Genomic DNA, 121,896 nt, shown 5'->3' on the forward strand with positions numbered 1-121,896 from the left:
GTTCTTTACATAGTAAATCCATCTGGTATCACTTTTCACAAGTTACTGGTAGTCTTTCCTAAGTTCTGTTAAGGTTTATGTCCATACCACTAGAGAATGAGTGATTTTACATTTATTATTCTGTATTTATTAATATTTGCTTTGCTGTAGCACATCTTTGTTCAAACATTACTACCTGCATGAATTCAAGGAGATAGAAACCAACTCATTTGATACGTTGATCCAACTAAGCATAAAATTAACTCTACATGGATTTCAAAGAATTACTATAGTCATATAGCTTTAGCATCTCACTTCACTTAAATGTGACTACATCTATATGATCCATATAGCAATAAATAGTGATTTTTCTTTTTTCCTTACACAAGTTGCATTATGGGTAAGTTCATGAGAACAATTGCAATTACAAGCTGTGGGGTCACATGTGTCTGGGGGCCGGTTACCCTTACCATGGGCAAGTCCCCAGATAATGATCCTCATGATAGTTTCAGCTTGAGCACAACTCTAAAAGTTTACCTCTATGGATACAAGTAGTCACTCTAACCTGGTCAAAATATGGAAGAAAAACATGCTCATATGAACTTCATGCAACCATAAGGTACTTTGCTCAAGATCTGAAGTTGCATAGCATGCATCAGTTGGCCACTTGTTAACTTTTCCCTGAGCTCTGCTAGGTCACCACAGCTGCCAGGGAATACTCATTCACTTTGTGTGTTGTTCTCACTAAGTACCATAGTTAACAGTAAGTTGCTCAATTTCTGTCAACCAAGAGTGGCTTAAAGTTCAAATAGAATATTCCAAAAGCAGGCTGTGCCCTATCTTTAGAGCAGTAGTTTTTAAACCCACTTTTGCTGAGAGCATACCCGTGGTCAGAGCAAAATTAAAGACCAGATACAATTTATCTTAACCATCAAAAACATAAATGATTCCATATTCTCCACCTATTTCAATGATTTCTTACTTACATTTTATTTCATCTCTGGATGTTCTGGCCAACCTTATTTACCACATCTCTGCACAAGGTAACTAATTCATACAGGTTTCTGTGTGTTATTCTGGGACTAGTTAATGTAGTAGAAATGAGTAGCCACAAAACCTGCTCCTGCATGGACTCCCTTCCATGGGCAGAATCTCCTGCCAGAAGCCTGCTCCTGTGGGGGCTTTCCACAGACCACAGCTTCCCTCAAGGTAGGTCCACCTGCACCCCACATGGAGTCCTTCACTGCCTGCAGAGCTGATACCTGCTCCTCTGCAGTCCTCCATGGGCTAGAGGAATGACCCAAGTTACCAGGGTCTTCTCCACAGGTTGCAGAGGAATCTCTGTTCCCACATCAGGGACCTCCTCCCCCTGACCCTTTGTGAACAGCAGGGCTGTTTCTCTCACATTTTTGTCACTCTTCTCTCACAGCTGCTACTTGGTGTTTTTCACACTCTATTAAATGTTTTCACAGAGGCATCACCAGCTTCACTGATGGCATTGGCTAGCAGTGGGGCCACTGCAGAACCATCTAGACCCAATTGTAACCAGCATGTTCGGTCTTTTCTCACAGAGCTTCCTCCTTCCCAGCACCCTGCTACCAAATCCTTGCCAATCCTAAACCCAGCAGAGTCCTGCTCATGCTTTATACCCTCAAGAGGAAGACCTTTGTTAATTTAGTTTGTGATGCCTAACCTGGCACACGTTCCAAATTACTTACACATAAGAGTTTTAAGTGTTCCAGGTTTTTTCGTGTTAACTTCCCTGCTAAGTATAAAAGCTATTTCTCCTATGAAACCTGGACAACACTTGAAATAAAACATGAAGTGCAAAACATAAAACAGTGACATGAGGTGAACGTCCTGTAGATTCAATACAAAAATACATTTTTGTACAATTCAATACAAAATACAGAAAACAAGAGCTTCAAGATGGTATTGAGGATCATACAAGAACCATGCTTCCCCTTGATCTTCAATATAGGGTTGAAAAGATGATCTCATTGCATCTGATGTACACAATAACCACCATCTTGGCAAAGACCCCCTACAATCATGACAAAGATCAGGGGTACAATATTGTACTTTAAACTGTCTCAGCCCAATAAACACCTATAAAAGCCTAGAGATTTCTTTTTTCCCCAGCTATTTACATACTTCAACTAGTCAAAGAGAATACAAAAATCTGGATGGTAAAATTAGCAAAGCTGGTATCATTTAAGTTTTACTTGAAGATTAGAAGGGCAGTAGAAAAGTTATATTGCCAATCATACAGCTTTTGTAAATGTGTTTTGTTTTGGCTTTGTTTTTCATTAAAAAGATGCACTTCCTTGTCTACATTCAGGAGATTTCATTTGAACAAAATATAGAAACTGAGTGTTCTATTTACTTCCCAGGCTCTCCTAACAAACATTAATCAATGCTGTTTATACACTGAAAATACATTGCTGAGAATTTTTCCAGTTGTTGGGGCGGGTTTTTTTTCTTGGTTGGTTTGGTTCTAACCTTTAATATAAAGGCTTCTGTGTGTATCCAAAATGGCATCAGCTGAAAAATATGATTACCAGTTGTAATTCCATTTAACTGATGCCAAAGATGCAGGTCACTTGGACAGAACCCAAAACAGATTTTATCACAAAGTATGGAAGCAATTTTTGTTGCATGCAATCCCATCTACTCAGTAGTCTTACTACATTGTTAATTCAAGTACATCCTACCTATCTGCATATTAAAAAACACATGCCCAGTGCCATATCATATAAAAATCTTCTTGTTTGTAAGTATAGCCACCTTGCTTAGGCAACAAGGCATCCAGTCATCCCTTCCTCTTCAAATACACAATGACGTGAAACTTGGGACAGCTGATGCTCATCAACAGCTGTCACAGTTCATAGCACTGATATTTTACCTTAACCAAGGTTCAAATCTCTTTAAGCAGCACATTATTTCCTGTTTGCTGCAAAGGCCTCCGGAATCACATGTGGAACACAACTATATAATTACAATACTAAAGAGAATACAATATTCAGAAGATTACACAACACATAACAATCAAACATTAACACTTCTGAACAAAGTCCAACGTAGGGTCACACCAGGTCGTTGATTGTTCATTTGCTAACCAGTCACATAATCAGATTAGTTTTGTCCTGCAGCCTACCCCTGTGCTATGAATACTAATGCAACCCAACTTTCATTTTACTAGCAGAATTGCCTCCATTTAAATCACAATAAACTTGAAGGTAGCTCTACTGTTACATACTTGAAAACATCTGGTAGGGGGAAAAAACGGAAAATGTCAAATGAAAAGCATGTATCAATCTATTTCTTCCGTTCCGTTTGTTAATGTCTCTTAAAATTCTCAGTTCAATACTACATTATGATACTATGAAACTGAAACAATCTTGTAAGGTCATTTCATCTTTTCCTACTACTGTTTTCCTGCAGCTCATTCATTTTATGATTTAGTTAAATATAAAAATGTCAGCTGAGTCTAAGACAAAACTAAGCACCAGAACACTGAAACATCCTTAAGGCAGAAATTACATTTTCCTGATTCATTGTACAAATCTAGCCCTATGTGAATTCATACCCAATGAAATTCTAGCTTTCTTATATTTTGCAGTTAAAATCATATATATTTATTCTGTATACATTTTTTTTTTTACTACCTGATGCTGTAAAGTATACCTACTACTACATGTGTCACAGAATTTAGCTTGTCAAAATGGCAGAGGTGTGGACTTCTCTCATCATACTGCATCTAATGATGATTAATAATGTTTTCTTGACTACTAAGTTATTAGTGAGCTACACTGAATGCTATCAGTCTTGCTCCTTGCATTCCCTAACACATTTTTCGTCTCTTTTTCTGGCAAATACTGATAAAAACCAGGCAGATGAATCCTCTTGAAGAACCTTATTTTTCTATTATTCTTACCAAATACTGCCTCTGATACCACCATCATGTAGAATCTACATCAAATACATACCTTGCATTCAGTAGAGAGGACTGCATGCAACTAATATTTGATTCAAGAATGCAAGCAGTGCTTGGAGACAGTTTACAACTAAAGCCCATTAAAGCACAAGTAGCAGCAGGAGTTGTTCTCCTATTATGGAAAAACTGATAAATCGCCACTGAAACACAGCTGCAGCATGCACAAGTCAAACTCCCAGTATTCTCACACAGTGTCTAAGAAAAGTCTCTATATGCTGGGACTTGATGCCTGAGTTATTCTATCTCTTCATTCAGTTTCTCTCTCCAGTTTAGATTACTGCTTCAATATTCACCACATGCCAAAAGGTCACAGTATGAGACTCCCATTCTTCAAACTCTGCTTTACATGCCATAACTTTTTATAAATCCTATCTGAGTACTACTTTTTTCCTCAGTGCTGTAAACAACTGCTACCTTCTGCTCATCTGAAGATGATCAAAGCTGCCTGAACAGATATTCTGACTAAAGGAATTTAAATCTGATATTACAGCAGGTATTGAACTCTCCACTGAACGTACATCTCATTTTAGAAAATTACATGCAGAAGAGTCAGGAAGACAGTTTCAGCACTAGTAATCTCAAAAAAACAACCTAAAACGTACAGGCAAATCCTCTAGAATACTTTAAGCATCAAGGAAGGTAAAGTGAAAGAAAAATATTTCCTTACACAGCAGAATATCTAATCCAGTTATGGAGGGAGAAAACCAAAATGTGGTCTGTCTAAAAAGTGAAATAATCACAAGTTTTTAAGGCTGAACTTAGTGTAGTATGGGTACCATTTTTATTTGTAAAGACTATTAGCATGCCAGTATTAGCAAATGCCAGGGCAAAATGTCAATTTCTGAGCAGTCTTCTATTTTAATGATGTTTTATGTTTTGCCATTCCATAAGCAAGCTGAAACACAACCATTATCTAAACACCCTACATTTTTGTTTCTGTACTATTCTAACCAACAACTTTCTACAGAAAGCTTTACTCACGAAACAACATTGAAAATGTTCTTTGCAAACCAGCAGCATATCATATTGATCAGATAATCTTTCCAATTTATTATTCAGAAAAATCAGTGAGAACAAACCTACAAGCTACAATATATGTCTTCAATGTTATGTACTCAAATCTTTAATTGTGGAAGGGAGTCTATGCTGCATAATAGACCAAAGCAATAGAAATGGGTAGATAATCTAAAAATGACTGACCAATCTTCATACTGAAATGAATGTGTATAAATATTAATCACTTCCAAATTATCCAATGTTTGAATGTTTGTAGATAGTTTCCTGTATGTAACTTTATTTTTTGAGTACTTACTGGAATCCTATAAGCAGACACTGAGCACCATGCTTGAACACCAGAAGGCAGGGGACATTTTCTTTAAAGAAAATACAGTCATACTAAAAGAGAAACTCCAAAAGTTTTATTAGAATTTCAACAGACATTGAAAAAAATATTGCATAATGATTGAAAACATAATATTTTAAACAAAGCAATGTGGTACCAAGTAAAAGAAAGACTGCAACAGCTGTCTATATATGCTGTATGGAACATGTACCAGGAAAGGGATAGGACATTTTTAAAATTCAAGGGCAAATCTGAACAAGTCACATTTTGATAGACTGACTATACACCACAGATGTTTTACAAACTGCATAGCAGTGTAAAAAAAAAAGTTTTATCCTAAGTATATTGTATTCCTGCATTTGGAGCAGTTTACAAGGCAGAGATGTTGTTTACAACATTGATATTTTAATAGCTCTGGATTCTCATAAAAAATAAACTAATTTAACAAAAAAGCCTGTATCTACATTTGAAAATAAAAGTGCATGTATTGAGAAATAGTGTTATTTTTTAAGAAGAGTCTTAAAAAGTTCATTTTAATAGATCGACAGTTGATGATACTTTAGATGCAGTTCTGCACTGTGCTACAAGCAAAGTTCTAACACCAGTTCCTCTAACTGAACATCCTCTTTTCCGTAAGCACCAAGACACGTGCCTGCCTACTGTACTCATCAGGGTTCTGGGGAGTTACAAAGAATGCAGAGTACCAAAACCACCACACTGCTCACTAAAAAATACCAGTAACCCAAGACAGGATGTTTTAAAGTAGATTTAGCCATAAATGCAAGCATTATCTCCTCAACATTCAGGATCCTTCCAGTCACACAAGTACTTTTAAACATTGGAGAGCAGCAGCAAGGAGCCATTAGAGCTAAAAGACAAGAACTGAAAGTCTCTCTCCTGCCTTGTACCGAAGAATTTGTGGGTAATGAGCACTTCAGTGCATTCAAAGAACTGGGCTGCGGGTGTAAGATTCCTACCTAAAACCCAGTTGGTATAGTCAGATCTGTACTTGAATCTAGATTCTCCCTTCCAGGTAACTGTGGTAACAGCTAAGAATTACTGCAAATGTTGCTAACTTCTGTAGAAGGTTTACTCCTTTCTTCTCTTCAAACAAGAAAGAAGAGAAGTTGTGGAACGAGAACACACAGTCTGAAGATCCAGGCAAAGCTTCTATTTGAGCTCTTATAATTTCAACTCATGGCACTGAAGAACTAGATTTTTTTTTTCTGGGCACCTGTAGCACTCTGAATAGCAAAAAGGCAGTGAATGTTTAGCTGGACTGAATCCAGAATGGGAAATACACAGATACCAAAGTTGTGAAGTGCAGCCAGACTAGCCATAAACAAGTGTCCGGTACAGAAATTACAAGTAATAAATTTAGCCATTTTTGTAAACATCTCCTCCTTACTAATCTCTTTTTTTTTCCCTATAATGGAAATACGTACTGTATTTCATTGTTCCAAGCTCTGGTCTGTTTCTGTTTTAGCTTTGTGGCACAGTTGCTAAGTGCAACAGGCTAGAGACACCGACAGGAATACAAACAAGTTGGAAAGTCAGTTCAAGTTATTACAGTTTTGCTATACCAGGCCATTTTTCATAGCATGTATTCTCTGTTCACAAATGCTTTGTAGGATCTTTTTTTATGGAAGACTGGAAGCAAATTGAAGTTATTGGTTTAACAAATGTGGTTTAACATAACATTTCTGATATGCCTTATGCAATTAACAAATCATGTCTCATCTTATGAAGATGATACATTTGCTATACATACCAGTAATTTAAAATGCTCCTTAAAAAAGCAGCATTTTTAGAGACGAATTAACAGAAAAGGAGACAATACATCTCACAATACCATAGAACAAGTAAAGCCCTTTCATTAGCTGCGTTGTAAATTCATAACTGTTCATCACATTGAATTTCTGACTTCTCAAGCAATTTAACCCTCAGCCAACTGCAGGACAAGGAAAAATTTTCTGAACATTTGACATTGATATCATTGTAGGTGCGAGAGTAAAAACTAGTATTCCATGGTTTTAGCTCTAAAAGTTTTGCTCCCAGAGTTCAGAAGAAAAATAGCAATTGTTGACATGTCAAAACAAAGTTGTACTAAAAATTAAGCTGCTGTAAATCTGAGTTCACTTAGATCATTCCTAAAAAACCTTTATTTTAAAAAAGCTGATCCTAGATCACTTGTTAACTAGGAAGAGCAGTAGAACACTGATTTCATGAGAAAAGATGTGCTTAAAAGCTGTGTTTGAGACATCTATTATAAAGTTTTGAATTCATCCTTATCTTTCAAATATTTGGATTATAATCTGTTAAAAAAAAAAAAAAAAAAATAGACCAGATACAGAAGGTACAGAATTTGGATAGGACTTTTCTCTCACTACAATTCAGTGTTTCCTATCCAAATGCAGATACCATTTAGAGGCCATTTTTGAAATGTTATCAGTCAACAGCAACATGGGCACCAGTGAATCAGAAAACACACCTTAGGATTTTGTTCTTAAATTATATAAGTTAGATAAAACTACCCTGTCCAGCAAGTTCCGAATTTTTCAAACGTTAAGGCAACTTTCATTACTTTCCAGCTAAACAGTACTATAAAAAATAAATGTCACTTCAAACCTTATATACACAGTGACAGAGTAGATTTAGCTAGAAAGTATCTTTAGTACATTAATAAAGTGTCTCATAATATTACCGAGGTTATATCAGGTGCTTGAGTGTATGTGCAATTGGAGTGGCTGCAATACTTAAAGTACTGGTTTCAAAACAGAGCGCAGTGAACGTCCCTCCTTCGTGAGCTCTCGCGTCACACACATACATGGCAGCGGAACAGCCTCCTCTCTTCTCTCCACAGCATTGTAGCTACACTTCTTCAAGTGGTCAGCCATGCTCACGATGTCAGCAAACTTCCACTCATTTACAGTACAGAATGCTGTACTGAAGCGCCAAACCTAGAAAATAAGCTGCACTTAGGTTCACAATGTTTTGAGGTACCTGAAGTCAGAGCAAGAAATTACATCCTTGTACTATAAAACTTTCAGGTAATGTTGTCTATAAATCACACTAAAAATCAACATGACAAAAATACACCATACAGAATTTAGCATTCTCAGTCCCAGGCTGATTCAGGCTCCAAGAAACTCTCTGAACACTGGGAAGAAACACAGGCAGTGTTTTTTGTGTCTACAAAATAGATACAATCAGAAATTAAATGACAAGGTATTGTAAGACCAACCACAACAATTTATTTCTTATCAACTTCTGCAATTCCAAATGAGTGTTGCAAATACTCTGCAATTTTGGGTGGGGAAAATGGTAAAAACTGTATTACACAAAGGTCATCCAAAGGTTTTAAATTATTTCAGTATTTAAGGCACTCAGTACCAAGGCAATAGATAGGATATCAACAGGTTTGAAAAAAAAAATTGCTGTAAACACTACACAGACAAGAAAAGCAAACTTTGCAGGCAGCTTTCCCACTTCTATGGAATATTGATCTTAAAGCAAATCATGAAGTAATCTTTTAACATTTTAAAATATTGGAAAAAACATAAGTCAATTTACAATTTTAGCAAAAACTGGACAGACTCTACTTCTACTTCTCCAAGTATGGAAAAGACTGAGACAACCTGCAGCAATTTTCACTTTTTCTATACAACAATCTCTTTCTTGAAGGGTTATTATACCAAAATCCAGTGGTAACAGATATAATATTAAGAGAAAAAGCAGAAACAGGACCAGTGTAATACTTTCCCTCTCACCTTCAAGATAAAAAAACCCCCAAACTTACCTTCTCTTTTACCTGCCATGAACTTCCTTCTGGGTACTTTCTCTTCTCCCAAAGCAGTATCACCATTCCACGTGCTTGAAGCAAGCTTCCACATACATCTCTCATTAAACGTGACACTCTTGAAAGCTGACACAAACTAAAGCCATCTAGAAAGCTAGCAATGTGCTGCAGCACCTCAAAAGGTAGACTACTCAGATGATCATTGTGTAGTCCAATTAAGCAGCTTTTTGCTGGTTCTACTAATACTGTGGATATACAAGGCTGAACTCCAAATGACCTTAAGTGGCGGTCATGAATAATTTTTGCCCCTTGTGTTGAAGGGCAAAACCTTCGTTGAGAATACGTACACCCATAATATGCCAAAGGACACCTCTGCTCCATCCAGCCATTAAGGCCAGCATGAATGTCTCCATGCACATTCTTAAAATGCGATGAAAATTCATTCCTTCTAAACAACTGTCCACAAACAAATGTAAACATTGAACGCTGTTTTGTTTGGTATCTAGCCACATATTCCAATACCAAATCCAATCCAAGGGTCTGGAATGGACTCGGATTTGAGAGCTGTGGGTTGGCATGATCACATGCAGAAGCTGAAGCTATTTCCCCCACCATTGTATTTGTGGCCAATATAGCAGATGGGAGAGAAAATGTTTGGGTCCCAAAGTCAACGTGATACACATCGACAGCGCGACTTTCTGATATCCCCCTGCCTCCAGGAGAGTCTCCTAGGCAAAACAACAGAGCTGCAGTGATTAGATCAATTCCCTGAAGACCCATAGGATCTTCTGTTATCTCCAAATCTGATGTATCAACAGCTTTGTCTTCTTTTGGTGTTGACCAATAGTGGTTAACAAGGAATCTGTACGATTGATGCCGTAAAAAAGCATCTATGTTTCTCAATCTTTCTTGCTCCACTTGTCTCTCTAACATTTCTTCTTCATGAGCATTATGGGGAAGTAGTACATGATTAACATTGCCATTAACTAAGTGATCAGCTGATATTACTTCAACTTGTGCTGTTACAGGGAAGGAGCTGCATGACTGTAATGCTTCATCATCATGAGATGCAGTACATTCACCATTTGCTACACTGGACGGTTTTGAATTAGATACACCAAGATCTTCACTGTGGTCCAACACCTTTGAACATTCATTGTCTACATGAAAGCCATTACACAAAAGTGAGGAGTTACTGAGGTTTAGATTTAAGTCATGGTTTTGCACTACATCACAACAAATACCACTAGAACCATTTTGCTCCATTTGTGAATTTTGACTCAGGCTATCAAAGTTAATTCCCCCAACTGCTCCGACATTATCTTCATCTGGATTTTCAGAGTCAGACTTTTTATCCTGAATAATGCCACTAGAAGCTTGTTCTTTAATCCTGGGATCTTCTTTCATTTCATGTGGTGAAATGCAGAGGTTTGAACTTAACATACCAATGTCCCTTGTAGCAGTGTTCAGGATATCCAAAGCAGCAGCTAAACTCCTCGTTGTTTCTACAGTAGCTTGATAAAGTGCACCATAGGACTCTTCATCTACAGGCATCAAGCCATTGGTATGCACTGTATCAGGGGCACTTGATTTGACAGATGTTTGCTCTCTAGATTCTGGTATTTGATCACCTGCTTTTGACATCATAGTTGCTACTTTAAGTGATTCTAATAACATGCGCTGGTCTTGAAGAGCTAAAGCCATATCTAGCTGCTCCACTTCATCAACATCTTTACTCAGGTTTTCATAAGATTTTCGGTCAGCATAACTGACTGGCCATCTATTCCACTCCATGGTACAACATACCACACTTGCAGGACAAACTTCTAGATGATCAGCAATTTTATTTCGGGCTACTATGAAGGGACATCCAAAGCCACTATTCAAACAAGGCACTCTTTCAAGTGGACATAGCATGCGATGTTCCTCAGCTTTACATGAGTGAAAAACTGCTCCACAAACCAAGGGGCAGCCAATCAAATCACAGGAAATGCCCGGCTCTGGTCTGGTCATACAACGACGGCTGACACAGTTCACACAGTGTAAGTGTTGCTGATGTTCCTCCATGATTGTAAATCCAATTCTGAGCAAAGAGAAAGGAGACAACAGCATAGAATGAATATTAACTCAATATTGTTAATATTTACTAGCTACTATTTGCAGTTTTGCATCCTTGGTCAGTTGACATTCTAAGAAAACAAGTATGTAACACCTTATTTCAAAGAAATGGTGCTTAAAAGTTCATCTGAAAATTAAAAACACACATTTGTATCAGAGTTCAGAACACAGTCTACACGTTTATTTACCAGGTCTAATACATGCAACTTAAGTAAAAATGTTGTATAATCCTTCACTCTGGAATAGCCCTTTTTCCCTGCCCACTGCAAATAGATCATTCCATGAAAAACAAAGCATTACCTTTGACTATATAGTCTACTACCTAAAATCATAAATGATACAATTGCACAGAGTACAGAGACAAAATGAAGGAATCCAGATTCATCCTCATGTCCGTCCAATTCTCTAAATTAAACAGAGGCAACCTGTTTCCCAGGCTACCTGCTACCACCTAAGCTGCTGGCACCCTCTTCTTGCAGTTCTGCTTAAGGCAATCTGCAGCCTACAGTGAGTATCTCAATTCCCTGTCATGTGCCATTCTCTCCCCACTCTGTGCTTCTGACAGACTGCAGGCCTTTACAACAGCTCTTCACTCTTTTTCTTCATCTATAGCCTTTAGCCCCTCCATTTTCTACAGTTGTTGTTGTACAAGGGTAGCAATTATACTACATAATTACACTACACATTAAATAAGTCCTTTTATTTCACTCAAACCATTTACATAAATCTTAAGTTGCCAACATGGTCCTATCTATATGTCCAGTTCAACCCACAAAAGGTAATTTTTTAATGCATCCTATGGCCGCCCTGATCACAATACCAGCAATTCAAAGTGTAAGGATATCAACAACTCTACATAACAAGGCCAAACAGCAATAAAAATCAAAATACATATACATCCATGGTGCAATCTATAATAACACACTGATACCAACAAAAAATTCAATTCTTTGTTGTGGCATGGAAAAATAAATAAAAAAGAAAAAAAAAAAAGAAAAAAACAAGAGTAAACTTTGTGTCTTTGTATCATACTTTGAGAAAGTCTGGAACTGCTCTCTAGCTGGAGTGCAGGCCCACACAAGTTACCAAGCTCTCCCCTATGCTCTTACAAACTCCTTCTCGGAAGTGATACCAGTAGGGATTGAAGTTCAGAGGTATCACAGAATGACTTGCACAGAGCAAAATCTCAAAAATACTGTTTCAAACATATGTTGCTCAGTTCCATCTTTTCCTTACTCCTCACCCTCTAGGCATTTTCTTGAGAAATAAAATGCTCAAGGAATTTAAGATTAATAAAAATGGTTCCTTATTCTGCCAAAAAGTGCTCTCACACATTGTCTTTAGACTAAACACTTCAGTTTTCATGCATTAAACCTTCTTAAATTAAAATTACTCTAAACTATAAAAATAAAACTGCTTAGTATCATTCCTTCTCTTCAAACTGAAGGTAAAAGGAAACAAAAGTGCCTTTTAGACACTCCACTTTAAATAATTTAAAGCATTTAAATAGAAATCTGTGTGACACTTCACTCACTTGTATTCTTTTATAATGCTTTGAAATTCATGCCAACTTTAAGTAGCAATCAGTGCTCATCCCCCATCCGTCGTAATTTGGATAACTTAAATATTTTAGCCACCCACTCTCCTGAACACTTTTAACTAAAAAACATATGTGCTACACTTAGCAGGCAAAACACAGCTGAATTTCCCCCACCATACCTTAGCATTTATATACTGAGTTACAGTAAGTAATACTGAGTAATAGTAAGTTTTGAGTATCAGTCACTGGACTCAGTGACTGACTTACTCAACATTCTTGCAAACCTCTCTGGCACACAACCTGTTTTCAACTTGCAAATTAAGTCAGATGGAATCTACTACAAAGAGATGAAACATGTTCAGTAAAGAATGAAAAAATTATTTGACTTCTCTGAAGATATTTTTGGTTCTTCCAGCAAAGCCCTCTCTGAGTAATTCTTGCCAAACACCGCAGCCTGTTGCTAGGCCAAAGAAAATCTCAGAAATTGCCATCACTACTGAAACCAAAATACTTCTCCTCAAGTCAACAGGTGAGCAGAGATCAAAAGGAAGCTCTCAGGTTATGTGTGTATTTTAAAGTGCATAAGACAAAATGGAAATAGCACTGAAAAAGACAATTGCTCGTTTATAATGCCAGGGCCTTTACAGAGCCCAGCCCCTGCTTCATCTATCTAAACAGAGTCCTGTTGCTCCCATAAAACAATGGCCTGCTCACTTCAAGCTGGCCAGAAGTGAGCCACTTGGAGAGCAGCACGTGGGTGCGTTAGGGGCAGGAGTACCTATGACTCTCTTAAGATGGGACAGTGTGTTGCTAACTGGGCTCAGCTGCACAGGTCACACCTACCTGTGAGGGTAACCGAGATGACCTCTGCCTCACTGTGGGGGTTATGGATGCTCTCACCCTATCAAGCAGCTTCACTATCCACTTGACAGGATCCCAGGTGAAAAGAGGGCACTCATGTCATGAGCTGCCAATGCCCTCTACCCACGGGGTGAAAAAGCTGGGTACAGTGTGACAGCAGCCTGGGGGGTAGTGCTGTCAAGACTCAGAGGATGCCCACAGGAGCGGGTGTATTCCTCCACAGCAGCAAGGGCAGGCCTGGGCTGCCCTTTGCGCTGCCACTGCGTGGCTCCGTGCTGGGCACAACCCGGGCACGTAGAGCAGGTGGAGGCACACATCCATTCCAGACCCTCATGATTGGCTGCAGCCCATTCCTTATCAATTGTGACACTTGGGACTTCAGTGGCAATTTCACATCAACACCATCAATCATGTCAAGGTGTGTCTCATGACAGCAATTTGGGCCAAAATTTTACTGATTTTGAGCAAGGCAGACAAGCCACCTTCACTTAACCCAGAAAGGGGACATATGTCAATTATGTTGGAAAAATAGCACACACTGCTAAGCCAGCACTACTCTACTGCTTCTAGGCCAAAGCTGGCTCACATGCAGCAGCTCAGAACACAGTCAAACTGAGCTCGTGTTTGCCTGCACCATTTCTGTAGACATAGCCTAAGTTAGTCAACCATCATTAAATACTATCTTTAAATAGCATGAGCTTACACAGAACATTCTATTAAGACAGTAAAACATCCTCCTCCCCAGCACACTATCTTGGTCTTTAAAAGTCAGATTGTGAAACCTGAGTTGCACAATGATACTGGCTTTTCTCAGGTTCCTGAACTCCTTTCACACATAATATTCAAAATTTTATTATTTCATATAAGCAAATGACATTTCAAAGTAAGAAGGAAACCAAATCTGGTGAAAACATCAAATATCACCAACAGACAGTGTATGAAAGACAAAGCTGACACTAAAACCCCAAGTCTTATCAATAGCTAGATGCTAATTTGCTCTGTAACAGATGCTTCAGGTTGTTTTCATCAAGAAACAGTTATGCACAAAATCAATTAAACAGCTGAAGTAACTTATGCTCTCAGTTTCTATAAATAAGAAACTGGTCACCAAGAAGCCTGATATTAGCTGCCATTTATCTTAAAATTCAAATCCTTTGTCTCATTATCTAAATATATAATTTGAAATATCTTCAGACATCCGTAGACCTTCAGCAGAACATTCACTAAAATTCTGCGTTCTGCTTACAAGCCTTAACTCCTCAGCACCTGCTGCAAAACTTCAATTTAGTCAGAATGTCACATTTTATTTATAGGTTGCTACAAAGTCTCTTTAAATATATTAAATGTCCTTTTATGCATTTTTAATTTTAATACTTGAGCTTCAAACTCAACAGCTGTTTTGGGCAGTCATGAGTTCCTAGACTGCTTGAACTACTTAAGGTTTCTGATATAATTCCATTCTTAAATTGCCAATTATTTCCAAAGGAAAAAAAACAAATGCCCCTATCAAACTGGTGAAATAAATGGATAAGACCTCAAGAATTAGCACACTGATTAATCAGCAAATGGCCATGACTCACTCTATTTGGTAAGCTAACTTTGTAAACTGCAGAACTTAGCACCTCTTTCATTCAGAGATTAAGAGCATTCACATATTAATAATTTCCCATTAAAGAACCATAACCAGTATATCATCAGTACTATACTGAGAACAAGAACTACCCTCTTCCCAAATATTTCCTTGTAAGGATAAAAACCTGTTGGGTAAAGGGGAGATAAAGAACATTTTCGCTAGAGGTAACAAAGTCCTTTCATTTCCTCTAATACAGCAAATTGAAAAGGCTAACAAAGAATGTCATTGCTGACCTAAAGAAAAATACCTGTCATTAAAGCATGTACCAATAATATTTACAGTGTTTATATCCCACTGTGTTCCTTGTCACAATATGGTCAGAAGACAGTGTCAGATCAATGACTACAGCAGGAACGAACAGCTGTCCTTTTCTAATAGTGTAGTGTCAGCAACCAGCTTCAGTTCCTTCAGTTCAGGGTGCCTAAGTACACACACTTGACTGTTACTAGCAGAGAAACCTAAAAATACATCCCGTTCCACTGAGGTGACCACTGCTCTCAGAATTTGTGCAATCACTTGATGTTATTGTACATAACTATACAGTCAGCTGACCAAATCAGCCAGAACATGCCTTGAAAATCTGTCATAATTAAAAGGATTAAAATTCCAGCTGCTACAGCCACATGATTGCCAGTTGCTGTTGTAACATGAACATTAAAATAGCATAATAAGAGTTTCAGACTCACACAATGTTTCTGCTGCAAGTGCAAGCTCTCACCTTCTTCTATACCACAAAAACACTATACTTAGTATTATCAAACCCAAAGCCTGCTTGCTCACTCTCTCCTATAGAATTCTTTGGGGCCAATAAGACAGGAAATCACAGCAACCATTACTGCTATTGGAGGCCTCCATTATTCAGCCACCTTTTATTCACCAAACCTATAAAGCTCAACTACTTTTGAGATTTTTCTATCAAATTCAACTGAATAAGCCAACAGGTTCTTAAATTACTGCTTCAAGGATGTAGAAGACTAGAGACACACAAGCTGTACTACAGGTTTAAACTCCCAGGAGCATCCAAATCCAGCCACAAGCAAATACATGCAAACCATACAAAAAAATTCCCTTTTGTTTTGGACACTGAAGAAATGACAGCTGTATTTCTAAATCTTCCATCTTTTATGCAGGTTTCTGTCAGGAGCTTCTCTTTCAGATGCCAAACTTAAATTCTCAACCTTAGAAGATACTAATTACTGCCCCCCACCCCTAAGTTCATCAGGACAACCCTGATTTCTGTTACAACAAGGCAGACCAGGAAAACTAAAACTATATTCAAAACAGTTGGATGAGTGTTCACTGCATTGTCAAACATAAATTTATCCACAACAAAGATGAAAGCATCTTCCTTGGCTGGTAGTGACTGCACATACTACACATACTAGAACGAGTCTACATTAATTTATTGTTAATCACTGAAATCATGAGAAGAGCTCCAATTACTAAAGCCCAAGTGACTATATAAGTAGGATGCAACTTCAACCATTATCATCATAGTCTACAGCTATTATTATGTACTACACAAAAGTGGCAGAAAAAGGTTACACTCAAAACATGGCTTTTTGCTGCAAGAATAAAAACCTCCGGGGGACACATACTTCCGGAAAGATTATAGTTTTATCAGTGGTCTAGCATCAAAGGAATATATAGCTGCTTTTTTAAGCACAAATCAAAATTACCTATCCACCTCACAAAAAAAAAAAACAAAAAAACAAACAAACAGACCAAAGAAAAGAAATCTCTAACTACAGCAAAAATAATGAGCACTGGAATTACAGGGAAGTGCAACCATTTTTATGCCAACCTTATAAAGAAGACTTTTCCATGTCTTCCCCTGCCCCAAATATCCTTTCTTTTTAGTGGCAAACCATCTTCCTACCTTTCAGAGAATACAAGGAGATTACTTCCTCCCAAATCATTGCAGCCAATAAAAAGAATAGAATTCAAGGGGAAAATGACCCAAAGCAAAACACTGCTTTGACTGAAGAGGACCTTCCACTGATGCCCTACATGTCTGGCTTTGTTCTATTTTAGAATAGAAGCTCTGATGAAATGACAGAACACTTTCTCCTATCCCTGTTAAACTCAGTTAAAGGAATGTTAAAAATCAAAAGCAAAACTACTAGGCTTTTCTTTAGAGTACTTTTGTGACAGATCTGCCATGCATTCTTGCTTCCTTGACACATTCCCCAGAGAAGAAACCCAAAGACCTCAATGTGCCCTTGGCCACACACTGACACAGGACAACCGCACAAGGAACAGCTACACTTGCTGCATGGCTCAGGCACAAAAGCACTCTACCTGTTGAGATGGTGACAGGGCAGAATCAGCTAGAGAGCCAGTAGATTTCATGTGTAAAGCACTTCTGAACTTGAACACAGTGTGACTCCTCGATTGCTGCAGATTCTGCAAGAAATGAGATCAGAAGTAAGGTTTCATTTCAGGTGTAGACATTGCTTTCCATATGTACAACCCCCTGAAAAGGCCATGTTCTTACACTATCTGGGGCTACAAACATTGAATTTTTTGGTAGCTTTTATGGGAATATAAAAAAGTTTTTAATGAGACTTCCCAAGCACAACCTAAGTTCTGTCATTTTAGCATATTGCTAGCTGTTAGTCACACTGGATGGTAACCTAATTATATTTAAGGCTGTAAGAGATTATTAAAAGTTATTATTCTGACCTACTGCACTTAATCCACTGCTCTGACCACTTCACAAAAAAAAAAACCAAACTCGAATGAAAGATTGCAACAGATGGAGAACTAGAAAAAATAAATAAAGTTTGATTCTTTTACAAACTGCATTTTAGTCTAGTTAAAATGTGTCCATCATCAGTCTTCATACATGGGAACTTACCAAGCAGTTACTTACTATTAAAAAGCTTTTTACTGTTACAAGATGCTTTTCTATTCTTTCATGCCCAAGGATTATCACTAAAACTTAAGAGAGGTGAAACTGAGGTGATATGCCCAAAGGAACAATGACATTCTTATCCCAGTACCAACTCACAAATCCTCCAGAAAAGCAGAAAAAATTCCTCAGAAACCAGAAACAGAACTACTGGAAAAAATAATGCATTCTGTATTACAGTAGGTAGTTTTCACCACCCAAAAGAAACCAAAAATAAACCCTTCTTACGTAATATTTTAATTCATACATGCTGCTGCCGAAGAATTCCTGACCTCTGCATACTTACAGAAATCAGGCCAAACATCTCATTAATATACTGTTTCAGGTCTTACTACACAAGTTTAACCAGGTCCCATAGCAAAATGAGAAAACAACTTTAAAGTAAATAGACTATGAAAGCCACTTCTCTCCAACATCCTACACTGAAGTGCAATCTCATGTATTCTGTACATATCAAGTTATTTTTTCTGTTAAAAATACACTCTTGTTAGTAGACAATGGCTTAATACACACCAAAACAGACAGCACCCAAAAAAAATTAACAGACGTCCCCACACAAATACCTTATCAGATTACACTGAAGTAGAAATGATGGGAGTTTGTCCCAAATTATTTTGAAAGATTTGAAGTAAAACAATATTATAAGACAGACAGTTTTAACAACTTTATTCTATTTTCAGGTATTTCCCTTTCTTATCAAATGAAAGGCACTTTTTGCAGCAACAGTTAGGCTTTTCCCCCTTCCAAGCTGCTTGGTTTTAAAACCAACAAAACAGAGACAAATAAAATAAACAGTAAAAAAAATAGACAGTTTTAAATAAAATTATTGTCTAAACAAAACCTCACCTATCTCAAATAGTTGATGACAGAAAGCTGGGAATACATCTCATAGTGAGCATGTTATACCAGCTATTTCAATATGTTTCTAACATGAATGAAGAACTGGAATACAAGAACATCTTCACTACAAGTTTGTGCAGGGTTTTAGGACATATGATGATTCATCGATTTGTTATCTCTAATATCATTTAGACTGCCTTTTCCAAATGTAAACAGGCTTCATGCTATTTCTTTTTGCCCAAAGACTCCAGCCAAACGATCCTATCCAAACACATTCCTTATCTGGTGACAATAGTGACTCAGCCAAAACAAGGTTTTGTAAGAGCATTAAAGCTTTGCCAATAAAGCACACTTCTATAAAGATCCTATTTGCAATGAATCTATCACACCAACAAATTTCTCTGTCAAACAGGACTTTTGGAAAACTACAGTTTGTACTAGAGATGTTTCTAAATAGACAAATAAAAGCCTGAATTTCAACAAAACACCACCCACCTTCCAGCACCTCTGTAGCCAAGTCTGAACCAGGTATCACAATCAGTCTGAAACACTACCTAAAGTTTTACATGAACAGCTGTAACTACACCACTCAGAAACTTACCTCACTATGCCTCTCATTCTCAAGCCTTAAGTTTAGACCTATCTTTTTTTTAATCACGATTTCACATTAAGAGCTTAGATCAATGTTGGACATTTGGTAAGAAACAGCACAATCTACTCAACTGGATGTTCTACCGACTGCAGCCGTTTGCAGGGTACTGAAGCTTCAAACAGCATTAACAGATTACTATAAAGTTGTAACAATACACCAAGTGTCACATCAGAAACTATTAAAAACAGTAGCTTGCAAAGTAAGTCAGAATCTAGAGCTCCCCTGCCATTTCAACTCTCTTGGCCTGTTTCAGAACAGTTTATATGACAAAACTTTTCAGTCTTCTGCCTTCATTCAATATTGAGACTAGACAGTGTCCGGACATTTCAGACAGCTTACACAGATTTCTCTGCAACCATCAATAATGTAAATATTTGTTTATTTGTGGTCTGTTCAGGAATAGTTACCACCCCTTATACAATCTAACCATCTCACCAACAGATACATTATTTTTATTCTTATTATGCAGATAAGGAAACTGAAGGGAAATTGTCACCAGTACAATGATGACTATATATGATTCCCTGCTCCCATCTCTATACCACTGGATCTCATTGCCAGAGGCAAACAGCATTTGCATCCTTTTAGACAGAGCCCACCAAAGAAACAGGTCTATCGATATGAGGAAAATTTTGTTACTTTTAGTGCAATTGGACTGAATGCAAAACAGGGGTTTCTTACACAGGTGAAATCTGCAACAGCTACAGGAACTCATCTAACGACTAATAAACATATGCTTTCTTCTTCACAAAGTTGTAGACTACACCCTCTGTTGTAGACACTCTTTATGACCTAAAAACCTGGCTGTCCAAAACCATGCAGAAATCTTGTCCAGAAAGTTTCCAGCCAGATACTGCTTGTTAAACGCAGCACTTATTTTGCCCATTAGACTTCTAACATCAAAGTAGGAGGCAAGGGAAAGATAACCCAAATTTGAGAAGTTAATTGAGTAAATGCAGAATTTAGTGCAAAAGAAAGAATGTTCAGGCAAGCGGAGTAAAAACACTGCTTTTGCCTAACTTTTGCCCATTCTGCTGGGATTCTCCCGTTCTCTAACATCTTCTAACTTTGGAAAAGAATGAGACAAGAGACCTCAAAAAAGTCTCAGCTTGCAATACAATCCCAACTCACCCTCACTAATCTGTTTCTTCTCTCGATGAAACTTGACCACTATGGAGAAATTACACACAGATATTTACATGCATACAGAGTGGAAGACAGAGTAAAGCTGCCAGTGCATTTTTCAGTATTGCAGGTACTCAACTTGCTTACCAACAAAGTTCTTCTAATATTTTTCTAATACTTCTGGGAGAGGGGTGCAGAGGGGAAGGTCATAAATACCTAACATCCTCATCAAACGGGATGCATGAACCTTAATCCCCCAAATCACAGCACAAGTTAAGGTGTATCACATCAACGTGCAGCAGAAGGCAGCAGGTGTCCAGGTGAAGGACTTAACCATCAAGTATTCCACACCAATTCTAGAGAAAGCAGAAGTAACATCTTGCCTTAAGTGCTAGCACAAGCAAGGTGAGGCTGTTACTTCTGGGATACTGGGTTTGGACTAGTATGCTAACAAACACTTATCTGGCATATTAACAACATAATCAGCAAAAGGGAAACAAGGATTATGAAAAGCTCCTCAGCCAAATCCGAGTAGAGCTTTACAGAACAAAAGAAAGCCACCTCACCAGCCCACAGGTTATTTCCCTTAAGAATCTGAAGACCTACTGCGAACAACAGCGACGCTAGAACTTTTGGAAGTGAGGCCACACAACTGTTCCAATACGCGAGCCGTTGAACAAGCTGCTGTCATCTCCCTGTATGCTTCTGATTGCCGACCCGTGGGGTTACAGGAGTACAACCACACAATCCTCTTTACCTTCATAAAGGAGAGAAACAAAGGCTCCACCGCACGTCAAAAAACTGCCATTAAAAAAAGGAACTGCGAGACAAAACACCACCTCTTACATAGTCTGAGCACATCTACTCGAAATAACACAAACACGGGGGATTAGAGAAGGATTGCAGCAATACCTCTGGATTATTTGCTCTCTTCCCCCTCCTTTCACGCAGAAAGGCGACTCTTCGACTGCGGTCTCCACAGCACCAGGCAGACGCCGGCCCTATGCCCTTCCCACGTGCTATCGCGACACCCCGACAGCGCTGGCAGCACGGCGGGGTCAGAGGAAGCGGCCGCGGCAGAGCTCAGTCCGCCGCCACCCGTGGGCCGGCGCGGGGGCGGGGCGGCAGCAGCCATCCTACATGGCCCGGCACAGCCAGCACACACCCGGCGCTGCGGGCCCCGCGGGGCACGGGCGAGGTGGAGGCGACGCCGCCGGAGCCGCACACCGAGCTCCCCGTAGCCTCTTCCAGCCGCCACCTGTCAGGGGTGGCGGCGGGGAGACGCCCCCGGGCGCTCGGGCCCCCGCCGAGCCGCCATTTGTTTACCGCCCGGCTGCCGGGCAGCGGGCGCGGCCCCAGGGCCCAGCTCTCCCCGCCAGTCGCGGACAGCAGCGGCGGCTCACCCGTCTCCGTCGCTCCGCAGGCAGGCAAGCAGGCGCGGGAGCCTGCGCTGCACCTCGCCCCTTCCCCCCGCCGGGCTCCGGCCGCCGCCGCCGCCGCCGTGCACGGTCCGCTTCGCTTCTCTTCTCTTCGCTTCGCTCCGCCTCTCCCGGCCCGGCCTCGCCGCCCGCGGGGCTCCCGGCGCGGCCCCGCTGCGGCCGCGCCCCCGCCGGCCGCGCGCGCGCGTGCCGGAGACAGGGCCAGCGAGCGCGCGCGGGGCGGGGCGGGGCGGCCGCGGGGCGGGGCCGAGGCCCGGGAGCGCGCGCGCGCCGGCGGGGCCCTTTTCCCCCCGGCGGCGGAGGGGGCGGGGCGCCCGGATGTCGCGCGTGCTCCCCGGTGCCCCCCGCGCGCGTGCGTGCAGGCGGCCGCCGCCGGGGCCGGCAGTGGCGGGGGCGGCCGGGAGGGAGCGGCGGCTTCGGGGCTCCGGGCCCTGCCCTGCCCTGCAGATCCGGGAGCCAGTCCCCGGCCGTGGGGACACTGCTCCTGCAGCTCTCCCGAGTCCGCCGGCGTTCGCTACCGGCGGTGGCGCGGGCGGAGGGCACAGCGAGAACGGCTGCTGTCTTGGGTCCAGATAGCCGCGCTCCGCTCGCCTGGGGCTGGATCACCAGCTTTGGTTCCAGCATAGATCCAGCACCACCACAATCCATCCCGTAACCACAGTCACCCTTTCTGGGCCTCTACAGACCCTGGGCCTTGCTAAAGCTGTCACCTCAACAAACCTTTCCTGCTAGCCATCACAGTACGCCTTTTGGTGTTACTGGCAATGCTTCTCTAACACTTTCCTTGGAGTGTGTTACACTTACGGTCCAGAACTTTCTTGCCAGAAACTTGGCCATGCGCCCACAGGTGCAGGTTGTTGAGCCTTCCTTTGGAGGTTCTGGCCTTCAGCCTATGGAAGCCAGTACTTTAAGAGGCTGTACCTAGGTAGGAATTATACAGGGTGTTACCCCTGTAAAGGTTCTTATTCCTGATATGCATGCCATGTTTTAAGGGACTGCAGTGTGTCTTACAGTCCTGAGGAAAAACAGTTTGACCACGCCCTTTTTTCAGAAGGAAAATACTAAAGGTAGAGATAGATAAGTCGTGGCCACAGAATATACAGAGCCGGGAGATTAGTTTGTTAATTCACAAGAAAAATTACTCTTTCTTTAAACTTCCAGGAAAACCTTGTTGGCCTGCTCCCAGTTTCTGAAGACCTTATTTCCCTGCCATCTGTGTAGATTTCTGTTGGAGAGAGGTAATGCATGTTTAAGAGCTAGCCACATAGATCCTTTTAAGCCTCTCAGCATCTCACCCATGTGTGGTGGGGAGTAAGTGAAAATGTGACTGTTGCAAGTTTGGACATTTATCATCTTAGAAGAATCTTTCTTACTCTAAGAATAAGAGAGTATGAAAGAAAGATGTAAGTAATCATTGTCATGTTAGCTATGTAGACATAACGTAAGATGACCTTAATATTGAGGCATCATTGCCAGCACTTCCTATAATAAGCACTCTCAGATTTGCCCCACCCTTACATGACAGCCTTGGTCTTCCTTGATCCTGAGGACAGGCCCTTTTTTCCCTCATAGGTTTGATTATAGGATCAGTATATAATAATTAGCCAAGTGAGCTCCAGAAGATGGTAGGGATTGGCACCGTGACTCAGAGAAGCCAAGCAAAATCATTTCATCTGCTCAGCAGACAATTATATAAATTGCTGGGCAGAATCCATGTAGACAGTCACTGGTTTTCACAACTGCCTCTTACTGGCAATGCCTGCTGTGGGACAGGTGAGGTTACTGTGCTGCTTACTCTCACCATAGTGGAGTGTGCTCACTGGCTGGCTGAGGTATTAATTACATGGGGTATTGCAGTGCTTTTGTCACGGGCTGGCTCTGTGCTGGAACTGGGCTTCTATGACAGAAGTGGGGCTTTTTATTTTAATTGCTGCTTTTGAGTGAAGAGAGTGAGTTTCTGTGGCTTGGACTTCTGTCCTCATACCTCAGCTGAGACTTCCCTGGTCATTCAGGGAACAATCTGCTTCTTCTCTAGTGCTTTGGTGTATCTACTTGCTCATGGTCCCAGAGCTATCCCATTGTACGCCCCCCCCCACCCGACAATCATCATCATTCTCATGAACTGCTATTTAAGGTAAACAGGCAAGTTTTAGTCATACAATTTGGCTTAGTACCATTGATCTACAAGACAGGAGGTCTTTGAGGATTCACTGGGTGAACCACTGAAGGGGTTATTTTCTACTGGCTTAAATCCAAAATGACTGAAACTTCATTCTGGTTGCTCATGAATGGAAAATGAATATCCGTGTCTGGTCCACTATTGTTCTGTACATGACACTGTCACTGAAGCCAACAGGAGAGTGAAGTGTAAATTCATTCTTGAGGCAGTGTGATTTGTGTCTTTCCCCTTATCTGAAGCAAAGTCTACGTCAAATGCCTAGGCAGTTGCTGAGGTGTGCAAACAGTCTCCTGCAAGTGGGTGACTGTGTGTGAAATAAACCACATTTACTCCTAAGGTTGCAGGCAGTGCAATTTGTTTGCTGTCACTTTCTACAAAATGTGAATTATTTAAGCACTTTCGAATTTCAAATTCAATCTATCACAGTAATTTTTTACTGATGGGTATTTATGTCTGGAATTTCTTTCGATGTGGAGATATAGAGCGGGAAAACAAATTACAAGTGTTTCCGAAATGCATTTGCAAGTAGATTTACTAATGCATGGGCGTTCGTATTTAGCAGTGTGTAAAAATAAACAGCTGAGATCTGCCCACAAAGCCACATGTGCAATTTGCACTGCACAGCTTTGACAGCAGGATGTTTCCAAACAACAGACACCTCAAAGTAAGTTTTTTGCAGCTCTTGAGCTTGTGTTTTCAACCTAGGCCCATCAAGAGGTCTGATACTTTAATGCCTTTATGGTTATACCTTTTCAAGAAAAGCCTCTCCTCTTTTACAAGGTACTTCATCTGTCATTAAAGAAAAGGCCAGTAAATAGCCCAGAGACTTGAAGTAGAATAAGTTATCATAGTAATCTCTTTACTAAAGCTTTTTTATAGTAGTAACAGTTGATATTTTAGAACATCTAGAACATTGATTGTACAAGAAGCTCCTAGATAAGCTAATGAATTTGGGGGTTTTATCTTTTTCCGTCTTATGTCTTAGGCATAAGAAGGGTTTTTGGTAGGAAAATCTACCCTCTGAGGTCAGATGTTTCTGTGTCAGCATGATTGCCCACCTACCTAGTTACAACCACTAAAGCTGCAGTGGGTGGTTGCTACAGATGTTTTGTGGGAATTCTTGGCCTCTGACTCAGGTATTGGGATATAAATACCTTCAGAATCGCAGAGTGGTTGGGGTTGGAAGGGACCTCTGGAGACCATGTAGTCCAGCCCCCTGCCAAAGCAGATTCACTCAGAGTAGGTTACGCCGGATTGCATCCAAGCAGGTTTTGAATATTTCCAGAGATTCCACAACCTAAAAAGTCAACAATTTTTTAATCCTGCCTGTCTTGGTTTGAAAGATAGGTGTCTGCTAAGGAAGGTAGGAGCCTCCCTTGGAATGGCAGATGCAACCCCCCTTCCCTCCGAGTTACTATAATTTTGAAATCAAGGGGCTTTTAGGCAAGGATGTGGGAAATAGGAATAACAGTTCTTTACTATTATATATATAACCAATCAAACAAACAGCAATAACTCTGGCAGTAACAGCAAACAATCACAAACCCAGTCCCAGCCTTCTCGGCTGTCAGGCCCTTTCCCCTCGGGTGCAGTTCCGCTCGCAGCCGGCAGGGGCGCTGGCGGCTCCCGGTGAGCAGGGCAGGTGCGATGGTTCCCCCGCGGCTGCAGGGGGCGCTCCGGAGCGAGCTCGGGGAGCACGCGGCACCGGTGCCCTGGGATCCCGGGAAGGATGGAACAAAGGCTTCACAAACCCCTGGGCAGCCGATCCCAGTGTCCGGCCGCACCCTCGGGAACAGCAGGCTGGAACAGCAGGGACGAGCACAAATCCCGGGTGGCAGATGAGATGTATCCAAACTGCGGAGCTGTGGTGGGAACCCCCCGGAGATCTTGGCGGGCAGGGCACGGCGGGGCTGCAGAGCAACGAAGGCTCAAAGCAACAGTGGGGGCAGGCCGGCCACGGCCCGGCTCCCAGCGGGGCAGGGAAGGCGGGTTTGGGATCCTGAGGTTTCTCTGGTAGAAGGAAGGCAGCCGAAGAAGCAACCTCTCTCTCTGTCCAAACGCCAGGAACTGACTGCCCACAAACCCAGGTGAAAGAGATGCACCCCTCCCGCTATGGCCAGGTCCTTTGTTTTCCTTAAGCACCCAGTAATTTGCCCCCCTGGCAACATGTAAGGGGAAAATTCCTTTAAGAGAAAAAGAAAAACAGGAGGAGAACTAAAACCCCAACACAGCCAAATTGGACTCCCTTGGTTGATTGTAGACCTAGGACAAGGAGTGTGACTGTTAGAAGAACTAAGCATCACAGTGATGGTCTTCTAAGCAAAAGAAACTCAAAATGATTGAGTGCTATACACGTGTAGGGTACGATTTTCTGGGATACGATATTGGCTCTTCAACTCAGGAGTTGCTTTCATGGGGAAGAGCTGTTTTCAGCCATGTGGGTCTCTCCTGTGGTTTCACAGGGGCTTCATCCTGTCTTCATCAGTCTCCAGTCTGAAGGGAAAACTGTCCGTGATGTGGAGTTGCATCTTCCATTATGGATGGCAGCTAGGCTAGACAAGACTTTAGGACTGAATTGTTCCTGAAGTTGTTTAAATACAGCATAGGCCTAGCGAACCTAAGGGAGCTGTGTCTTGATTTGGAGTAGTAGAAAGAAGTAACAGATGGGGCCTCTGACATCACATTTGAGAGGAGCTGTGTGTATGGCTGAGTTTTACATTGCAGCATCAGAAGACTTCTCTCTGAGCTCATGGCAAGTTTGATTTAGAAGCTGCAGTGCTCAGGAGGATCATTGCACCTCCTGGGTTTAATAGCACAAAACTGGGTTTTAGCGGAGATGGAAGTGCCCCTTAAACAGATAAAATAACAGTGATGTAACACCTTCACTGGATTTAATTCTCCTTGGCACTAGCAAGTTCTTTGTATAGCTACACTTCAGCAGTTTTTATCTGTTAGTATTTTGGTTTTTTCCATACGTTTGGGAATATTCTTACTATACAACGTTGCCATACTGTGTGACTTCTGGTTTTAGTGATTCCAAGCTACATCATTTGTTTTAAAAGTAAGAGAAAAAAGCTAGCTAGCATTGACATGGGTGATTAATTCAGAAGACTTAGAAAGATTCCATCAGCCGCTAGTGCTTTTCATTCCTTTTCATTTTTCCCTTTACAAAACTGAACTGGTAGTGTGACAAATGTTGCCTCAGTGCTTTATCTGAGGGGTAAGGACCTGAAAGTCAAGTCGTGGAACTACTGAAATGTTTGAACTTGGGAGTGCCATGCAGGGCTGCAAAGGAAGCAAGGGGTGAAATATCATTTACATACTACTGCCTGCTGCACAACAGCATAGCTTATTTCTGGCTTTGGCAGTATCATGATAGGTGAGAGGAAGAGTCAGGACTATCAGGAGTGCACTTAGAGCTCACTGATCACCCAGTAAACTATAAACCATTTGTGCCTCAAAACATCTGGCTTTAGTTTTTACCAAAGCTTACTGAGGTAGCTCCCAGCCCTTCAGAATGATCAGGAAGCAGTGTGTTCATTAGTCATACAGGAACATGTGGTTGGGCTGTGCACACATGTGCCAGTCCAAAAGAGTATAGTGGCAAGGAAAGCAAGCCACATCATGACGTGTACATTAATATATTTAAGTTCTTTTACATTTTGAGTCTCAAGACTGTGATAAGAATTCAAAGCTGTGTCACATTTTTTACTTCAAAAACATGATGGTGATCTGCAGTAGGCTGCATAGAACTTTCTTCTAGTAAACCGCTTAGTTGGAGTTGCTTCCCTGTTGCCTGTTAGCTTTTGTTTAATAGGACCATAAGAGACCATGTGAATGGGAAATGAAGTTGAATCTTTTATTTCTGATCATTCTGCCATAATTAGTACAATTCTGATAAAAAATGGCAAATTATAAGGCATGCATATGCTTCTCTAAAATGAAAATTAATGCACAAACCTGCTTGCTTGGGAACAAAAACTGAACAAGAAGAGGAAGGAACAGCTCTACCAGGTCTATGAGGCCGTGTATAGGAGCTATCTTCTTTCAAGAGAGGGCTCTGACACCTATATATACAAACCAATACATCATGTATTCCACAGGCACAAGACAGCTTGTCCTGCAGCCAAAGCAGGACTATCTGCTACTTAGAGGACTTGTGGTGGAACACTAACTTTTTTTGCAGACAGGCTCATTTGAAGTCATTTGAGGTCAACAGTGGCCTGAACCTGCACACAAAGACGTGGAGCTGTAGACAGCCCAGGGCAGCTTGCACAAGTGTAGCTGAACTGGAGCTCATTTCCCTCCATTGCAAATCAATGCATTTCTTGCAAAAGTTGTGGGGGGTTTTTTGCTGAAGTATTGTTCATAAAGAGGTACTAACAGTCTCTGAGAATTAATTCCTAATCAAATATGATTTTAGTCATACAAGGGATACACCCAGCAACAAGAACAATGAAAGTAAGTTAATAGGGCTTTATTGACTCTCTCAATTGTACTTATGGTTCAGAACTGTTATCAGCAATGCTGATCACATCCAAAATGGGGAAGTTATTTGTACATATTAAAGTGAATTACTAGGATGGTAAAAGACATACTAGAAGATATGTTAGGATTTGAGCTCAGGTTTGAAAGATATACTTTTAATTAAGTGAGCTTGAAAGATTTTCTTGGTCCCTAGTATTTGCACATTTGACAAGAAGAAATATCCATATTTTCTTATATTTCTGTCTATAATATATAGAATAATACATATTTACATATAATACCTTTAAATATTATATTTCTATATGACAGATAATTATATGTAATTTTTATATATTATATAAAAATAAAATTATTTTCTTGCCAGACCTTACTCTTACATGGAACAAACTTCCATGTATCTCAGAAAGTCTAAGTTTTGGTGACTTACAGATGCAAAGACAAGTAACCACTGTGGCTGTTTCAAAGAATGGCTAATACACTCTTGCCTCTTCATGACAAAATTGACAGATGCATCATAAGCAGGTAAATCAGAGGCAGTTTTGGCATGAAAATGAAAGACACAGGGCTGTGAATATGATCCTAAAAGGAAGAATTCTGGTAGGATTTAACCAAGAGATTATGAAGAATGCTCATATTTAGAAGTATATGGGCAAAATGATGTACAGTAACAGCTTATTTTTAAGCTATTTGTAAAATTTGCCTTTTACAGTAATGTCCTTTATGCCACTTTTTTTTTTTTTCTTTTTCTAAGCGGGTTGATTCAGTTGAGACTCTCTGCACAGAGAAGATAGGTTATTCCTTCATATCAATTGCTTGTGCCCACAATGACAGGTTAAATCTGGCATCCTGCACACCCTTTTTCCAAGGACAAAGCCTTCCCTCCCCCCAAGCCCTATATACAGAGATCAAGTTCTAGCAAATGATGCTGGGGAACTCCAGTGAGCAATGCTAGTGAATCTCTCAGCCTCTTGGTTGGAATGGGGAAGGGAATTCCCCAAGTGCTCAGTCATCTGGGGAGAGATCTTGATATGCATGTCATTGTCTTGATTCAGTTCTGCAAAAATAGTGAATTTCAAAAACAAGACTGCAAATTAAGGAAGAACTTTCACCATCCATAATAAAACAGATCAGGATTCAGAAATTCTACCCCTTTCACACCCTTGCAGCATAGCCAGAACTGAACATCCAGGTCAGCTGCACAGACGAAAATAAAAACTTGCTTCACTGATTGGGCTCTCAGCCCGTAACTCCCTCCTGTCACAGCTGTGCATGGAAGTTACTGGGGCTGTAGCTAGCTCTTCTGCTTCATAAACACACATGCTGGAGGCTTGGGAATGTCCCAGTTAAAGATATTTTGCAATACCAAAGAAAGAGGTCTGCAGAAGGATTAATTAGGCAGAACTTTCATTTCTTGCCTGGAAGCAGGGGACTGAATCCTGTCAGATTTATGGACCTTAGACCTTGTAAGCGCTAACAACTGCATAAGGCTGAGGAAGACCACTTGCCATTTGATAGGCTAAGAAATCATTGTCACTTTGTTCCAAAACCCAAAAAATTGCCTGGCAAAAATCTACCCTACTCCACAAAGAGAAGATGAAGTTAACTACAGCAAATAGACGCTGATGTTATTAGGCTGAAGATTTTGAAGAAGATGAAAGGCCAGCAGTGCATTTTTAAAGATTTCTTATCCTTCCCCATCAGTTTTATTCATATGGATGAGTAAATGTAAAACAGCTATAGTTTATAGTAATAGTCACAAAAGGAAATTCAGGTCCCTTTAAGACAACCTCTAATGGATAACCCCCTGTAATGAAATCAAGACCCACTCTGTAGATACATCCTAGGTGTCTTTGTTCCTCACATGAGCAATAGTCAATATGGAATATGCCTTGCCCCTTATGGTGCCATGATCTCCTTTTCTTTAGAATTAGATGAGGCTAGATTAAGTCCTCCTAGGAAAAATAGAATAAATCAGATGCAATGGTGAATTGCTTATTTATGCCCTCCAAAGGTATTTTATGATGACATTGGTTTTCCAAGGTTTTGAATCCCAAGGTGAACTAACCACTGGTTTAACAGGATCACATGTTCCTAAAGTTTTGGGGTTTTTGTCTTTCTAAAGGAAGTCCATGTTGTTGTGTGGCAAGCTTACATAACAAGGTCTGAAGCAATAACTGACATTTATATCTGGAAGCCGAAGCAAACCCTAGTACTGTTTTTCTAAGACTTTGTTTGTTGAGTGCATTTAAAATCTTGTGACTTTCAAACTTAGCATCTGTTTTGGAGTCCATTTCCAAAATGTCACAGTGTCTTCTCTTTGATTTCTTCACTTGTTTAATGTCAGTGTGGTGACTTTCAGATATATCTTTAAAGAGATAAACTAGTTCATAAAACCTTGTTGCCATGAGGCAGCTGCCATTAATGACTAAACCTCTACCACCTGAAACCTATCAAGTAGATATTGTATTTTGTGTCATGGTATCTCATAAGCACTAGGAACATGGTATAATATTTTCTCCTCTGATCTACAAAGTATTCTCCCTCTGGGCTTTGAATAATAAATCTTGCTATTATCATCACTATAGGATGCCCCAGCATAAAACAGTCTGTTCTTCTGGAATATTATAGTGCTCCCATTAGAGAACTCCTGTTTCAAGACCCCATAATTCATTAGCTGAATGCTTGTAAATGTCACCTAGTTATAACTCCTGTAGGAGCAAGTACTGTCGTGTGCTTTCTGGCACTACATACCTTGTCTGATCAGACAGAGACAGATTCTTTGCTGTTTGTTTTCCTTCGAGACTATAAGTGTGTCATTAAAGCTGTAAACTACCATCACTACAGAACTTTTTTCTTTCTATGCCCATCACTGGACAGGCTGCTCTAGAAATAATATAAAGTATCAGTCCAAATAATGTAGACAAAACACAAACTGATTTTAATGGGATTTTTGCCTCTCTAATCATGGTTAGTTTGCTATCTAGCTGTAATAGTAATGCTAAAGTAAAAACCTGTGGTGATTGCTCCTTAGTTTCATTTCTGCCAAGTCATTGCAGAGGGTTGCTGCAAGAATTACTGTTCTTGTAAATGAGGATGCTAAAACCCCATGGCTGAACACTCTGCTCTGGGCTGAGTATCAGCTAAATGATGGCAGCTGGGATTCAGAAACTGCCATGTAGGAAACCTGCTCTCTTGGCTCAGCAGCAATGTAACTTCGTCTTTAGCCTCACATCAGACATGCAAATCTTACGGGCTTGCGAGCAGCTGCTGCGACATATCTGAATTCTGCAATGCAGAAAAATTTAATTGTAAGAGACACTGACAAATCTGAACACCTGGATCCTAAACACTGCTTTTGCTCCTTTTCCATTTATCGGTATAGACAGGGTTTCATCCTTAGCAACTTTTGGGCAACTATATAAAATAAAAGCTACGATGCAGTTAGATCCACTAAACTTTTTGACTGTGGAACTGGTTTTATCAGACATTGACATGATTTAACTAAACAGCAGAATCCAGTGACTAGATTTGATATTCATGTATCCCACAAAATAACCTAATTGTGAACTGAAGGAATAAAAATCGGATTGAGAAAAGCCATGAGAATTTGCTAAATTTCAGTAATAAAGTGGTTACTTATTCAGAAGACTCTTTAGAAAAAGGTACTAACTCAATTTCCCATTTAAAGTCCCAATTTCCACTTCATTTTCAAATAATAATTTTAAATTTTCACACTAATTTTTAAACGTTTTTAATTTTTCCAGATTTGCCAGAGGATGGAAAAAGTAAAGGACTGCAAGGAAAAGCATTTATCTTGCTCTTTTGTCTGCACTTTCTTCTGTGAGTGTTTAAATAAAGTCAAAAACCAAAAGCAAAAAATTCCTGGGATGGAGTGACAAAACCTTATTTTAAAAACAAGAAGGTGTCTAAACAACAGTGTTGGCCATTGTGCTGCATGTTCTACAACCTCAGGTGTGTCTTTACAACATTTCTTGCCTCCCCTTGCCCATGCCTGTTGTTTGCCTGGTGCTCAGAGATCCCTCCCAGGCCCCGGCGTTCTCTTTGAGGCTGGGTGACCAAAGGGGCTGCTGCAGGAGCTGGAGCAGGTAACCTCTCTGCTGTCATTCCTGTGACAGATGTGATTTAATGTTAGGAGTGTACAAAGACCTCAAAAGTATTTTAATGCTTGTTCAAAAAGTTGTTACAGGGAAATGCTGGGTTTGTTTCATCTTCAATCAGTCTTTGTGTGTGACTTCTTGCAAACGTTTGACTGTAGAGTGAGGCATATTTGATGCCTAGAGAAGAATGCAATATTGTAAGTTCTCAATATCAATGAAAAAGGAGGGTTTTCTTGTTGGGCCAATTTGATGGTCGCAAAAGAAAATGAATTCCTAATGGGAGCTGTAGATCCAGCTCCCTATAATCTGGATACTCTGGAGACATTACAGATTTTATGATATCTTCTGTATTTAAAAAAAAAAAGAAAAACCTTAGCCAGAAAAACTGGTAGAGGAGAATTGGATCATAGAGTAAGTAAACTCTGACTCCAGGGAACATGGCGCCATCCTGAATCAACATGGTTTGGATTTGAGTTTTTAATGAAATATGCAAACAGGTAGTGTACTTGGAGCGGGGCAGGGAAGAGTGACTCTGTTATTGTAAATAAATTTGCCTCAATGAAGTTTTTCACTAGCTGAAATGTTCAGTAGCTCCTATTTATTTTTATTTATTTCAAGCCTTTACACGTGTTAGTTTTTCTGCACGCTGTAAGATTTAAAATTGTCCCTTGAAGTGAAAGCTGTGATGATCATTTTATTGAAAGATTTAACTTGAAATTGCAAGACAGACTACCCTAAAATTACTGGCATGCCTGTTTCTGGATTCGTTCCAGAAGTATTTGAGCGCTTCCACCAAAAATTGCATGAAGGGTTACATGCATCCAGCTGCAGTCCCGGAGGGAAAGGGCATACAGTGTAAAGGATCCTGCTGGGGGGGACAGCTTCTGCTAACTTGCCCATTTGGCTCATAGTCAGTAATCTGCCTCTGCACAGTGGTCCAAATTAAAACCTGCTGCTATGTGAAATACTTGCTTCCCTTGGTAACCCAGAGCTCTTGGCTGAGCTGGTAAACCAGCAGAGATTGAGGATTTAGAGAGGAAGATGTGATGGGCAGCTGGGAGACAGCAGTTTAGCGATATCTTAACCTGGATCAAGAGCAGCTGATGGTTTGTCAGACCAAAGCCCATGTCTCCATCCCTGCAGTCTGAAGCACCAGCTATTGCTCATCCATGGCTTGTCATTCCATTTATTACTGGCAGATAAACACATTATCTTGGTGTTTCTGCTCAGATTATCATCAGCAAAAAGGCAATATATTTAAATTATGGTCAGTCTTCATCTTAGTAATTCACAGAGACAAACTGCAAACTCCTCACAGAAGGAAGTGTTTTGTGCAGGTTTACAGAGGTATCAAAATGCAAATTACATTTACTTAGCAAGTTTTCTTTTCCACCTGCATTAGCTAGTGACTGTTTTAAAGCTTTTCTAAATTCTGGAGTAAAATTACATGGGAACTTACACAAATAAGAAAATATGTATGACTTTATGGTCAGACTGTACATGGTGTTCAGCTAATGATACTGCAATAGAATTGGTCAATATAGAGAACTCCTCCTCTGTGGTAGATTTCTGCTTTGACTTTTCCTTTTGACCTGAATTGAAAGGAAAACTTAACATTTTTTTTGTTCCCCATGAAGTAAGAATTCAAGAAATCATTATTTTAAAATTTCAAACAGCTCTTTTTCAAGTATTTCATCTCATAAAGACCTTTGTTTGGAATAGCTTCAACCTCATTCATAACCTGTTAAGTCCAAATGAAGCACACTGAATTTCTTCAAGGCATTGATTCTTTCCATTATTTTCTTATAAAATTCAATATATTCCTGTGGAAAAATATTCAGTTTCACTGCATATTTTCTCTAATAAAAATATGCTGTTCAGAAAAATTTCAGTCAACCTTAGATTCAGAATAATGTTTAATTATGGTGTAGGAGTACAAGTCTTTCTTCTATAAAGGAGTACTGGACAGTATGGGAAGGCTCTTTTGTTGGTGTAGACCAACAGTTTTCAATGGGAATTATTACATGTCCCAGAACCTGAAGGAGACAGATACAATTTTGTGATGATTATAAATCCTTAGCTTCAAAGCTATTGTTTGTGCCTACATCTAATTGGTGCTTGTGACAACCTCAGAAGTGAGAAGTTATTGTTGGGTGAAAATTTTTGTAGCATTAACTGATTCAGACTTTCAGTTGTGTTTACATATTTTTAAATACGACAGTTCTTTATAATAAATTCCCTTCAAATCCATTGTGGAAGGAGGCTTAACACATTTCAGTTAAGCAACCAGTTTTGTCTAAAAGGGAGAAGGGACTTTGTTGAAATATTTTTTCAACATTTTTTCCAAGAGTTTTAACACAAAAATTGCCAACTCTCAAGTTTAAAATAATACTTTTTTTTAGAAATCTACATTTCACCGAAAGTTAGAATGATTTAATAACCTGCAGCTAACTAAAATATTTTCACTTAAAGCAGATTTTTGTTGGTGGTTTTTTTTTTTTTTTTTTTTTTTTTTTGAGGGGGGGGTGTTGTTTGTTTTGTTTTGTTTGGGGGGGTTTTGTTGGTTTTGGGGGTTTTTTTTCCCAGTGGTTTCATCTTACTTTGAGAAAAAGAAATCCACTGAAATGTATCAGCCTTTGGAAGTTGCATGCCACAGGTGTTATGGTTGGAGGCAGGCTGCTGGGGACAGAAAAGCTGTGGGAGCACAGGGGCAGTGGTGGCAGTCCATATCCAGGGAGGGTCAGTGAGTTAACCGGAGCAAGTACACAGTGAGAAAGTACCAGGTATGGGCACAGGAGAGCAAAGCTGAGGTCTTCTGTGCAGGAACATCTCCTTCTCAAAAGTAGGAGAGCCAGGCAGAGAGCTCCAGAGACAAGAGAAAAGATAACCTAGGAGAAAATGAACCACAAAAGTAGTGAAGATGCTGTTTGGCCTGAATCTGCTACTGACTCATGGCAGCAGGGATGCCTGTTCCATTGGTCAGCTACAGCAGGTGAGTCAGACGAGGCTTTGTGTTTCTCAAGCCTCCCACTCTCTGTGATCTCCTCTCTTGACCAAAAGCCATGCATTATGTACCAGCTAGGTGAGGATACAACCTTTCTGGTGGCATCCTTTATGTGTAATACCCATGAAATGCATTTTTCTTGTGAGTTGTTTACTTTCCATCCGCATCTGGCTGCCTCCGTCATTATGGGGAAACAACAAAGGGTGCCTTTCCACCAACTCAGGATAGGAAAGTCAAAGGCTCAAAACCTGATGCAAGCCACATCACTCCATCACTCGTTATGCTAATCTAAAGCATGATCTAACTGTGTGATAGATCTTTCCTGTGAAAAGAGAAAACTTTAGGAACCAGAATGAAGCATGAATAGGGAAGCATAAACAGGAGTCAAGAGAAGGACCCGGGGCTTACATCTCGGGGTAGTCATAGTGGTGGTCGTCACTGTGACAGAAAGGGCACAGAACCCCATGGCACAGCTTTTTTTTCTTCTCTGCTATCTCATTGTCATTTCAGCACTCTGGCCTCAGAGGAAATATGGTAGTCATTGTCCTTCAGTGGTTTTTTTTATTTAATTCACTATTAATGAGAATATTTATGTTAAAACCCCCTGTGCTTAACAACTGAAATTATTCCTTTGTTACATCATTAAACCTCTTCCCTTGATTAAATGTTGATGTTTATGAAGTATCAGTGAGACCACTCTTTTGTTCACAGTTGGACTTGATGATCTTAAAGGTCTTTTCCAACTTAAATAATTTTGTGATTCTGTGATTGTGAAGCACAGTAGTGATAATAGCTTTTTGGCATCAGTGTCTGTCTTCCAGCCTTCACCTCAGAAGTATTTAGAAAAAAAAATCCCTTTGATGAATTGACCCTGGCTGACATCATGTGCCCAACAAAGCCACTCTGTCACTCCCCTACTTAGACAGACAGGGGAGAGAAAATGGAGTACAAGGCTTATAGGTTGAGATAAGGACAGGCAGAGGTCATGTACCCGTTACCATCACGAGCAAAACAGACTCGACTTGGGGGAAATTAATTGAATTTATTACCAATCAAAATAAGAGTAGAATTGTGATAAATAAAACCAAATCTTAAAATCACCTTTCCCCCACCCCTCCCTTCTTTCCATGTTCAACTTCACTTCTGATTTCTCTACCTCCACCCCTGAGCTGCACAGGGAAAAGTAGAATGGGGGTTTGCAGTCAGTTCATCACACGTTGTCTCTGCCTCTCCTTCCTCCTCAGGGGAAGGACTCCTCCCACTCTTCTCCTGCTTCAGTGTGAGGTCACACCCCTGAGAGACAGTCTTCCATGGACTTCTCCAACCTGAGTCCTTCCCATGGCCTGCGGTTCTTCGCAAACTGTTCCAGCGTAGGCGCCTTTCCCTCTGCACAGGGCCACAGGTCCTGCCAGAATCCTGTTCCAGCATCCCGGGGAGTCACAAGCTTCCTTTGGGCATCCACCTGCTCTGGCATGGGACTGCTCCACGGGCTGCAGGTGGATCTGTGCTCCTCCATGGACCTCCATGAGCTGCAGGGGCACAGCTGCTTCACCATGGTCTGCACCACAGGCTGTAGGGGAATCTCAGCTCTGGTGCCTGGAGCACCTCCTCCCCCTCCTTCTACACTGGCTTTGGTGCCTGCAGAGCTGTTCCTGTCCATTTGCATGCCTCTCTCCAGGTGTTGCTCTGCAGCAGGGTTTTTCCTCCCCTCTCAAATACATGATCCCAGAGGCACTGGCACTGAAAGTGACTGATGGACTTGGTCTTGGCTGCTGGTGGGTCTGTCTGGAGCCAGGTGGCATTGACTCTGTCAGACATAGAGGAAGCCTCTGGCAGCTTCTCACAGAAGCCACATCTGTAGCCCCCCACACAACAAAGAGCTTATCACACAACCAAAATATAAGCACATTACTTACCAAATTGATTCTAACAAAAATGCTGTCCTTCAGAGTTAAAAATGCTGTAACAGTTCATATCTCCTCAAATTTGCATGGACAGAGAAATTACCATCTTCCGTATTTGGTGTAATTGTTCTGTGAACTATTCAGGTCAACCACATAGTTACAGTGAAACAGTCCAGGAACAGTTCATAAAAAGCATGTCTGAACTGAAAAATCACTCTTTGCATGCATTACAGATATCCATATTTTGGTACTTCTAGTTTTTATTTGCCTTCTTGTGTCTTTGAATAGCCTCTTATTTTAAGAAACAAAATTACTGCTTTTGAAATAACATAAGCCAGTATATTTTCCAAACTTTGGTGGTGCCAGACACACCATGCTTCTGATGCCACTCTTTGTCAGATGACAGATGAAACTGAGTTCAGCAAAGCCAGAAATTAAACCTCAAACCCTACTCAAGTCACTGGGGCACAGGCACAGTAACTGCAGCATGAGCTCAGTGCTCTGCTGAATTGGGATCTGTGGTGTGAAAAGCTACACTGAACTTTTCACAGGAATGCTGAAGTTGGCCCAGACCTGCCCACACTGTCAGATCAGACATGGTACCCTGCTGCCCCTGTGTCACTGCTCTGTGCAGGCACACTGAGGTGCTTGGGCTCAGTGCTTCCAAAGCCCTTGGTCCACGTGGGCGCATGTCCCCTCCACGTTGTTGACATGGGGTGATTCTGACATTAGTCCAGTGCATGACCCAGAAATGCCCCACTCAAAACCATGGGACACTAGGTTCCCACAAAAAAGAGAAGTGGCCAGTCCTGTGAATCTTCTCCCCCCAGGTGGGGGAAGCTGTTTGTGGGTGTTTGTCACAATCCCTGTGGCAAAGTAAGGCATTAGCTCAAGAGCTTTCTGACTCCAAGACTTTTATCTGTAGGATCCCAGTAAGGGTACTGAAAATTTGCAGGGCTTCATGGCCTGAGGAGGGGCCACAACTGCAGTTAGTTATTGTATGTGTGTAAGTTAATCATATGATCTTACAGTTTGAAGCAGACCAGAGCCCATTCTGCCAGCCTCGTCCTTTATTACAGAGGCCATGTGAAAAGGCACTCTTTCAAGGTGAGGAACATCCCTAGACCTTTTCTCTTACTGGGTCTTTAAACAGACCAGTTTATTAGCTCCAGTTAAGGGGAAAAACAGAACTACCTGATGTCAACACCAATTTTATTCTACCTGTCAGGCCATTTTGACATGTAACTAACAGGATGGGTATTGGCAAGCAAACACAATACTGATTAGAGGTTCTTGCAGTTATACTGGAGAAGTTGCTCTGTATTGTGTTTGTGAAGACAGTATGTGCACTAGCAGAAGCCTGAAGGTTAATGAAGAAATATTAGGAGACAAGGAGACTTGTCTGCAGCTGCTGTTTTGACAAACCTTCATAAAGGGAACATTACCATCTTTATGCACACACAGCTCCATTAAAAGCAGTCATTATTAGTAGCAATTATGGTTATTTTGTTAGCACTGAGACATGAAGAGAGACCTCTCTTCTCCAGAGGAGAGGTCTGCTCTGTTCCAGAGTCTGGCTTTTGGAATGGGATGGTTTGAGGGGAGCCTTAGACACGTGCTCCAAGCGTTCTTTTGCTCTCACCCTAATACCACCCTAGTGCCTCCGAGGGGGCACTTCAGTATGTTGCAGTGAGGCACCCAGATGGGAGGTACAGGGAGTTCCCAGAGCACCACACCCTCTGTTTGCCAGGTCCTGGCAGCTCTCGAGCCTACAGCCCACGCTCAACCACATTTGATAGAGGTGTAGTTGCCAGGGACAGTAAGGTCCCACACATGTCACACATCAAAGAATGCCCAGATGAGAAGGGAAAACTTGTCAGTGCTGAGAGGGAGAAGGGCCAAATCTCTCCCTTCCCTTTCCTGGGAAGTGAGCTGCTGGCAGCCCTGTTGGCACACTGGCCCAATGAACATGTGGCTCACTAGCCCCAGGCTGCCTTCTACCCAGCCACAGACCATGGTGGGGTAGGTGGTGAGTGCTTGGAGGCGCTGGTGAAGGACCAAAAGGGATGTGACGGGAGCTAGGGGCATTACTGTGCAAGTGTCTAGGGGAAGGAACACTCCAGGCTTGGGCTGATGAGGTCCTGGATGAACACCAGCTTTCAGCAGTAGCTGGAACCACATGGTCTCCAGGGTCCCTTCCAGCCCAGGGGCTCTGGAACAGATTCTCTGAATGCTTGGCAGAAGGTAGATGCTCTAGAAAACTTGAAAGGAAACAAAACTTTGCGGTGGAGGGGTTGACAGAGGCTGATGGGGTTGACAGAGGCTGGTGCCATGGCAGCGGGGTGAAGGCAGGAGGTGACATGCAAATTAGTAAGGAGACAGGCTTTGTCAGCTGTCAAAGCAGAGTAGATTAAGAGGAGAAAATGAACATTCATTAGTGTAATTTCAAACTAACAGCTGGTGCCAGACATGATTAAACTCACACTGTGTAAGGCAGTGAAGCCAAAAGTACACATCACCTGTTCTGCAATAGGTGTTCAAAACCTAAAACTCAGGCAGTCTCACTCACATGTCCTCTCCTTCCTTATACAGAGCACCCTGGCTTCTGGGAAACTGTTGTTCTTCTCATTTCCCCAAAGTGCACATCTATTTGTCATGATGTTTTGCACATTTTTAATAACTCACATTGTGAATTATAATTATGGCTATTAATCCAAGGAATGTAAAGTAGAAAGCCGCTGGACGTTTTCTTCTCAAATTATATAGTAAATCTTCTATAGTAAATCACCTATAGTAAACCTTCTGAATTTGATCTTTCTTTGTAGTTGTGAGGTTCTTTCTTTAATTTCTCTGATATTTAATTTCTCTAATATTCTCTGAAACTGCACACATAGCAAGTTTTCGTTCTTGTCTATGCAAAGATATATTCCCATGGATTTTGAGCAACATCAGCTTCTTGCTTAGTGTCTGTCAGTCTTTTAAAGAAAATTTAGTTTTGCAGAATAGGCATACTTGCTCTTATTGCCTAATGCTGCTAATATCTTACTAATGATATAAGTTATTCAAATGATGCATTAAATTTACAAATTCTTCATGGTCATAAAATTTTCTGGAAACATCAGGAGGCCTCACAGATGTTCAAATGAATAAAAAGAAACTAGGACAGGTCAACAGTGTGAAGAAAAGACAGAGAAGGCACAGAACTGTGTGCCTAATCCTCAAACATGTGTGCTATTCTGCAGTTTAAGCCATCCCATCTGCAGCACCAGAAGAAATAAACACAGCATTTAGGGAAAAATAGGTTTCTTTTTGAGACCAGGCCATTGCACATATTGCCACTCTTCTTCCTCATTTGGTCAAATAGTTTTTAATGCTGAGCACAAAGATTTCCCTTTTCAAAACTGTGGCATTTGGGGTCATTCAGGTATAATCTGGATCTGGAATGAAATAATAACTTTTAGCAGCTTGTTATGTGTTAACATCAGGTTGTTCTGTAACTAGATTATATACACATATTCCAGGCTCTGAAAGAGAAACACTTAATTTCTAAAGAATAAAATAAACAAGAAGCTATTAATTATAGCTATGCACTACAGCAGAAAGACCATAGGTTCAAAATATCAAAATAGGGGCTTGGGTCTTTTCTTAGAATCAAGCTTTCAGCCATGGCACGGGGGACTCTGAACTGCACACCCACAGGATGCACAGTTGATATCTAGGAGCTGTACTGATGGAGGATGCTGAGTTGCAGCAGATTTATATCCTCATTTACCCAGAATTTCTTTGGTAGCTGAGCAGAGCTCCCATTTTGGCTCTGTACACAGCCCTGAAATAATGCAGGCAGGAGCACTGGGTTTTTTCTTGCAGAGTTTTGCTGTTGAATTGTGAGAGGCCAATCTCTTGTGTCTGATCATCTGCCTGGATCATCTGAGTTGGAAGGCAGCCATAATAAAATCCTCTGAGCTTGATTTAGGGAGCTCCACTATAAATCTTGTTGCACTTTTTGATTTTTGCTGCAAAACATTTTCTTACTGTGCTGGTTTTGGCTTGGATAGAGTTAATTTTCTTCAGTAGCTGGTGCAGGGCTGTGGTTTGGATTTTTGCTGTAAATGGTGTTGATAACACAGAGATGTTTTTGTTACTGCTGATCAGGGCTTACACAGAGCCAAAGCCTTTTCTGCCTCTCACCCCACCCCACCAGTGAGGGGGCTGGGGGTGCACACAGAGTTAGGAGGGGACACAGCTGGGACAGCTGACACCAACTGACCACAGGGATATTCCAAACCATACAGTATCATGCTCAGCATATAGAGCTGGGGCAAGAAGAAGCAAGGAGGGGACATCTGAAGTGATGGTGTGTGTCTTCCAAAGTAATCGACACATATAATAAGCGCTGCTTTCCCGGGGATGGCTGAACACCTGTCTGCCCATGGGAAGCAGTGAAGGAACTCCTTGTTTTGTTCTGCTCATGCACACAGCTTTTGTTTTCCTGTTTGACTGTCTGTATCTCAAGCCACGAGTTTTGTCACTTTTCTGATTCTCTCCCCCATCCCACCAGCGGGAAGGAAGGGAGCGTCTGCGAGGGGCTCTGTCGGGAGCTGGGGTTAAACCACACACTTACATAACAGATGACATTTCCCAGAGCTTAAATCTAAGTTTAGACAAATAAACACTTTTTTTGAATCAATTGCCAAACTCAAGAAAGAAAACAACAAAAAATTGTCTGGATGGAAATTAAGTGGATGTTTATCTCTGATAAAACAAGCAGCCCAACAAACAGGAACATTTTGAAATCAATTCAAATGTTCAGCTTTTCCCGTCGGTTAATTGCAAAATGAGAAATATGATTTTGAAGCCAACTAATATATTTCTTTCTGGAGGCATTGAAATAATTTATTTACTTTTCCAACATGAAACAATTTGTTAAAGTATCAAATATTTCAGTATTTTTATAATTCTGTCCTCTTTGGTTTAACTGGAGCACTGCCAAATTCAACTTCAAATGGTATGTTTCTGCACCCCCCCCCCCCTTCTTACCACACAAAAATTAATTTTTCAACTAGGTTTGATTAATGGTCTGAGAGAACAGTAAATTGCTTAGCATTATGTAAGAAGTCAAAGCACAACAGTAAACACCATGTAGGTACTTCCTATCCAGTTCCCTCAGATGCATGCAAAGAACAGCTGGATTTTCTTTTTCATTCATGCTATTTTCCACATTACCTGTTCTTGTACCCTGAAATGCAAGTCATTGTACACTGTTGACTGTAGGCAGGCAACAAATATGAATGCAAGTCTCTCAAAACAGCTCAGCAAAATACATAGTAAAGTGAGAAAATAGAAGATTTTTAACACATTTTCATTTGACTCAAATAGACAGGACAAAAAATGGATTTTCACATGATGAACTGAGTTGAGTGTAATTTATATCACTTGTCATACAGGATGTAAAGATTGTTACCTGTTTATGTGTAAGTTAGAGAAAAGAGACAGATGAAATATTCCAGGGTGGGAATTGCAAAGCAAACCTTTACTCCTGTAGAAATTTTCATAGAACTACGATAAGACCAAGGTTTCATTGCAAGCTCTCTGGTATTTAAAGACTCCTGATATTTTTTTAACATGCTATCCATCAAAATTCACAGTGAATGAGGCAAGATTCCCAGCTACTGATGGAGGGGACAGTGACAAAGGCCTGATGATTCCCTATCAATTCTTCAGAAACCCATGACTGAGTGACAGGAATAACCTCTCATCAATTCAGGAAAGAGCCTTTAGGAAAGATCTTCCTCATCTGACTTCTCTGTGCTTCTGCTGATTTATGGCAGATGGGAAACAGGTCTTGTGTCATGTCAAGTCCTTGTAATGATCAGACAAAATTCAGCTGAAGAGGTTTGCAGCTGAACTTATGAAAGGAATGGCATAGACCTTGTTTTGTCCTTTTTGTTCTAACATTCTGGTCTTTCGCCATATTGATGGCCTGGAGTTGTCTCTTTGAGCTACCACCACTATTTATATTTTCCAAAAATAAAAATTATATTTTCTTTACTCCTGAAAGAATTATAAAGAAATAAAGAGAAAATGGTTTCTCATTTCTGCTCTTTCCTCTGACACAAGGATGCCTAGTGAGTCATCTAAATTCAGACTGAAGTCTAGAGAGCCACAGCAGCAGCTGTTTCTAATGACATTCACTGTCTAACATTATCTGTCTGTCCGAATTTGGTAAGTTTGACATTATTCAGTGAGTCTGACTACAGGAATATGTAATTGTCACTGAGATCAAATGAAATTATACAGATTACAAGGAAAAAAGCCCATCAGATGAAGGCATAAAAATAACCTATTTGTTTAATGTGGATGAATACTTTCTAGAATTTGAGGATTCTTTTTCAAAAGAAAGGCACTTGGAATCTCCACCTCAGTCAGGCCTTGGCACAGACAAGGGTTTCATTGATTTCTGTATAAACATTAAAATTAAGCATTTGCATTCATACAGCCGAGGCCAGTTTGATTCTTCATCCTATTAATCCTAATTCAGATTTAACGTAACCCTCTTACCTAAAGATCTACAAAAGATTTCTGGATTGAAATTTATGTAGAAATACATCTGTTCTGAGGCTCAGTCACAAAAAGTACAATGAAAGAAGTACAGCTAAGGAAGAAAAGTCAGAATATCTATTTCTCATAATTTCCTAATACTTTGAGCTTTATGTATATCCTGAATAGAAAATGGTGTCTTCTCCATAAAACAGGTTTTTGAAAATGCCGATTCAAAAATGTAAAAAAATTTAAATATTTTGACATTTAAGAATGAATAGTTCTTATTTCAAGTCAATGGGAAATAGAATTGTGAAATTCTTGCTCAAACTCTTCATGCTTCCACTCCTTCCTGCAGCCTGTCTTCTTCCCTGTGACAAACCTCTTGCCATTCACTGCAGCTTTCCCATAAATCCCATAGTGCACCATGAAGTAAAGAACTTGACCTCTGGGATATGTGAGGCATTTAGACTAGCACTCTCAAAGGAAAATGACTCAGGGAAAACTTCTACAGAAACTGGGTATTGTATTTTAGGTATATTTTTCTTAGAAATCCCAGGTCAGCAGAGCAACCAGAGCAGAGGAACAACTTTGCTCTCTACTTACTGGTATTGCCTTGTGAGCCCCTAATTAACGTGTGATGCTGTTGGTAGTACAGAACTAGTCCAGCTCATACACGGGTTTAATTTTTAGGAAAATATTTCTTCTCTTTTACTCAGGTTCGGATCAATCTTTTAGCCCAAGCATGGACTTTCATGAAGAGCTCTGCATTGTTCTGCAAAGGTAAAAGGTCCTTAAAGCCTGTGTGTGCCCAGCTCTCAGCAATAGTGTAACATGCACTCCTTGAGGAGAGCAGTCAGCAGTTCTTAGGGATACTGCTTGGCAGCCCTTTCCATTAGGAGACTAATGCAGTGGGGATGGACATCTCGGGAGACAAAGCTTGGTCTGGAAACTCTCATCCCTGGTTGTTTGAGGGGGTGACTCAGACCCCCTTCATGAAATATTATCATGCTCTAATCTAATTTAGCACTTCCCTGACTCAGAGATCACTGGAACAATATGTCTGAAATACAGTAATTACTGCCCCGCACCTTGTCACACAGGGTGATTAATGATCACTGAAATTAGGAACCAGCCCAGCACCTTTTCCACTGGTAGCAATAGAGACTCAATAAATCTTTTATTTATGATAGCAAACAACTTCCATCATTAAAACAATTCTATTAGTCTTTTTTCTTTTACATAGGCCAATTTTTTCAGTTGTGAAATACATTGCAATCTTGAAAGACTTCCTTTGGGAAAGAATTTAAGTAACTATTTGGGCCTGATGCCTTCCTTTTTCTTACACAAGTCATCCACCCACAATTTCCTTAATAAATGACATCACATTAATTCATAGAAATGCAAACCTCTCCTATACCAGTGTCTCAACAAGAGTGACAGAAGTCTTCTGAGTGAAGATTGAACAAGAAACCAAGCCTACCCTATGCTCCAGTATTAGTAATACTACAGGTTTCTCTTTCTGAGGTTTACCAAGGGGCCTCACAGCCACAGCACAGAGTTAGGGTCGAGACCAGCAGCTGATCAAGGCATGGCTCCATTGTCATGTGGCCCTGGAATTCAAATGAGGGAACCAGTACAGCAACCTGGAGAATGGTTAAAGGATTAAGAAAAGAAAAAGAAGTCATCTGTTAAATGCAAGCCAAGGTGTTTATTTTAAGTTTCATTAGTGCTGCTAAACATAGATTTTGGAGAACTGGAGATAGGCTGGTGGAGATCCAGAATATTTATGTGTTGTGTGCAAGAGCTGAAGCACCTCTTCCCTCACATCTGTGCCTAGCACACAGTGTCTCCAGAAAAAAAGACAGGAATGGAAAAGAACATCCTTTGTCAGATGCAGGACCCTTCTGCTCAGGTCTCAGCAATCAGTGCAAGGAACAAATCCTGATGTGGAGTTTGCATTAGGGCAAGTGTAGCTTGTTTTTCAGGTTCTTGTTTGCAATGACCCTCTTGGTGCTGATGGCAGTGTGTGCCATTTATACAGCCACTTCCAAAGGCTAATTGGGTACAAGCATAGACACTGGGATGTACTGACACCTTTGGATGGGGTAGGGAAGAGTGGAGTGGTTATCACAGTCTGTGTACCAAAGAGGCTTTCCTGCCTCTCAGTGTGAAATGGTAATTTTGATGAACTGCCCAGCAAGGCTGCTGGAACCAGAAGGCTTTGGAGGCGTGTACTCTGACACCAAATGATGGCTTGACAGCACTCCACCCCAGTGTGCAACAGTCCTGAAAGTTCCCTTTTCCCATGCACAGCTCACTCTGATTTACAGGTGCACTGGCAGCAGAGCAACTCACAGCCAAGTACCAGAGGAGCTGATCTGAAAAACACCTCCTGAAGCACCAGAGCAGTGACCCACAGACACATCCAGGGAAGACTGTAGTAATCTCCTCCTGTTGGCAGTGTGGGAAGAGCAGCCCTCAAGCCGAAAAACAACCTGATAGAGGAAGGTCCAGCTGTGTCTTTCCTTTCCTTTAGTGTGTATATGAACTCTTTGGGAAAAGTAACAAGGAAATGCTGAGTATTGCATTAGTAGCAGACAGGTGATATTCAGCTTCACTTTGCTGAAACAGCAAATCTAGCTGGTGATGTGGAAGGGATGATCTCCAGCCACATGAGATGTTTACTTGAATATGACATCCTCTGGGGCTCAGTTCCTGACCAAGTGAAGCCATGCTGGTAGAGTTGCTGAAAACAGCACCAGCGAGAAGTACTGAACTTCCCCCTCTGGTAAACGAGGGACAGAACTCCAGCAACACCTCTGGTTCAAGGCTGGTGCAAAGATCCCAAGAAGGTGATCATGTCAGGGAGCATTTTAATTATATTGGCCAGGGTGAAAAAACCCTGATATTTTCTATCCAACTTTTGCAATTATTTATACAGCCTCTGGTATTTTGCAAAATGAAGGGAAGATTATTTCTTGTGTTTGCAGAGTTTGCACAGGGAGAGTTCCAGCTCTCTGTTTACCACTGAGTCACCAGCTGAACATCAACTTGACCAACATTAAGCTGCAGCCAGTTACTTCCACCTCAGCGCCAGCAGTTCCCTCTCACTGCCAGCTAACCCTTGACACAGAGCTCTGCAAATGCTCTTGCCACATTGCAGACAAAGTTCCTGCTGGTTTAGGACCAGTTCTTGCTGTAACTGAAGCAGTTTATGAAGGTTTTTATGTACTAATTGTCATCCAAATTCTCATGGTGGCTGTTTATGTGCTGAAGTAGCTTGTGAGCTGCAGGACATAGAAAAATAGGCTATATCAGTTTCTGCTTTGAATGGATGATTTGTATTTAAGAAGGGGTCTAACTGAGAAACAGAAATGTAACCATACAGTGTATTCACCTCAGAAAATCTCAAAAAATTAGGTTCAGGTACAAGGGAAGTGCATCTAAAATAGAGCTTTCCCTTTCTAAATATTCACCATTTTCATCCTCAATTTTCATAGTAGTCACTTACTGTTCTCTTGGAACACAGGCTGAGACTGTAGTTATCAAATGATGCATGCCCTGGCTCAGGGTCGACTGAGGCTGTGACTCCCGAGGGATGGGAGACAGTTGCTCAGCACCCATTACCGTTTCACTGACACTTAGGAGAATTAGTGCAATTAGAAATTGCAAGACACAGGAAATTCTCAAGCTGACTCTCCAGGAATCTACAGAGGCTAATTTTAATCTTCCTGAATGTAGGTTTTCCTGCAGAACAGAAATCTGGGAGCAGATGCTGCCCTAGAGAGCTGAAATATTCTTCTTGGAAGAAACTCTATGCTCCTATCAAATAGTTAGCAAGAGTCTGATCCGTCTCTCCTTTCTGTAAACGTCCTAGTGTTTACAGCAACATCACAATGTTAAGTACTACTGTACCAAATCCAGATGTCCCAACTCACGAAAAACTTCTATGAAGGCAGCAGGAATTCTTCTGTGGATAAGGCAAGCTGCAGCTTGCTCTAGATGGATGTAACCAGAGCCAAAGTTTACTCAGTTGCACTGGCAGGAGCACAACAAAACTCCATAAAGCTCCAGATTTACAGTGGACTGACTGACAGCAAAACATGTCCCTAGATACTGAAACATACCCAGAGGAACCAACCAGTTTGAACATCTCATTGGAAATGGCCAGTAGCACACCTTACCTTTTGACCTTTCACTCCAGCTGTGACTCCTGTTTAGCTTTTAACTGCCAGAAATCCAGATTTTCCCTTTTCCTTTGCCATAGGAATGCCTAACAATTTTTGTTCTATTAACACACCATCTTCCTTATTCAGGATACAATGGACAGCTAAGCAAAGGAAAACTAGATGTAGCAATAATTTCTTATTGTGTGTGCTAGAAGGAAAAAGTTTCTACCCCCAGGCATTACCTGTGCACTCCCACTTCTCTTATTGCAGTTCTACTTGACACATCCCTGTTCCCATGCTCCCTGGATGAGGATTACAGGTCTCAGTCATCACCAGCATGCACTCACAGTTCCTGAAGGCAGGGGCTCACTGCAGGGGCTTGTGGAATTGACACAGGGACCATCCTGTGCAGTATCAGCTAGGAGGGAGTCAGGAGCCAGGTTCTGACTCAGCCTTCAGTCATATGCCATGGGTAACACATCCTCACCTGCCCAAAGCCAGAGGGGCTTTCTGACTCCTTCCCAGTCAAACCTCAATAGGAAATGGATGTTTTCAGGGTGATTCCATTGAAATCCTACCTTTCATTTCTCACCCTGTACATCCTATTACAGTATTTAAAACGAAAGGGATTTCTCTCTCTCCAGCAAGGTGGAAGTGTACTTCATGAGTGAGTGCTAGTACAGGTCATGTCATAAGATGCTCTCATCATAACATGATGTAATGAAAGCCTACATGTCACCCACCCCAGCTATTGAATCAATGAGATTCCACTGAGGAGTTTCTGTGCAATCATCTTTTAATAACTACACCCCAAAGAGCCTTGGTGCCTTCCTCTTACATCCTTAACACCTTGCTATTTGTTTGTTCCCAAGTGTAACAGATATATAAAAGCCTTGATCAATGCATGCAGCATTTTTGACTGGTGTGCTGCCTTTTTGATAGGAAAACTTTATCTCCTGCCTGTTTACACCGTAAGTACTTCTGCCTATCAGGTCATAACATGCTCTGGTCTGTTAACAGATGTGGTGTTTTTCCCAAGGTCACACTTTTTTCTACATTATTGCTAGAACTGACATCTCTCGAGGAAGACTGGCTGCTCAGTGCAGGATGGCTGTCAAAAGCTGTCAGCTGAGTGTGGGGGACATGGAAGACAATCCTGCTCTGCCTGCACACAACACTCAGTAGCAGGGAGCATTGCAAGGAACCCAGCAAGTCACAAGAGCCTTTGTGGAGCTGCATCAGTATACAATAAACACCACAGTAAGAGCAGGAACAGGATGCCGTTGTGTGCCAGCAGGCACCATGCGCGACAGCTTGTGCTGAATGGCTCCAACACCACTGTGCCAGCAGCTCTGGGCAAGGCAGGCAGCCCAAGACCAGCACTGTGCCAGTGCTGGCTGCCCCTGGCCCAGGTGGGTGAGCCTGGTCCCCCCACGGGATGGGGGAGGCTGGGGCTCCATCTCCACTCCGCTGCCATCTGGCTTTGGGCTCTTCACCCTCACATCCTTTGCAGCTTCTGTGCAGTGTGGTTGCAGGTTGTCCCTCCCTGTAAAACTGCTCCACAGACCATTTAACTCGACAGAGAATATCCCATTTTAGATTTGTACTTCGGATTATACCCCAAGCACTTGTACAGTGCCAGAAGAATAAGGCCCTGCTGGAGTGATGTATGAAACTCACATAAGATACCTTTTCTCAATATAATTTCTTGTGCTTTATCAAGAAGTGTGGTTTTATGAAATGTATCTGCTATTTTCTTTATTTTTTAGTTCTATCTAGGTATAACTAAGTGCACATTTTTTTATATTTTATTAAATTTTTAAAATCTTAAAAGGAATTATAAACAGTAACACATGAACTGCAACACACCAGAGGGCCAAAGAGGTCTCCTAATTATACCACTCTCTTAAAAATAGTTTGTATATATTGGGATTGACCAGGGCTGATTTACAGTTCCAGGAAGGAAAATATGACACAACTGATCCAACAGATAACTTTATCGAGGAGATGTCACAGGCCTGGTCTCCATGGAGCAGGAGACTGTAATGAAGAATTGCTGTAGGGAAGAGTCAGCTGTTTCCAAAAGTCAGCAGTTTTGGAGCTGGCTTCAACCAACAACACTGGAAAGAATAATTATGGACCCCTGTGCTTCTACACATACTGTAATTGCAGTTTTGAATAACACTTATTTACACATGCAGAGCATTCCTATCAGTTGATACTATTTAACAGGTAACATCTATCAGACAAGTCAGTTACATTATGAGGAACAGGAACACAAATGATTAAGCGCTGTCTCTCAGAAGAGGCACCAGCTATTTTTCCACAAAGCAGGAAGATGGAGAGAAAAGGTATTGAATGTTACATCAGTCAGTATTATTTCAGTAGCAGGATAATTTAAAACAAAAATTTATATTCACAAAGGCTTTGAAATAGCTGCAAAGCTCAAGAGACACTATGATGTCATTTTGAGAGCAAACTGTGAGTGCAAAAGAAAGGCTATTGACGGAAATGTTAAGTTACTCAGACACCAAGGGAACATAAGGTTGTGCATTTATCCATACCTGATAATTTTCAAATAAAAATTTAGCTTTGGTACTTTCTAAATAAATGATTTCACTGAAATTACAATAGCTATATAAAGCAAGGAAACATAGAGGTAATCAAAATACACTTTTCTTGGCTTATCATCCAGGAATTTCAGTTTTGGAACACAATTGAAATCTGTTCTTTTCTCTCCTGTGAGTGCTTTCTAGAAGTCATTAACTTGCTGCTGCAAAAGCTGATTAGTTTCAGTGTTCTGTTACTAGAACAATTAAATTACACGACATCAAATCGCTTGCAAATGCCTGGCAAAGTATCTGTTATAATATGCAGTTATATGAAAGAAAACATTTTCTATCAAAATGTGTGTAATTATAGATTTAAGTCCAGGGTCGTGGCTTTGGACTTTAAAACCTCTCCACAGAATCAAGTGCCTCAAAAAATGGTCAATGGCGTCCTGTGCCCAACAGTAGAATTCCTAAAGTGCAGAGTGAGCAGGAACTTTACTCAGAAAACCTTTCCTCTCTATTTTAGAATCAAATCCCCCAGGACACTCCTCTCTACCATTCCCCCACTCTCACATTTGTCTTCTGTGTTACAGGAGCAGCAGTGTGCCCTTTAGTAAGCAGAAGTTCATTCACTTCATTCACTTTTTCTACCCCTTTGGTGTTTCTTGTCCTTTAATTCTATTCTAGAGGCTTTTAATGAGAGTTGTAAATGATTCAGGGTCACCCACCTTTGTTAAGAACAAGTAACAGGAAAGAAAGACACACTCCACAGGGAAAAAAGTAAAGTCCTACTGAGCAGTAGTAGTTTGTTGATGAAGGAAGCGTATGTTAAGAATTCTAGAAACTTTACAGAAAATCTATGCTTACAAATGCTTGAACATTACACTATACAAAAGGAGAGATTCTCCAGAAATATCCATGACATGTCCCTCATTTGACGCAGCAGGCTCAAACCTTTGGCTAGATTTCTCAGCACTTGTTTCCCTGCACAAGAGGGCTGGCCTTACTGCCGTTCACCCGTGCTGCAGAAACGGACGTTCATGAGGTGCAGAATTTCCCAAGTGACAATTACTGAGTCCAGTGTCTTGCCCCTTCAGAGACACTTGTTAAATTTACAGCAGAAGTGATTAATCACCTTGCCTCTATTAAGCAAAACCTTCCTGTTTGGTTCAGTAAAGTTAATCTATAAAAATATATCTTACAAGTTTGAACTGTTATCCTTAACAAATCCACAGCATTTGACTAGGAAGTCCGATGACTTAGGTGCACATTAGGGGCTAAAACTTTTCAATACTCCCATTTGTTCAACCACTGCACAGCCCTGTATGTTCATAGCCCAAGAACTTTCAGTAAGAAAGTGACTAACATCTCAAATCTGGAACACAAAAATGTGCCACTGCATTTAGATGAACATTTAGCTCCAATGAATAGGCTACACTTACAATCTTTCACCCTTTGTTTATTCATTGCTTGTATCAGTGACTCATTCCTCCCACAGAAAAATCAGCAGAAGGGCACTCACATTTTACAACTGTTCTTCATTTTTTGCCTTCAACCTCCTCCCATCTCCTCCAACTCCATCTAGAACAGATTCCACCTCTACTGCAGCATGTACAACAGCAGCAGATATGAATGGATCGCCTGGTCTCAGAGATATCCCCCTCCATCTCTTTTCTGGCTGGCGGTGAAGTGCTCTGGGCTTTCTATGTCTGTGACAGGAACTGTAGGATAGAATGTCTTTTAACCAGATCTGCTTAGAAGATCTAACATTGGGGGCAGCAGTTACCACGGGGTAATCATGTCCACAACTCCTACATTGCTGCACTAAGATTTTGTAGAAGACTAGAAGTGAAACAACACATATATATGTTTTTCAGTAATACTTGGTATAATAAGTATAACTGAGGTTAGACTAGAAGTCTGTAGTTTCCTGGGTCTTCCCTCATGTCCTTCTGGTAAACTGGAACAGCATTAGCTACCTTCCAGTCAGCAGGGAGCTCCCCACACCTTTGGTAGATGATCAAGAGGGGTTCTTCCATACCATACACCAGCTCCTTCAGAATGTTGGGATAAATCCCATCAGGCCCTATGGACTTGTGAACATTCAGCCAATACAGCTAGTCCCTTACAATTTAAGCATGCACAAATGCAAAGTCACCATTCCCACACTCATGAAACTCCATCTCAGGAGACTCCAAGAGTGACAAGGCAAAATTCCATCAAGGTAACAAGAAAGGCAGTCTAGATTTTCTTCCTCAACCAAATGACATAGTCAAGAGGAAGTCTGACACACATAGATCATCCATTAGCATAAAGAAGGGACAATTTCTAGCAACATAACATGAATCCCATTAGCTCACTTGCTTCGACAGGATAGAAGGAAAAGCGGCATAAAACTCCTCACAACTATCTAAGCCAGCCTAAACCAACAATTTACATTTTGAGACACTCTATAAGCAGTCAGACCTTATACTTGGTAGAATTTGGAAAGGTAGTTTCTACCCAGTATGAAGGTTGCTATCAAACCAAGAGGTATTACATCATGGAAACAATGGCACCTGTTTCTAAACTGATAAAATTTGGTTTGTGTCCAGTTCCATGAATGGGGTTGGGCACTTACTTGTGTAAGCTCTATAAATACACAGAACAAAGGAACTTGGAAGTTAGCCCTGGAAGGCTGATATCTTGTACATAGAAGAAAACCAAACCAGAGATTTACAGGTATCTCACAATCCAATTGCCTAAGAATTATTCTAGTACTTAGAAACCCTATGTCATCTACTTCTACCCCAGGCGACTTAACTCCTTAACAACATTTGGAAGCTACAATTTCAATTAACTGTCCTCTTTACACAGTGTATGACTGTAGAATACAGTGTGCCTACTTGGGACTTGAATGCAGTACTACCATGAATCAGTAGTTGCCTATTCCTTCTTCCTTCTCTTAAGAAGAGAAGACAGTGGATACACTGTGATTTGTGACAGTGCTTCAGGTGCACTTTATGAATCCCGAAACGATAGGCTTGGCAAGAAAAACCTGTAAGCCTCACTGCTTACTCAGTAAATAGATTACTGGGGTCCTTTTTGTATGTCAGATGTATGACATAAAACCAGATATATAAAAGTTACCAGACTGAAATTCAGTATCTGCTGCTAGAGTGGTGAAGAAGAGGGGTAAATGAAAATATTATAGGTACAAAAAGGAATTTGTAACAGGCTAAAATTCCCTTTACCTCAGATAGTTTTCCTGTGATGCAGTAAGCTAGTTTTACTGTAGCCATTTTTTGGATTATAACTCTTTTACTCCACTTCCACTGACCAAACACAAGCATTCTTTGTAATAAACTGAGCAAGCTGGGGGTAGGAGGAGGGTGGAACGAGATGACTGACACAGAAAAAAACACAGGCGGAGGGAAAGACAGATGTCTTGCACCTTATTTTTTTCTCCATTATGAAATCCATTTAATTTACATTTCTAGCATATAATCTTGTAAAGACCTCACTTGTTTCAGGCAACCAAAAATGGAAGAAAAAAAAGCACAGGCACGATGGCTTTGTAACTTGCCTTTCAGCCTAAAGAAAAGCATAGCATACAGATTTTAAGCAGTAAGTCTTTAGATTAAGCTTCAGAAACAGGCTTTATTTACAGCTAGAAAAACCCTAGATTTCTAGGTTTTCCTCAGAAACTCATCTAATTGCTTACCTTGGGAGAGCGATACATTTCAAGGTTAATTTTTTTCTTATACTGGTCAATGCAAGATTGATCAATACAGACTTTTTTTCCCTGCAAATTACTGAAGCACAGTTTTAACTGAACAAATAATTCTGTGACTCCTGAAAAAGGTAATGTAGTCATAAGGACTGCAATAATGAATGGAAAGAGGACAGCACTGTTTGTGTCAAAAAAGACAGTGGTAGAGAGCTGTTAGCTGGGGCCCAGCTACTAGTCCAGACAGAATTTTACAGGAGGATGTACATCTAATCATGGATTTAACCAGATACAACTATTTTTTTTTTATTTCTGTAGGATCCTACTCACAGACTACTCTAATACATCTGCACACATTGGCTGTTTGGAAGACATGGTTTGGAAGGCCTATCTCACAAAAAGCATCATCAACTCTTATGTCCAGTCCTTAATATGCAACTTGAACATGCAAGAGAAGATTGAGGTAAATCTCCTTTTGTGGTACCTGACCTGCATGAAAATTGTAGTATAACCTGGACTTTCATTAGTATGTGAAAAAGCTACCTAACAGGTTAAGGTGTAAACAGGTTAAAGATGGCACAGGCTGATTTAGAGACCAAGAGGGAATCTTAACTTATAAATTCTCTTAAATATCCTCAGTGACATTCACAGAGCTCAATTTAACACCAGAAGTTTAACACTTCAGTTTCCAAGATGATCATATTGTGTGGTTCAAGGAAGTTCACTATTTGCATCAAGCTTTTACAGATACCAAAATGACAGCTCTGTTCTATAAGGCACTGAACTTTATAGACAGGGAGAAAACCTGTCCCAAAATCCTCACCAGCTACAGTCAAAAAAACTCCTAACATCCTTTGTCATGGAAATGGAAGAGATAAAAAGTCAGCACTGAGGTCTTTGATAAAACCTCATTTTTCAAGGGACTGACTTCACTGGATAAGTAGTACTGTTAACTTGGATCACATTTACATGTTTGAGCAAGAGAACACACAAGAATCTGGTACATGACTCTGGTATGTCCACGTGAATGTTTGCAAACACTTCAGTCAGTATTTGTAAGTGTCTGTCTTCTGTGGAAAATGCCATTTCTAGGAGTATATTGGAAGTCTTAAGATAGGGCAGACTCTGTTTTCAGCTAAGATACTGTCTTTCAAAAGTGTTCTGGTAGAGAGCAAAACCATGACAGCACCATGAAAACAAGCTTATTATTCTTTGATAAGAGAAAAGCACTGCAGATGTACGAGCTGCACCCTCAGCAGGAAAAAAAAGAAAAAAAAAGAAAGAATTCATTTCATGAGAAATTTCTGAACTAAAACCTTTGTCAAAGAAACTAAGTGTTGCAAAGAATGGAAAATAGCATTAAATTTGGTCTCCGTGTTTAGTATTATGTGAAACTTGAAGAATTAATTCTACTACAGACACTGGCTATATATATACTCCAGTGGTTCAACCCTCCAATTTCAAGAGGTGCTTTAACACAACTCATGCCCACCTTTTAGTGTAGTATCTCCAGAGCTCTAGGTGCTGGTGCTCCAGGGCAGTCAGGAGAGCACCTAGAACCACATTTTCTGGCATTCCATGCTGTTATGTGAGTATAAAACAAGGTAAGCCAGGACTAAAGACTCATGCAGTGCTTGATGAGAAGCTGTGTTTTTGGTTAGGAATTCAAAAGCCACATGTTTATAAATAAACAATGAAACCATCATGTTTATATAAATAAGCCAAAACTTGAAGAGGTTGGGAAACCTCTCATAGCTGACATTTTACAGTTTGCCTCTCTGTCTTCATATTCATTGACAACTATTCTTCCCACATCTAGTTAATTAAAATGGGAGCTATGAATGTAAATACTATGTGCTTCCACAGTTTTTAGCACAGATATATAATTTCTCAGAGTGAATAGCAGCTTCTTGTGCAGTCATATTGTGTTGCACAATATCAAAATTATCTGAATATGATGAGGAAATTGGAATGTTGCTGCCCTCAGAGTTCCTGGAGTATCTGTACAGCATGATCTCCAGCACACTGTAAAATAATTTAGGCTGGAAGGGATCCATGGAGGTCATCTGATCCAACACACCACACATAGCAGGACCAGCTTCAAAGGTGGATCAGATTGCTCAGGGTTGTTTGAGTTCCCAATACATTCAAGGATGGAGATGTCACAGTTTCTGTGTAAACTGCTCGATCAATTCTTATCTAAAGAAGAGTCTACTATCTATGCCATTTCCCTTGCTGCAAACTGTAATCTGCAAAGACAAAAATCAGTCCTCTCCAAAATAAAATGTACATAGAGAATCATAGAATGGTTTGGGTGAGAAGGCACCTTAAAGATAATCACTACAACCCCCTGCTGTGGGTAGGGACACTTTCCACTAGACAAAGGTCCCATCTAACCTAGCCTTGAACACTTCCACAATCTCTCTCAGCCAGAGAGAGTCCACAATCTCTCTCAGCAACCTGTTCCAATGCCTCACCACCCTTTTAGTAGAGAAATTTTTCCCAATATTCAATCTAAACTTGCCCTCCTTTGTCTCATGGCCATTCCCTGTTGTCCTGTCACGGCAAGCCCTTGTCAAAAGTCATTCTCCAGCTTTCTTGCAGCCCCCCTGTAGATACTGGAAGGTGCTGCAAGGTCTCCCTGGAGCCTTCTCTTCTCCAGGCTGAACAACCCCCACTGTCTCAGCCGTTCTTCATGGGAGAGGTGCTCCAGCCCTGTGATGAACTTGGTGTTCCTCCTCTGCTCTTAATTCAACAGGTCAATGTCCTTCCTGTGCTGGGGACCCCAGAACTGGACACACCACTCCAGGTGGGGCCTCACCTGGGCAGAGCAGAGGGGCAGAATCCCCTCCCTCATATCCTCCTGGTCACACTTCCTCTGATGCAGCCCAGGATGTGGGTGGCTTTCTGGGCTAAGCCAACTAAGATTAACACCTATTACAAATATGGGAAACAGAGATACATTTTCTGTAAAGTTACTCAAATACTTTTTTCTCAAGATTATCCAATTGGTCCAGAAGGCCAACAGAATACGAATTCCAGAAAAATACTTTTTAATATAGTATTATTCGTGCAAATTCTATTCCCATTTGTTGTCAGCAGCAGAAAACTTGTCTGCCATGTGGATAAACTGACCAGCGCTACTCAAATGTATGACTGAAGACAGAACTCAAGCAGATCAATAACTAATGGCAAATCTATTCAGCAGACATGGTTAAAAATTCTAAGATGAGATTTCTTAAAGGACTCATTTTAACTTCAGCCTCAAGTAAGATTTTTGAAATACACAAAAATCATTGTCTACTGTAACAGCAAAATATTGTAATTTGAGGGAAGTAGCCTGTTTCTTAAGCATACCATTTTCCTGCTCTATAAATACAAAATTGTGTTTAATGCCAACTGCATAATTGAGCTTGCTTCTGCAATACCTTTGGAAATTAATGTTATGTAAATGCACATCCATACCCTATGCCAAAAGGGTTAAAAATTATCTTGCCTACCTTCAGCAGTCTAGAAGTTAGCCTAGATTTATTTTCCAAACTATCTAGTATCAACAGAGATGGGTAATCTTGCATATCTAAAGATGAAGCTTCACAAAAGTTCCATTTCTCCCCACTATTTTTCTAACTTAGACCAGGCACCTAATAACTAGACTGCCTACTATAATTTCTTGTATTTTGTTTATTTAGATTGCTGCATCTTTAAGGAGAAGAACTAGACAAAAAGATCAGGGTGAGAAAATGCACAGAAGCACCAAATAATTATGAAGTGATCAGCAGTGTAACCAATTAATTTTTGAAAATTCTGTAACAAGTGCTTTTTTTTTTACCCAGAGCACTAAATTAGTCACAGCTTAAGTGAAAACATGTACAGCAAGTCTTTAACTGATCACCAGACCAACACACATACAAAAAGCATAATTTAATTATCATCTTTTTGCAGTGAGTAAGCATTAACAATGAAATATTTAACTGTCAAAAGTCTTTATGAATATCTAAAAGCCTAATACAAATATCCAAATTATTAGTAAAGATTAGTAATTTGAAGTGTTAACAATAAGACATTTAATAACTCTGCATTAAATGTAACAAGCCCTTTCTAGAAGAATATTAATTTACAGTCATTCTTTCTAACAACTCTTTGTACAGTAAAAAAAATTAGATTTGTATTTTTCTGCTTCCCTTTCCCACCCAACCACCCACATAGTTTTGCTCTCAGACTGAGCTACTAGCCGATCCAACCTGATGGTAAAAATCCTCTCAACCAAGGGTCCAAGATCTCAGTTCTAGCATCTAGCTCAAATGCTCTTTGGGAATAAAATCCATGTTTTTGTATAATGTGCAAAGTGCAACTTTTATCCAGTGCCATCAGAAGTGTGTGCTGCTATGAATGTCACTAAAGAATAAATCAGTAACAATTAAGACTTCTCAATTTCCAACTGCTCTGTTATGGACAAATGTTAGATGATGTCTACAGGAATGACAGATCAAGTGGATTATATCCTGGTGCTTATGGGGTCAGATACTTTCCAATTTCATTAGATTAAACCAATGTTTCTACTCAAGTTCTTCAGTTTCCTCTGTAAAAAGGTCAGCCAAATCTGCCACTGTCAACACTGAGGCTTCCGACTGTTTCATGGAAGAGCTCGTGTGGCTGTGGGAAAAAATTGCATGCAGGCATCAGAGAAACAATCAATGTCAGTAACAAGCTGTGTGCACTGAAGACAGACCACACAGTTCAGAGTCAATACCCGCTCAGCTTTGAGGCTCAGCAGGAAAACACACCTTCTGTCCAGGAAAACACATACACTCATCAGCTACTGCTCTTGCATATTCCAAGTAAGATACAAAGTTCATCCACTGTCCCCAACAGTGGCCAACACCAAACACTGCAAAGGCAGCAGAACATGGAATAATCTGCTTTGACCTCTTAACATTCAAGGGATTGGCTTCAGCTTCCAAGCATGAGGTTAAATATTACTTTCAAAACATTAGCCCTCATGGGATCATTCAACCACATTCATCCAGATTTTATGTGCAAAAGTAGTGCTACTTCACAGATAAGGAGAGTAAATCATTCTTCAAGAACTAAAACTGAAATCTTTCATAACTACTGCCGAAGATGTGCATGTAAATTTTTAGTTTCATTATCTGTAACAGGCAAAATTTCCTTAAACTAAGGCCTCCTCCTAGGTTTCTCATGTGTATACAATCTAGTTAAAAAGTACAAACCTCTTACACTGTCTGCATAAAGAATGTAAATAGCATTTTTGGTCTCACTCCAATCCATCACTGCTTATAGATTTTGGAAACATAAATACAGTGAGAACTGCTTTCTGTGTCTGCACACCAGCCTGATGTATGACTTAGCATCTGGGTAATGCCTGCATGGACTGTGAAACCAAGGAGGGTGACACAGCACTGTTGGACAGGGTTTGTAGGATTTAAAAATAACAAAAGAAAGAACCCATGTTCTGTATCAGAATTTATAGCAGATGCTGTTGCTCTAGTGGCAGGCTTAGTACTACTCCATCAATTGCAATGTTTTTATACTAATGGAAATAGGTAAACTGAAAGGATAAATCATATCATAACACATAATTTATTAATTGGGCTTTTATGAAATAAAATACACAAAACATTACCAAAATATTTTCCAGAGAATTAAAATACCTCAAGCTGCAAGTTACTGGAACCAGGTTAAAATTTTTGAAGTCTTAAAACTGTTTTGCCCATCAGAACAGTTTGAAGAACAGCTGAAGTTTATCTGTAAGATATACACGCCTAACCACAATAAAAGTATGGTGGAGAACCAACTTTTCATTTTCAGTGCAATAATGATCTTTTAAAAAAATTCAACACATACCTTCTATCTACAGTTTTCAGCATAGTCTGCATTCTCTCTTCTATTGTTGCTTTTATCAGGAATCTATGAACAATTGTAGATCTGAATGTGTTTAAAAAAAAGAAAACACCACCGTAAGTGAGCAGAAGTTATAGTTACACTGTTACTGCCAAAGTTTATATAATTTCACACTAATTCTTGTAAAAGTGTTGAAAATATATCTCTGTATTTTAAGAAATAAATGTTATAAGTAATTAGCAACTTCCACTGACATTTCAGGGGGCTTAGTGCCTCCCTGTAAACACACTTTCACTCTACCAATCACATACTAAATGAATGTAAGCTGTATTAGCTAAAATCCTAATGTAGATACTGGGCAAAGTTCTGCTTTCTGTGTCCTTACTAGAAACATTTCTCCAGAGCCTAAAGAAAAAAGAGCTTTGCCCACTGGTTATATACAATGTTCATACTTATTTGTCATAAATTATTCCAAGAGACAAGGGCTCAATGTGATGGATAATTAAACCTAATACCCAAAGTTTTAATAACATTATTTTTGAAGACAGCAAAATATTATAATTTTTTTAAAAGAAGTTAGTAATTGTTGTCAGTAAACACTGGTAAAACATAAAACGCAAAATGTCAGTAAATGTAACACAAAATGAAAACTCCATTTATGAAATAAAATTTCAAAAAAGAAAGCAGTAATTGAGAAAAGTGCCAGGCACAAGAAAGTGAAATGGAAAAGAGTCAGATCCAAATATAAAAATGAAAAATCACCCCATCCTCCCCAGTATAAACATTTTTCAAGGTAAGAACCCTTGAAAATGCTTAGACGGTTTTCAGATCTTAGGTTGAAACTTTGGCAGGTAAGATTTCACAGAAGAATGCAGGGGGAATACTTTCAGATTCATAGGCAATGGTCTACCCCAAAAAAATGAAAGTAAATAAGAACTGAACTGGTAATAGTTGCACCAGTGACACTAAATGGAGTAATGCTCAGTGTACGTGGAATACAGCCCTTTTTTCAAATAAGCCTTGCTGAAGCCTTAATTCTTAAAAAGTACAATGTATCTAGGTGGTTTTACTGCAAGGTTTTTGCCAGACCTCTTGTGCCAGCATCATGTAAAATTACACCATGGGCTGTTGCAATCAGTCTTTCCTATGCCCTCACAGTTAATTCAAAATATTTACCAACACACACCAATATCCACCTGTTCATAAGCATTCTTTCACATACATGCTCCTTCATGTGCTCTCTCTTTGCTTTCATTTCCAGAACACAAACCCCACTATTATTCTACAGTATTATTATTCCAGAATTGACTGTAGCTATTTTTCTTCTTCATGTACTGGGCTTTTAATTTTTTTCTCAAGTGACATGAGACCTTAGGAAAAACATATACATCTCATATGTTGAGGACAAACTTCCTAAAAAGTTTGTTAAGTGTTCAGTACTACCACTGTCAGAGCAACAACACTGAAACAAACAAGAGACATGCAAACTCATTAATGTCTTCAAAACGATCTAGACAGCAGTGAGGGCAGAACTGTGATTTAAAAACGTATCAGTTCTAAAGAGAGTGTGCTATAGCTTTTTTCTTGGAAAAAAAACTCAACCAAAAAAAGCCCCAAAACAAGGAAACAAAAAACTCTCAACAACTTATGCAGCTTCTAACCTGGATCTGAGAATGACCAGTTAAAAGGAGCCTCTCAAGGAAACTCAGACAGGCCATGCCTGAATTTAGCCCTACATGACAAACAATGAGTTGCTCGGACCTGCAAAGCTAAGACATTTCTGGACATTTTTGCAAGCAGAACTCCAAGGTTAAAAACTAAGGCATCAATGGCATACACATAAAATATAGAGCAGCAGCTGAACAAGGTTTTTCAGAATTTTAGACTCAAGAACCTATACTCTTCCTAAATGCCCAAATGCAATTTATTTTTGCATCTTACCCCCGTAGCACAAAAGAACTCTCTAAAATACACAATGTGATTATTCAGTCAACTTTTTTTATTTTAATCTTTCTGTCCCTTACATGATCATCTTTAAAACCAGGATTCCTATGAACACCCTCATCTCCAAAATTGGGGAGTTCAGTGGACTAGAGTTATTCTAATTTAGAGTATGCAGATCTATTCTGGACCATATCTAAACCATTGAACACAGCTGTAAATCTTACTTTGTTTGGCCAATACGATGTACTCTGCCAATAGCCTGTAGCTCATGTGCCGGATTCAGAATGGGCTCCACGAGCAGAACATGAGTTGCTTCAATGATGTTTAGTCCATTGGAACCAGTGTGAAGAGGCAGCAGCAAAATATTGATGTTGGGATCATATTTAAATGCAGACAGGTTTTCCTAAAAGGCAAACATCACAGCAGTGTGACACAAGTTCCTCAACAAGAAGTGTGGGGGACAGGACTACATTTTCAACAAATTGTAACAGCTAACACAGGCTCCAGAGTGACAATCTTGCAGGTCTGATCCAAGACCTGGCATCTCAGAACAGATACATGACAGTTTCAGGAAGGCATGAACTTCTTGCAACACTGATCAGTGTGTCTTATCCTTAGCTTCCACGCCAACGCATCTTTCTCAAAAGTGCATGTACTGCTTATCTCCGAACGCTTTAAACTGGGGCTTTTCGAGATTATGATTTTTAGAATTAATAAGTTAGAGATCAAAGTTTCTGCCAAACAAATTTGCTGCTCTTTTAGTGTCTGAAATGAAGCAACAAAGTAAAAGGATCAGATTAACTTCTATGAACTACGATTTTCCCACTGAAAATAATTTAAGAAAAATATCCTTTATGTACCTGAAATTTACTAATTCCATTGATCTGAGAAAAAATCATGTTGTTGTCATACAAAGCTTTTGAAATTATATCCAACACATCTTGCCACTGTAAAAAAAAACAAAACAAAACCACACAACACAATAAAAGTAACTCAACATTACAAACAGCAATGACAACTAAAAACTATTAATTAAGTTCCCTAACAAAGAGTAGATTAAAATGCTTTTCAAAATGCTAGCACTTGCAATTAAAAAAAAAAAACAAAACAGTGAGCTAGAAACCAAATCTTTCATAAAACTAAGTAAGACAGGTAATTTAGAAAGATCAGCTTGAATAAAAGAAATTGGTAGCCACTGCAAAAAGAGTTTTACAATGTATCAAAACCATTTGGACATTACATTTAAAAATACCTAGAATTTCTACTGCTTCCATACAAATCTAAGTGTTTGCCCTTTAAAGGAAAGCTTTTACATCTGCTGACTATGATCATTATTCTTGTTCCCATTACAGGACTTGCCCTACAAATCCTGAAAACAATCAAGTGGTTGTACAGAATGATTCAACATTTTGGTAGCTAAACTAGTTCCTGAAAATATTATGAACGCCTTAAACTCAAAACACACACGCAAAGACAAGACAGAAAATGGTGATTAATACCGTTGAGAAAACTAAGGACTTAGCCCCTGGATCTTTAAATTGAATTCTCTTCAGTGTTCGGACCACAGCTTCCACTTTGGTGGAGTGACTTCCCTTTGAAAAGGCAAAGAAGCACATTAGTAAAGCAGGATAGTAAAACACTCCTTCCACAATCATTGCTTAATTAAATGATGGTATATTAGGTCTCTTACATATCTTACACAAAGTTAAAAATTATCAGCCTTGAGGAAGAGCAGGTTAAGTAGCACTGAACTACTTTTACCTCTCCCTTAAAATGCACTGCATTAGGATCAGTAGTGTGTAACAGGATGTGCAGCACATGGAAGAATGAAGTGCCATTTAGACACACCATCTAGATCTGCATGAAGCAAAATATGGCCCAAGCAGTACAGTGGCACCACCAAACATGCCCATTAGGCCTCCTGCAGTTTAACTTTGTGGCACAGTCTTTAGAGAATCTTCCAAATGCACTTTAAAATTTCCCTACCTTCACACCTCTTGAAAATGGACCAAGAAAAAAAACCTACCTGAATCCTGTTCTGTTGCTTTTGTTTCTCATTCTGGCAACATCAAACTTACATTCAGTACTATGAATCTTGTTAATTATATTTAAAACAGTAAGGAAATTGTAAATATAATTAAATTAATTTTTGAATGATGGTGAGCTGCAATGAAAACATCTTCATATTCTGCATTCAGAAGTATTTCAGTGCTTAATGAATCCAACACTATAGTCTACTTCTTGTCCATTTTGGTTTTTGTACTCTTCCCTTTCACCTTAGGTCAACAACCGGATACCATGAGAAGTAATTCTTTTTTCCATCTCCTTCAGTATGTACTTTGTATTACAGCAATATTACCTGATGTCTTTTTTAAAGAAGCCTTTACTTTCTTACAAGTTGCTACATGTACAGTGATTTCAAGCTGTGTTAGATTCAGCTGGACAAATACTGTTTTATTTCTGTCTGCACCTGTCTTTTGAACATTGAATTAACTATGTTGGCTCACTACAATGACAGATCAAATTTACTCAAGTCATGCTGCTTGCAGAATTGGCTGGGAAGGATGTCAGCAGTCTCAGCACAAGCTGGGAACCAATGCTGGGCTGCTTGATCATTCACACATTAAATAGCTAACATGTAAAAGACTTCTGCAGACTGTTTTACCAAAGGCTGCAGTAAACAGTACCATTTTATTACTCAGGGTCCTCCCCAGTGATTCCAACTCTGCAATGTCACAGCCACAGAAATTAAGCACCTTTCTTCCATGTCATTTCTGCTGCACCTGGTAGACATTGAGACTGTTTGCAAAGTCAGATGGACAATTAAAAATGTTTATCTGAAAGGATGACACATTTGCAGCCCTATGGCAGCTGCCTCCCAATCATAAACACCTACACTAGGAGATCCAAGACTAGCTTTTAGTACTTCCTACATAATTCCAGGGTCACATATGTGCTTTTCCAGTACCATTCATCTCTGATTCAGTGATGACAATCCTGGAAAATCTGCTCTGTCTTTTCCTCAGAAACTGTTTTTAGACCTTATCACAGGTTCTATTTTAACCTGCTATAACAGATAGTAACTTTAGCCACTGTTGCTGATTTTTCCACGCTTCAGATTCCTGTGACTCAGGTGTCACAAAGGTGACTTTCGTGCAAGATCAGTAAGAGGATCTATGGCAGAGAAAAGAACAGCACAACGCTCAAAGTGGTCACAGTCTTTTTGCTCTATTTTTTACACAAGATAACTAAGTGTGTAAAGTTCTTCATCCCTTTGTCTACATTACATTAAACTATATTAGACTTACTGAATTTACAAGTGACTAAAACTTTGGCTTACAGCACACAAAAAAAATTCAATTTTGTTCTGAGTATTTATGGAGATGAACTGACATTCAGTCTGTATTAAGAAATGTTACCCCACTCATTACCCCTACACCATGAGTCATTTTGCTGAATATTCAGATGACTATTTATAAAGAAATTGGCTAGTTCCAATGAATTATGGAACAGTAAACATTAGAACCAAAACTACCCTCTAACAATTTCTGTCTCAGATGACAGGCTGGCAACACCCACTGCAATACTGACCAGACACAGGAAGCTTTTACAAAACCAAAACATGCACGGATGCCAGTAATCTCTCTCAGTATAAAATGCTTCCATTTACAGTAGTCCTTTTGCATCTAAGGCATTACCTTAAGATGGTTAGTGTTGGTACAATAAAGAGTAAGATAGATAGAAAGAAAGAGAGGTAGTGAATACTTTTAAGAGACTGGAGGGATTGAGAAAGATCAGATTAAAACAAACACTGAATAAATCACACAATTTTCATATCTATACTGAAAGATACTGATCTTAAACTCGGTATTCCATAGTAATCATAGTAAGTTTGTTATTCTTTGTTAACTGTCTTTTAAAGGAATATGAGGCAGAAATTTTAATTTTTTTTAACAATGTTGCTCGTTTAGATAGTAAGTACAGTGAAGCTACAGTGTAATTTTTTAATTTTTCATGAACTAAGAATGAGATTTGCTCAAGCAAATTCACACAGAATTCATATTTTTGCTTTATTTTTGCTTTGTTCAAAGTTTTGACACAGAAATACTTCAAGAAAACACTACAACTCTTTACACAGAACAGCAGATGACATGTTCTTTCAGTGTCTTATTTAAGAAATTTGCTTATTCTAGTTATTTTTTTATGTAATTTATGAAACATATTTGAAATTTTGTTAGAAAGAGGGTGGTATCTCTAAACTGTATACGGAATTAATCTGTAAAAAGCCCTGCATGTAGTGATGTTTGAAGAAGTACCATTTGAAAAACACAGCCTATTTACTCCCCCTGGTGCCACATACTGTCAACTACTTTCATAATTCGAGTTAGGGATCACCTACTCATAAAATGGAATTCCATTTGTCCAGGGAGGTTGAAATAACTAGTGCAAATGTGGTAGCATTGTCTTCAACACAGGGCAGCAACCCTAGAAATTGTGCAAGGCTCAAGGAGACTTGCACAGATATCAGTCTGTCAGCACAACTAGTTATTAGTTTTAACTATACTAATCAAATTATTGTAAGTTATGTCCAGCCGTATTATAATCATATTTTAATGAAAGACAGCAGTATAATCTAAACCAAAATATTATCAATGTCTTTTACCTTTGCATTTTAGCCCAGAATCCTCTGTTTTTTCCACAACTGCAATAAACACAGGTTTTTTGTTTCTACAACTCATTCATGCAGAGCAAACACGTACCTATGCACTACGCATATGTCAGTATTGCTAAAGACTCATAGAGATGCTGTCTCTTCCTCCAGCCCTGCCTTCAACCCAATGAAAACCTTCCACTACTAAGAAAAGTAGATACAACAGTGCAATCAGGACTGAAATCCATTAGGAACGCCATTAGGACAAACTATTTATAAAACTATATAGTACACTTGTCTGTATAAATGCAGTATGCAACAAAACACAACAAATATACCCTGCTGAAAGCTTGGACCACAGAGCTCCTGCAAACAACTCACCTTGACAGGAATATCATCCTCCTGATTTGCAGCTTCTGCAGTGAAGACATAAGATATTTCTTTATGAGATGTTGTCTGCCTGCAAATGGCACATTTAATTGAGCTGCGGCGGGTGCCAACGCTGTACTGCTGGATGATGATTGCTATGCACTCATTACAAAAACAGTGTCCACACGTCAGCACTGCCCACTATGCAGGAAATGAAAAAAACCCAAACACAACACAGTTTCAATTTTGGATCAATGCAAAAGAAAAACAGTGTACTAATCCATGATAAATTACCTTATTTTCATGATACTCATCAGATTAAAGAAGAATTTTAGAATTGTTGCACTCCAGTTCCTAAAAAGTCTGAATTTCCAAGTTTTCCAGTACAGAGACATTCATGATCTAAATAAAGTCTTTGCATTTTTTGTTCATTTTTTGCATTTTCTCAGTTTTGAACTTCAGGAAAGACTTTCACTTCTATGAAAGATGATTCTTAATGCTTTACATAAACACAGATTAAGTATTTACATAATTAAAAAAATACAAAAATGTTTGTATTTGCCTTTTGTAAAATTCTTTATCTCTGCATTCATACTAGATTGGTCTTATTTAATAAGTGACAGAAAAAATGCTTTAGTTTTTCCCTACTGTTAAGTCCTACGCAACATCTTTGGACTTAAGAAGAAAGATTTTGTACACAGTGTCTTAATCTCTTTTTGACAGAATGTGTATGAAACAAAAGATTGCATTGCAGAAGCCATTCTCCTTTGTGAGCCTAGAATATCTACACATCAGCCATAACCTTCCGTAATAGAGAAGCAATTTGTAGATCAGTGGTTTTGAAACTCAAAATAGTATCTTTTGCTGTACTAGTCTGTTCTATAGGCCATTCCAAGAGGGAAAACTAAAAGTTTTCATGGGACCAAGTAGCAAAAGGAATTTACTAAACCAAGCAGAAGGTCTTTTAGGCTTTGGAAGGATGCAAAGTATTTTAAAAGTTCTTTGCAACTTGAAAGCTGCTATCATCCAAAGCAGCAGTCTTGCTGTTAAGAAAAGATAAAGAAAGTTAAGAGATTATTTTCCCTTTCAGTGAGCTCCTCCAGCTTTGAGATAAAGCATAATGGCAGTTAACAGGACTAACAGCTATTCTCTGTAAAAAACTGTATTACCCTTGGAAGAAGGGCACAGAGAGGATTTTGGAAACATGGCAGGGCAGCATTTCACATTTACACGTCTATAAAGCAAAGAGAAGCTAAACCTCCTTGAAATAACTACCCTAAAAAAAAAAGACAATTTAGTGCGACTGAAAAGGAGTCCTTTCATGTTTTTCCCTAATGCATCATAAGTCAAGTTTAACCTATGGCTTTGTACTTTATGACATAGATTAAGTCTCACTTGAATTTCAACTCCTGCAGTTCAGAAGGGAAGTGGAGGGGAAAGAAATCCTCATTGCCAGTATTTATTCTATTGGATTTTGCTATGTTTACATAAGTAATATCCTTTTCTTTAGAAGAAAACAATACTATCAATAAGAACAATTACAGTAAAATACAATAGTATACAAAAGATATTTACCTACTTAGTTCTGTTAGCTTATAAATGGGAAATAAATGTTCCTGACAAAAGTATAACTTCAGAGTTACAAAACAATCATGAACACACGTTTTTGGAACACCTAAGCACTGATGTCAAAAGCTAAAGCAGTAGAGGTGCTTGCATTCGAGAAAGATGTTGTTTCAGGGGAGAAGCTGATTGGTACATTACAGGAAACAGCTCATTTCCCCCATTTCAATACAACATTCATTTAAAATCAGATCTTGACAATTTCACACACAACTGGCTCAGCTCTAGCTAAAGACGTTCTAAAACTAAAACCTATTGAATAAGTATCTTACCTGTCTTCCCAGCTGGCGTGCACAGATTGGACATGGTTCTGGGTTAACTCCTCCAGTAGTTTTATCCTGAGACTATAAATTAGAAAAGAATATATATAAGCTCTGTGTTTTGTTATTCTATATTTAAAACAAGCTTCTAGAAAAAATGAATATTGAAGCCCTTAAAAGAAACCAAATCAAACCAAAACACTGTGTCAGCAAATTAAAAACATATTCATCTACTTAAGTCCATCTTGAGGAGTTAAAAAATATGTAATTTATGGTAAGCAAAGGGAGCACTTTTCATACTGCAGTCCTTCAGATGGCATCTGCAGCTCTATGACAGCCCTGAAAAATCCTGGTAAAATACAAGCTTCAAACAAGAAATTCCTAATATTTTCTATCAGCTTCACATTGTTGTAAAAACACTTAAATTTTGCTTAACTATGCTTACTTTAACATAATTGCACTTAAACACTATGATTAAAATAACATTTAATACATGGGGATTGTCTGTTTTGGGGTTTTTTTGGGTATTTTTTTAACACTTACTTAATCTCCAGACATGATTGTCCTTCTGTTTAAGGTAAGCTCTTTGTAAAATACCAAAGGTATGCAGAGATGAACATAATTTTATAAGGCTTCTACTAAACATGGCCCAGTTAGTTTTATTGAAAACTTTAAGCATTTAAAACTACTTCATAGTTTAATAAGCATGTAATTAAGCAAGTAACTAAAATATATAATGCAATAAATAATTTCATGAGCATACACTAACACAAAGAACAGCACAATGAATTTCAAAATGTAATGAATCTTCACAGAAAATACAATTTCTTTAAGATAGAAGTTTTAAATAAAAATAATGGTAGGTTTCTTCCACTAGGTAAACAGAGTACATCACTTAGTAAAGACTAAGGAACCATTAATCTTACTTTCTCCAGATTAGTGAGGTACAGAAGTTGTCCTAATTTCTTTTGAAGCTGTGATTTGGCAACTGCCTTGTCATTCAGAAGTTTAACTCGATTTTGCTCTACCTATGAAAACAAAATTAAATATGTATTAAAACAGGAAAAAAAAAGTTTTACAATAAGGCTTGAATTAAATTTTTTTGTGAAATTCAGCTGAGTAATTTACTGGGGACAGACAGACAAACAGCTCATGCTGGAAATTTAACATGTGCTTTTCCCCAAGCAAAATTGATTATCTATTCCTTTTCCGTACCCAGTATGAACATAGCACTGCGAATGGGCTGAGACACAGAAGGTACACAAAATTGTTTTCTGTTGTTTTATTTGCATTATTGGTTCTTTACAGAAACAAAATTAAAATAACCCAATTTTTTAGAAGTTTCTTTTGGACTTCATTCAATTTATCATCTATTTTCTTACAGTCATGTATATACATCCTAGACTCAACTGCTAGTTCCAAAAACAGTGTGTAAGAAACAAGTATTTTCTTTACATTTCTAAGAAATTTACACTTTTCATTTAACCTATACAAAGACAGAAACATTAAGCTGACTTTTTTTTTAGATTAATTACAGCTGATAGTGGAGAAGCTATTAATACTGAAGAAGAGGCAGGCACCTGAAGGATAAAGGCCAAAGTAATGGGTGTTTCTTTTATGGCTGCATATACGTACATAAATCTTAAGATTTTGTTAGGCATTCGTTAAGCAAAGTGCTCCTTTAAAAAATTGTTTCAATACAGAGATAAAATTTATTTCCTTATAGAAAGAAGCACTTTTATCTAACTGAATCTCACTGAAAAAAACCCCAGAAATTGTGTCTATAGAAAATATACTTCTACCGGTAAAAAAAAAAAAAAAAGTTTTTTCTCTATCACCATAAACAAAGTCTCTCAGGGGTAGCTCAGAAATTTCAAAATACTGAAAAGAAGATTTGTCTTTTAGCTGCTCCTTCTGTTTTATATAGGTGTTTGTGGAAAGTATCAATACGGGTAAGGAATCAGGTCAACTTAATTTTCCACCAGCCTGGCAAACTGGGAAATTGTAGAGAAAGGAAGGAAGTTGCAGCTGCTGAAAGGACAGCAGTATTTTGGAAACATGCCACTCTGTCAGAAGGCTAAAAAAATATATCAAAATAACAGTTACAAGCTCAAAATGGCCCATGTACTGAATGCAGAAATAGGTAAGAATTCTATACTCTACCAAGCCTTTCTGAAATGGAAACAGAGACATAATAGAGACCTTATACATAGATCCAGATGCAGATTTTATTTTTGTAGGAGGCAGGTTCCTTCAGAAAGAAACCGTTCTTTCCTGCCCAGTACTTTACCTCATGTGGTTCTATAATGTGGAGAACTGGTGGATTTGGTTTTGGCTCATCAGGATGACGCACTCTCAGTCGTTCTGTCGCCATTGCCAGTTCATCAATAGCAGACACGTGATCCCTAAGGACCATCCAATACTCATGAAGTAACTGTAAGAAAACCCCAAACAAATGAACAGCAGAACTGAATTGAGTTACACTTACATGACTCTGCCATACAATGTAAAATAAAATGTGAGAATCTTTTTGGAGGAAGGGTTAATATTTTACAGTATTCAGCCACAACAACAACAAATTACAAAGGAAAACAAGCAGTATAGACATCATTTTTCCTGCTCTCTTTTCCAGCCTCTTTGTATAAACAACAATAAATAGCTGGCTCTTATTTCTTCTACAACTATTAGTATTACAATAACTAATGCAACTAAAAATTCAGAAACCAAATGCCTTGCAAAACTAAACAAATGCTGAATAAAATAAGAGTTATTTCATGGGCATCATCCTTGTAGCTCAATGTAGATTAGAGTAGTACAGACCACTGAATCAGTATTTCCAAGTCACAACAGATGGAATCCATAACACTGTCTTCATTCTCATTGGCATATTAGTCCCACCTTTTGTTTCCTAACAAAGGCACATGAAAAACTGTGCTCCTTCTTCACAAGACTGAAGGGAAACTGAATTACAGAAGGGACCATTTGGATTTGTTGAGCCTTGCTACATTCTGATTTAACTACAGATGAACACATATAATTGCATCCTTATACTGTCTTAATAGATGCAATTACATTGCTTAGTAATTTGATTAGTCACCAGTATAGCTTTTAGAAACTCTTAAATCATATATAAATCATTTAAAATCAAATCCTGTAATAAGCACTGTGGAAAAGGTTGGTGTAGGCAAAGCCTAATTTCAGGAATACAACTTAGATGTGCTAATATTCAGTTTCAATTTGTTTATAATAAATTAAATGGACCACACAACTGTTTCATCACCATGTAATTTACTGTACCTTATATTCCTTTTTCCATGCTTCAAAGAGCTCCAGGAATATGCTTCCTTCTTCAGTTAGCCTAGCATCCATTCGATGAGCTTTGGCAAAGGAGAGAAGAGCTTTCAAGGCACGTTCCGTTTCACTGGTCGCCCAGAGCCCTCTGCTTGTGGTGGGCAAACGATCATCGACAAGCCCTTCTTGGTCTTCTATCATCTCCTCAAAGATTGCCATTTGGCCTTTAACACTTCAAAACAAACCCAACACAGCACTTAGCACTGATTTTGTACTTCTACATCCATCTGTACTTATTCATCATCTATTTCAGCCTTCTTATATATGATTAAAGGATAATGCAAACCAAGCAAATATAAACAGCTGTTTTATTACCTAATGTATCAAAAGCTTGCTTTGAACACAAGTGACCTCGGTACCAATCCTCAGGCCATTCTGTCAGCTCAAAATCATCAATAGCTTTTGTAAAGGCTTACACATCTAAATCATCTTTCAGTAGTTATTAATGTCACATTCATTAAAAATTTTTCATTTCTAACTTTTTATATAAACAAGAATTACAGTTAAACTGATACAAAATTTGCTGTGTATTGCACTGTGTAAGAACAGTACAGCTCCACAGTTCTCTCCTTGACAAATAATGCTAATTTAGGAATACATTGATGCTTCCTGATTCCAGCAGTCGTGAGGCAACAAGCTCCCACTGGTAAAGACTTCTCAAAATGTTCTCAGTGTCCTCAAGACTTTTCAATCCAATTTTGACATAGTGAGAGATAGAAGTCCAAATGAAAGCATGCAGAGGGTTGTAATCTATGTCTCTCAGTACTGCCCGCTTTGCATACTTTTCTGACACCTGTGCTGGTGTCACCCTTCTTTCAGCTTCATCCTGTCTGAGACCTCTTCTCTCACTGTAACATTGAATAAGGATGGTACTATACCACTTGCAGCTGGACTGCAAATAAATATTTGCACAAATAGGAGTATGTGTTAAAATAACATACTTGTATTTATACACATGCTTTCTGAACATGCCAATGCTTCATTTCAAACGGTCATATTATAGCAGCTTGATAGAAAGTGGGATGTATTCATTCCTTGGATACAGTTCATTCAAATGAAACTTATATAGAAAATTAAACCTAATAGAACTGCTATCAAAGCCATTAGCAAGAAGCTGCTGTCATTTGGTCATAAAGCTATTTCAGAAAACATAAACCAACCCAACTCTCATATTTTCTAACAGTGATAAATTTATAAAGCTATGAACTTACCTATGCATAAAGAGCTTTGACTCATATTCTGTGAACAATTCATCAGCCTTACAAAAGACACAGCTGCAATACAGGAAATTGAAAATAGATGCACTCAGAATTTCATCAGAAACCAAATTATCATAAGCCCCTATTCCAACATATAAAGCTACATAAAATTCTTAAAAAACAACAAAATAAGAGTCATATATACACTAATACAGCTGACACGAGAAGATTTTATAAAAATAAAACAAAAGGTCATGATTCTAACAAATGGATCTGTGACATTTGTGTGCATACAGCTCCTGAGTACATAATGAAGATTTTAGAATGTTATTTCAAATAAAGGAAAATTTAGTAATACATGTCTAAGGTATATTTTCTGTTTTCAAGACGTACTTGTTAAGTGGAAGTCTAACAGGTCGCAAATGGCAGATAGTGGCAGCCTCAATGACCTGCTTAGAAGGAGGCCCTTCTAAGTTTTTCACTGCTTCTCTTACAATCTTCTGGAACTTCTTCACTTCATCCAGCTGGGTTGTAAGTAGGAATTGAAGGCCTCTGCAGTCACGGAATCTGATTTAAAGAAAAAGGAAAATTATTGTACACCAAGACACTAAGTCCAAACTTGATTCAGTATTTTAAAGTAGAAGAGAGGTAGCTAAATAGCAATCCAGGACAACATACAATGTTTGTACCACAAGCAAATGCTTATTACTACTACATGTAACATGTAATGCTGTCAGAAATCACTCCAGTGTATCCCCAGAGCTAATACCTGGTATTTTTAGAACAGAAGGACTCATTCCATGACTTGAGAGATGAGACCAAACACTAGTAGTGAACACCAACTGGCAATATTCTGGTCCACAATGCAGATCTACTAAAGGTACTGCACATACTTACAGTCTTACTTGTGTCTGTTTGCCAACAAAGTGACTTGCAATGCACCTGTGCAATTCACAGGAGACACATGCACCCATCGCAAAAATACACTTCATTTGGCAAGTTAGCTTTCAAAGTTAAATGTATTAAGTGGACATAACAGTAACCCGTATTCCTAAAACCTAGCTGTCTTTCGTGATTAGAGGAGAAACATGAACACAAGTTAAGTACTTTCTACATTGTGTTTTTCCTGTGAGCAGAAGTCTCTTGCTGAAAGAAAGTGCACCATTCCTACAAGGTCTGACATTGATGTACAAGACTGTGGTTCTACACCATATGGAAAGTTTGATCCAAAACATCCAGTTTGTAAAGTGCAGAGAGCAAAGCACAGGTTTAACAGTACTAAAGCTTGGCATTTAATATGACCCACTTAAGTGATGTGCATTTTAAAATAACATAGACAAGGTTTACCTAACCAGATAGTCTGAAAATAAATGTAAATTGCAACCACGAGTCTGCTGTTAATACCATCAGTTGCCAAAAAATATCAGCTTCATAAAAAACTCCCTCACTATACCATGGATTAATCATATCCAGTACTCCATTAAGAGTACTTGTTGCTTCCAACACTGACGAAGTAGCACTTGATAAGACACTGTTCTTTAAGTTTTATCTCATATGCTAAAATAAATTGAAATGGAAGTAAGTTTTATCCCTGTGTTATAAAAGAAAATTTAGTCACAGATAGCTTTTCCAAAGTTGCACAATCTGTAAGCAGCAGCAATTTCAGAAGATACTTTCTAAATACCTAATTTCAATTGAAGGGGAAAAAAAAAAAAATCAGTGTGACACAAGCTAACATACAGACAGATGCATAGGCATAAAAGTTTTGCATGAACACGCAAACAATCCTTTCTTCATATTTATTTGGACCAGAATATGATGCTATCATTCTCAAATAACCATTAAATGTTTATATCCAGACTCACACATTGGTTGAGGTTGGAAGGGGCCTCGGGGTGTTGTCTTGTTCAAATGCTCTCCTCAAGCAGGGTCACCTAGAGCTGCTTGCCCGGGACCACGCCCAGACAACTTTAGAGTATCTCAAGGATGGAGACCCCACAATCTCTCTGGGCTACCTGTTCCAGTGCTCAGTCACCCTCACAGTACAAAAGCATTCCCTGATGTTCAGAGGGAACATCTTGTGTTTCAGTTTTTGCCCATTGCCTCTTGTGCTGAAGAAAAAAGAGGTTAAATTTTGTATCTTAATTATTTAGATTATTCAATAGAATTATGTTAAGTACTGAAAAGTAAAAGATAGGTTTACTTCCAGAAAAGTCTTTACTTCAAGAAGAAATTACAACCTTTTGGAATCATGATGGCAGAGTAGTCAGAGTGGAGGATATCTCTTTACATGTGGAACTAAATTACGTGTGTATCTTAAATATTTAAATTTATACACATATACACATTTTATAAGCACATTAGATGTTTATACACAGATGTATATACATTTATGCACATCTATTTATATATATCATAAATATAATAAAAATGTATTTGACTAAAACATGATTAAGATAGACTGTATTTAAGAGCATAAGTTCATATATCTGAGAAAATTGCCTGAAGCTAAACTATGAGAGCGCTGTCCTTCCTATGTCTCCCTTTTCTGTGATGAACTTACAGACGGTCAGCCAGAATGTACAAGAGGAGGTTAGGAGAAAAGGGTCTATTCAACCCTAAAATTCAGGGGAGATCTTATTGCTTTCTATATTTATCTAACTGCAAGGTACAGAGAAGACTGAGTCAAACTTTTCTCAAAGGCACCTGGTGAAAGAACAAAAGACAGTGTACATAACATGCAACACAGGAAATATTAACTAGGTAAAAGGATTTTAATGTCTTTTTTTTATTTTTCCACCAAGTGGGCCAAATACTGGAACAGGCTTCACATAGAGACTATTAGATCTCCCTCCCTGGAGATACCTAACAGGTCAAATTCCTGTGCAACCTTGCTGGATTGAACGAGCATGGGTCTGGATCTGTAAGATGAGGGTTGATCTATGTGACCTCTGAAAGTTCCTTCTGAATTCATTATTCTGTAATTGAACCCAAAAAGAAGTGGTATACCGTTGTCTTGAACATGAAAACAACCTCAAATTCTTTGCACAGAAAAAGAGTGATGCTATTTTATGGTGTTACAAAAGGATCTTCTGATATTGTCTACTTTCCATTCAAGCAAGTCAGTTTCTTTCAGAGGTTACTCAATTTTAATGCAATAAATTTCAAATTCTTCTTACTCAGCAGTTTCATGAGTACAGAAGACCGTAAAACCACAGTAGTTAATAGAGAAGAACATTTCAAAGAATGCCTAAGAGAAAACAGTAATTTTCCTACTTTCTTACCTAATCTTCTATTTAGTTGCACTTTTTTTCAGGGACTAGTTTTGAAACATAATTGCGGTCCAGATGCTCTGAAGCAAAAATGTCTGCTATCTAATTGCAACTGCTAGCACAAGCTAGTAAGAAGACCTGAGTAGATTTAACTGTATTTACAGCCTATTTCAGTTATACTCTTACTTCTCTGCCATGGAGAGTTTACTCGTCTGCTGTTTGTAGTTGCAGGTTATTTCATTTTGCACACGCTGAACAAGCTCCTCATCGATGGCATACTGTATTGCTGTCTGGATGACATCCAACCACCAAGGAGAACCTGAATGTATCTGTATGAAAAAGAATAGATTTATCCTTGAACATTCAACAGAAAACCAATCTACTCATTGCAGCAGAGGTATATACCACTCTTTAGGCCATGGTCAAACACAGACTGGGAAATTCCATGAAAAGTGGAGGATGAGAGTATGATTAAAAAATATCTCACTTTCTGTTGAAGTGTAAACACATGACTAAGAAACTGTCTACATTCTCCACACCTTTATATTCCTTCAGCAGAGTCAGATTCACCAAGGCTATCTACACAGAACAGCCACATAGAGATACTGTGATCTCAAAGTTTCTTCCTTCTCTCTCTCTCAAAAGGAGATGAAATGATCATTTAATGAGAGAAAGTAAAGCTCCCTGTGAAATTAACAGAGCAACACTGAAGTGACCTTGTAATTTTAACAGGCGAGAGAAGCTGCATAAGTTTACTTCCTCGTGTGCCATTTGTCCTTTTATTATTTCTTTACTATTATGTAAGTGACAAGCACCATTTCAACTCAGGTGTTCATCAATTGATTAAGGGTTTGCTACATTCCATGAAATCTGAGTTGTCACATTAACTGAACATAGTTAAGCCTTAAGCACTCTAACTAAATGAATGTTAAAAAACATTTCCCTTCAAAGTAACTGAAATACCATCTGACACGCCACAGAAATGTTTCAAACGCCAAACCCCACAACTTATTTACCTAAACTACAGGTGAAGCACAGTTAATTTAAAAAATCAAGAACAGTGTTAAACTTTACTAGACGTATTCCCCTACCATGTACTTATGTTTTCAGTCATCTGTTCATCAAGTTCATGTGTGTGGGGAACACAGATTATGTTTTGGGCCTGTGGTGAGTGTGCCCAAGCCCCATCCCAAACACGGCTTCAAAAACTGTTAGAAATAATAAACAGCTATAGTTCTGGATAAACAGATGAAAATAGTATTTTTTTAAAATGTCAGAATTCAGAGACAAAACATATAAGAGGTACCTGCCTTTCTTTGAAGCTCCCGAATGGTTTGAAGGACTGGCTGTAAGGCCTGATGTGCTTCTGCAACTTCTGCGTTGGATTTACTCATATAATGTTGTCGAAGTTGTTCTGCCTGTATAAGAAATAAGAGCTTAAACTATGCACAAGTCATATCTGGGAGGAATATTGCAAAGGTAAAAACTCCCCAGCTACCATAGTGTTTTTAAATGGTTACCTATTTATCTGCTACCCAATTTCACTTGTAAGCAGTATTTTTTTTTCTCTAGAATCCAGCACTTATTAGTAAGCCAAAAATAAAACATTTGAGAAGAAAATTTACTACAAAGATGCTAACTATGCAACTTTGGTTTTGGATAAGCCCAAACAACAACAGAAATACACTGCATTACAAAAGGGAACTGGAATCTAACCCATAATCATGTCAGGATAATGTGGTATTTAAAAATTGCTAGAATTACAGGTCAATAAAAAACAGGCAGTACTTCTACAGAATTTCTGTAAGGCAGGTACAAACTTTATAATAGGAGAACAAGTCTCATTAAAACAGAAAAATCTGATACCCATACGTACAATTTGCATAAAAATGATAAAATATCAGAAGATATCCAAATAATAAGACAGATACTCATCACAACCACAAAACAGGAGAGGCTGTAAGAACTGGGCCTGCACAGCTTGAAGGAGAGAGATTACTAAACATCAGCCTTCCAGCAGGCAGAAGGAAATCACCAAAACTGGGAGCCCAGGCATTTCACTGAAGTACATGGCAAGTGAACAAGGGACAACCGCTATAAATTGAAACAGGAAAAAGATTCACACAGAACCTCCCTGCTATGAGAATTACGAAGTACTGCAACAGGCTACTCAGCTAAGTTGTGAAATCTCTTTCCTGGGAGGTTTTAAAAGCCCAGTTGGATAAAGCCCTGGGATACCTGGACAGAAATCCACGCTGACCCTGCTCTGAGGGGGAAGTTCAGCTAGAGATGACCCAGGTCTCTTTCAGCCCAAACAGTGACACAATAATGACATTCTTTTGCAAATGTCCTTATATCCACTGCAAGTAACCAGTGGGGAAGAGTAATCCCAGCTATTTTGCCAGATACTTGCCCAGTTAAGATTAAGGATATAGTTAAGCTTATGCATATAGAAAGGGATATACAGTGACTTGCTCCTCTGGCCAAAGAAAAATAAACTTCACCTACAGAAAACTCTGACTACTTGAAGTTAAAAATGAGGAAAGCTAAAGAAAATGTGAGGAAATAAAGAACTCAGAAGAATTCAGGATGACACATTCTTTATCACTAACATCTATATAAGTTATTTCCACAGGAACACGGGGGTGGGGAAACAGCATTTTAGAGGCAAAAATTATTAAAAGTTCCATAAAACACACTCACAACATAACAGAGGCCACCAGCACTGAGAACAGCAGTATTTTACTGGACATTTCTGCTCTCATCACACAATAAACAACTCTCGATTTTACTAAGTTTAAGGGAAATATATGTAGTTAACTCAAAAGCTCTTCAGTATTTATGTAAAAACAAAATATGTTTACCTCTTCTGCAAGTTGGCTATCACGCAATGTTGGGGGAATTCCTGGATGCTTTGCCAACAATTCCATCAAATTGTGTGTAGAATGAAGTCTCTGAATATATACAAGGTCAAGAGCAATCATGAAAAAAATCCCTTGCAACATCTGTGACAGGAAAAACCTGAACACCAATGAAAGCTTACAGCAAGAAATTAGCATGCACTTAAAATCAGTTTTGTCTTTCCCTGCTGATCTGCAAGCATTTTCCAAAGAAAAGAAAGATTCCTTTCTGCATTTTACTGGGATAGGAAATGACAGGAAATGAAATACTAAAAAGACCTTCTTTAACAGCTCAAAAGCAAATCAGCAGGCACGTGTGATACCAGGTCATCAGATCCGGTACCATACTCACCCTCCTAATTAGAACAGCCCTTGACTATTATGGAAAACAAATCATTTATCTCAGAGCACATTCTTTTGTAAATGTCTTTTAGAATGTTCTAAGGAAACAATTTATTTAGCCTATCTAAAGCAAAATAAAGTATAAGGAAAAGACTAGATACCAAGAGCTTCAATAATTTTTCATATTTTTCAGCTCTGTGAAATTAAAGATATTAAAAACACATGACCTTTTTGTTTCCTTTTAGGGAAAATAAATTTGATTGTTAATATAAGTAAACTCTGCTCCTCTTCTCTGGCTTCACCCTTTGTTTCTCAAACCAGACCAATAATATTATGCTTCTTGCAAAGCTCCCACAAACTCATATTAATACTCTCCACTTTCATAAACTGGTGCCCTTCTCACATCCTGGACTCTCTTCACCTTTGCTCTATTACTATCTCAGCCACTTAAGAGGACTGGCCAGCAGTGGTTTGCCATTATTCCAAAGAGCTAAGCCTACACAACTGAGAAAACTTAACAAAAGTCAAATTTTGTTAAACTAAGGCAATATTAGGCAGCATATATTTTGAGGGGGCAAAAAAAGCCTTATTGGATTGCATAATCCAGTATAACAATTTAATTAACAACCATGAGCAACTTAACAAGTATATGCTAATATGTCCATGCTAAGATAAAAATCCACCAGAAAGTCAAAAAGGAAGAATCAAAGAAGCACAACAGAGACATCAGGTGACCACATGCAACATAATCAAACAATAATTTACTCAGAGAAGCAAGTACAGAAACAGACAACTGATCACATCTTATCTATGTGTCACTAACATTTTAAATCTCTTGTTATGCTGAAGAAAATTTTGGTCAATTCAGAACTGATAGTTCTTGAAGAACTATAAATATGTTACTTAGAGAACCATGACTTTTTTACCAGGAAAATATATTCTTATTTTTAATATAGTATTCAAAAGGCACGAAGTCAAATGCACAAAGAGAAAAGGCACTTCGATTCTTTTCCATGTTCTGATGGCCTTTTACCTTCTGCAGCGCAACTATTTTATTATTCTCTATCATTTGGCACATTAATATCACTCTCAGTGCAAACCCTGCATTCTGTAATTGCAGGATGTAATACAGCACTGTTAATGTGAGCAGTCCCAAGTCACATGCACAAGTCTAGGAATTCAGCTTGTTAAGTTTACTGCAGAACAGCAGGTGGAGATCATATGCTGCTTCAGGGACATCATGAAATCTCACACGCAAGCTTTTAGAAATACAGCAGCTTTTTTTTTGTCAAAAAACAGAAAATGAAACATGAAGGTCATGGGACAGATTCCTATCTAAAGATTGCGATCAAAAGATTGTGATCATTACATCAGGCTGAAAGAGTAATTCAGCACATCACTGGGAGGAAGAAAAGACTGACCTGTTAAATTAAATCTAAAGTATTCCAGTTCTTAACTATGTCTCTTTACATTTCAATGCTCACTCACTTGCAAGGAATCTGTTTTGAGCTTTTCTTTGTGCTCTTCAGATGATCTTAATACTTCTCTGTACAGCTCCACAGCCAGTGCATATTCTCCTGAGTTAAAAAAAGAGCAGCAAAAAACCAGACATATTGTGTTGGTTTTTAAATATACCGGCAGCCATGACTGACCTTACAAGTGTTAAACATTACTTGTAACATACTAAGATGTTCTCAGAGAGCCTGTATAGTGCGTGCCTGTCTTCAAGCAATTCTTTCCTAGTCATTCCATGCCTCCCCCCAAAAAAACTGTTAAAAGACAGAATATGATATGCTACAAAGAATAAAGCAGTTTACAAATTAAGTATCTTCTGTGACTGTAAGATCTGTAAACCTCTTAATCTTAAAATAGGTATTCATGCTTGCATAAATCCAAAAAAATCTTATGTTGCACTTAAAAAAAATCATCTACAACTCACTGCAGTGATGCATTTCTAAATTTGCACTGTAAATACATTATTCACTCTCCCAGTGAAAACCATGAAAGTTGTGTCATACTTCAGAAATGCAGAAATGATTAGGTACATGCAGGGAGCATAACTATTGATGTAAGCTGCCAACATCACAATCACTTCTCAGAAAATAGCCTATATAAATTAAAAAGAAATACAAAATTGAAGTTGTGTATGGAAAAGCAGTGAAAAAATCCATTTTAATTTTCTTTCCTCAACTGATGGAAACTTACTTAGCCAATAATAGCCTTAGAGACTCTTAAAACAAAGAGAAGTACAGGGACAAGAAATGCACAAAGACAGATAACAGAGTACAACAAAAACCATCATCCCGTCTATATGGAAGTGTAACAATTCTATGTCAACAAGATTTGCTGCTTCTTACACTGAAAGAGTTGCAGTTGTAAGGGTGTAGTCCTGCAGTACAGGATTGCCATTGCTAGTACTGGCCAAAAGCTATGTGCTGAATTTGCAAGGCCTCCCTCAAGCTTGAAGCTTCAGGCCTTCCTTGAATTTTTCTTGACCTGCCTGGACCTTATCCTTGGCTTAGCTGTGATAGCAATTTCTGTAATTCACTAGGTGTCTATGGCTAATTTTCAGTATTTTTTTAAACTTTTGTTTATCTTTGTGTGGTACAAACACAGCTTTATATAGATAGCAGTAACAAGCAGTTATTCCGTGTAGAATGAGATATTTACAACTACCACAATGATGTAGCGTAGGGAAATATAGGCCTAGTAACAGTAGCAGAGGCTATTGACAAGTAAAGATATAGGATGCAGTGTAGAGTACAGCCATGGGATGCTGAGAGATGGTGCACAGGCTTGGCAGTGAATAAGAAAGCCATGGCTATAAACAACTCACCCACAGTCAAAGAAATGCAGACTTAGAGCTGGACAAAACTGGTTTTAGGGGCAACAAAGAGAACAAAGAAAGAGTATGTAACATTCATAAAAGGCATCATGTACACTAAATTTGGTGTTTTCATGGAGCTGCAGACCAATGAAGAAAGAGAAAGATGCAAACATGCTAGCAAACATAAAAATGACCCTCATTGGATTCTTGTGTGAGAAAGAAACCATCAACATAAACATCTAATTCCTCCTGATGAAGGTAGTGACAACGGGCCATTGCACTGCCACCACATCTATGAAACCACTGACCTCAGGATACAGATGGGCCTAAGTAGAAAAGTGAGCATAAAAGCAGGACAAGCAGTAGAAACAAGTGTGATTATTACTCTTTTCTTTGCCTGTAGCAATTAAACTTGGACTAATAATAATTAGACCTGTAAGTTTTCAATTATAGTATGAATGAATTCATGGCCTCGCTTTTATGTAAGGTGTGCTTCCCCCTTCCTGATAAAGAAAACTGAGTGTAAGGGTAATACTGGGGGGGAGTTACAGACTACAGCTCTGCCTCTTTTGTCCTGCTTTTGTTTCTCACCAGATGAAATTTTTATCAATCTGGTTTTCAAAACAGGCCATACACTACTAGTGTATTTTAGAAGCACTACATCTGTATGTAACTCTGTTTAAGCACTTTATCAGAAACACATATTTCCATGCTGCAATCGTAACAAAGTATTTCAACCCTACTAACTACAGATTAAAGAATCTGAATATAGTCTTTCTGTGAGGCAAGTAAGACAAAAGGCAGTTTGCCTGTTCTCTTTGAAGGAAGACTTTGACATGAGCTAGAAAAATAAGTAACAGCTTGTCAACTTTAGAAGAACTTGGAAAAGAGGCATTTTTACACATTCATAACTAAGCAATTTAAATTTATTTTTATTTTGTTTAGGGGGACACTCAAGATTCATGTATTTATTTTTGTTTCTCATTCAAAGCTTTTTTTTTCCTTATTATTCAGAAAAAATCTACATTGACAGAGCTGTCTAGCAGGAGCAGCAAAAGGAATCCACAGTCAGCACAGCAGTTTGCACGGCCAGGGGCACAAGGGAAGCCCAGAAAGCAGTACTGATTAAACAAAAGCAGGTTAAGAACAATTACACAAGTACGACTTCTTTTATCCTCCCAGTACACAGAGATGGAGCATATTCTTTACTCCTGTACTGAAAGGAGTAAAGAATATGCTACAGCCCTTCGGTCTCACCTTTAATGATATGGATACCAGCTAAGCCATTAAGAGCACACACCAGCTGTCGGTGAGCTTCTTCACACTCCGTTCGACATTTCTTTTGCAGAGATGCCAACAGCTCCTCCATGGTCATAGTGCTGAAAAGGAGACCAAATGGCTCAAATTTGAAACCAAATCACAGTACCAGAAAAGTAAGAGAGTCATGCTAAGAAGCATAGCAGATCATTACATGCATCCAACATACTGCAAATGTTTTTTTGAGATTTCTTTACTTATTAAAAAACCTCTAGCTGTCAGATTTTCTTCCTGCTAGAGCTTTACCCTAACTTGAGTGTGTCCAGAAGTTGACATCTCCTGGAACACAAAGAAGCAAGAAGCAAGAAGAAAATTAGAACTTGGTAAAATAACCCTTCATGGGGCAAAATATTTTTCTCCTTCTCTTAGTGGTGAACTGGAAACAAGCAAAATAGACCTCATTTTGTCAAGAGCTGTTCAGATGAAAACAGCTATGATAGACTACACTTCTACCCTCTGCTACCAATCTAAACACAAAACACATGAAGTGTCAATGTAAAGAGGAAAATGTGTGAAATCAGAACAGAGGAGACAGCAAAAATAATTCTAAACTTCTTTTTCTACATTTGTCATATTTGCAAATTATGAGAGGGATTTCACCAGAAGAGAATTAGCTTAACATAGAAATACCAGAAATGGAGAGGAAAAAGAGAGAGAAGCAGAAACATAAATGAGGAGGATGCAAGAAAGAAGCTTGAAGGATACCTTGGAGTAAGGCCACAGGTTAAAGAATCAGAGGACTGATATGAAGAGACAGGAGAGTAAACAGTAACAACAGCCAACAACAGCTGACCTGAGGCTGCTGTTAGACCAGACACCACCCACGTCCCCTGAAACCCTGTTCCTCAGCCTCACTCACCTTCAGGAGAAGCATTTACTATTTGGTGTTTAGCACTGTGGAACAGAGTAAGAGGTGACATAACTCTTGCACAGACTGGGCTCAAATTATGCTGGAAGGATACCCCTTGCCTAGACCTTTATTTTACCCTCCTTGCAACATTGTTCCAGTTGCAGCAACTGATTCTTGGTTTTATAGTACAGTGTTACACCAGAGTGAGCTTTAAATCAATATAATCACTATTCATAATTACTGAATTCTAAAAAGGCAATGGTAAATACACATAGCACCTGCATATGCTGATACTTCCACCATTGCTACTTACCTTTTATTTTCAAAACCATCAGCAGTTCCAAGAAAAATTATAACAGCAAAAGGATGTACATATAAAATACGCAATTTGATACACAGCCTGAGACTACCAATTAAGGCAAAAAGAAGGGGTTTTTACTCAGTTAAACTAGAGGAACCTAGAAAAATCTCTTTTAAGGGCTTTCTTTTTTTTTTTTTTTTTTTTTTGCTGAGTAGACCACATTTACTGCCTTCACTATGTGGGGAAAAAAGTAATCTATCATAGAATATGCTTCAAAGTCAGGTTTTTATTCCAGGCCCATGTCTCTTATCTATATGCTCCAGCATCAACTTTCTTGTTTCAGTAAATTTCTCTTATTCATCAAAGGTCCTAGCAGTGAATTTCTTCATTATTCTCCTACATATAACCAAAGACAGGGACCAAATCTTCTCTCAATTCTGGGAATGTCCACTGCTGCAGTCGAATTTGGTTCACAAAAAAGTGTACACAAACAGTGCTGGGAAATGACTTTTCTTTGTACGTGTGGTTTCAAGAAAGATTTAATTTTCATTGCTGTTTTTTCTAGCAATGAAAATTTATAATTACTATGCAGCTGCCACTGTGCAACCATTCTACCAAAATCAACACAGTACAAAGCTGTTCCCACCATACTCTGCTCAGTTTACACATTTCATTTATACTACACTGGCCCATGTTAACGCAAATAATCTTGTATGATGGGTGGAAATATTGATTTCTCTTACGTTTCAGTCCTTGCTTCCACATCAGCAGACTGCTACAGAAAGTGCTGCAGCACTGCGTCTAACTACTGGTCTGCTCAAGTAGGTGCAAAGTCAGCTTCAGCTGCTTAGGCACTTCAAGTGCCCTGTATAACAAAGAGCAAGGAGTAGGACACAAAACTTCTGTCAAGGATTGAAAGAAAGTGAATAGAATGGATGGACTAGGAAACAGTAGCAGTAACACTGGCAGTGTTGAAAGTTGAAGTTCTTTCCTACCTGCAGCTTGAAAAAGAAACACAGCGCTGTGAGAGTCTGAAATGGAAACAGCCTATTCTTTCACAACCTCCTTCTAACTGATTGAAAAAGTAGCAGCTACATTTCGCACTAGTGACAACATGCTTTTGGTCTAACAAGTGCTGAGACCAAACTGCTACTTGCAGTGCACTTGTGAGGGAAGATGATCTTGAAAGCATGCAAAAAAAAAGAGCATTTAACAGCTTTCAAGTTTCGATTTACATTTACAAATTCTGCAACCTCACATTAACATTTTCTTTGAACTAAAGAATTATTCCATTCTGTTGATTCAGTTTGTTCATTGTTCTCATTCATGAACATGAGTCTTTTAAGAGCCAAAAAAAAAAGAATCTCGTTTATTTAATCTGTCACCTGCAACACCCCAGTCATGTTAAGGTTAGAAAGCCACTGGAGAATCAAATGCCTTCAGTACTATGTTCTTTAACATAAGAATTACACTAACGACCCCACTGTGCCATGTTCAGCCTCTGAGGTCAGATTACCTTGGTGTGCCAGAGTCGCACATTTAACTAAAGAAGCTTAAAATTAGGCTTATTTGAGGACTGTACAAGAACTCGCACTGCTGGGGACAGTCAGTTTTGCTTTGAATAAAGTAGGCCATTTAAGAAATGACAGAAATTCACCTTTTCTGTAGTGGCAAGAACTCTCCCCGAACAGCTTGTGGGTGACAGCAGGCCTGCCTCAGCCGTAGCAAAGGGTACAGAATAGAAGTCACAGTCCTTCTATCTAGGCTGCTAAGCTTGAGAGTCCAGTCCGAAATCTTCCTGAGTTTTGCCAATGCATCCTGGCAGCACACCTCATGCTGGCGATGATAGAAGTGTCTCTCCACAGGAGAGAAGTGAAGCCAGTGTATATTTTCTGTCTGAGGGGGGATTTGAATCTGAAATTAAAAAAGTAAGTAAGTAATTTGCAAATAAAACTATTGATAAATGAAGTTCAGGAATTCTAAAATTCAAAACTTTTATTTACTTGGTCAATCACATCCTTCTTTGCTGATCTCCACATTATCTTCGCAATTAGACTGTAGAGAGGCCGGGGATTTTTTCTACAATAAGGTCGATATAAAAGTTGGTCCCACCAATGTTTGACCCAGTAAGGGTCAACTCCAAGAAAAAGGACTAATCCATACAAATCTGCCAAGAAAAGAAAGTGTTTATGTTTTACTACTTCACAATATGCCTCAAAAGAAATCAAGTTTCATACAAAGGCTATTAAGCATAAAGTATCAACATTCTGGCCATTATCTTTTCCACTTGTTTTCCAGCCACTACCTCAGCAAAATATTTGAAGCAGGGGACTGGTTCATGGAAGGTGGGGGTTCTCTTGTGAGAATATAGCTATTTGTGACACTTTCCTAATTTCAAGTTTAGCAGAAGAGAGCAAAGAATTCAAACCTATTCAGAGCAGAGGCAAGAGGCAGAAATTACATGATTGCATATGGTTAACTGGGCTTGCCAGGTTTTTCTAAACCAATATTGCTCAGCAGCATCACTTCAGAGCCTGCTGTGCACCGTCTGCTGCCCACAACCCTAGAAGGGGCTGCAATTCAGAAGAATTTTCACTTCTCTACTAATGCATAAGAAATTAACAAAAGACACTTAAATTGTTTTCTTGCAAATTGAGAGAATACATCTTGCTAATTCTGCCTAATTCAGAATTTTGGAATGAAATTTAAAGACATACTGACTTTAAACTTCTGTCGAAATCTTACTGGAAAAATACAGAAGTACATATTTAAATGCTGCATGTGGATATTGCAGAAACTGAGATATGTGATAATATCTTATAGTTCCTAAAAATCTGGTGGCTACATTCCTTATTCTGTTAGCTTTATGGTAATTCAGTAATCAGCTGAAAGCCTCAAGAACTTCACCAAATACAGCATAGACCAGAGGAAGAAAAATCTTGGGAATCATTTCTATGGAAGAAGCAATTGCTTACCCAGAAGTCCTATCCCACTGCATTACAGCAGCAGTGGCACAGATTGAAATGAGTCAGCAGTTTTCATCCCTGACGTGGTGAGGGCTGCCTTTGTATAGCCTGAGAGTTTGTCAACATCTATTATGAACTATGTGACATTTCAGATATGCATTAAATCAACACTGTCACACACAGGGCCTTGAAGAAGTTAATCATGACACTAAAACCAATCACTTCTTTCTACAGCTTTGCTTTATTAACTATGCATTCTCGCAACTATCAACTGTATTTATAAATTTAATTCACAATTCCAAAATGAGTGAATCTAAAATATTGATTTTTACAACTTAGTATCCAAACAACAGTCCACAAATGCTTGCACTGATTTACCCACTTTCAAACTCATTGCCCCAATGTATACCATATATTCCAAAACCCATCAGAGAACACAAGGGAGACAAAGCAGTTAGTCAGTTCCCTTCTTTTATTCTATCTCTGTCTGAAACCTTTCTACAGAAACTGAGTACCACACAAAAAGAGACAAGATAAATGACACCTGCTAACACATGGGTACCTATTCCACACATCTCAATTCATTAAGTCCTTACATAAGGACTTGAGACAGTTTTATAAGCTTTAGCACAGTATTTACAATTTATCTTCATGGCAGTGGATGCCCACAGTAGTTCATAAAGAGCTATGCAAAAAGAAAATACAGCTTTGCTGTATTTGACAGTTCAAAGGATTCTGTAACCGGAGCAGACTAACTATAGGTGCAATAGAGATGGGTTAATACTTATCCACTATGCTAAGTGAAAACTGAAGAGCAGACTTGAGACAGCTATTAGATATACAGCTTCTCTGCTCCCCAGAGTATTTGTCTAACTCAGGGAGACAAAAAGATTTCAGCTCTTCAATTTTTATATTGATACATGTATTGATGGCTTTATTACCATGCTTAAAGTTTATGGCTTACAAAGTTAGAGCACCTAATGAATTCAGAACAGAACTAGCTGACACTTTAACTGCTTCAAAGCCCTATCTAATCATCAGGATAAGGAAATCCCACAGATTACATCAAACCTCACCTTCTAATCCTCGCTGCACAGGAGTGCCACTGACACACCAGCGATTGATTCCACTCAAACGGAGTGCCATTTCAGCAGCCTAACAAAAGGACATAGAGCCAAAGGTAGGGAAGGAAAAACAGAAGAGAACACAGTCTGACGACATGTGGACCTCATTTTTGAGAAGTCTGAACATCTTTTCAGTATGTACCACTAGCAGACCTAGAAGCAGCATTGGTACAATATATTATAAAAACATATAGAAAATTTTTTATCTTTTTAGAAGGTAACTGAAAGCTGATAAAAGCCACATCATCTTCCAAGTAATCAAGTGCAATTAAGGGCTCACAGAAGGCAAACAAATAGCAAAATAAATTGTAGGTTAAAAAGAATTAAACATTACAGCCTGTACACCATTATGTAAGTAGCATTTTAGTCTTCCTGTCTTGGGCAAAAAGACTGGACAAACACTAAGTAAAATAATCCCCCCTGCAGACTGTATCCCTCAAGTTTGCAGACAGACTGCTGACTATTTTAGCTTCTAGACCCAAAGGACATATCTATGCCTCTGAACCACATCACTGAACAGGCTAGTGTCTTGTTTGAAACTATCAAACACCATATACAACAAAATGACCTAGTTCTTTAAACTGTCAGTATAGATTATGTTAAGTATTTTTTGAGCTGGATATATTTCACTGCCAAAATTCCAACAGGAGAACCATTTAATAGTAAGTATCTCCAACAGAACATTCACTTCTAAAGAACATGGGACAAGGGCAAATTATATGAGTGTACTCTGAACATTAAGAGGGGTAGAGGAAAGACTATTATTTACAAGAAACTTGTCAAAACATTTTCAAGTTAAGTGAATGCATGACCAGGAATGTCATACCTTTGCAGTAGTGCATTCAACCATTTGTGCTTCATCAAGGCAGATCCTCCACCACTCCACTGCTACTAAGGGGCTTGGTATGGCCATGTAGCGCTTCTGGTTCCTGAAGCGGCGCCCATCCTCACTGTTACTGTGGGGAATGTCTACATAGTTCAGTTCAGTGCGCAGGACGTCGTATGTGGTGATAACCACCTCCTGCTCTGCCAGCATGTGGGGCTGCAAAAAGCCATGCTTCTTCACACCTTGATACACCTACAGAGATTTATATTCAACAGCACAATAGCAAAGAAGGAACGTAAGAGACACTTCGATAAAAATGCCAAAATACCATTACAGCTTAATATGTGCATGCTTTTAGCAGTGTTCCTCATATAAAAAGAAAACATTTATAAAATCTGTATTCATATAGAGGTATGGTGGGAAATTCATCTAAGCAACCTAATAACGAATACAATAGTCATTGATGTGAAATTTATATGTATAAATTCTTGTAACTTTGCAAAACATTTATTTCCTCCTTTGAAGAAGACAGGACTTCATTATTTTCTACAACAGTTATTTGTTGTAACAGTTGTTTGAAGATTAAGTACTCTGTAAGGTTTTATGGAACAACACTATGTAAGTCATTGTTACACATCCAGTCTTCTCCTCTCCTTTACTGTAGATGTATTACTTTTCTCCCAAAAATTTTACTCACTAAAATTTAATAGATGATTAGGCAAAGACAGAAATATGCATCAATATATATAAAAATCCAGAAATTATACTCTGAGTAAAGTTCTAACTACACAAGGATTTCTACAGAGATTTAGGAGATGAAAAAAAATACCCTAGGTAAGAAACAATCCCTGTGCACTAACAGAAACCTTTCATGTTGACATTTGTTCTATTATCAGAAGTACTTTTCTTATCACCCTCATAGTGTTAAGCCAAATCCTTTTAGAAACATACAGAAGTTAAAATAACTGCTCTTTACACCTTGATGATCAGCACATGATTTCACTGTTAACGTCACTCTTAACCCTACTTTTTCTCCCAGTAATAATCTTCCTCTACATTTGTGCATATGGCAACAGTGTTTCTGTCAACTGAAAGAAACACCTGCGGATAATTTCTTTCTGTTCAGCCCCAGAGTGGTACAACAGAGCAACCAGGTCATTGCACATGAAACAAAAAAGAGAAGTGGGGCTTGGAAGGGGAAGAAAAAAGAAACAAATTAACGAAAAAAGAGCATGCTCTCTGAAGCAAACAAGAAGAAATAAACAGCTGTAGAAGTCTTAATGATTTCTTCAAGTATTTATGAATAGTTTTTCTGGAGATTTATAACTTGGCCAAGTTTTGGTTGTTTTCACAGCAGCGGGAAAAGACAATCTGCCACAAAGCAAGACTTACTGATAAATTTTAATTTCTTGATCTATTACATAAAACCATTAGAATTTCCCATGGGTTGTAAGCAGTTGAAGAGTAAAAAACACAGTTCACATGCAATGCAGAAGTTGTTAACATGGGAAACTGATTCTTTGAAACAATCTCCACTACTTTCATTTTACATTTACAGAAAATAAAACATCAAATTTTCATTTTGAAGCAACACTGAAAACAAGTCTCACAGTTGACAGCTAAAAGAAAATGTAGAATGGAAGATGTCACACAGTTTAAAGTACTGACATTCAGTATTTAAACTATTTTACTGTTACTATGTAAATCTATTTCTGGTAATTTTCATCATTAATCAAAGCTGGTAATTAACTTGGACTGGGCCCTAGGAAAACCATGCGAGTTTTACACATTTGTTATTTCCTGCATTAAATCCAATTAGACTGCTCACACAAATAGCACTGGAGGCCTAGAATTCATTTACACATTGGACAACTATGTGTAATAGCTGAAGGTACTAGATATATCCCTGAATACAAAGTTATATCAACCTGCTACTATTTTGTTCAAAATACAAGTGATTGATGGTTTTCAAAGCTCTTGATCATTACAAAGGTTCTTGACTGCTAAAAATATGAAGGACAAAACTTGACAGCATTGGTAATAAAAGACTCTTGAATACAGTGATAACTCTATTTTAAAAAATCCTGTAAAGCCATTTTTACTACAAGTATAATTAGGTTTACTCTAGTGACAGGGTTATTAGAAATCAAGTAAAAGGACAATACATGGTCTCCAAATAAGTAACATCCTAACAAATATGGCAGATGTTATAGAGACTGCCCAAATGGTAACAGTATTGTTTTCAGTAATCACAGACACCCAAGACTTCTTTTTTAAAGCCTGAGAACCAGAAACGCAAAACTACAGGGTTTACCTACTGAAATATTTTTTATCTAGAATGAAATGAGAAGCAACCGTCAGAGACCTGCTAAAGTGCAAGTGTACAGTGAGACAACACTCAAAACACCTATAGGCCTTTTTAAGTTCCTTGGTAGTCTCCCAAACAGCCGTCCCTCTCAGAAATCATGTGATGTTCCAATTGCTCAAAATTTGTTTCCAGTTGCTATACAATCTCGTCCACTGATTTATCTCCCAGTGACCAACCAAAATCGAAAAAAAAAAAGAAAATTAACTGCAGACTGTCTTTCTGGGACACTGATGCACCATATAATGCCAAAGCATTGGTCTAGCAGCAAGGAATGTCGAATTCTGACACAGAGGACAAAGACCTCTGAACTTTGAGTGATGCAGAATGTCAGACAGGAAGCCCTGAGCCTTGATAAAATAACTCTCCAGAATATGAAGCTATATAATCTTACCAGAACTCGAAGAGATGATGATCTTACATGCCTGTTGATCTCATCTACCCACTGGTGACAAATAGAACTCGGAGAAATGATCAGAGTTGCTCCTGTGGGAACTGGCTTCATTGCCACAAGGCAATGGGGACAGTAGAAGGGCCTGCTCTTCAGGTTTTCCTCTTTGTAGTTTACACATTCTGCATGCTGCCACAGGTAACATTTCAGGCACTGCACACGAGCTTTGTAGTCAGCCAATCCGAGCTCACCACAGATGCATTCAAAACGATATTCAGAGGTATTAAATGGAAATACAGAACTGGTGTGCTGTCCGCTATTGCCAGCATGTTCTTGGGAATGTGAGGACTGGACTTTTGGGATTTCCTGCTGGACATCAGCTGTAGTTTTAGAAACATCAACATCAGGATGACTGCTCACATCTTTGGAGACAAGGAGGCTGCTGTGCAAATCAGGAGACTTTGGGACCACAGTTTCCGGCTTAACATTCTTCTCTTCTACAGAGTTCTCATGATCTGCTTCAGATTTCCTGTTATTTTTACTAGTTGTACAATAATCATGTTCTTCCATGGCAATATTCTCATGTGAAGCAGTTTTAAAGACATTTTCAGATGTTACACCACTGTTTCTTGATTCTTTGGTTTGAGTTTTAGCATCAATCAATTGCTTCTTCTGAATGTTTTCTGAAGTCCTTGTTCCCTACAAAGTAAAATTAACCAGGAATTTCAGACTTTACGTTCAGACTTGTCCAGTGACATTTAACATCTACCAGTGCTACTTAATGTCTTCATTAATGACATAACCAGGGGAATTGAGTGCACCCTCAGTAAATTTGCACATGACAAGTTGAGTGGTGCAGCTGCCACACTTGAAGGATGGGATACCGTCCAGAGGGACCTGGACAAACTTGAGAAGAGGGTCCCTGGGAATCTCATGCAGTTTAACAAGACCAAGTGCAAGGTGCTGCAACTGGATTGGAGGATGAACAGATTGAAAGCAGCCCTGCTGAGAAGGACTTGGGGGTGCTGGTGGGTGAGAGGCTGGACATGACCCAGCAAAGCGCGCCTGCAGCCCAGAAAGCCAAACATGTCCTGGGCTGCATCCAAAGCAGCATTGCCAGCAGGGCCAGGGAGGGGATCCTGCCTATCTACTTACTCTTGTGAGACCCCACCTGGAGTACTGCAATCCAGCTCTGGGACCCCCAACATAAGGAGGATGTGGACCTGCTGGATTAAGTCCAGAGGAAGGCCATTAAGATGATCAGAGGGCTGGAACATCTCCCCTGTGAGGAAAGGCTAAGACAGTAGGGATTGTTCAGCCTGGAGAAGAGAAGGCTTCAGGGTGAGCTAATTATGGCCTTCCAGTACCTGAGGGAAGGCTACAAGAAGCTGCAAAGGGTCTATTTACAAGAGTACGTAGTGACAGGACAAGGGGAATAGTTTTTAAATGAAAGAGAGTAGGTTTCAATGAGATATTAGGAAGAAATTCTTCACTGTAAGCATGGTGAGACACTGGAACAGGTTGCCCAGAAACACTGAGGATGCCTCAACCCTGGAAGTGTTCAAAGTCAGGCTGAATGGGGCTTTGAGTAACCTGGTCTATTGGAAGGTGTTCCCATGGCAAAGAGTTTGGAATTAGATGATTTTTAAAGTCCCTTCCAACACAAACAACTTTCTCCTCACCTTTTTCTTTTTAATGAACATATAAACATATCTATACATAGATATTAAGGGTTTATATAAATTTCCAGTTTGAGGATTTGGTTAATGTTTACCAGTGTTTAAAAACCAGCTTCACAGGAAGAACAGCGCAACTCCCAGTGACACTATTTTAAAAGACTTATGATAGATGTAGTTAATATTTTAGCTCCAAATTTGATCTACTTATGATTCCTGCTTCTTTATTTATGAATGTCAAAGCAATTGCTGCAGTTTTCTTCATTTTTACCACTAAGTCAGTGTCACTGAACTAGTGCACACAGACAGTACAGCAGAGGGTAGCACGCAATTTGAAGAAAAAAGAACAGCCTTTGAAACAGTCTTCTGAAATAACTATGGCAGCATGTTTTACCTGCTCTTTGGTTCTTTCTCGCTTCTTCTGTTCCTTGTAATTCTTTCCCAGCTTGAAAGACCCAGCCAGACCATGTCCTTTAACTTGCTCTACCACCTGTTCTGCAATTAGCTTTTCTAGAGTTCTTTTGAGAAGCCGTCTATTTCTCTGTGTGTCGTACCTATATATAGAACTGATGTACTTAAATATTGCAATAATGGATGCTCCTTTCTTCACATTCATTTCCTTTACAGCTGCTAATATCATTACTCTTAAGCCTGTATGAAGAATCAAAACAAAACAACTTACAGCTTTAGATAAAATGAAAGTTACCTGACAGAATGCGTACTAAGGGAACTCTAAACATAGTGCACATCTAAAAAATGCAAAACAGACAGGCAGCAGTTTTGACAAGCTTTTGCTTGAGGTAGCTCTACAGTTTGCTATATTGCAGTGATTCTGAAACAACATTGGATAGCAATAGAAATAAGTCACTCAATTTTCTTACTGAGGCATAAAAAAGGCAGCTTATTTCATTTAAATGCATAAACTCTTTACAAAGACCTCTTAGTTACATGGAGCTCTGTAGCACAGAGTTCTGAGTTGGTAACTTTATTTTTAACTGTGAGTCACTTGTTTGTAGCGTGCAACCCTACATGGCAGTGCTCAGCAAAAGAATTTATTTCATTCTGAAGAAGTGAAGAGTAGCTTTGAACTCATAGTCAGTAGCCAATATAAGACAATGCTAAAAGCAAAATGTATTTTAAAAGTCATTGGAAATACTTACTGGGATACTGTATTTTTTCCTTTAATTTAGGCTCCATTTCCTTTGGTTTTTTCTTTTTACTTCCCTCTAAAGGTTGAGGTGGAACAAAGAAGTTCACAAGCTTACCCTAATGCAGACAACATTAAATAGTTATTAGCTCATGTCTCTTCACAATCACTCTGACCTTCATTAATCTTTTCACATTTGAAAATAAGCATGAGCTGATACAGATGTATGTTCTGATCCCACTAATTTGCTCAGATAGCTCATTTTTTATGTACAGTGACACATCATTCAGTTCAGTTTCTTGGCAAACAGTGTTCAGCACCCTAACTGAAACACCAAGAGCAGCCCTGAAAGCCTCTTGGGTCCTCCACTGCTTCAGCATTAAGTTGTAGCAATCTACAGCTGTAAGTGATCTAGGTTACTGAGGTGAGAGAAAAATACATATTTAATATATAGCTAGAAACACAAAAGGAAGTAAGCAATATAGATGAAGAGTCCTAGCTAGCTGTATAAAAAGTATGTTTCTCTTTTTAGGGATTGCCTCCCAAAATTTTACTCAATTATTAAAGTAATATATTAGCTGTCTGTCCCAACCACTTACATACTGAAACAGTTTCACTAACTCCAGCTCTCCAAAAGCTCTGGTCTCTAGCTATTGTTGTCAGTCGGCATCCAGGCACTTTAGTGCTTATACTCCCCTCTTCGCACTCCTTGGTGCTGATCCTCTTATACATTTAAGAATCATCTTATCCTCTCTAAGATTTGAGTCCTTTTAAGTGATAAAATTACAAGCAGGCAGATCACTCTGATAAATGTACAATGAAACTGACTGCCATGATTTCCAAGAGATGGAATTCACAAAGTGATAAGAGTTTACTTAAGAATAATGGTTCTTTCCCTTCAGAAAGAATTTTTGGGTTTAGTGGATGTGCCAAGTTTTCACAGTATGCATGATGAGGAAAGTGAAAAGACGAAAAACTGTTGCTAAATAAGCTCATTTATTATATGAAATAGAGGGAGAGTAGAAATCTTTATTCAGAACACAAGCTGTCCCTATTTTAGGACAGAACACATGTCTAACGGATGTTTGACATCCATCAGTACAATGAAGTGGAGAATGACCTCCAACATAGTAAATTAAATTATGTATTTATACACTCCTGAAGCATGTGCAAACTATATTAACAGTGCAGTTGCCTGATAAAACCATTGAACAATGGCAAAGGATCAACAGCTTCTTGTGCAAACTATTCCACCATTTATGCTGCCAAGTATCATGTCCTACAAAGAGGAAAACTTTCACAGTAAAACAGCTTTACATATGGACTTCTATAAACCAGAAATCAATAAATTAAAGAAGTGCACTTGCATTAATTCTGAAAAGCATTTTCTTCATAGTAACTCTCACCCTGGTTTCCTCACCTCAGGTAATGTCAGATCATCTTGTTTAATGTCTGGTCCGGTATGATTCAGAATAAGAGCCAACACTTCTACTGTTTTTCCAAGACCCATCTCATCTGCCAAAATACCTCCAGGCCACTGGGGTCCAGCAGTTGGATATTCACGGATAATACTAAAATTCAAGTACATTCCCAGTGAAAGTCAGTAACTACAGGATGGTGTGACAGAGAAGCATGAGTTCAGGGACACACAGCATAACTTCAGCTAGGCAAAGTTTGTAAGGTGAGGCATTATCTTTTACCAGTTAAACTGAGATTAACAAAAACTAGCAAGCTTTTTGGGTGTATGAACCTGACCGAGACAAATATGTATGGCAGAATTTTTAGAATTTTTTCACCTCCTAATAGGCCTTTCCCTGCTAACCTTAGCATATCATAGCATTAGTCTCGAAAACTTTGAGATATTCTTATATTCACATGTGACAAAGATCAGAAAGTTATATAGGGAAAAATAAAAAGCAAACTAGCAATCAAAAGGTTCTATTCTAACCAAATTAATGAGAAAAGAGAAAGAGATCTAGTAATGCAATACCTAGCATTAATAAAAAGCATTATACTTCCCCCTTCCTTTGGACTTTAAAAACATTGGATCAGAAGGTCAAAGTCTCCAATACTCTAAGTTAAAAAATTGTTAATATTAAACCACTATTGACATTGTTTTAAAAAAAACTTTAATAGTTACATCTTCAACTTGAGATCTACATATCTACCTGTGCATTACATACTCCAGTTTGTGCTTTTTTTGAAATTAAAGGTATCCCTGTTCTAATTCTTCAGTTGCTAACTGAAAAACAAGTAATGGAATATCTTACACCATACGGGATAAAGCTACCTCTATGGTTTTCACAAAGCACAACCCTGAGGTGTCCTCAGCAAGAGCAACTATAAAAACGTACCAGCCAGTGAACGGATTATAGTAGATTTTCACTCCATCCAGAGTGATCACCTCCCGCCATAAGAAGTGCAGCGTGTTTTCTATGGAGAAAGCGTTCATGTTACTATGATGAGGTTTCTCTATTAACAGCACACTCCTTAGAATTATTCAGCCTTTTTGTGACATTAAGAGACAAAAAGCTGAAGTCCACCTCCACAGAGCTTCATGACCAACATGATACATCAACTGCTGTTCAGCAAGACCTAGTTTATAATTTAGCATACTACCCAAACAGGGACTTTTACGAAACTATTAATGCAATAATTCACAGAACTTCTAATCAAACAGCAAGGAAACATTACTGCTGACAATACAATTGCACTTCCCTTCATTATGCAAGTTTTTCAGATCCATATACTTGCCACTACTTGGAGTACTTGTGTGGTTCTCTCTGTGAAGCATCCAATTGACAGCCTCACTTTGGTATGGCCTCAGAATGGGAATTAGTGCAGGATGCTGCACGTCCTTTCTCAGTAATTGGATATCCTGCTGATGAGTGTGCCGTACAAAGTCATAAAGCTCTTCAATATTTTGTCGCTCTAGTTCCATGTCAGATTCTTCTCCGTCTTCCTCCAGCTCATCTACATACAAGTAATTCAAGACATGCATTATCAATCAACTTGGGACAACTTTTCAGTAAATTTTTCTGCAACATATTTAGTTTGCACATATGAAAACAAGCAAAGCAAAATGTCATCTAAACATATGCCATGACTGCCTCTGACTCAGCTAGCAGCAGTAGCAAACAATGAGCAGTTTAATACTTGAAATAAAGTAAAACATTGTAATAATAACAACAACAGTAATAATAACAGTAATAGCAATGAAAAGGAAAAAGAGAGAGATTAGGAAAACCCAAGAAACAAGTGATGCACATACAATTGCTTATCTCTCACTGATCAATTCGCAGCCCATTCCCAAGTGTCAGCTGATGGCTTCCAGCCAACACCCACCAGTTTATAAACTGAGGATATTGTTATTCCTCAGTTTATAAACTGAGAAATATCCCTTTGGCTATCCTGGCCATGCTCCCTTCCTTCTTGTGCACCTGCTCACCAGCAGATCAAGGACTGAAAAGTCCTTGACTTGGGGTAAGCACCACTCAGCAAGGAGTAGCACCTCATTGTGTTACAAACATTATTGTCACACTGAACCCAAACACATGGCACGGGATCAGCTACTAAGAAGAAAATTAACTCTATCCCAGCTGGAACCAGGACACCTAAAAGTTAACATGCTGTGGTGATCACAGATGTATACATAATCAGGAAAGCTCGTTCTTTAGAATGTAGGTATAGAATGACCAGATCTTATTTATTTAATAAAGACCTTCCACTAAAAATTTCCAATCAGTACAGAATCTCAAGTATCTCATGTTTCTGATTTAAGTATTAATACAGGTCAATGACCTTATAGAAAGGAAAAAAATATAGTGGGTTGCCAAGGATTTGCACATTTTTCATGCAATAAAGCCTTTCTTTAAAAAATTACACATTTAAAAAAACAATACAGGAGAGTCTCTTCAGAGACCTTTCAAGTTAACTTTAATTTTTTTCATCTGGATAAGAAAATTGTAGCAGCAGGACAACATGCAATTCTCACCACTTGCATCACTGCAAAAATTCAGACAAGGCATACTTTCAAAATTAAAAACACTCCTCAAGAGAAGTGTGCACCCTTCAGGACAGAAGGCCTATCTGTCTTTTCTACACTGTAGGAAAGAAGGCCTTGTGCTTATGTATTTTTCACATAATTTGGATATATGGGCAGACACAGAACTTAAACAACATAGAACAAAAATTCATGAAAAATTCAAGTATTGGCATTCTAGAAAACAGATATGAGAGAATGAAAGACTTGGAGGACAAGTTTTGACAGTGTTTTAGGCCTAAAATTAAAACATCAGTATCAAAAAAATACAGACCAATTCTAACCCTAGCTAGCACTGGAAATAAATTCACCCTGCAGAATTTTGATTTAAAAAAAAAAAAATTGGAAGCAAGTCAAGGCCATCATTTTCAGCATGTTAAAGTATATTTGACATTCTAATTAAACAGCTAATGGCTGGCACACTTAAATTTTAATTCTGATACCTCAGGCTAACAAGAAGAGATATACCTGGCAAAAACCAGAAAGCTTAATCTTAGGATAAGGTTCAGGAGCTGCTATTGGGACTCTCTTTCATGAAAAGCAAAAGCTTTCTTTCACTCGAATGGGTGGCTAAGGTAAAGAATGATTTCCAAAACAAAAGCAGGAAATTATATGCCTATATATGGCAGCCATCAGTGCCCCCCCCCCCCCCCCCCAAATGCTTTTAAATCAAAAGGAACACTTTCAGTGCTTCACAAGAGAAACAAGAATATGGAAAGACATTAAATTTCTATATATTCATGAAAACTTTACATATGACTTGTAATGTGAAGAAGGCAATCAGAGTTATTAATGAGCCAGCCAAATGAAAAGCACCAAGCAAAGCACTCCGCTTTATATATTAAAGAAGCCATTCAAAGGGAGCCTGTAACACACATCCCTCACTTTAGGAAAAGAACAGAAAATTAGAGTATTTGCAAAGTATAACTTTGATCAATGAATTTGATATATAATGACACCTATCATCATATTTGCTAAAATAACAGTCTTCCAATCTCACATTTTTAAGCATAATAAATTGGCTTCTATATGAACTCGGTCTATCCAGAATTTTAGAGGGGAACAAAGACCAAAATATAATTTAAAGCAAATTTTTTTTTAATATAATTGGATTTTTTTGTACATACCTGTCTTGTTTCGTTCATTCTTTCAGAGATTTCTTTTTCATGATTAAATGGTTCTATGTACCACAGGGATTTTGAAAAGGATGCTAGGGAAGTTTACCCCTCTTTCAGTTATTTATTAAACAGTGAATATTTAATTATGCTTTCAACCATTTAAAAATGTAATTCAATTACAGAGGTCTCATCTTAATCTTTTTTACATTTGAGAAACAGATGGTATTGTATTATCTAAAAATTCAGTTTCTTTGATGCTTTTCAAGTACTGATTTAATTCCTTCAATGACTGAACTACAGTTCTGCTATTGCATCTACAGTAGGATCTTTCCTTCTCCAGATTGCTGTATAACACTATCTACATTAATGAAAAAAGCCTAGATGAATACTCGTTGCATCACATGTGGTAGTAAATAATGCAAATACCAAAAACATCATTGTACAAAGAATGTATTCTTCTTAAGAAAACTGAAGGCAAATGGTATACAATACATACCATTGCCAGCTACCTTGCTCCATGACATTATGGGAAAACAAAATCTGAGCCATTTACCATTCACTGGAACAGACAATTCAACAGACTTTTTAATCTTTTTTTTTTTTAATTTTAATTATAAAGACTATGGGTTTTTTCATACTAAGAAAACATTTTGCTGTATCTGTAAGCAATTTATGCCCATGTGTTCACTGAAGCTACAAGAAGCGGCATGTAATACTATACAGAAGATACAAGCTATTATAAAACCAGCAACTTATTAAAACAAACAAAATAAATGTCTACAAACAATTTTCTCAAAAAGGGGGTTAACTCTGCAAGCAGTTTTTGAAATTCACGCAGCTTCTCCATAATGTGCACCATTATCGAGCCAGTAGGGAAGGTGTCCTGCTGGATGCATTGTCTATGTCTGCAAAGAAAGAAGGGCTGGCAGGTGATGTGTTGGCTGGAGGCTGTCTTGAGTATGGCAATCACGAAATGGTATGTTTTTGATTCTTGGAGAAGTAAGGTGGGGTGCCAGCAGAACTGCTACCTTGGACTTCCAGAGCACAGACTTTGGCCATTTAGGAGTCTGTCTGACAGAGTCCCATGGAAGGCAGTCCTGAAGGGCAAAGGGGCTGGACATTCCTCAAGAATGAAATCTTAAAGGTACAGGAGCAGGCTAGCCCCATGTGCCAAAAGAAAAGATGGCAGAGAACATCTGGCTGAACAGGGAGCTTTGGCTGAAACTCAGGGAAAAGAGAGAGTTTATGATCTTTGGAAGAAAGGCCTGGCAGTTCAGGAGTACTACAAGCACGTTGTGAGGTTACTGTATTCAATTTTGGGTCCCTCACTACAAGAAAGACATGGAAGCGCTGGAGCATGTCCAGAGCAGAGCAACGAAGCTGGTAATGTATCTGGAAGACAACTGCTATGAGGAGCAGCTGGGGGAGCTGGGGTCATTTAGCCTGGAGAAAAAGTAGATGGGGGGTTGGGGGGGGGGGGACCTTAGACTCTCTACAGCTACCTGAAAGGAGGTTGTAGTGAGGTGGGGGTCGGTCTCTTCTCCCAAGTAACTGAACACGAAGAAATAACCTCAAGTCGCACCAAGGGAAGGTTAGATTGGGTAACAGGGAAAAATTTCTTCCCATAAAGGGTTGTCAAGCATAAGAACAGGCTGCCCAGGGAAATGGTTGAGTCACCATCACCAGAAATATTTAAAAGATATGTAAACGTGGCACTTAGGGACATGGCTGAGTGACTTGGCAGTGCTGGGTTAAAACCAAAATGATTCAATGATTCAATATTAAATATTTTATCACTTTTTTTTTCAGATTACTTAATGCATCTATGCTATTCTTGCCATAAAATAGACGAACTTCTGGCCACAAAGTCTCAAAACCATCTAGAAGAATATTAACAGAATTAACAGAGTACAGTGAGGAAAACAAATATATAAAAATTAAATGTAGCAATAGAGAGGTCATATACTTTATTTGTGTAAACGCTTGTACACAACTCCATCAGCATTAGAATTTGCTCATCAGTGGGGGGGAACAAGAAGCTTCATTTTGGAATGTTATTGGATAGATTTCACTTTAGATATTGACAAGTGTTAAAATACATACTTAGGTGTAATTTTACAAAAAGCTCGACTAATTCTGTTTAAAAACAGGTGGAATTTAAACAGAGACTAAGTTGTTAGAAACGTTTAAGAGGAATGCATTCATCAGCACAGAATGAAGGCTGTATTATTTTGTGCAACATCAGTAAGTAGGTGCTCAGAAACTGTTAAGAAATGAAACTAGTTTCACAGTGCATAGTCACCTGGGGTTTTCCCTCACAAGTATTTTTTACTTCTGTGACATGCTTTTTCTGAATTCAAAGCAGAACATAATGCACACTATGGACTTACACAGTGGTTTAGTGACCATGTTTTGTTCTCTAACACTTTCAGGATAATTCTTTACCTTTCATTTGGTTTCACTAACACTGAACATTAAAGTTGATGCATTTACTGAGCTATACACCTACCTACTGAACTACAGCCCTACTTGCAACAGTTAGCAAAGAAGATAAAATTTTTTTCTTCTGCGCTGTTTTATATTCAGCTATTGAACTTCTACTGAAACTCCACTGCCTAGTCTGCTTGCAAGCTTTTAGCTGTTCTTCATCTGTTATGTTGAATAATACATTTAAACATGTTGATACCATTTCACCAATCATTCATTCTTTTTCTCAAAGCATTAGTAATAAATTAAGCTGCACATGTCTTTGTAGGACTTGATTGGTGATTAGCAATCATTTATTTCTGTTCTCCACGTCAGCTATTTTACTTTGTCATTTACATGTAATTCACTGGCATGAAATCAAGACTCTATTATTATTTTACAGCACATAAAAATGCACATGCTGAAAAATGGTCAGAATCTTTACCAGCTGGCAATGTAGCCCCTTTATGAACCTGAGCTGGTTGCATGGCTTCTGAAAAGCTAAGGCATGACAACCCAACTGCTCAGGTCTACATTCTTGCTCCAGTAACTTTGAGGGGCATGTCTTCCCTTTCAAAAAGTGCCTCTACACCTGTAAGCTACACTGAACCAGGTAGAACAAATAAACATCCCTTTAGTGTACTGAAGACAAATGCCCCAGGTTTCAGCAGAAAATTACTCTGGATCCCAAAATAAGTCACCAGTCATTTTCTTCACAAACTCCTTCCCCCAACTTTTCCACAATGAGAAGATATGCAGAGAAGAAAACTGTGCTTTCTGCTATAGCATTACTTTCATTTCAGCACTCTATCATATGCCTTAGACATCTCAAGTCTACAAATTCTCTGGCAACTATTCTGCTTCTAATACATTTATGATAATGTATTTCTCCTAATGGATTTAAAACCATTACTATTCATTTCTAGACCTTAAACTATTTATTCTTCAGACCTCTTCTTGAATCTGCTTTATTGTGCTTTCAAACCTAAACTGACATATCTGTGTCAGTCAGACTTCAGTTTTTGGAAGGATGATTTCTTACGTGCAGTATCTTCCCCACTTACTGAGTTATCCTGGCCCATCCCTTGGTATGCCTCAAATCTTTCCTTACAGTTGCACATCTGTTCTTCGCAGCAGGTAAGGATGTTCAGATTTTATTCTGTTAGCTCTTCCTTTTAGCTTCTCTTCAGCAAAGTTGCCTGATTTTTTATACAACTCTGCCTTTTCTAATTAACTGAAGTTATATTTGGGGGGGGTGCTAGGCTTCTGTTGCAAGAACACACACTCACTATACTACAGTCACTGAATCAGTCTTCAGCCAACATTTTGAATCAATTCTATACTCAGGAACGAAACAAAGGTTGGTTAGGTTGCTTGGTTGGGGGTTTTTTTGTCCTCAAGTTTCCTAAGACATCACAACATAAAGTCATTGTTTATCACTCTATAAATCTGTAATACTACTAAGTGTAATCTGGCAAACATATCTTTAATTCTAAAATGATAGCAAGGCCCATGTTTGTCAATCTGCAGTGGTATATTCTCAAAACTGTCATAGAGCTGCATTCTGTAGTATTTTACATTGTAACTTCTTTACAGTATAAACCAAACCGAAAGCTATCACTGCAGTTGTGTGACAGGCACCAACCTGGGAACAAATTTTCCAAATTTAATTCCTGGTTCTTTTAAACTGATCCTGTATAATTCGGACAAGATACTGTAGATCTGTTCAAAAAACACACATGAACTGGTGAAAACTGCATTTACTCCCAAAAAAGTAAGGACACAAAACATTTCTGTGCTTCAGTACCTTATCTGTAGAGAAGAACTATCATCTCTAATTTCAGCATAAACAAATTAGCAAATGATTAATGGTCAGATAATAGTATTGAGTGAATTACCTAACAACATTGCCTGGAAAATAAGAGTTGCTCTGTATGGCAGGAACTACTATTTTCCCTTACATTTTCAACTACTACACAAGACAAGCTCTAACAACAAAAAATGTTCCTGTTCATCAACAATCAACTTTATGGCATTACCTGGAATTAAAAAACTGTAGAACTTTTCCATGAGTTTTTGAATCATCTGATTAGCTTTTTTGGGTCTTCCACCTCCGTCACTGAGAAACTCAGGTTTACTTAGCCCAGCTTCAAGAAGGTAAATCCCAACCTGTGAAAAGGTTATACAGCTAACAATTTAATTAACTGTTAAATTGACAAGAAAATTATAAACGGAAGAGCATGAAAATAACAACAGTGGTTTGAACATTAGCAGGTACAGACAGATATAATAAATCTACTAAAACAAACATGTAGAGGAATTACAGCTAAAAGCTTCTGTGATTCCTTCAGGTAATACATTGCTAATGGTGAAAAAGAAAACATTTCTAGGAAGAAACACACCGAAAACATTACAAAAGCATTTAGAAACTATACATTTTCATTTCATTATAAATATATAGTAGCTGCCAAACCTTGTTGTTCAGATGTTTTTATCTTGTATTTCAAACAAACAAACAAAAAAACTTTCAAAATGCAAAACAAGTATAATGAATGCATACCTTTAAAGCCTGAGCCTCTCCAGCTCTTTGATAAAGTCCAATTATCTTTTTCTTTTGCAACCATCTCAAGCCTTCCAATATTTCACCACTTAAAGTTGCTCTCACCAAAATACGTTGTTCGTAAGTGCCCAGGTATTCTTTTGTTTCATTACTGTACTCTTCTTCACTTCTTTCATGAACACAGACCTGCAGCTCATCATCAGAGTCTCCTCTCATTAAAGTAAAGCTCCTGTCACGGAATTCATCAGCTAGAATTTGCTCAGAAGGCAGATGAAGAGCAAATTCTCCCAACAAAGCCTCCCAGGACCTATCTGCATGGTATGGCAAGACTATAATATTTAGCTGTACAGACACAGGAGTCAAGACGGAATAAGAGTCTTCTTCATCATTAACTGCCAAAAACTTCACAGATTTTGAGCCACTGCCTTCTTTCTGTACAAGATCTTCATCAATGCTATCATCGTTTATAACAATGAAAGATGCAGAAGTGCTTGGAACTGGAATATGGTCCTCATTCGTTAGTTCATCATCTGATGTCACCATCTCATTTCTCCGGTCTTCATGCATATTCCAGCAGAGCTTTTTCTTCTTCTCCTCATCCACTTTGGATGGAGGTGCACGTTTTCGACGACTACTCATTTTGCCGTTTTCTCAATGGTATTTTCAGTATCTGCAAGGTGAAGTAAATCAGTCAACAACAGGCACTGCAAAATCAAATGCCCACACTAGAATTTCACTCTGCAAAATTCTGGAACACAAACATAAGTACTATGCAGTCAAACTGTTCAGAAGTATTAGCTTTAGAGGGCCTCTCCTGTTCCTGCACCATCACACAAAGCTGGACATGAAGCACAGTCTTGTATGAGATTTTCTAATTTTGCCAGACAGCTACAGACAAAGATCAACAAGAGTGCTTCATTTCAGAGATGTTACTCAGAATCTTGTGGGACAGATATAAACCAAGAAACAGTGGAATCCTTCACAGTTGGGGGTGGAGGGAGACAGCAAAAAAACCCAAAACAAACGGAAAACAAAAGTGAAGGAAGTACAGGAGATTTGGGGATGGGTGTGGGGTAAACACACATAAAATTCCTTTTTCCTTTCAAAGCCTACATAGAACTGAAACTTAAAGCAAACTTGACACAGGGCTAGTCTGAAGCTGCCACTACATAAGATATGGTTTAGAGCCCAGGCTATGAAGTTCTGTCCTTCAAAGCCCCCAGTGACCTTCCTACTAATATTGAATAATTTTCCCAGGAAACTGTGCATCCTGGGCCCTGGATATACAAACTGCTTGCAGAAGAGCCCTTAGTTATCTATTGTACATTTGAGGGGAACCAATCACAAAACTAAATGCAAAGTCGTACTGATTCCGACTAACTGCAAACCTAAGTCAAGATGGACATCCAACTCCTTAACTGAACCTGGGCACAAAACTAATTCTGTGGATAAAATACCAGAAAATAAAGTACACCTGCTAAACGGTATATATGAAGAAGCAAATTATAGAATATTAGACCAATCTGGGAAACTAATAACTACATAGTCAAAACCACACGCTCTTAATGAAATACTCAAACAAGTAGTAACTTTTTTTCAATAAAAGATTTTTTACAAGGAGTTTGAACACAGCAACAGATCTATGACCTCATTTTACATTTTGTCAGTATAGATATTGGTGTCAACTCAGCTTGTGCATACAACTTCTAAAGGAAGGTAGGAAGATGAGAGGAAGCTCATTCCAAGCTACTTCTGAACCTAGTATGCCATACCCTAATGTTAAAGCGGCTTATGCTGGAACAAACAGAATTCCTATTACTGAATAATTTTAGAGGGGTCTTGGGGAAAAAAAAACCAGACACAAACCATAACAAACACTAACTGATAATTCATGAAAGCCGAAGGAAATATCCTGGAATACACAAATCTTGCTGTGTTTGAATTTCAAACACAGAATCACAAAATCAATTAGGTCGGAAAAGTCCTCTGCGATCATTGAGTCCAACCAGTGACTGAATACCACCTTGTCAACTACTAGATCATGGCACTCAGCGCCACATCCCATCTCACCTTAAACACTGCCAGGGACAGTGACTCTACCACCTCCCTGGGCAGCCCGTTCCAATACCTAATCACCCTTTCTGTGAAGAAATTCTTCCAAAGGTTTAACCTAAACATTCCCTGGCGCAATTTAAGGCCGTTTCTTCTCATCCTGTCACAGCTGTCCGAGAAAAGAGGCCGACCCCCACCTGGCTACAGCCTCCTTTCACGCAGTTATAGAGAGCAACTCTCTCATAATTACACAACAGAATTAAGGGAAGGAAGGGCGAGTTTTCCAAAATAATGCTCACGCACACGGAGCGATGCTGACAGCACTCGAAGCAAATCCCGACGGCGAGCAAACACTGCATTTAACCGAGAGGCAGAAGGGTCCCCGCGGCATCCCGGCCTACACGTGCACACCAGCTTGGGCATCGCACTCTCCGAGACAAACGGGAGGGAACAGCTCTGTGTGACTGGGGTCTGCTTACAGCTCCCGCGACCAGCAGACGCCCGTGCCTACAAGGCGAAGTGGCAGCCGCACACGGGGCAGATGAAGCGGCCGGAGCTGTCCGCACAGGCAGCTCCGCGGCTTCACCGCCGCACCGAGCGCTCGCCGCCCCCGGGGCCGGGGCCTCCCGCACCGCGCTCCGCCGCAGGGACGCGGACAGCTCTCATTGTCTCGCAGGAAAGTGACTAGAAGCTCGGGAAGGCGAGTCCAGCAGGGCGATGCGATACCCTCGGCAGTCGGCACTGTACCACCGCGACACCTGCCACCGGCGGGGTCTGCGCGGCTGCGGTGACCCCCGGTCACCGTGCAATCGGCCCGCGGCATTCCTGCGGCCACTCGCACAGGCCCCGGGCCGCCAGGCCCCGCCGCCGCCGCCCGCGGCACGGCCGCCCCGACGCGCAGGGCGAGCGGCGCAGGCGGAGCGGCCGCTCACGGCCGTAGCGGAGAGCGAGGGGCGGCCCCGGCGAGGGGAGGGGGGCGCGGAGCCGCGGACGTACCGGAGCGGTGACGCTGCTGCCCCGGCGGCCGCGGCTCCTCCCGGCTCAGGCGGGGCCCCCCCGCGCGCCGGCGGCGGGGGGGGGGGAGCGGGGGGGGGGGGGGGGCGCGAGACCGCGCCGCCCCTGGCAGCGCCGGACGGAGCCCCCGGGCTGAGGGGAAGGGGGGTGGGGGGGCGGGCACGAGGGCCGCGCGCATCCGCGCTGGCCCAAGCGGCAGCCAATGGGCTCCGGGAGCCGCGGCATTTGCCCCGCCCCTCTCCTTACGTCAGCGGAACAAAGAGACACGAGGGGCGGGGACAGCGCAGGCGCAGTTGGGTGCGCCCCCAGCGAGGGGGCGGGGAAAGCGGCCGTGCCCGCAGCGGGGCGGGGCTGGGGGCGGGGCGAGCGCTGCGCTGTGACGTCATGTCGGTGGGCGTGGCCGCGCGGCGCGCGGGCAGGGTGGCGCCGAGAGGTGGGCGCTGGGGCGGGGGGCGTGGGAACCTGGTGCGGTCCGGGGATGCACGGGAAGTTCCACCTCAGCGTGGGGAAGTGCTTCACTGGGCGGGTGGCTGTGCACTGGAACCCATTGTCCGGAGGGGCCGTGGAGTCTCCCTCACTGGAGATGCTCCAGGACCGTCTGGTCGCAATCCTGTGCCACGTGCTCCAGGATGATCCCGCCTGAGCAGGGAGGTTGGACCAGATGACCCCCTGTGGTCCCTTCCAGCCTCACCCACTCTGTGATTTTGTGCCTGAAACACTTGGCAGAAGAGAGAGGACTGTTCAGGCATCTGACAAAAGCGATTAAAAGAGCGAGTTTCCGGGCTGTTAGCACTGTGAAAAGGCAAAATCAGGCCAATTAATTTTAAACAACAAATATCATTTCAGTAAAAACCACGGAAAGAAGCTGGTGAAGTTGCTGAAGGGTCTGAAGCACAAGTCCTACGAGGAGTGGCTGAGGGAGTCGGGGTTGTTTAGCCTGGAGAAAAAGAGTCACGGGGGGACCTTATCGCTCTACAGCTCCCTGAAAGGAGGGTGTAGCCAGACCTCGCAGGAACCAGCGACAGCATGAGAGGACATAACCTCAAGCTGTGCCAAGGGAGGTTTAGGTTGGACATTGGGCGTAATTTTTTCACAGAAAGAGTAATTTAACATTGGAATGGGCTGCCCGGGGAGGTGGTGGAGTCACCTGTGTCTGGAGGTGCTCAGAAAATGACTGGACATGGCACTTAGTGCCATGGTATAGGTGACAAGGTGGTGTTCGGTCCGAGGTTGTACTCGATGACCTGAGGTCTTTTCCAGCCTAAGTGATTCTGTGAAATGCACAGATTGACACTTGGAGACAGCTGTAAATACACAAATAGAAAACCCTTTACAGCAAGAAGGCGGGGTTCTCTTTTATAACAATTCTTTCAACCATTTTTTAGTATTAGTTTTTACAGATTAATTCCTTACTTGCCCGGGTTGATTTTCTACCATTTTCAGCCCTTCTGAAAGGATAAAGCCCCTGTGGGCTCAAAAGAACTGCTCAAAACCATGCTATGCAGTACCATTGGAGTGTTGGTCCTTATGCCGTGGTGATTTGGCTGTTTTAATTTGCAGTGTTTAATTTCACATTCCTAAATTAAAATTAGCTTAAAAAGCATCTCTTGGTCCCATGTTACAACAGGAAATTTCTGCTGAACAGAGATGGAAGGGTAGACACAATCACATAGAATCATTTAGGTTGAAAAAGACCTCTGAGATCAAGTCCAGCCTCTAACTGATCACCTTGTCAATTAGATCATGACACTAAGTGCCACATCCAGTCTTCCCTTTAAACACCTCCAGGGACAGTGACTCCACCACCTTCCTGTGAGCAGTCCATTCTGGTGTTTAATCACCCTTTTTGTGAAGAAATTCCTCCTAATGTCCAACCTGAACCTCCCCTGGCGCAGCTTGAGGCTATGTCCTCTCATCCTGTTGTTGGTTGCCTGGGAGAAGAGGCCGATCCCCATATGGCTACAGTCTTCTTTCAGGGAGTTGCAGACAGCAGTAAGATCCTCCCTGAGCCCCTTTTTCTCCAGTCTCAGCACCCCCAGCTCCCTCAGCTCCTCCTCATAAGATTTGTGCTCCAGACCCTTCCCCATCTCTGTTGGCCTTCTCTGGACATGCTCCAGCACCTCAAATTCCCTCTTGAAGTGAGGGGCCCAGAACTGAACACGGAGCTCAAGGTGTGGCCTCACCAGTGGCAAGTAGAGGGAGGGAATCACCTCCCTGTTCCTGCTGGCTGCTCTGTTGCTGATACAGGCCAGGATGGCTATTGATTCAATCTGTAAGATAGTGAGCAGCTGAAGTGATGTGCTTTACTAGGAATTTGTGAAGCTACCTTGTTTCACTTCCTACTACTGGTATGCATCCATATACCTGGGTAGGCAGCTCCTTCAGAGAAAGGACATCCAGGTTTATGTTGCAAGATATGAATATCAAGTTTTCCCATTCTGAACCGGCTTTCTTGATGGCAGGAGTCAGGGCAGCCAGAGGACAACTTCCATCACAGTTACTGAGGTGACGGGGGCATGCTGCCAAGTCTGGGGCAGCGTAGAGTCCCCCCACATGGGACCTCAAAGATGTGACTCCTCATGCAAGTGTCCTGCACCTGCTGTTGATGCCCTGATGCTGTGAGAAAGTCCCACAAGTGACTGCTGCTCACCCTCCTCCACTTGGTGGACTCCACCAGCAATGGGAAACAGGAAAGAAAATCATATACTTCCAGAACGCTTACAGAAATAGCAGACAATAGTTCATGTCTCTGGTCACAGGCTCATTTACAGGGCTGTTCACAGGGCCATGAATCTCTTAATGAGTCCCTGTCCTTTAGTTAGCTTTTCTATTTCTATATTGTCCATGTCTTCTATTAAAAATTTCCTCTCCTGGGTTGAGATTTTTGTTTTCTTTGGTAGGGATGATGGTCTTTAAAGAGTTATAATATAAAGCATTTGTGAAACAGAACTTTATTTTCTCATCTGTATGTCATGAAAACTAGTAAGCAAGAAAGGAACACTTCTGCTTTCAGAAGAAGGGGAAAGCACAATGGCCCCAAGAGGGTCATGACAATACCTATCTGAGCCTCTCTTTTTTTCTCACCCTCATTTGGCAAGAAATATCTTTCTTAGTTCTCAGGATAAACAACCTTGTCAGAGTCCTCCTGCCGAGGGAAGGAGGAGGTAACTCCAAACAGTTTAACAGTCAAGCTCTGGCCTTTCCCAGGTAGCCATTGTCTTGGCACTGCTCAAACCCCCCCTGGCTTAAAGCTGAGAAGCTCTCCCTGCCCACTTATTGGGTCAAGACTCGGTACCCCTTAGGACTTCTGGGTAAAGGTGTAGTGACACAACACTAGAGGTCCTTTAACAAGTAACGATTTTCTTTGAAGAAAAATTCACATTTGTTAATGCAAAGATGAAGGCACGTGGTTAGCAAAAGGCTGTATTGGTAAACCTTGCAATGTCATATGAGAAGAGGAGGGTGGGAAAGAAGTAGAGAGAGGAAGGAAAAAAGAGGGGTGAAGAGAGAGAGATCATTGGTCCTGAATCCAGCATAGAGCCAAATAATGGAGATCTTTGGTGTGTCAGGAGCACTCGTCTAAAATTCTTGAGTATACTCCAACACAGTCAGAAGCACAAATCTTACCAAAGAGGTGTCCCTGCTTTGCGGAAGAAAGGGGAGCAAGCCTGTTGATTTGCCTGTAAGGTGATTGTATTCTCAGCCTCTGTCATGAAGGATTTCAAATGCCAGTTTATACTTTTGGAAGAAGTGGAGGTGAGACTGTGCTGCCATCATAAGTGGGGGCAGGGCAACCAGTTTATATGTAAAAGGAACAATTTATACCTAGAGGAACAAAGCGAGGAATTACAAAGACTGTGGGTGTAGTGGAAGGGCGGAACAGAGCCATAACACCTTAGCATTACTCCCTCATCCACCTGACTACAGTGATAAGGGTCATCTTCCCCTCAGCTTACAGTTCACACATCTCATGGAAATCTCTTAGCTACATATCTCATGGCATATCTCATGGAACACCTGACTGTTACCTTGCCTGTTGTGGCTCCATAGTAGTGTTTGACACATTTCCTGGAAGGATAAAAAAGGGTCTCCACCCACTGTGTCCATCCTTTGTCTGAAGGAGTTTTGATTTTCTGTCTAGCCACTTACAAACCTATACTTTGAAATAAGGGTTGAGATCAGGTGGAAAAATTCCTGTTTCTATTCAGCAGCTAATGACTAAGGATCCTAGCGATTAGCACCCAGTAATTTCTCTCCTGTTCTAAAGAACTTCCGTGCATGAAAGAAGATAATTGCCATTTGATCTAACAAAATAAAAAGAAACAGTATAAAGAGAAGAGAATATGACATAAAATAAGACCATGTAATTTTTTTGACCACACTTGAGAACATAGCCTCCCTTGCCTATGAATAAAAACTCCCCTGTGCTTTCAGTAGCAACTCTTAAAGCCCAGAAAGAGTAAGCAAATAAAGTCAGGAGATGTGCTACTTTTCAAAGGGTTTCTTTTTTGAGGAAGGATGGAGAAAACAGCATGTTAGTTGTTGTGGTATTTTAAATCCCTTTTTTAGTTGCAAAGGCAAGCAGAAATCTTCTAAAGAAAATCAAAATTGTATTTGTCTCCAGATTGGTTCTGGCAGGAAATGTGAATGTTTGTAGCAAATGAATAAAACTGAGGGAAGATAGACTATATTCCCTGCACTACAATGATTGCATGTGATGCTGTGCCTCAGCAAACTCATGTGCTACCCGGGTAGTTAACTAGCAGGAAAAATCTATTGAGCTCCTTTGATAAAAATCACCATGTGACAGAAATGGAAAGATGGACCCCGGTGGAGGCATACTATCATTCCAGTCTATTCTAGATTAATAAAATCGTAAGCAGTATTCTGTACCCTGGTAGGAAATTATTTTCATAGGTTAAGCTCTTGCCCAACTTCCATAGTGTTTGGTGTATGCAATAGAAAATAATTTAACTATCATAGTGGGACTTTGAAAGTGTTGTCATATAATTGCTACCATCCACAGTGCATAATGCTGCTTTGGGCAAAAGAGTGGAGGATTTAAATATTTTTTGGAGAGCTACAAAGAGCAGAATGTTATTGTGTGCCAGTAATCATGTAAGCCAGTAAGCTAAGAACCCAGCATGCAAAAAATACCATGGAGCTATGATGGCAAGCCTCCTCGTTTTCACTTCTTCAGGGCTTCCACTGTGTTCTGTTTCCTCAAATCAGAGAAGTTCAACATGTCACTCGTGCCCTTCTGCCTCTTAGCATAGCATCTCCTGGGGGAATCTACCTGCACCCCACAGAATAACACACTTCAGGCCATCTGTCTCAGCTCACGTGTATGCACAATTCTTGTACACCCTTGTCCATCTGCCACTCAGCTGAGCTACGTGCTGGTTTTGTGAACACCAGGTGATACACCTGACCTCAGGACTGACAGCAGCAGCTGATCTGTCACTGGTGGGAGTTAAGCCCATCTCCCTTTTCCAAGAGAAAAGGACGGTTAAAAAGACTATCTAAATATAGAGCAGAAAAAAAATAACCATGTCATTGCATCTAGGACATTGTCTAGAGTTACTATGTAGGATTTGGAATCCAGTTCTTGGAGTAATTTAAATATATACCTAAATAAGGTGTTTTCATTGCTTTAATATTCTTTTTATAAGCCTTTTTTTTTTTTTAATGTGACAAAAATGCATAAAGGAAAAGTTTGCAGTTTCTGAGAAAAACAAACCTTCTAATAAAACTAGAATTAAGTAAATAAAATGTTTATAATAAAATCAGTAAAAGCATTTGGAAATTTAGGCTCAAAATATAGATGTTTGTAACATAATACAGGGCACAGTGGTTTGAAAGAAAGCTGAAGGATGCTTACAACAAAGAGATATTTCAGACTTTATCTATTAGAGATATATTTCTTGGCAGTGAAAAATGCTGATTTTCACACTCTGGCAAGAGAGGATTTGAATTCATAACTTGCTCTGTAATATAAAAATTAAGCAAACCCAAACTGCTTGCAGAATTCTTATCTATGTTTTATACTGTGGATAAAAAGGCAAATCAAATCGAATTTGAAACTAAAATGTGCAGTCTTTTGGAACAATTTTATTTTGGCTTCTTTCCTCATAAATAAGTGATAAGCAGTCTTGGTAGTTTCTGTCAAAGAAAATACGAACTTCATCAGGGTTGTTATTTCTTTGATTTATCAACTTAGAAGTATAGAAAGATCTGCAGTTCTCAAGCCAGAAATCAATGTATTTATTTCACACAGATGAAAATCTGCCTCCACAGATGTTTTCTTTGAGTTTACCAAGGTTTGGTGTTAAAATAAGTACATAAAGATTGATGTAGCTTCATTGCAGGGCATTAATAATCATTCTCTTCAGAGGAGTATTATATTAAATTATCTGTCCGAAATTCACCTTCGAGCCTGCTTGGGTGATTACCTGAGTCAGAGAAAGCAGCAGGTTTCAGAGGGGGAGGCTGAGCACCGCCCAGCATTTGCTCTGGCTCTGGGCTGCAGGAGCAGGCAGTGCTGACTCACGGACTGCACAGGGCACGGAAGAGCCGAGGAGATGCCACAGAGCTGTCAGCAAACTGCCCGGTGCTTCAGGGGAGCTACGCCTTACCTGGATGTTGTTAGTGCCAGGCAGCTTTTCTGATGGAAGACATAGGGATATTTCTTTCTGCAGGATGCAAGGGAGGTGAATACGATGCGACACTAAGCCACAGGGGAATTACAGCCAGGCAGTTCTCAGCTGGGCTGCAGAACTGGCTGCTTTCTGCTGCTGTTGGGACCTGGTCCCTTATAACTATTCCCTGAAAGGTGCAGTAAATCTGGAACAGGAGAGGCTCGAGTGTGGTGGTACAAGGTTGACGCTGCTGTTCAGGGAGAAGTGTTCAGACAGCAGAAGCCTCTAGACCCCTTGTCGTGTGGAGCACTGTGGGTCCCTGGAGCAAGTCTGTAGTAGAAAGGTGCCTGAATCATCCCTGAGTTGAGATTTTACTTTGGCCTGGGGCATTAACTCACTAAGGCAACAACCTTAACTAATGAGAAAGGATGTTTTCTCTGGATATAAATGTTACTGTATTTCTAAATATACATACACTTAGGCTTATTAATCAAACTATATTTTTGCATGTCTTTGGCCTAAAATTTAGAAATGCAATGAGCATCGAGCAATGAGAAGTTAGTTTGGGGCTTCAAATGTATGTTTTGTTTTGTTTTCCTACATGGTACCACAGGGAGCCCAGCCTAGTTGGGGACTGATGGAATGGCCCACGTGAATGAGCAGCTCGTTTTGTGGCTTATCACCAGCACAAGTGGTGCAAGCAATTTAAGTATTTTGGTACTTCTGTACATATTTGCCACTTCAAATCACAGAAATTTGTAATAGAGTTTATATTTTTCTTTAATTTCTAGCAACTGTAGATATTTTCCTGTTACTACTCTCTACTTTGCCTTTCCCCATCCAACCAAACCCAGATGTTTGGATTGTGTTCTAGCTGTAAAACAATAACAAAGAAAAATTCTGTGTCTACTGTGCTCTCACTAGGGTAGATGCATAACCTGTTATGTAGCTCTACAGTTCCAAAGCTTGTACACAAATGTCAATAATAAACCATGCTTGAGTCCAGGTCTTTCCTGCTTTCAGTGCTCTGGGGCTTTTCTTTTTGACTTGTTCTAAGGCATTTTCCTACAGGGTGCCCCATCTGTGTACCACAGGACTGTTCTGCCTCCTAGCTGGGCTGGGTAGCATCCACGTTCTCTGACTGGGGAAATGAGTCAGCAGAAATGACTGTGCATCACTGAGCACAGTCTCAGGGAAAGAAACCCTACCTTGTCACACAATGAAACAATGAAATATTACATCTCATGACCCTGCTTGAGTAAAAATAAACCTTTTTAATTGAGGAGGTAATTGGAAGCTACCAAGAGATGAGAGAACAGGCTTTTATTTGAAAAATGATTGTGAGAGAAAGTAATGGGGTCAGAACAAAATAAATATTTTCCCTTTTTTCTAACAAAGTATTACTTTTCATTAACTATGGTTTGTTTCTCTAGGCGATAGGAACATAATACAAAAATTTTGCAAAAATATTTTCCTGGGATGCTTATGGACCTGCAGATGTTCCTAGCTGATGAGGTCCTGGGTCTGCAGCACAGATGGAGAGGGATAAATGATTAAGATGTTATAGGATATAAATAACAATACTACAATGTTGTGTGTAGAGATATAAGCAAAACAAGGAATGCTTATCTGCTGGCTTGGTAAGCATCTTGTTTATGGCTGATCAATTTTGCAACAGTTCTGGCTCCTGCCCAAAGCACAAGTTGGCATGTTGTTGCCAGGGCCATGGGGCCACCACCAGCCCTGACTGACCCTTCCTGGTCACTCCTCCCGGGCTGGGGAGATGGGATGGGCCCTGGCTGCCAGACAGACAGACTGTGTGACGGACAGCTATTGGGATCTCCCACCACCACCAGTCCCCTGGAGCCCTACAATATCTGATCCACAAGGAGAGCAACGAGAGTGCCAAGGCCAAGGGTGGCTTTCCTTTCACCTGTACATGGAAACCACATTTCACGTTTGTCAGGAAGCCTTCCAGAAAACCTGGTGGGAAATAGCTGCATTATCAAGTTTTAACCCAAATGACTGCAAGTATGGCAGTGCTGTGTGCAGCTGCTGATGGCATCCTAGAAAGGAAAAGAGTCCAATGAGCTCCCTGCGCTTGCTGCCACCCTAGGGTTGGTCCTACTCTGGGCACAGATCAGGGCATTGTTGATGAGTGCGATGGCAGAAGACCTGAAGACACATCTCTGGTAATGCAGAAAGGTTAGGTTATTTGCAGACAACCAGCCACTCACCACTATTTATGAGTTATCCACCGAAAGTAACCATGGATGCCAAGTTGTGTTTTGCTTTGCCACACTGGTAACTTCAGAAGAATTTTTGCAGATGCTGCAATAATAACTTCTTGTTTCAAAATTTTTGCTCCTTTTTCTTAAGCCAAAAACCCAGCATCATTTGAGAAGGGAAATAGAGGCAGCATCTACACCAAGCAAACCCTTACAGAATTCTTGTTTCAGCTTCTTGTGACTTGAGAGCTTGCCCAGTTTGGCCTGATTGCACCCAGCCAAAATTTTTCCAGCTTGGGTTTGGTTTGCCTGGTGAGAGTTTGGTGTGGTTTGACTTTTTGGTGCCACCTTTCGCCGACAATACGCCCTTTTCACATCTGCTTCTGCACAGGCAAGGTGGTTTCCTGAGGAGCCAAGCTGATTGTTCCCCATTCATGCCTTGCATTTCTGAGGGATTCTGGTGAAGTTAGTGTTGTTTGGGGCAAGAAAGCTTCAATTTGAGAGATCTTTAAGATACGTATAAAGTGAAGTAACATAAGGACAACCTGCTCTCAAGCAGTCTTTATTGTTTGTCCTTCGACTGAAGATACTTCCCTATCTCACAGGCCTAAGCTAAACAGATAGCTTTCTCCTTAAGAGCTGACCTCCAATGCACAATTACCATAATTATTGTAGGTATTGTATGCTTCTGTCTGCAGAGTAAGAACTGCATCTAATCAAAATTATCCCATAAACTGTGTAAAGATTTGATACTCTTTACCAGCATTGAATGCAGATTGCCTTCAAAGCAAAGGTTTCTGAATACATTATCTACACTATGAAATTAAAAATAGCATCCAACTGCATAACATCTTCCTCTCACCCACATTTCATATCTTCAACCAAGATATTTAAATTGGAAAAAGAGATAAAGCAGTTTAATCTCAGCATTCTAAAAAGTACAATTTACAACTGTGAAGCATTAAGAGACTCTTTTTTTAACACTACTTAGAGATCTGCCACACTCTCACACGCACCCTGCAACCTTAAGGAGCCACTGTGAACTCTGGTCTTACAGCATCAGGTCTTCCTTATAACAGCAAATGGGCCAAGATTTCTGTCTCTTCAGCTGTGAGAGTTTTGAACTAGAAAGTATATGCACAGGTGGAAGGCATAGCCGTGATGCAGGGAAAACACATGTGGTCCTCGCTTCATAGGATAGTACTTCCTCTGAAGTTTTACTGGGCAGACTTTTTTTTTTTTTTAATTTTACTGTAGTTTTTAATTTTACTTTATTAGAAGTGAATAAACAAAAATTAAAAACGGACTACACAATCAAAGCTGAAGGCAGTCTTCTCACCACATATCCCCAGATTCCGCTCCTTACCCTCCTCCTCAATTTCTAAAAAGAAAAATGAGGGCACAAACTTAAAAGCTGTGTTAAATGACAGTGGAGTTAAGCATATGTCCAAATATTCTTTGGGATTAAGTTCCATACATGTGTCATCAGTCTATTTACGTGTAGCCACAAAATGAAAGCACACGAAGACTTTTCATGTATATTTAGGCTGAAGAATCAAATTTTAGGATGATTTAGAGAATAGGTTAAAAATGTATAATTTGAGTGGTGTATATTAAATTGTCTGGTAAAGGAGAGCAAGAAGAAAGAATGATGTGCAGATTTGCATCCCCTGTTGACAGTGTTTGGAATTTAGAGAAAAATAAGAGCCAGCTAAAGAAAAGATAAACTAAGCGCAGGTATCATTTAGAAATCAGAAACACAGTAGGAATTACGATGTTTATATGCAGCACAAGCAAGTATCAGTTGAATTTAAATCAAGACATGGAAATCAATAGCTCTCTGTTACTGCAGTGACAGCAGCTGCCAAATTGGTTGAGCTGGTTTGGGTTAATTTATTGGGGGCTTATGGTTTGCAGCTAAATTAAAAGTGCAGTGGTGATGAAAAGAGTCTTTTAAGAAGCTGTTGCTAAGAAAAGAGGAAAGAAAAACACGCATATGCTATGAAAACAAACACGTACTTTAGTTATTGAGAAAATATCCTCTAGAATGAAAATAAAGGCTATGCCATGATATTAGTATGTACTTACACAACAGACTTATTCAGAAAATTTGCAAACCACAAGGATACACTGTTTACATAGAATCATCATGTATGTGTGGACATTCTCTAAACAAGGCAACTAACTGGTATTTAGAAATTTTCTCTTTAGTGAGTTCTCTTAATTTATTGAAGCAAAGGTTGATTACCTATGACCATTATTTACAGTATGACAATACCTGAGGCAGCACATCAGCCATGTATTCTTTCTGTCCCTTCATCTGCTCATTGATAAACAGGTTTCAAGATTCACTTTGTGAGTTAAAATTGATAATCTACTCATGATTTACATACATGAGCGGAATAGTGGTTCCATGAGGACCCCACTTTCCTACACAAACCTAGTAATGAGGCACATATCATCAGCCTGCCTAGTGATTGCTCCATCCTCCACCCCTGAAAGTCATCTCTTGTGAGGACTCAGTTGTACCTCCCCAGGACAGAGACACCCCATTCTGCAGCTGGCCCAGAGCTGTGCTGACTGGGTACCTGGTTGCAACTGCTGTTTTTTTCATAGAATCATAGGATGGTTTGGGTTGGAAGGGACCTTAAAGACCATCTAGTTCCAAGTCCCCTGCCCTAGGCTGGGACATCTTCCACTAGACCAGGTTGCTCAAAGCCCCATTCAACTCAGTCTTAAACATTTCCTGGGATGGGGCATCCATAGCTTCTCTGGACAACCTGTACCTGTGCCTCACTTCCCCCAGAGTGAAGAATTTTACCTGTCTCTTTCCCAGAGTGGGTATTTATGTCAGTCTACTTCTTCTAGTTGACTACCGACATTCAAAAATTTGAACAAATGTATTTACCTTTGAGACCTTTTCAAATTTCAGTGAATTTTTTCCCCAATCGCATACTGACTTACTGACTATTTTTGGTATTTTGTCAGGAAGGGCTGCGGAGGCAGTAGGCACAGTTAACATGTTAGCTTTATTTCCTTAGACAAAGAAGATAAAAGTGTTCTTTAACTGAGTGAGGTTCTTCTCTTTGAGTTGTCTTCACTGCTGCTGGCCTTCCTTTCTGATAATTTTCAATTCAGCCCTATGGCTACAGTTAGTAAGTAAGATTTTTTAAAGAAACTAATGATTTTAGACACATTCTTAACGTCCTATTCAAAGCATATGATAGGGTCTGGTATTTCAGAACATTGTTACTTCGATGTTTGTAGAAAATCTGTTAATGCCTCGTAAGCATGTTTTGCTCAGGTAGAGCCA

The 121,896-nt window shown here is 39.6% G+C and overlaps 2 protein-coding genes across 6 annotated transcripts; both read right to left on the reverse strand.

Moving 5' to 3' along the window:
- Positions 1-5,372: 5,372 nt before the first annotated feature.
- FBXO30 (F-box protein 30) lies at positions 5,373-22,367 on the reverse strand. 4 transcript variants are annotated; one of them, XM_048298347.1, is made up of 4 exons: positions 22,204-22,367; positions 17,571-17,675; positions 9,118-11,200; positions 5,373-8,278 (listed from the first exon to the last, which is right to left on the reverse strand). In XM_048298347.1, the coding sequence occupies exons 3-4, from the start codon at positions 11,182-11,184 to the stop codon at positions 8,075-8,077; spliced, it is 2,271 nt and encodes a 756-aa protein (XP_048154304.1). In that variant the 5' UTR covers positions 11,185-11,200; positions 17,571-17,675; positions 22,204-22,367; the 3' UTR covers positions 5,373-8,074. The 4 variants fall into 4 exon arrangements, with proteins under 4 accessions (XP_048154304.1, XP_048154306.1, XP_048154307.1 ...); XM_048298349.1 differs by lacking the exon at positions 22,204-22,367 and adding an exon at positions 21,713-22,126; XM_048298350.1 differs by lacking the exon at positions 17,571-17,675.
- Positions 22,368-58,808: 36,441 nt separating this feature from the next.
- SHPRH (SNF2 histone linker PHD RING helicase) lies at positions 58,809-109,798 on the reverse strand. 2 transcript variants are annotated; one of them, XM_048297635.1, is made up of 30 exons: positions 109,700-109,798; positions 106,652-107,321; positions 106,131-106,260; positions 99,220-99,438; positions 98,820-98,898; positions 97,886-98,036; positions 96,479-96,584; positions 95,713-95,969; positions 93,646-94,341; positions 90,887-91,138; positions 90,013-90,091; positions 87,974-88,137; positions 87,628-87,884; positions 84,760-84,881; positions 82,164-82,252; positions 80,298-80,387; positions 78,744-78,851; positions 77,620-77,762; positions 74,555-74,728; positions 74,174-74,236; positions 72,909-73,134; positions 71,902-72,045; positions 70,538-70,639; positions 69,624-69,695; positions 67,741-67,929; positions 64,208-64,300; positions 63,569-63,655; positions 62,933-63,111; positions 60,768-60,848; positions 58,809-59,555 (listed from the first exon to the last, which is right to left on the reverse strand). In XM_048297635.1, exons 2-30 carry the CDS (start codon positions 107,288-107,290, stop codon positions 59,459-59,461), a joined length of 5,088 nt encoding a protein of 1,695 aa, XP_048153592.1. In that variant the 5' UTR covers positions 107,291-107,321; positions 109,700-109,798; the 3' UTR covers positions 58,809-59,458. The 2 variants fall into 2 exon arrangements, with proteins under 2 accessions (XP_048153592.1, XP_048153593.1); XM_048297636.1 differs by lacking the exon at positions 109,700-109,798 and adding an exon at positions 109,007-109,489.
- Between the last annotated feature and the right edge of the window lie 12,098 nt (positions 109,799-121,896).

The sequence above is a fragment of the Corvus hawaiiensis genome, chromosome 3 (genome assembly GCF_020740725.1).
Source record: "Corvus hawaiiensis isolate bCorHaw1 chromosome 3, bCorHaw1.pri.cur, whole genome shotgun sequence".
Lineage (NCBI taxonomy): Eukaryota > Metazoa > Chordata > Aves > Passeriformes > Corvidae > Corvus > Corvus hawaiiensis.

Excerpts from the sequence above, each read along its gene's own strand:
- FBXO30 (XM_048298350.1), bottom strand. The coding sequence starts at position 11,184 with ATGGAGGAACATCAGCAACACTTACACTGTGTGAACTGTGTCAGCCGT. Across the intron at positions 8,279-9,117 it reads CATGGCAGGTAAAAGAGAAG|GTTTGGCGCTTCAGTACAGC; the intron begins GTAAGTTTGGGG and ends CTTATTTTCTAG.
- SHPRH (XM_048297635.1), bottom strand. The coding sequence starts at position 107,290 with ATGAGTAGTCGTCGAAAACGTGCACCTCCATCCAAAGTGGATGAGGAG. Across the intron at positions 74,237-74,554 it reads GTTAGACTTCCACTTAACAA|CTGTGTCTTTTGTAAGGCTG; the intron begins GTACGTCTTGAA and ends CCTGTATTGCAG. Across the intron at positions 60,849-62,932 it reads CATCGTATTGGCCAAACAAA|ATCTACAATTGTTCATAGAT; the intron begins GTAAGATTTACA and ends AAACACATTCAG.